Here is a 136833-nt window from a genome sequence, read left to right as displayed (position 1 = left end):
GTCCTAATGTGGATCCCTGGGGCCTCTCAGGATTGGAGACCCAAGAAGCAGGCGCAGATTGCCAGCAGTGGGTGACTCTCCTAGAAGCGTAATCTCCCTTTCAGGGGTACCCCAGGCAAGGTCTGGTGGCTCAGACGGTAAAGAATCTGCCTGCAGTGCAGGAGATCCAGGGTTCCATCCCTGGTTCGGGAAGATCCCCTGGAGAAGCGCATGGCTACCCACTCCAGTATTCTTGCCTGGAGAATCCCATGGACAGAGAAGCCTGGGGGGCTACAGTCCATGGGGTTGCAAAGAACGAGACACGACTGAAGCGACTGACACTTTCACACTTTCCGGCTCCACGGGTCCTTGCAGCCTCATCACTCAGGTCCTCTCAGCATTGTCACTGCACAGGGTATCCAGAGGCATAGACTGTCAGAGCCGTTCCCCCAATCATGCACCGACTCTCATGGGTATGACTACACGGAGGCGTGCAAAGCCACACACATGCCAGTACACAGGTGGCACCCATGCAAACACCCTGTGATACAGGGAATCACATGTGTGCATCCAGAGAGCAACCGTCACACCGTACTGTCACCCACGCAGCTTCAGTCGGGTGCTGGAGGACCCTGAGTCGTGCCCACCCAGTAACAAGCCTCAGACACAATCTCACACACACACACACCTCACTCAGATACCTGTGACACTGAGGAGGAGATGCCCCAGGAACCAGCCCCAGGAATTTCCTGCTGTGGTCATCCTTCAGCACCTGTATAAGGGTCAGTCTCTAGGGAACCAAGTCTTTCCATCAGTCTCTCTCTCCACTCCTGCCCCCCCCCACCCCCAGGATATTATTGGATATACCACCCCCTCTCCAACACACACACACATCGCAGTGTCTGAGCTCATGGCCCAGAGACCCACAGCCTGGAGAGACTGAGAGGCTGAGAGAGAAGTGGAAAGAGAGAGAGAGTGGTGGGTGGAGAGGAAGAGATGGAGAATGTGTCTCTCCATCTGTAGACTGGGAGATGTAGGAGGATGGAGACAGGGCCTTCAAGGATGCAGAGAAGAGGGAACATCAGAGGCTGGCTGAGAGTCAGAGTCCGGGAGAGAGAGATTCAGGGAAATAGACCAGGGGAGACACAAGGAGGACTGGAGAGACCCTCCTAACTAGAGACCTATTTGGAGGAAGCAGACCTGAAGACCCAAGGTCCGGAGGCTGAGAACCACAGGGACACGGAGCTGTAGGGAGAGTAGATCATGAAGACTGCTCTTAGGGGAGTAGTGGGTGGAACGCTCACCTGGTTGCCTCTGGGCTCTGGGATCCTACACTGGGCTGGGCTCCTGCCTGCTGCCTCCAGCAGGGGCCCCCTGGGGAGCTTATAAGCATCCCCAGCTGGGCTGGCCTGCCCCCTAGGGACACACTCCTGGGGCGAGGTGCTGCCAGCTTCCAGCTCAGAGCTCTCAGGCTGCCTGGTGCCAGGCTGAGCTCAGTGAGCCAGAGGGGCCGGGAGACCCCGGTCTCACTGCCCCCTTCTTGCTTGGTGGCCTGTCCGCTTTCTCCTCTCTCTCTCTCTGGTTCTCCCTCCCTCTCTCTCTCACACACGTACACACACTCTCTGTTTTTTTTTCTTTTATTCTCCCTCTCATTAAATCTCTCTCATCCTCCCTTCCTTCCTCTCCCGGCTGTGTTTCCCCAGCAGAACCTCCCCGATTCAAATTCCCAGCAGCACATTCTGCCTTTGGAACCTTGCACACGTGACTGCACCCCTGTGAGCCTCCGTTTTCCCATCCGTAAAGTCAGGGTGATCATTGTTCCTCTGTCTCAAAATTCTTCCAAAAGACTCTGCGGGGGGGAAAATGCCTGGACACCAAGCCAGGCGTGCCATGGGAACCCAGAGAGTGGGGGGTAGGTTGAAGCCTTTGCTAGTCAAAGAGCAATTGCGCCCCTCCGAGGCTCCAAGCTGCGGGAAGGGACAAGCACATTCTGATGCTTCAGGGGTATATGTCCCAGCGGGGGAGACCGACCAACAGAAAAAAATGCAGGGACAAGCGAATATCTGGTAGTCATGTGTGTGCAGAGAACACGGCTGATATTAGAGACGGACTGGGACCAGGTGGGCTAACTGCAAATGAGGAGGTGTTGGGGCGTCTCAGAGGAGGGGACTTTTAGGCTGAGAGGCAGTGAACTTGGCAGGAAAAAGAGAGAGAAGTTGGGGGAATTCCCTTGTTGTCCAGTGGTTAGGACTTGGCATTCAGGCTGCAATGGCCTGGGTTCAATCCCTGAGAGATTTGCATGCAAGGGGAAAGAGTTTGGGTTTATTTTCAATGCAATGGATTTAAAATTATTATTATTTTTTTGCTGTGGACCATTTTAAAAGTCTTAACTGAATGTATTACAATACTGCTTCAGTTTTATGTTTCAGTTTTTATTTTTATTTATTTTTTTGGCTGCAAAGCATGTGGAGTCTTAGCTCCCCGACCAGGGATCGAACTTGCACCCTCGGTATTAAAAAGGTGACATCTTAACCCCTGGACCACCAGGGAAGTCCCTCAATGTAATGGATTTTTAAGCATGAGATAGGAGTGGTGTGATCTGATTTCTTTTTAAAAAGCATTCCGGGTTGAGAACGATGGGAGTAGGGGTGAGATGGAAGTGGAGAAACCAGCGAGGAGGTGGGAGGTGGCAACAGCCCCCCAGAAGAGAGAGGCTGTGGCTCCTGGGCGAAGAGAAAGGGGAGGGGCGAGGAGTCAAGTACCCGATGGGTGGACGGTGTTGGGGGAGGAGAAAGGAGGCGTGGAGGGTGTCTCCGCCTTGGTCTGCTGGCGGTCACACCTGTGGCGCCATCTGTGTGGAGGTGCAAGGGGGTGTGGGGGAGAAGGGCTGAGCTGAGGGCGCCCATCGGGAGCCAAGCGGTTGGACGTGTGAGCCCAGGAGGCAGACAGAGGTCGGGGTGGGTGAGGAACCGTGAGGAGTCACCTGAGGAGACGTGTGTTTAGAGCCATGGGGTTGAATGAAATCACCCAAGAAGCAGGTGTGGACCGCCCTGATGAGGGGTTGCAGGGACAGTTGAGGTGATGCTGAGGGATGACTGGGCCTCCCTCCGTCTCTCTCGGGCCCCGGTTCCCTCTGCTTTTTCTGTCTCTGGCCCCTCCCTAGCGTCTGGTTCTCCGACCCTGTCTCCATCTACCTGCCTGCGGTGTTTGGTCACCTGGGGGCACAGAAACCCCGGACCCCTCTGATCCGGGGACCTGCAGCTTTGACCATGAACATGGAGGAGGTCAGCAGGAGGGGTGTGTGTGTGGGGCGGGTGGGTGGTGCAGGGTGGGCTCAGACCTCACAGCTGCCCAGACGTGACTTAGGTCTGGGCGGTGGGAGGAGTGGGGTTGGAGCCAGAGGGAGGGACAGGGCTGGGGCGGCTGGAATGAGGGAGAAGGGGGTGGATGCGGCATCCCTCTGCCCTGCTCTGCAGCCTCACTTCTGTCCTGTCCTGCTTGAGGTTAGGCAGAGGTGACCCAGTTTTTTGGGGATGAATCCAAGAGTGAGTGTGTCTGTGTTTGAGGGGGTTAGGTCATGTCATGGAGATGCCTCCAGCCTGGCAAGTGGGAAGGGTTTGGAACGGGGGCTCCATGGGTGAAAACCCAGGCTGGGGTGGGGGGTGGAGAGAGGCAGAGACCACGAGATGCAGAGATAGGCAAGGAGACTGGGACCAGAGGCAGAGAAATAAAGGTATAGGGAGAGACAGAGAGCGAGATGGGCTTCGCTGGTGGCTCAGCAGGTAAAGAATCCTCCTGTAATGCAGGAGACCTGGGTTCGATCCCTGGGTGGGGAAGATGCCCTGGGGAAGGGAACAGCCACCCAGTCTGGTATTCTTGCCTGGAGAATCCCATGGACAGAGGAGCCTGGTGGGCTACAGTCCATAAGGTCACAAACAGTCGGATATGACTGAAGTGACTTAGCTGCAGCAGCAAGGTCACAGAGTCTGGGAAAGGTGGAGATGGACAAATGGGCTGAGATGGACAGACACAGAGCAGAAGAGAGTTGGAAACACAGCGAAAGGTAGATGCTGGAAGACACACATCTCAGGATAATGATGATTAAAAACAAAAAGATCTAACAGTTATATATCACTTTTTACTATGTGCCTTCATAACAGTTTTACGCATACCAACTAGTTTTAATCATCATGATAATCCCACGAGGTACCCATTATTATGCTTAATTTTATGAAGGTGGAAAGGGAGGCACAGAGAGGTCAATCGGCTAACCCAAAGTCACACAGCAAAGTGGCAGTGAATCCAGGCGTCTGAATCCAGAGCCCGCATCTTGAGCTCTCTGCCATGCAGCCTTCTTCATGCACATTAAGAAACAGAAAAGAAGCTGAGGAATGCATGTGCTGTCTCGGGACACAGGTTATGGGGGTTTAGAATACACCTGGGTCCACAGCCCCTCACCTGAGCCATCTGCCCTCATCCCCACCTGCAGGTGAGGGGCAGCCTCGGCCAGAGAAGACGTAGAGCATCACTGGGGAGGGGATGAGATGCGGCCATGCCAGCCCCAAGTACCCTTCTTACTGCATAATTGGAAGAGCGAGCCCTTTCCCCTCCCATAGATGGAGCTAAGAAGAGAATCTTAAATCTCCTGGACACAGTGGAGGCTGGCCACCTGCTTACAGATGTCATCTGCTCTAAGGCCCAAAGCAGCCCTCACCACGTTTTCAGGGGCGTCTGTCCCAGCCCTTAGGGTAATACTCCCCCATTCTTTTGGGGACCAGGGACCAGTTTAACAGACGACAGTTTTTCCAGAGACCGGGCATGGGGTGCAGGGAGGGTGGTTTCAGGATGACTCAAGTGCGTTACATTTATTGTGCATTTTATTTCTATTATCACATCAGCTCCACCTGAGATCATCAAGCTTTAGATCCTGGAGGTTGGGGACCCTTGCCTTAGGGAACTCACCCCCAAGTTCTACCTGGTAAACTCAGGAAATGCCTTCAGGCTGGCTCTGAACCAACTTGAGGGTGGCGGGCAGAGGGGTTGCCCCTGTTTCAGTCAATAACTAAAACCAGGTTGGCATAGATTGTATTCCCTGAAGAAAAGTGGTTTTCTCCGCTTATCACAGGCAATGGGGGATTCTGTCGGAAAACTGCCTGCTGAAAGCATCTCCCCTTCCTGCTTCTCTCCCGGGGGAGAGAGAGGCCAACACCTCGGGTGGGGGTCCACCCCGAAGCAGGGACAACGGAGACAGGGATTTGGGGAGGGGTGAGAGAGTTGGAGCCTGGAGAACTACAGAGGCCACAGCCTGCCCACTTGTGAGCTGGGGAGATGGCTGTGGATTGTGGGGACCGCTACTGGGGTGTCTCCTGAACACTTCACAGAGACAGGGGCTGGGGCTGGGGGGCTCTCAGTGAATGTCAAAGGAGCAGAAGTTAAGACAGTAGCTCTCATGGGGCTTCCCTAGTGGTCCAGCAGCTAGGACTCCATGCTCCCAATGCTGGGGACCTGGGTCCAGCCTCTGGGCAGGGAACTAGATACCCCATGCTGGAACTAAGACCTCAAATGCCACAACCATAGATCCTGAGTGTGGCGACTAGGACCCAGCACAGCTGAAAAAAAGGCAGTAAGTAGCCCTCATGGACCAGCAGCTTGGACATTTCTCTTTTTCCCGCTATTTTCAAGCTAAGTTATGTCATCCCCCTGTAGAAGAAAATGGGACCCGGCAAATGACAGACATTTCCGGCCAGACTGGTGGGATATGGGGTTGGGGGAGGACCAGTGGGCTTGAAGCAGATTAAAATCCGTTTCGATCTTCACTGCCCAAACAGCAGCAACCATCGGCGTCTATTGGGCACTTAAAACGTGGCCAGTGTGTGGTTAAAGAACTGGCTTTCACTGTTTAGATAATTTCAGCGAGTTTCAGCGTAAATGCCAACACTTGGTTCAATTATTGGGAAAGTTTTAAGTTCCTTTGGAACCAGCCGGGTACCTGAATCCACCTTTTCAACTCTTTTTAAGTTTTACAGGCTCTAAAATAAAGACCTAGAATTTCAAATGAAAATTTAGCATTCTAGTGGAGATGCTGCTGTAGGTGTGAAATAGTCACCGGATTTTCAGTTTCCTAAAATGTACTTTATTTATTTTTGTCTGTGCTGGGTCTTCGTTGCTGCTTGAGAGATTGTTCTAGCAGCAGCGAGCGAGGACTACCCTCTAGTAGCTGTGCCCGGCCTCTCACTGGGGGTGGCTTCTTTTGTTGCATAGCAACAGTAGCTACTAGAAAATTTTAAAGGACTTAGGGAGTTGCTGCTATATTTTGATTGGACAGCGCCAGTGTGGAGGGAATAGGAATCAAAAATTAGCAACACAAAAAAGCTTAAGTGCTATGTAAACTGGTGTGATTGGAGACAAGAGATGGATGTGAGAGTTGGATCATGAAGAAGCTTGAGTGCTTTCAATTTGTGGTGCTGGGGAAGACTCTTGAGGGTCCCTTGGACTGCGAGGAGATCAAACCAGTCAATCTGAAAGGAAATCAACCCTTGAATGTTCACTGGAAGGACTGATGCTGAAGCTGAAGCTTCAATACTTTGGCCATCTGATTCAAAGAGCCGACACACTGGAAAAGACCCTGATGCTGGGAAAGATTGAAGGCAGGAGGAGAAGGGGGTGACAGAGGGTAAGATGGTTGGATGGCATCACCGACTCAATAGACATGAGTTTGAGCGAACTCTTGGAGATAGTGAAGGACAGGGAATCCTGGCAAGCTACAGTCCATGGGTTTGCGGAGGCGGACATGACTGAGTGACTGAAGGACAACGTGACGGGGGACCAGTGAGTTTCTTTTTTTTCTGGGCTGTTCTTGGCACCTATGAGTTTCACTGATCTATAAAAAAAAAGCTCTGGAAATGGCAGATCTTTTGTCTGGGCTGATCCACAAATAGCCTTTAACTGTAGGAGAGACCTCTCTAAGGCATACACCTGATCCAAAGACTTCTCCTCACGCTCAGAATAGAAATTAGAAAACTTACCAGGACCCAAAGGCCCAACCACACTCTATGCACCTTTGTTCTAGGTTTTCCACAAACGTTAATTCAATGTCCTCACTGTCCTATGAAATAGTGCTACCACCCCCACTTTACAGATGAAAAAAAATTATGCACAGAGAAGCAAAGAGTCATATGCAGTTGATCAAGCTGAGAAGATGCCCAACGACTGTGCAACACTGCCCCCTCGTGGATCCGGAGACACACACACGGAGAGAGTTCCGAGGTTGGGAGGGGGTCAGGGACAAAGGCGGGACCCCAGGGTCTCTTGCGTCGGTCGCCCTGGGCCCCGGCACCCAGCTCTGGACCCAGACGTCGGAGCAGAGGAGGCAGGTGCAACCCCGACTGGTGACGGGAGCAGGGACCGCCACCTGAGCTTTACCCCTGGTGAGCTCGGAGCCTTGGGCTCTGTGAGCTTGGGTCTTGATCCTGACCTTGGGTGTGTCAGGAACTAAAAAGAAGGGCTCAGAAATCTGACCTCTGGAGTCAGATTTGCTCCAGCAAGAGCTTGGGTGAGCAGCTGAGTGTTTCTGGTCTTAGAGGTCAGCCACCGTTTTCTCCAATTATTGCTACTAATACAATGAGTCAAAGAGGACTTTGTTTATTTACTTTATCTCTGTTCATTTATTTTTTTTTGGCCACAGCGTGTAGCTTGTGGGAGCTTAGTCCCCGGACCAGGGATCGAACCCAGGCCCTTAGCAGTCAAAGTGCTGAGTCCTAACCACTGGACCTCCAGGGAATTCCCATCTCTGTTTATTCTTGAATCATGGTGACCCTGGGTGTCTTCCAGAACCGTGTCCTCTGTGCACCCAGATACCCAGAAAGGATCATGCTAAAATAATGAGGATAATGAAATTAATGAGGATAATAAATCCCTCCCATGCATTGAGTGGGCTTCCCTCATAGCTCAGTCAGTAAAGAATCTGGTTGCAATGCAGGAGACCTGGGTTTGATTCTTGGGTTGGGAAGATCCCCTGGAGAAGGAGATGGCAACCCACTCCAGTATTCTTGCGTGCAAAATCCCATGGACAGAGGAGCCTGGCGGGCTACAGTCCATGGGGTCACAAGAGTCCGACTTGACTTAGCGATTAAACCAGCATGCATTGAGTGGTTCTAGTCATGGTTTCACTTGTGTTATTGTTCTTAATCTCAGGGGATAAAATTATGAGCGTGTCTTTTTACAAAAGGAGAAATAGGTTCAGAAATGTGACTTCCCCCATTACAAAAGGAAATCAGTTTTTCTCAGAAAACTCCTCGCTGGCTATATTTGTTAGGGTGGCGGGGGAGGTGGAAACAAAGTCCTTCTTTGTTTTTACATACTTGGGGGAACATGTTAACACTAATGGTTACCATATGCTGAGTGCATGCTCTGTGAAATTGTTTCAGCAGCTTCACTCAGATTAACTTGCTAATGTGCCCATTAACCTTAAGAAGTCGCTACTATTGTCTGTCTCCACTGTAAGCGGGGAAAAACCCAGGCAAAGAGAGACTAGAGTCACCTTCCGAGGCTATCACAGAAACAAATAGCTGGATTGGAACCCAGGGAGAGTTGCATGAGAATCTGTGTGCGCGTGTGTGTGTGTGTGTGTGTGTAATGTCATTCCCACTTCACTTTTCAAAAGTAGAAACAAGTAGATTTATTTAAATAAAAACAGATATATTTATCTATGTGGCTGGGTCAAGTCTTAGCTGCTGCACGTGGGATCTTCACTGTGTCCTGTGGGATCTTTCCTTGGGGAGCAGGGACTCTCTAGCTGCGGCTCCAGGGCTTTACAGCACCCAGGCTCCCAGGCTTAGCTGCCCCGCAGCACGTGGGATCTTAGTTCCCTGACCACGGATCAAACCAGAGTTCCCTGCATTGCAAGGCGGATTCTTCTTTTTTTTAATGTTGGGTTTTTTCATTTTTAAAAGCGTTTAATTTATTTATTTATATTTATTTTTGGCTGCTCTGGGTCTTCACTGCTTTCTACAGGCTTTCTCTAGTTGCGGCCAGCGGGGGTGACTCTGGAGTTGAGAAGCGCGGGTTTCTCTTTGCGGTGTCTTCTCTTGTTGCGGAGCACGGGGGTTTGGGTGTGCGGGCTTCAGTAGTCGTGGTGCACGGGCTTAGCTGCTCCGTGGCACGTGGGATCTTCGCGGGCCAGGGATCGAGCCCGTGTCCCCTGCGCTGGTAGGTGGATTCCTATCCACTTGTCACCAGGGAAATCTTCCAGGCAGGTTCTTAACCAGTGGATCACCAGGGACGTCTGTCCGACTTCATTTTTGAATAGGTATTGCTTCCACATGGCACAGAAACAAAGTATGTTTATTAAAAACGTACAGAGCGATGAACCTCCATCGTGACCTTGCCCGCCTTTGATCCTGTCCTCGCCCCTTCTTCCAAGCGTAACGACTAGAATGTCTTTCTTGAGTCATCTTCAAGGGTTTCACTGCACATGAACCATTAAACGCAGAGATGTCTTCTCATTTTTGCCTTGGTTTTAGCCACCAGGCTGGGCTTCTTGAAAAGTAAGTTGTCTCCTGGTGTTCAAAACACGTGGTGAAATGAACCATTTAGACGCTGAGAAAACAAATTGAATTTGAGAAAGTCTAACTCTTGGGCCTACATAAACGAACTGGGTCTTTGCTACATCTCCAGGGGAGATGATGAGTGTAAATAAAGAATAGCTCCTTATCTCATGTGACTGCTGTCAAAATGCATTATAAACAGAAAAGTTTTTGGAAATGGCAGTACACAGTTTATGAGAATTACAATAGATCTGCATTTGTTTCTACTGTATCTATCAGTTCAGTTGCTCAGTCATGTCCGACTCTTTGCGACCCCATGAATCGAAGCACGCCAGGCCTCCCTGTCCATCACCAACTCCCGGACTTCACTCAAACTCCCATCCATCGAGTCGGTGATGCCATCCAGCCATCTCATCCTCTGTTGTCCCCTTCTCCTTCTGCCCCCAATCCCTCCCAGCATCAGAATCTTTTCCAATGAATCAACTCTTCACATCAGGTGGCCAAAGTATTGGAGTTTCAGCTTTAGCATCATTCCTTCCAAAGAACACCCAGAGCTGACCTCCTTTAGAATGGACTGGTTGGATCTCCTTGCAGTCCAAGGGACTCTCAAGAGTCTTCTCCAACACCACAGTTCAAAAGCATCAATTCTTTGGCTCTCAGCTTTCTTCACAGTCCAACTCTCACATCCATACACGACCACTGGAAAAACCATAGTCTTGACTACAAGGACCTTTGTTGGCAAAGTAATGTCTCTGCTTTTCAATATGCTATCTAGGTTGGTCATAACTTTTCTTCCAAGGAGTAAGCGTCTTTTAATTTCATGGCTGCAATCACCATCTGCAGTGATTTTGGAGCCCCAAAAAATAAAGTCTGACACTGTTTCCACTGTTTCCCCATCTATTTCCCATGAAGTGATGGGACCAGATGCCATGATCTTAGTTTTCTGAATGTTCAGCTTTAAGCCAACTTTTTCACTCTCCTCTTTCACTTTCATCAAGAGGCTCTTTAGTTCCTCTTCACTTTCTGCCATAAGGGTGGTGTCATCTGCATATCTGAGGTTATTGATATTTCTTCCAGCAATCTTGATTCCAGCTTGTGCTTCTTCCAGCCCAGTGTTTCTCATAATGTACTCTGTATATAAGTTAAATAAGCAGGGTGACAATATACAGCCTTGATGTACTCCTTTTCCTATTTGGAACCAGTCTGTTGTTCCATGTCCAGTTCTAACTGTTGCTTCCTGACCTGCATACAGATTTCTCAAGAGGCAGGTCAGGTGGTCTGGTATTCCCATCTCTTTCAGAATTTTCCACAGTTTATTGTGATCCACACAGTCAAAGGCTTTGGCATAGTCAATAAAGCAGAAATAGATGTTTTTCTGGAACTCTCTTGCTTCTTCCATGATCCAGCGGATGTTGGCAATTTGGTCTCTGGTTCCTCTGCCTTTTCTAAAACCAGCTTGAACATCTGGAAGTTCATGGTTCACGTATTGCTGAAGCCTGGCTTGGAGAATTTTGAGTGTTACTTTACTAGCGTGTGAGATGAGGAGCCAAGAGTAGCTACCCCTGAGGTCAGGGGCAGTGGCTGAGAGTGCCAGGCTGCGACGGTGCAGGAACGGCCGAGAGGAGCTACCCTGCATCCAAGGTCAGGGGCAGCAGCCTAGAGTGCCAGGCTGTGATGGCACAGGAACCGCCGAGAGGAGCTACACCGCGTCCTAGGTCAGGGGCGGCTGGGAGGAGCTACCCCAAGTTGGAGGTCAGGGGCGGCTGAGAGGAGCTACCCAGCATCTGAGGTCAGGGGCGGCGGCCGGGAGGAGCTATCCCACGTCCAAGGAGCCGTGGCTGCGCGGGCGCAGGAGGGCCTAGAGGAGCTACTCCACATTGAGGGTCAGGAGGGGGTGAGGAGATACCCCTCGTCCAAGGTAAGGAGCAGCAGCTGCGCTTTGCTGGAGCAGCCGTGAAGAGATACCCCACGTCCAAGGTAAGAGAAATCCAAGTGAGACGGTAGGTGTTGCAAGAGGACATCAGAGGGCAGACACACTGAAACCATACTCACAGAAAACTAGTCAATCTAATTACACGGACCACAGCCTTGTCTAACTCAATGAAACTAAGCCATGCCCGTGGGGCAACCCAAGATGGGCAGGTCATGGTGGAGAGATCTGACAGAATGTGGCCTACTGGAGAAGGGAATGGCAAACCACTTCAGTATTCTTGCCTTGAGAACCCCATGAACAGTATGAAAAGGCAAAATGATAGGATACTGAAAGAGGAACTCCCCAGGTCAGTAGGTGCCCAATATGCTACTGGAGGTCAGTGGAGAAATAACTCCAGGAAAAATGAAGGGATGGAGCCAAAGCAAAAACAATACCCAGTTGTGGATGTGACTGGTGATAGAAGCAAGGTCCGATGCTGTAAAGAGCAATATTGCATAGGAACCTGGAATGTTAGGTCCATGAATCAAGGCAAATTGGAAGTGGTCAAACAAGAGATGGCAAGAGTGAACGTCGACATTCTAGGAATCAGCGAACTCAAATGGACTGGAATGGGTGAATTTAACTCAGATGACCATTATATCTACTACTGCGGGCAGGAATCCCTCAGAAGAAAAGGAGTAGCCATCATGGTCAACAAAAGAGTCTGAAATGCAGTACTTGGATGCAATCTCAAAAATGACAGAATGATCTCTGTTCGTCTCCAAGGCAAACCATTCAATATCACAGTAATCCAAGTCTATGCCCTGACCAGTAATGCTGAAGAAGCTGAAGTTGAATGGGTCTATGAAGACCTACAAGACCTTTTAGAACTAACACCCAAAAAAGATGTCCTTTTCATTATAGGGGACTGGAATGCAAAAGTAGGAAGTCAAGAAACACCTGGAGTAACAGGCAAATTTGACCCTGGAGTACGGAATGAAGCAGGGCAAAGGCTAATAGAGTTTTGCCAAGAGAATGCACTGGTCATAGCAAACACCCTCTTCCAACAACACAAGAGAAGACTCTACACATGGACATCACCAGATGGTCAACACCGACATCAGATTGATTATATTCTTTGCAGCCGAAGATGGAGAAGCTCTATACAGTCAGCAAAAACAAGACCAGGAGCTGACTGTGGCTCAGATCATGAGCTCCTTATTGCCAAATTCAGACTTAAATTGAAGAAAGTAGGGAAAACCACTAGACCATTCAGGTATGACCTAAATCAAATCCCTTATGATTATACAGTGGAAGTGAGAAATAGATTTAAGAGACTAGATCTGATCGATAAGAGTGCCTGATGAACTGTATCTTTAAGGCTGATCTAAGGAGATCAGCCCTGGGATTTCTTTGGAAGGAATGGTGCTAAAGCTGAAACTCCAGTACTTTGGCCACCTCATGCGAAGAGTTGACTCATTGGAAAAGACTCTGATGCTGGGAGGGATTGGGGGCAGGAGGAGAAGGGGACGACAGAGGATGAGATGGCTGGATGGCATCACTGACTTGATGGACGTGAGTCTGAGTGAACTCCGGGAGTTGGTGATGGACAGGGAGGCCTGGCATGTTGTGATTCATGGGGTCGCAAAGAGTCGGACATGACTGAGCGACTGAACTGAACTGAAATGTCTTATTAGATGAAAGGAAAAGTGAAAACCATATCTGATTTGTAGGAGCTTTGACATTATGTTTATATTTTGATTATTTAGTACTCATGATTTGGGGAGGACAGTCTGAACACTGTCAGTTCTTTCCTCAGCAATGCAGGCAACAAATCACCTTCACTTAATACATGTAAAAAGAGAGCTCTACCCCAGGACTGGGCGACCACTCTTCCAGGTGTTTTTTGCTCTCTGCAGCTTTTGCTCTACCTCATCCAACACAATACTTCTCTTAGGAGTGAGCCATGTCATTGCAGACTAGTCCAAGCCAGTTTTTTTATTTCTCCCCCTCAATGTACTTTCTGCTCATTCCAGGACTGTTTCACATGTATATGGTGTGTTATTATAGGTGTGGTTTATGCTGACAGACAACATATACTGGTAAAGATCATCAAAGGATCCATGTCCCCAGCCTTGCATTTGCTCAGAAGATTGGTTGATGAACGTCAATGCATATGTTTTAAGTTAAAATGCTTAATTTTTCAAAACTTGACCTCTTGCTTCAAATGACTTTTTGTTTATTGATTTCTTTGGCCATTCTGTACAACATGTTGAATCTTAGTTCCCCACCTAGGGATTGAATCTGAATCCAGTCTTAACCACTGGACCACTAGGGAAGTCCCCAGATGATTTTTTTGTTAACTACAGAGGATGAGATGGCTGGATGGCATCACCGACTCGATGGACGTGAGTTTGAGTCAACTCCGGGAGTTGGTGATGGACAGGGAGGCCTGGCGTGCTGCGATTCATGGGGTCGCAAAGAGTCGGACACGACTGAGCGACTGAACTGAACTGAAGAGTCACAGGCAGCTAACAATGAGGGTACATGAGAAAAAAAATAAACATTTGGTGAATTCTTTTTTGTGATATAAGCATCAAAAAAACTTATAATGCTGAGTTAGTTTCAAGGTTTGTGCAACACTGTTTAGATAATTACGTAAGTTATAAAACAATGGCTGGTGTGAACATTACAGATGATTCATAATTATATCTATGAACATAAAGCTCTCTACTGGGAAGGCTTCCAGTCTGGGAGAGCTCAGTGGGAGGCATTCCTCCACCCATGCCCAAGGGAGCTTGCTACTCATTCTGTGGTGACTGTTGTTGTTCAGTCGCTCAGTCCTGTCTGACTGTTTGTGACCCCATGAACTGCAGCATTCCAGGCTCCTCTGTCCTCCACTGTCTCCCAGAGCTTGCTCAATTTCATGTCCATCGAGTTGGTGAGGCTATCTAACCATCTCATCCTCTGTCGTCCCCTTCTCCTCCTGCCTTCAGTCTTTCCCAGCATCAGGGTCTTTTCCAATCAGTTGGCTCTTCAGATCAGGTGGCCAAAATATCAAAGCTTCAGCATCAGCATCAGTCCTTCCAACGAATATTCAGGACTGATTTCCTTTAGGATGGAGTGGTTGGATCTCCTGGCAGTCCAAGGGACTCTCAAGAGTCTTCTCTAGTACCACAGTTCAAAAGCATCAGTTCTTCAGTGCTCAGCCTTCTTTATGGTCCAACTCTCACATCTGTACATGACTCGTGGAGACACCATAGCTTTGACTATACAGACTTTTGCTGGCAAAATGATGTCTCTGCTTTTTAATATGCTTTCTAGTTTCATCATAGCTCTCCTTCCAAGGAGCAAGCATCTTTTCATTTCATGGCTGCAGTCACCGTCCTGTGGGTGGAAAGAGAACACTGAAAATAGAGCAAAGAAGACAGTGAAAGGTGCACATAGAGAGATCTAGAACAGTGATCACAATACACGTTCAATGCAGAAATATCTACATTGTTGGTTGCAGTATGTAGGAGCGTTAGTTGGGTCTAAAGCTCTAAAGTCATGTGAACTCATGAGTTGCAGCAAGTGGGATCTGGTTTCCTGATCAGGGATCAAACTTGCACCCCCTGCATTGGGAGTATGGAGTCTTAGCCACTGGAGCACCTGGGAAGTCCCCAAGTTTCAGTTTTGCAAGATGAAAACGTTCTGGAGATCGGTCATACGACAATGTGAATGTACTTAGCACTACCGAACTGCACGCTTACAAGTGCCCAAGATGGTACGTAATTTCACATTATGTGTTTTTACCACAAAATATTAAAAAAGACCTCCTGATGCTGGAGCTGGTTACAAAGTTTGTGACACGTCATTTAGTTAGTTAACATGAGGTATAAAACAATGATTAAGAGTGAAAATTAGAGATGACTCTCTTGTTATCACTGCAGGTAAATGATACAGCCCCAAAGCTTCCCTGGCATATTTCTTAAGGTACATTGTTTTTAAAATCTATAAAGCTCTGGACAAACTCCTCACTGTGAAGAATGAACAGTTTCACTCTTCTTTGTCTAATGCCCTGCAGGGGTGTTTTGGTAGAGTCAGTTCTTGACAGTTTTTCTTGAGTGTGTATGTGTGTGTTAGTCACTCAGTCGTGTCTGACTTTTCACGACCCCATGGACTGTAGCCATCCAGGCTCCTCTGTCCATGGGATTCTCCAGGCAAGAATACTGGAGTGGGTGGCCATTCTCTCCTCCAGGGGATCTTCCTGACCCAGGGATGGAACCTGCGTCTCTCAAGTCTCCTGCATTGGCAGGAGCGCCAATTACTATTGGCATTACCACTACTACCACTCAATGCCTCGACAGCACATATAGGAAAATGTCCACATCGGCTTTCTCTGGATGGTTGAATCACTATGTGGTTTTATTTTCTTCATTCACATACCTCCGTGTACTGTGTTCCTCCGTGTTCCACGTGTTCCTTACACGTGTTCCTCTGTGTAACTAAATAGTTGATGAGATAATTTGTAAATAGAAGAGTTCCAGATCATAAATATAGGAAAGTGATAAAGTTATAAAATCACCATTTTGCAACGCATAACGAAACAGTGCCTCTGGGCTATGGTCACGGTTGACTGCTAAAGCCAGTAGGTGGAAAGCAGATGGGAACTTATAATATATAGGTCAGGCTGACGACACTGGAATCTTAACATCACAAACAGAGACAACTTGACAGCAAGTATCTCTTGATTTATTGTGACAGTAAAGACACGGCCGCAGCTTTGAAATATTTTGCTCCCAGCTTGGACCTGAAGGAGATTGTGCTTTTTGCTCCAACTACCAGAGGATGGAGAAACATGTTAAATAGGCCTACAGGGAGCCAATCAAGAGAATCTGTGATGTGCAAACTTCCAGGATGAACAACCTGTTTTCATCAACAATAAAATTGTTCAAGATTGGGAAAGGAGTATGTCAAGGCTGTATATTGTCACCCTGTTTATTTAACTTCTATGCAGAGTACATCATGTGAAATGCCTGACTGGATGAATCACACGCTAGAATCAAGATTGCCGGGAGAAATATCAACAACTTCAGATATGCAGGTGATACTACTCTAATGGCAGAAAGTGAAGAACTAAAAAGCCTCTTGATGGAGATGAAAGAGGACAGTGAAAAAGCTGGCTTAAAACTCAACATTCCAAAAACTAAGAGAAAAGTGGAAACAGTGACAGATTTTATTTTCTTGAGCTCCAGAATCACTGCAGATGGAGAATACGGCCATGAAACCAAAAGAAGCTTACTCCTTGGAAGAAAAACTATGAAAAACCTAGACAGCATATTAAAAAGCAGACACATCACTTTGCTGACAAAGGTGCATATAGTCAAAGCTATGTTTTTTCCAGTAGTCATGTATGCATGTGAGAGCTGGACCCTAAAGAAGACTGAGAGACAAAGAATTGATGTTTTTAAATTGTGGTGCTGGAGAAGACTCTTGAGAGTCCCTTCAACTGCAAGGAAATCAAACCAGTTAATCTGAAAGAAAATCAACCTTGAATATTCATTGGAAGGACTGATGCTGAAGCTTCAATACTTTGGCCACCTGATGTGAAAAGCCGATTCATTGAGAAAAACCCTGATGCTGGGAAAGATTGAAGGCAGGAGGAGAAGGGGATGACAGAGGTTGAGATGGTTGGATGGCATCACTGACTTGATGGACATGAGTCTGAGCAAACTCCGGGAGACAGTGAAGGACGGGAAAGCCTGGCGTGCTGTAGTCCATGGGGTTGCAAAGAGTGGGACACTACTTAGTGACTGAACAACAACAATAAAACCTTTATCAGTACGTAGAACATTTATTGTCACTTCATGCCAGTGCCCCATCAATACCCACTCCCACCCAACAGGCAAGCAGTATTCTGATTTCTTTCCACTATAGGTTAGTTTTGCTTGCTGTTCATATAAATGGAGATATAAACACATCCCTTTAGTGTAAGGCGCTTTCATCTTGAGATTCACTCAGTGGTAATTTGTTCCTTTCAATGGCATATCCCATTGCTGGACTCCACCGCAGTTTCATTTATACGTTCTCCCAACTATGGATGCCTGATCTGCTTCCAGTCCTCTCCAAATAAAGCCGCTATGAACAACTCTCTGATGGTTTTCAGTTGCATTTCTCTCATGATTAAAGATGTTGCAATCTTTTCACTTGCTTTTTGCCCATTTGCCTATCTTCTGTTGTAAGTTCAATTCAGTCGCTCAGTTGTGACCCCGTGGACTGCAGCACACCAGGCTTTCCTGCTGCTGCTGCTGCTGCTAAGTCACTTCAGTCGTGTCTGACTCTGTGTGACGCCATGGACGGCAGCCCACCAGGCTCCCCCGTCCCTGGGATTCTCCAGGCAAGAACACTGGAGTGGGTTGCCATTTCCTTCTCCAATACCCTGTCCAGCACCAACTCCCCCAGCTTGCTCAAACTTTCTGTTGTAAAGTAGACCTATCTTTGATTTTTTTCTCTCAAAGAGAGGAATCTTGGACCTCCCTCATGGTCCAATGGTTAAGAATCCGCCTGCCAACACAGGGGGCACTGTTTAGATCGCTGGTCCTGGAAGAGCCCACCTGCTGCAGGGCACCTAAGCCTGCATGACTGAGCCCGAGTGATGCAAATACCGAAGCCTGTGTGCCTAGAGCCCGTGCCCTGCAAACAAGAGAAGTCACAGCAACGAGAAGCCCGCGCACCTGGCAAGAGAAAGCCTTGCACAGCCTAAATAAATAAATAAAATTTTAAAAGAAAGGGGTCTTGATACATTTTCTAATGCCCTTATTTAACTTCCCTGGTGGCTCAGACGGTAAAGAATCCTCCTGCAATGCAGGAGACCTGGGTTCGATCCTGGGGCCAGGAACATCCCCTGGAGAAGAAAATGGCAACCCACTCCAGTATTCTTGCCTGGAGAATCCCACGGACAGAGGAGCCTGGTGGGCTACAGCCCATGGGGTCATAAGGAATCAGACACGACTGAGCGACTAACACTTAATCTAACTTACACAGATGATCAACCTTCCCGTGAATATTCTTTTTCCGGGACTGCTGTAATAAGGTGTCACAAGCTGGGTGTCTGAAAACAACAGAAATTCATTCTCTTACAGTTCTGAAGGCCAGAAGTCAAGGTGTCTGCAGGGCTGAGCTCCCTCGAAAACTCGGGGTGGAATCTTTCCTTGCCTCTTCCAGCTTCTGCTGGTGGCCGGCAGTGTTTGGCTTGCAGCTGCACCCCTCCATCTCTGCCTCTGTCTTCACATGGCGTTCTCCCCCGTGAGTCTGTCTTCACATCGTCTTCCCTCTTCTCATAAAGACACCGGTTTTATTGGGTTCAGGTCCACCCTACTTCGGTATGAACTCAAGTAATTACATCTGCACTGACCCTATTTCCAAATACGGTCACATTCTGAAGTACTGGGGATTAGGACCTTGACATATCTTTCGGGGGAGCACCACTTAACCCATAATATTATCGATACGGTGATCTGCACACCCGCCCACCCCCAATTATGTGTAGGCACTAGCTGTCTTCAAAATTGGGCTGCATTCTCAAAGTGGTGGCATATTTTTCTCTGCACCAACTCTGGGGCAGACGCTGGGCAGGAGGTGGCATTGTCATCGCGGTGTTACCCGTAAGGAGTTTGATTCCATCCACAGCTCAGACGGGTCGAGGAACTTGCTCAAAGTTAGCGGAGGAATTGGTGCTCAGAATCCTGACTCCAAAAAATGTCCGGCCACGTTCAAGGCTTCCCCTAGGCGTTTCCTCAAGGGGCCTCGAGGTGGCGCCGTAGAGCAAACGGTGGATTCTAACACCGCGGCTTTTAAAACGGCTTCTTCCTGGGCGCACCTCAGACCTGAACATGAATCACCGGGGAATCTTGCAACTCTTGATTCAGTTGGTCCGAGGAGGGGACCAGGAACTGATTCTTTTAACATGCACCCAGAGGATGCCGATAGGCAAGGGCTGAAGGATCGATGCCTATCTGAGCAATTGTACAGGGCAGCTTAGGGAACTCAATAATGTTAATAATCGTTACGGAAACAACTCTTCTCACACGATCTTTCAGTGCCCAGCTCTCTGCGCTTACTTTTAAGGGTACGTTCTCTCCTTCAGTGCTCATGGTAGCTCTGTGAAATTGTCCCACGGGAACGAAACAGGAAGAGGATGCCAGTCTGCACATCAGTCCCCTCTTTACTACCAGACAGACCCGACCCACGGGGAGACTCAGCGCAGGAGCCGAGGGAAACGAGATGGGCGCTCTGGAGGCTGGTGGCAAGGCCACAGCGTTTGGGGGTGGCGGTGGGCGGAGAGACTTAGGCATCTAGAAGTGTAGGGAGAACCAGATCAAGGTCAGCCAAGGAAATCTGGGGTCAACGACTGCCCCTCTCCCAACTAAAGCTCACTGCAGGAATCCTTCCTACTTTACTGTCTCTTCCTGTGCCTCTCTTTCTTCTATCTAACCATCCTCTGCCTATCGATCTAGTATCTATCTTACCGAGTCTCTCTCTCCATCCCCTTCAGTCCTTCTCTGTAGTTCTGTTTTAGTCTTTCTCTGAGGTTTCCCAAAGGGCTGGATCCTTCTTCCCCACTCTTGAAATCTGTGTCTGATTTTAGATCACTTCTAACCTCTTTTATCCCCCCCCCCTTTTTAAAAAGATTTCTCTTTCTCTCTTTTTTGATATGGACCATTTTGTTATTCAGTCACTCAGTTGCGTCCGACTCTTTGCGAGCCCGTGGACGGCAGCAGGCCAGGCTTCCCTGTCCTTCACCATCTCCAAGGGCTTCCTCAGACTCATGTCCATGGAACTGGTGATGCCATCCAACAATCTCATCCTCAAAAGTCTTTATTGAATTCGTTACACTATTGCTTCTGTTTTATGTTTTAGATTTTTTGGCCCTCAGGCATGTGGGATCTTAAGCTCCCTGACCAGGGATGGAACCCACACCCCTGCATTGGAAGGCGAAGTCTTAGCCACTGGACCACCAGGGAAGTCCCAGCCTCTCTGTCTTTAAAGACCTCAGTCTCTCCCGCCTCCTCTCTTTCTCCCCTCATCCCTCTGCACCCCTCCCATCATCACTCATTCTCATCCCTTGTTTGGCTCTATGTCCCTCTGTTTGCTTTTGTTGGCCCAAGTGAGTTGTGGTTTCGGGCACAAGCTCAGGACTCCCACTCCTTGGGTCACATCCTAGCTCTGCCACGTACCAGCTGCAGAAATGGAGCCAGATTTACCCAATCTCATTGCCCCTCAGCCTCCTGATTTGTTGAGAGCCTCCCTCCAGAGAGGCTGCCGTCAGAACCGGAGAGACGAGGCTCACAACGCATGTGGCGAGGTGTCTGGCACTCAGTAAATGGAAGCTGTCATCATCAGCGTCATTATTATTATTACTAATACAAGGTAACCCACTGCCAGCCTCTCTGGGGCCAACAATTAGGTGCTTATCTGGTGTGTGGAATGCATGAGGAAGATCCTCCCACCACCAAAATTGGTGCCACGCCCTGACCTGGGTTTCTAGCCTGGATCTGGCACCCCCAAGAGCGAGGGCACCGGGCGGAGGACACACCAGCTTTCTGTGGACACACCCGATGACACTTTTCGCCCTTCGTCTCGGCTTCTCTGATGTCCCAAGCCAACCCCATGCCCTTGGTGTGTGTGCTGGGAGGGATGAAGCAGGGAGCCGCCATGTCAGGTTAGATTCAGAGACTCATGTAACGAGTGAGGGATATAGAGCGGTATCAGAAGGTGGCCACGGAGTAGAAACAGCACACACAGCTCCCACAGTCTTGCAGGAGAGGCTCAGCGCCTCCCTGGGCAAGATGCTGCTCGATCATTTGACGAGTTCATTTCTTTCTTTCTTTTACTGCCTTTAGACCTTAGGTCAGAGGTTGAATATCATACACACATGATTATTAACATTATCATCGCTGGTTTACACGGAATCCCTCTTTTATCTGTCTCCTCTCCCTCCCTCCTTCCATCCTTCTTTCTCTGTCTTCTCTCCTTCCCTCTTCCTTCCTTCCTCCTTCAGCCTCACAAACCATGTCATGTAGCTCTTATATGTATTTTTAACTGATGTCACTGGCGTTGGATTACACCTCTCCCTCGCTTCCTAGTCGCTTTTCAAACAAGCACTGTGTTTCTAAGACCCGATCACGCTTTTTGTGTTCCTGCGTCTGCCTCATCGCAGGAACTCCACGGAGGGTGTCCCCACGTTCACCCAAGAGTCTCCCTGGAAGCGGACACGCCATGGCTGCCAACTCCGAGACACCACAAAGAACACTTCGGGGCACATCCTCATACGTGTCCCCTTGTGGGTGTGTAAGAATTTCTTTGGGATGGATACCCATGATAGAAATGGCTGAATCATGGGGTGTGGGTATGCTTAATTTGATGAAATAGTGCCAGAATCCTTCCTCAGAGAATTGAAACCACCACACGTACCCAAGCGGCGCCTGAATATTCTAATGTCTATACATCCCTAGCAATACTTCCGCACTACGCATCCTCCTAATTTTCTCCACCCTCATGGGCGTAAAGTAGTATCTTGTTTCAGTTTACATTTCTATGATACCTAATGAGTTTGAACATCCCCTTATTTGCATAGCTTTTTTGCAAATTGCCTATTCAAGTCCTTTACCTATTTTCCCTTAAGGGTGTCCATCTTTTTGCTTATCAATTCACAGGTTGTTCTCCTTGTTGTTTAGTCGACAAGGCAAGTCGTGTCCAACTCTGCAACCTCATGGACTGCAGCATGCCAGGCTTCTCTGTCCCTCACTGTCCATTGATTCAATGACGCCATCCAACCATCTCGTCCTCTGTCACCCCCTTCTCCTCCCGTCTTCAATTTTTCCCAGCATCAGGGTCTTTTCCAATGAGTCGGCTCTTCGCATCAGGTGGCCAAAGTATTGGAGCTTCAGCTTCAGCGTCAGTCCTTCCAATGAATATTCAGGACTGATTTCCTTTAGGATGGACTGGTTGGATTTCCTGGCAATCCAAGGGATGCTCAAGAGTCTTCCCCAGCACCACAATTTGAAAGCATCGTTTCTTCAGTGCTCAGCCTATTATAGGCATTGGTCTCTTTTCCATCTTTTCCCCTGGTTCATGTTTGATTTTACAAATAAGTTCTCCCATTCTGACAAATGCCCATCAAAGGTCTGTTTTACCCTCCTTTAAACCCAAATTCTTAATTTTGTCATAATCAACCTAACCAATGTTTTGTTCTAATATCTTTGCTTTTAAAGTCTTAAGAAGTTATTCCTTGTCCCAGAGAGTCAAAGATATTCTCCTTGATTTTTTTCTACTGACTTTATAATGATATCTTTTCCATTTTGGTCCCTAATACTTCTAGACATCACTTTCTTGTGTGGCGTCAGATAGAAATCTGGGTTTATTTTCCTCCTCATAGTGAGCCAGTTTTCTTAATACCATTAATTAAGTGTACCGTATTTCCCCTATTAATAAACAGGGTTAAATAAAACTATTAAATTCCCTATTAAAATTTCCCCTATTAATTTGAGTTGCTACTTTACCGTATTTTATATATAGTATATAATATTACATTGAGTTCCCATGAGTTCTTTCTGAGCTCCTTCTCTGTGTCATTGACCCATTTATCTGTTCTTTCACTAATGCCTCACTTAAAAAATACATTCCTTTTGTTTTGCAGTATGTCTAGTAGGGCAAGAAGCTTATTTCTTGCACCACCATAACTCTATTCTCACCGCTTACATCACCGTGCAGGAAACACACTGATCCTCTCCACCCTTCATGGGAACTGTTTACTGACGCCTGCCCCATCCTGGCCTCCCCGTCGGAAAAGACACATCCTTACTCAGGAAGAGAAAGTCGAACCTGCCAAGAAAAATCTGCGCAACGTCTTTACTGGCTTTTAGTTCCTGGAAATTTTTCTCCCCACCATCTCCTCCGTATCAGCATACTAAAAACCAACTCCAGTAGCTCAGACACTTGAGGTTTATTAAAAGATACATTTATTTACTTGTTTCATTTTTGGCTGTGCTCGGTCTTCGTTGCTGCTCCTGGGGTTTCTCTAGGTGCGGCAAGTGCTGGCTACTGTGCAGCTGTGGCGCACAGGCTTCTCCCCACGGTGCCTTCTCGTTGCAGAGCACAGGGGTCTAGGCGGGCAGGCTCAGCAGTTGCAGTGCTCCGGCTCAGTTGCCCCGCGGCACGTGGGATCTTCCCAGACCAGTGATCGAACCGGTGGCCCTTGCATTCCAAGGCGGATTGTTAACCACTGGACCCTCAGGGAAGCCCCGACACTTAAGGTTTTATTCTCTCTGTTTCAAGCCCAGATGTTGGAAGTCCATGCCTGAAGCAGATACTTAAGCGAGTCACCAAGAATGCAGGATTCCTCTTGCTTCTTGCGACCCAATCTTTATCCTGTGATTTTTATCCTCATAGTGGAGGGTCTGCCTCCGGGCACCTACATGCCAAGTGGGAAGAGGGGGAAAGTCCAAACATGATGCTCTCCCTTTTATCAGCAAAACAAAAACTTCCCGGGAAAATCCAGCTGCTAGTTTTCAGCTGCTGTCTTACCCCTTAAAACTGGATCATGTGGCCACCCAGAGGTAGGGTGAACGTCTTTACTTAAGTCACGTGCCACGCCATGGAAACAGAGGGTCTCAGGTGGTGATGCGGTGCAGAGAATGACAGCCACCTCTTTGACTTCTGTCTTCTGGCCCACACACTTCCCCTCTGATCTCCTGCTGACCCTGGAGTCTAAATCCATCCAGGACATCTCTGGGTTCCACCATTAGCAGAAAGAAGAATGCGGATGGGGTGGGTGGAGAATCAAAGCACATGGCTTCTCCTAAACTCTTTTCACCATAGTTTTTTTTTTTTTTTTTTGCAATTTTAGGGGCGTAATATTTATTTATTTGGGTGCACCGGGTCTTAGTTGCTGCATGTGGATTTATTTCCCTGACCAGGGATGTGGGGAGGACTGAGTCTTAGCCACTGGACCAACAGGCAAGTCCAATAGATGTTACATCAGGAAAAAGGTAAGCTGTTTAAAACTGTTGAAGAACCTAGAAACTACTCCAATACTTATCCAAAGTAAAAATGAGTAAGTAAGTTGAAGCACGTTTACATAATAACATACAGGGCAACGGTGAGAAGGAAACGTTCACATCTATAGACAAAAATCTGGATGAACTGAGAGCAAATACAATATTGAAGTCTGGATTCTGAAGACCAAAACTCCTGTCCCCAGATGGGTCTGTTTCCTCCACCGCCACACCCTGCAGCCTTCTCAAGGGCACTGCCCCGTGGGTTGCTGCTGAAGGTGGGGTGATGGACTGCTTGGCCCGTATTAGGTGGCCCCACCTCCTTAACCATAGCTGATTGGATCCAGAGTCAGCACCTGACCCACGAGCAGCCAATCAGATTTTTTCCTCTCTGTTGACTGTGAACTAAGACAACCCAATCACTGGAGCCAGTTGTCCCAGAAGTGATGAGAAAACAGAGGCCCCTTGCAGAAAATGAGAAGAGACCATGAAAGCAAGATTGCATGGGGAAAGAGTGAGCCGTCCTAGAGGCAACTATCTGTCCCATCGTTTTCCAACTGCAAGTCACGGACAGTCTGTTGATAACGCACCTCCCTTTTTAACTTTGGCCCATAAGCAGCTCCGTTTTGTTTTCCATCAATATCTGGAATGATCTGCTTAGCGTTGTCACCAGCCGGCTTTAAAACCTCTAGTGGCTTCCCGACCTTTTAGGGAAACAAACAAACCATCTTCCAGGTATACTGGCCTTCATTGCGTTCTCAGAAATACCCATTCTATCACCATCTTGCAGCCCAAGCACTTAACCTTTTATCTGGAATTCCAGGTCCCAGAAATTCTCGGGGCTGGTCACTTTTCATCTCACACGCTGTTGTTAAGTCGCTAAGTTGTGTCTGACTCTTTGGGACCCCATGGACTGTAGCCCACCAGCCTCCTTGGTCCATGGGATTTTCCAGGTAAGAATACTGGAGTGGGCTGCCATTTCCTTCTCCAGGAGATCTTCCCAACACAGGGATAGAACCTGCGTCTCCTGCGTTAGCAGACAGATTCTTTACCATTGAGCCATCAGAGAAACCCTTCATCTTGCAGGTCTCAGCTCAAATACCTCCTCCTCTGAGAGGCTCTTTACATTAGTTTCCTATTGCTGATGTAACGAATGATCACAAACTTAGTAGTACACAACAGAAATTACTGTCTTACAGTTCTGGAAGTCAGATGTTCAGTGTTGTCTCACTGGGCTAAAATCAAGGCACTGGCAGACAGGACTGAATTCCTTTGGGGAGCTCTCAGGGAGAATCCGTTTTGGAGCCTTTTTCATTATCTGCATTCCTAGGCTCATGACCCCTTCCTTCATCTTCAAAGCCATCAGCAGCCATGAAATTAAAAAACGCTTACTCCTTGGAAGGAAAAAGTTATGACCAACCTAGATAGCATATTAAAAAGCAGAGAGATTACTTTGCCAACAAAGGTCCGTCTAGTCAAGGCTATGGTTTTTCCAGTGGTCATGTATGGATTTGAGAGTTGGACTATAAAGAAAGCTGAGCACAGAAGAATTGATGCTGTTGAACTGTGGTGTTGGAGAAGACTCTTGAGAGTCCCTTGGACTGCAAGGAGATCCAACCAGTCCATCCTAAAAGAGATCAGTCCTGGGTGTTCATTGGAAGGACTGATGTTGAAGCTGAAGCTCCAATACTTTGGCCACCTGATGCAAAGAGCTGACTCATTTGAAAAGACCCTGATGCTGGGAAAGATTGAGGGCAGGAGGAGAAGGGGACAACAGAGGATGAGATGGTTGGATGGCATCACCGACGCGATGGACATAGGTTTGGGTGAACTCTGGGAGTTGGTGATGGACATGGAGGCCTGGCGTGCTGAGGTTCATGGGGTTGCAAACAGTCGGACACGACTGAGTGACTGAACTGAACTGATTCCTAGGCTCATGGCCCCTTCCTTCATCTTCAAAGCCATCAGCATAGCATCGTCCAGTCTCTCTCTCATTTTGACTCCCTACCCTGCTTCCTTCTTATAAGGGCCCTTTGGATTGTATTGGCCTCTCCCTCTCAAAATCCTTAATTTAGTCACAGCTGCAACATCCTTTGCCATGTAAAGTCATGGGACTCCCCTGGTGGCTCAGACAGTAAAGAACCTGCCCCCAATGTGGGAGACCTGGGTTCGATTTCTGGGTCAGGAAGAACCCCTGAAGAAGGAAATGGCAACACACTCCAGTATCCTTGCCTGGAGAATCTCATGGACAGAGGAGCCTGGTATGCTGCAGTCCATGGGGTTGCAAAGAGTTGAACACGACTGAGCAACTAACACACGCACGAAGTCACATATTCACAGATTCCCAGGATTAGGATGTGGACACCTTGGGACGAGGGTGGGGGTGGCTACTGCTCCCCCACACCCTTCAGACCATCGGGTATAAACATGCCCCTCCCCCAACATTCCTTTTCTTCCCCCATGCTCTGTTCTCCTTTTATTCATATCACTTACACACTTATTAGAGTATAAAATGTGTCTATCTTTTCTGTTCTGCCTGCTGTAGTATCCCCAGCATGTGGACCCATTCCTGGCAGGAAATCATCAGTTGATCAGCATTTGTGAATAAACTGAAAAGCTGATCAAAGGAATCTCTGTTTCCTGCAGTCGCAAAGATGACCCAACAGAGCAAACAGCAGTGCAGAGGGGCCAGTGACCTGCTCCTGGCCACCCGGCCTTTCAAGGAAGACTGTACACACGGAGCCCGCTTCTCAGGTGCTTTATTTCTGGGATCAAATCTGGGTCACAGCTGCAGAGAAGGTGGACTCTGGACCTGAGGAAGGAAGCACTGGGGAGACTGATGTGCAGCCTTCGCCCTGGGTGTTATGGGGACTGTCTTCAGGATCCGACCAGAAGGACTGGTCTCTCCACTGCCCGGGGAGGGGGATCTTGACTCCAGGTGGAGGGCGGCGCTGGAGAGATGAGCAACCTCAACATTTTAGGGAAGGAACTGGGGTCTGGAAGGAGTGTCAGGGTCCCTGCACAGGCGGGGACTTGTGGGGGGATCAGGGGGACGAGGGGAGTCCAGAATGCTGGATCCAGGAGTGAATCACGAATTGCACTTGATAGTGTCCTGGATCCACTTGGTGAAGCGACAGAGGTTGGTGTAGACGCCAGGTCTGTTGGGCTGGGCGCAGGGGAAGTCTCCCCAGGACACGAGGCCCTGCAGGGAGCCATTGCAGACCACGGGGCCCCCAGAATCACCCTGTGGAGGAGAGAGGGAGGCGGGGAGGTAGAGGGTGGGGGCCACACAGATGAGGAAGACACCAGAGGGCGAGACACAGGTAAAGAGACATACGGAGAGCATATTACTCTTTCACGCCAAGTCCACCCTTCAGAAACCCCCTTTGTCCCTCTCTGGGCTTCCCAGGTGGCTCAGATGGTATAGAATCTGACTGCAATGCAGGAGACCTGGGTTTGATTACCTGGATCAGGAAGACCCCCTGGAGAAGGGAATGGCTACCCACTCCAGTATTCTTGCCTGGAGAACCCCATGGACAGAGGAGGCTGGTGGGCTACAGTCCATGGGGTTGCAAGGAGTCGGACACGACTGAGTGACTAACACGCGCTGACCCTTTGTCCCTCTCTACCCAAAGCCTCTCTTTTCTGTCTGTCTCCCTCGTGGCCTGTCTTTCCTTCTATTTCTTTCTCCCTCTTCCCTCCAACTGAGTTTCTCCTCCTGGACACGCCTTCCTTTCCCTTCCTCACTCTTTACCCATCCTTGACATCAATCCGCCTTGTACCTATACCTCACTTTTGCAGAGGAGCAGCCGTCAACCCCTGGGTGAAGCTTTTTCAGCCTGGCACTGCTAACATTCTGCAGGCTCGCTCAGTCATGTAGTCGTGTCTGACTCTTTGCAATCCCATGGACTGTGGCCCGCCAGGCTCCTCTGTCCATGAGATTCTCCCGGCAAGAATACTGGAGTGGGTTGTTATTTCCTCCTCCAAGGGAGCTTCCTGACTCAGGGATGGAACCTGTGCCCCCGGTGGCTTTTGCACTGGCAAGTGGATTCTTTACCACTGAGCCACCTGGGAAACTTACTGGGACCACAGTTCTTCACTGTGGGCGGCTGTCCTGTGCATTGTTAGGCCTTTAGCAGCAGCCCTCCAGCCACTACACACCAGGTGCTCCCTCCCTCCCCAGACACATTGAGACGACCAAAAACATCTTCAGTCATTGTCACATGTCCCCCGAGGGTTCAGAATTGAGGATCGCTCTCGAGGACTAATTTGGGTTGCCTGTGCTTAATTCCCTTAGCTCCCTGTAATTACCCTTCCTATAATAATACTCTGCATTTTTCCTGTCACTTCTTGTTTATGTTTATGCAAAATCCCTCCGACCTGGCTTCTTCTCATATTATAATGCAGATGCTGTTTTCCAGGCAAAAAAAGCTCTGCTGCCCCAATTGCTAAATTTCCACTTTATTGTGGTTTAATTTCTCTCCTTTTTTGTTCGCTGTTGTTTAATATCCCTGCAGAGTTCCTTTCGCTCGGCAGTGAGTTAACTGCTCTGAGCCTTGGCTCCTTGTCTGTAGAACAGAGTTAATAATAATGGTTAAATGGGTTAATTGAGCTGATGCTTCTGAACCACTTAAAAAGAGTGTCTGGCAATTAATTAGCTCCTATTATTATTATAGTATTAGTATGATTGTTATTACTTCTTGCTTTTAGTGTCCACGCCCAGACCGCATTCGGGTATGAAAAAGCCACTTGAGGTTTAGGAAAAAAAAAAAAACCAAGGTACTACCCTTGGCTACAGAAAGGCTACGCATTTTACGATGTTGACATCTGGATGCTGAGTGAAGTAAGACAGACAGAGAAGGAGAAACATCTCTTTTATGTGGAATCTAAAAAGAAATGATACACATGATCTTATTTACAAAGCAGAAAGAGACTCACAGGCTTAGAGAACAATTTACGCGTGCCAAGGGGAACGGATAGTTAGGGAGTTTGGGATGGACATGTACATGCTGCTCTAGTTCAAATGGATAACCAATAAGGACCTATTGTAGAGAATGCGGAACTCAATGTCATGTGGTAGCCTGGATGGGAGGGGAGTTTGGGGGGAGAATGGATACATGTATGTGTGTGACTGGGTCCCTTTGCTGTTCGCCTGAAACTGTCACAACATTGTTAATTGGCTCCACCCCAATACAAAATTTAAAGCTTTTTTTTTTTAAGATTTTGGTATCTGAATCAGATGTGCTTTCTTCTCATAAAAACCCCTCCATCCAGATGTGTGTGTTTCCAGTGTTAACTGGGAATAGAGATTAAGCTGGTGGACCTGGAAAGGTTTTGCATTTGTTACATTTGTAAGATTTTTGGGGTAGGGGAGCTTTCCCCAGACATCAGAATGGGTCTGGAGTACTGTCTGAGCCCACAGCTTACTAAACACCAGTATTACTAAACATACATCCTGCCAGCAGAGAGCTTGTTAATTTACATTCCTTTAGAGGGAGAAAGATTCCTTTGGAAGGAGGGGATGTTTCCCAGGTAGCGCTAGTGGTAAAAAACCCACCTGACAAATGCAGGAGACAAAAGAGATCCAGGTTTGATCCCTGGGTTGGGAAGATACCCTGGAGAAGGAAATGGCAAGCCACTCCATTATTCTCGGCCTGGAGAGTCCCATGGACAGAGAAGCCTGGCGGGCTACAATCCATGTGATCACAAAGAGTCAGACTAGACTGAAGCAACTTAGCACGCATCCAGACCTGACTACAGGGAAGGGCCCTGAGCTGTAACATTAATTTCTGTCATCCTCAACAAATAAAGCGGCCATGAGAACATAAAGAAGCTGTGTCCTGAGAATCAAGAAGTATTTGCTGAACACTGGGTTCCACTCATCCTTCCACTCTCAACCTCTGTCCCCTAAACATGCTGGCTCTTTTTTTTTATTCTTTCAATCAGCGGAACTCCTTCCTGCCTCAGGGCCTTTGCACATGCTTTTCTTGCTCTTAACTTCTGCAAGGCTGGCTCCTGTGTGTCAATCTCTGCTCAGATGTCACCTCTTCAAGGTCCTTCCAACCACCCTTCCGTATGTTGCTCCCCCATCACTTGCTACCATAAAACTACATTTTATTTTCTTCATGGTCCTTACCACTTTCTGAAATTACACTGTTTATGCAGTTTCTTGACCATAGGATTTTTTTAAAATTTATTTACTACACCAATAACTTTGTGATCAATCTTGTCTATTAAATACTGCCTTTAAAAAAATACCCCTAGTTCCTGTTTTCCTTTTTTGAGATGTTTTACGAGCATTTGTCAGAAAACATTCCTACTACAGATTTTGTGGGGATAAGATTCTTAAGACTACACTTGCCTGAAAAGTGCCAAAATAAATAAGACAAACCTGTGATGTTTATCAGGGCTTCCCTGGTGGCTCAGACGGTAAAGAATCTGCCTGCCATGCAGGTGACCTGGGTTCGATCCCTGAGTGGGGAAGATCCCCTGGAGGAAGGCGTGGCAACCCACTCTGGGATTCTTGTCTGGGAAATCCCATGGACAGAGAAGCCTGGTGGGCTACAGTCCATGGGGTCGCGAAGAGTCAGACACGACTGAGCAACTGAACACATGTGATGTACGTGGTATGAAGGGTGGCCCCTTAGATGTGGGATCTTTTTTCAGGGCACACCCTCCCTGTCCATATAACACAGGCTTGATCTCTCCCTTGAGATGAGTGCTGTCTGACGCAGTGGCCACTAGCTATACACAGTGTTCTTGAGCACTTGAGACACGGCTAGCCCCATCTGAGATATACTGTCAGTGGAAAAGGACACACTGGTGCAAACAACAAAACAGGAAAAAGAAAAACCACTGAAAAACATCCACACTAGCTTTCAAAGACTTACTATGAGACTCAAAGGATGTAAAACACTTAATTCTTACATATTAATTACATTTTGAAATGGTGGTACTAATGGTGGGATTAAATAGGGTATATTATTATTGCTCTAGGCCACCAGGCTCCTCTGTCCATGGGATTCTCCAGGCAGGAGTATTGGAGTGGGTTGCCATTTCCTTCTCCAGGGGATTTTCCCCACCCAGGGATCAAACTTTTGTCTCCTCACTGACAGGCGCATTCTTTACCACTGAGCCACCATTATTATTATTATCATCATTATCACTGTTATTATTTGCTGGGTCTTCATCGCAGCAAGTGGGCTTAGTGGTCCCATGGCATGTGAGAGTTTCTTTCCTGAATCAGGGATCAAACCCATGTCCCCTGGAATGAATGGAGAAATCTCCAGCCTTACCTGGCAAGAGTCTCTGCCCGCCTGGTCCCCAGCGCAGAACATGGTGTTATCTATTTGATTTGGATAGGCCTTCTTGCACTGGTCGTCACTCAGCACCGTGATGTTCAGGCACTGGAGGGCTTTGGGGAAGGTAACTGTCGAACAGAGAGACCGCAGAGCGGGGCAGGGGGTGAGTGATGGAGGAAGATGGGCGGGCGGGTGGCAGGGCGGGGCGGGGAGCGGGGGCGGGGCGGGGAGACGAGGGAAAGGCAGAGTGTTCAGAGACGGAGAAGGAGAGAAGGCAGACATAGGTGGGCATCGAGAGAGAGACCCGAACACTCACCCTGGGGACTGCTGGTTGTTCCCCAGCCAGACACCAGGCAGCTGGTCCCAGCAGAGGGACAACGGGAGGCGATGTTGATGGGCCTGACATACGGAGTCTCGCGGATCCTTTTGTTCAGTTTGATGAGCATGAGGTCGTTGGAGTGGCCGGGGTGGGAGTAGCCAGGGTGGGGGATGGATTTGATGCCCTTCAACAGCTGCTGCCCGGACTCATACATGGGTGACAGCGAGTGGTGGCCAAGACGGACTCTGAAAAATCTGAGGAAGGTGGGTGCTGATCATCGCACTGACTCTGATCCCGACCCCCATATGCAATGCCAACTCCCATGCCAAAACTACCCCTAACCCCAATTTCACCCCCATCCTCAAACCCATCCCCGACACCATCTTTGCCTCCAACCTTTGCCTAACCCCGCCCCGGTCACAATGGCAAACTCGTCTCCAGCCTGTCCCCAGCGCCAACTCTAATCCTTTCCCCACAGAAAGTGAAGTGAAAGTTGCTCAGTCATGTCCGACTCTTTGCGACCCCATGGACTGTAGCCCAACATGCTCCCCTGTCCGTGAGATTCTCCAGGCCAGAATACTGGAATGGGTGGCCTTTCCCTTCTTCAGGGGGTCTTCCGAACACAGGGATCAAACCCAGGTCTCCCACATTGCAGGCGGATTCTTTACCAGTTGAGCCACAATGGAAGCCCCCCACAAAAACCATGAACAAATTCATTCTCAACCCCAAATACAGCCATCCTCAATCTCACATCTAACCATGCATGCTAAGTCGATTCAGTTGTGTCCAACTATTTGCAACTTCATGGACTGTAGCCCACCAGGCTCCTCTGTCCATGGGATTCTTCAGACAAGAATACTGGAGTGGGTTGCCATGTCTTCCTCCAGGGGATCTTCCCCACCCAGGGATCAAACCCATGTCTCTTACGTCTCCTTCATTGGCAGGCAGGTTCTTTACCACTAGTACCACCTGGGAAGCCCAATCTAACCGTGTCCAACCTCAAATCTGAACATCTCCAACCTCACCCATAGCTCTAATCCCAACTCCATTTTCAGTCCTACATCTAGTCCCAAGCCCCACCATATCCAAATTCCATTTTTATCTCCACTGCATCCCAATCTTCACCAGAGCCAAATTCCAGAGCTCTAATTCACCAGAGCTCTAATTCCAGAGCCAAACCTAATACTATCTCCATTCCAAAGCATCAGCTCAAACCCAAATTCAACCCATTCTCGACCCCAAACCAGCCCTCACCCAGGCCTAATCCTTTAAAGAAGGCATGTTCAGTCGTATCCCGCTCTTTGCGGCCCTTTGGACATGACTGTAGCCCTCCAGGCTCCTCTGTCCGTGGGATTCTCCAGGCAAGAATACTGACAGTGGGTTGCCATTTCCTCCTCCAGGGGATTTTCCCTACCCGGGGATCGAACCCACGTCTCCTGTGTCTCCTGCCTTGCATTCGTAAGCATCCAGCGCTTGCATTTCTAGCCTCAAATCCAGCTCATCCCTAACTCCCATCCCCTACCACAACCCACTCCCAGTCTAACGTCATCCCCGACCCACTCTCCTCCCCAGCTCCATTCTAAATCCCACCCCCAACTCTGCCACCTCCTGCTCCCTCGACTCCATCCCATCCTCACCAGACCCCCCATGCCCTTCCCCCCGCCCTCCTCTTGGAGCCCCCACTCACTGCTTGCGGCAGTGGGCAGCCGTGAGCAGCCACTGCGGGTCCACCAGCACGGCCCCACAGTAGAGCTTGTTGAATCTCACCAACAGCGCAGCCTGCCACGGCTGGCTGTTCCTCTCGCAGTCGGTCCCATTCACAATGCGGCTGCTGCTCTCATCCGCCCGGGTGTCCTCCGTCGCTCCAGGCCTGAGGTCCGGGGTGCTCCCAGAGGGCCCGAAGGCAGACGGGTCGTCGCAGGAAGCCACATCGTTTCCAAGAACCGGGTCTGGGGGCAGAAAGTGGGCGGGATGGAGCTCGGGGGCGGGGCTTGAACGCCGGGGGCGGGGCCAGTCGGTGGGTGAGGGGCGGGGCTAGGGCCCTAAGGGGTGGGGCCTAGTTTCCAAAAGTGAGGAAGTCAAGCCCTCTAAAGAGCCGGGTCTGGGCTTGTGTGGGCAGGGCCTGAGATATGGGTGGGGCTTGAAATCGATCTGGGCGAGGCCAAGGCCAGGGTCAAGGGGAGGAGTGATTCTATAAAGAGCCCTGAGTTGGAGGAAGAGGCCGGAGCTGGGTTCTAGGAACTGTGGCCAGGACCGGAGGTAGAACCTGGCCCAAGGAGGTAAACCCAAAGAAGCTGGGGCCTTTCTTGGTGGAGGGGCACAGCCCAAGGACCCCGGAGTGTAGATAAAGTCTGGACCAGGGGTATGGTTGAGGAAAAGAGACAGAGCTAGGAAAAGTGCTCAGACTGGGGCAGGGGGAAGGGGTTCATCAGAGTGGGGCGGTGGAGAGCAGAGTTGTTTTGTGAATTCAAAAACACAAGTGTGCACCCTTCTTCCTCACACAAACCTGCACGAAGGGACCCAGATACCTTATTCCATCACCGGTTCTCCCATCGCGGGTTCATCGCCTGTCTGTGACGGCTGTCACAGACACGCACACACACAGCGACACGAATCATCCCCACACGCAGCTCTGCCTCGTGGTGCAGACGCTCCCCAAGTACATTCACTCGGGGGAGGCTGACACTTCTCCAGTGGGCATGTATGGGTGTGAGAGTCGGACTATAAAGAAAGCTGAGCGCCGAAGAATCGATGCTTTTGAACTGAGGTGTTGGAGAAGACTCTTGAGAGGCCCTTGGACTGCAAGGAGATCCAACCAGTCCATCCTAAAGGAGATCAGTCCTGAATATTCACTGGAGCTGAATATTCATGCTGAAGCTGAAGCTCCAATACATGGGCCACCTGTTGCGAAGAACTGACTTATTGGAATAGATCCTGATGCTGGGAAAGATTGAAGGTGGGAGGAGAAGGGGACGACAGAGGATGAGATGGTTGGATGGTGTCACCGACTTGATGGACATGCAGTCCACAGGATTGCAAAGAGTCGGACACAACTGAGTGACTGAACTGACATGATCTCACTCACCCACACACAGCATCTTAGTGACCTGTATATATATATACCTGTGCACAGACATGTAGAGACTGCCCCTCACTTCTGCACACAGCACGATAGCATAGTGACAAGGTTAGATAGACTCTGTGGACCACGCATGACACAGGGCAAGTCGCCTAGCCTCATTCACTGTCACACAGCCACTGTCTCATGATGACGGCCTCTTCCGCACACTCGGTCTGTTGCAGGAGGGATGGGAACTCCACGCACACCACTGCGTGCTCACTCATACAACCCCTACAAACACGCAGTCATGGGACTTCCCTGGTGGTCCAGTAGTGGCTAAGACTCCAAGCTCCCGATGCAGGGGGCCCAGGTTCGATCCATGGTCAGGGAGCTAGATCCTACAAACACACGGCCACATACAGTCACCCATACATAGAGCCTTAATCAGTCACACAAAGTTGTTGTTGTTCAGTCACTCAATCATGTCTGACTCTCTGCGACCCTATGGGCTGCAGCATGCCAGGCCTCCCTGTCTCTCACCCTCTCCTGAAGTTTGCCCAAGTTCATGTCCATTGCATCAGTGATGCCATCCAGCCATCTCGTCCTCTGTCATCCCCTTCTCCTCCTGCCCTCAATCTTTCCCAGCATCAGTGTCTTTTCCAATGAGTTGGCTCTTCGCATCAGGTGACCAAAATACTGGAGCTTCAGCTTCAGCATCAGTCCTTCCAATGAGTGTTTCAGGGTTGATTTCCCTTAAGATCGATTGGTTTGATCTCCTTGCTGTCAAACCAGTGAGCAATACATGTAGCTCTCACAAAGAGAGCCACCCATAACCACCCATAACCTCGCACCCAGCCACAATCACACAATCACAGATTGCTACGTGAAGGCACCTAGCCACACATTTTCACGGCGCCGAGCACTTTTGTCAGACACAATCCTGTGATGCAGGGACAGAAACCAGCTGGCATCCATACACACAGCCAAACAGCCACACACAGCCAGGCACACAGTAGCACTCACAGCACACACACAGCCACCCACACAATCATTGAGACACACACATCATCTTGGATGCACACACACTCAGTTACACAATCACATGTACAGTCTCAAAGGGTAGTCCCATCTGTCACAGATAGTCACTTGATATGGGAAAAGGCACCACACACACACTTACACTCACACAAACACACACACACGCTCACATACATAGCTGTCCCACCGCCACACAAAATCACAAATGCAGGTTCACAGTCACCCGACCCTGGTGGCCATAACTGGTCACACGGGGTCCCCCTGGATCACAGAGTCCCTGACAGCTCCCTGGCCCTCCTCCCCCCTCCCCAGCACGGTTGGCTTGTGTGCACACACTGAGGTCCTGGTTACCTTTCGCCCCCAGAATCAGGGCTGCGATTAGGGCATGGACCATCCAGGACCAGGGGGCTCCTGCTGCGGCCATGGTCTTTGCACCTGATGGAGGTGGGTGGGGGAGAAGAGGGTGGGCGGGTGATTCTGGGACCACTTATCCCACCCCCATCTCCTTCCACACCCTGTGGCTCAGAGCAGAGAGGGGCCATGAGCACGTGGTCCACCCAGAGTGCTGAGTTGAGGCTAGGGGGAAATTCTAGACTTCGGAGCATCCTCCAGTCTCCGGTCTCCGAGCGAGGATGGACATGGGATGGAGAGAGGACCCGGACGCATCCTTCCCAGACCAGACCCCACGCGGAGCCGTCTCTCCGTCCCTTCGCCCCTCCCCAGGGCTCACCTGCCGCGACCCCCAGGTGGCGGGTGGGGACCCGGCTCCCGGCTCAGCCGCAGACTCTCAGGCCGCCGCCGCCGCCGCCGCCGCCGCCGCCGCCGCCGCGGTCCTGCAGCAGCCACCTCCTCCTCCTCCTCCTCCTCGGCTCCCGGCACCGGCCTGGGTTATAACCACCCAATGATCCCCGGGGCGCATTCCCGGGTAGTGAGGCGCCCTACAGGGCTTTAGCAACCACTCCTCCGGCCTTCCCCCCACCTCCGCCCCCAAAGCATCCCCCCACCCAGTCCCGAAAGCCACTCCCTGCCTCCCTGGCCCCGGGATGGGGAGGGGTCTCCAGAGTTCTGGCCCCGGGGCCTCCCCGAGCCTCAATCCCAGCGCCTCGCCCGCTCGGAGGCGCGCTGGGCTCGGTTTTCCGTCTTCCCTGTGCCTTATCTCGTTCGGCTTCCCCTGCCCGCCTCCCTCTGCTCTAGGCTTCTCTCTGTGTTCCGCTGGCCTTGGAATCTTTCTGAGTCTCTTTCAGTATTAAGGCGCCCAACCGGTGTCTCTTTCTGCTTTATTTCGTACAGCTTTATTGAGGTATGACTGAGCTACAATAAAATGCTCATGTTCAATATGTACAACGTGATGCGTTCTGACTCGCATTCATCCAACCACCACCCCAACCAGGATAACAAATGTATCCATCACCTCCAAAATTTGTTCATGCCGTTTTGTGTGTTTCTGTGCTTCTCAATTAACCTCTCTTTCTCCACACCCTGGGTCTCTTTCTGTATCTTTTCTGTTACCTCTCTCTTTTCTGACCCTACCCTTCCCTGTCTCCTATCTCTATTTCTGTCTCTGCATCTTCTTCATCTTCTTCTTCCCCTTCTTCCTCCTTCCCCCTCTCTCTCTCTGTCATTGAGTGCATGCATCTCCACATGTCTCTGACCCTCTGTCTCCCTTGCTGTCCATTTGGGGCCAGGAAGACTCTGGCTACGTTGCCGAGGGACCCCCTCAACACCTCCTCCTGACCCACATCCAGGACCTGGTGCTTTGAGGGCAGAAAGGGGCAGGGATCTGGTCTAGGGGCCCCCGCAGGTGACTTCCACAGACTGCCGTGCACAGCCAGGTGTGGGCGAGAGTTGGGCAGGGCCACCTGCCAATGGGGAAGGAAGCCAAGAGGCTGGGAGAAGGGGTGGGTGGCTCCTGGCCCCTCAGAAAATGGGGCACTGGGTGGGGACCCAAAGGGTGCCTACTCCCTCCCTGGTTCCGGGCCATCCGGGGCTGCCTCTCCTGACCTCTTACCATCCAGGCTCTTCTTTCGGTCTGCCCCCCAGCTCTCTGCATCTGCCTTTAACTGTGTCTCCAAGTCTCTGTCTCTGCTAGGATGTAAGAGCCAAGGACTCATCCGACACCTACTTTCTGAGCACCTACTGTGTGCCAACTCAGGTCTCTCTGTGAACAAAAACAGACAAGGACATCTGGAGATGCTGCTTTTGCAGAGCTCACATTCCTTGAGGGCAAAACCTGAGCTGTCTTGTTCACCTCTATAATCCAGAACCCGTTGACTGGGAGGATTTAGAGCCCCGAGGTTGGTTTTAGTGTGTAGGGAAAAAAAAAAAAAAAGTCAAAACATAAGAGTCTGAGGCTTATTTTGCCTATTGCAATGAATATTTCATGCATTAATGTGACAAACCCTGCATGCTACTTCTTTCTTAGTCTCTTAAGCTTAGCTCACTCACCTTTTTTAATTCCAAATTCCAGAAAGGGTTTTTTTTGTTTGCTTTGGTTTGTGGGGACTTCTTTTTTGCATTTTAATTTATTATTGAAGTAGAGTTGATTTACCATGTTGTGCTAATTTCAAATTTTGCCTTGATAAAATTTCACCTTCCTTTGGTTCTTGAGACATCTAAGTGTGTTTTTTTCTCAGCTCTAAAGATCTTTAGGATCTAGAGACAGTCTGGAATGGACACTCTGTGATGATTTCTGACATCATTCTACTCTGCAGGGCAAAACTAAGGTTGCCATTCATGTTGGTGAAGCAAATGGACCGTGGTCTCTGACCCTCCCTCTGATTCTTACTTCTGCTCCAAACTTCAGCTCCCCATGTTGGACCCTCGTCTCCCTTTCTCTGGGGACCCGCTTACTGCTCCGTTCAGCTTCCCGGGAGGATTGCTGGCTTAGATGGCCTTTTGTCTCTCAGAGCTCGTGCAGTGGGACTAAGTGAGGAAGGTCTTTCTGAGGACAGGGCGTGAACATCAACGTGGGGTCGTGCGCAGTGCATGTGGGTGGAAGAAGCCCAGCAGGCACATGCAAGCCTGGGTCTTTACCCGGTTCTGTCTGCTCCCCTCATTTGGGGGCTGCGTCTCTGGTCTCTCCACTTCCCTGCCCATCCCCCTCCTCTCTCCTCAACTGGACTGCAGCGCGATCTTTCACATATCTGCCTCCGATCCTGTCTGTCCTTTTCTCAAGGCCCTCAGGATCAAGGTCAAGTTCTTCGGCCTGGCACTCAGGACCCAGCGCCATCTTCCACTGACCTACATTCCCAGCCCCATCACCCACTTCTCCAGCCTCAAACCCTAGCCCCCACCATCCTGGATAATTTACCATGTCGAGGATACATCGGAAGTTCTCACCGCCCCTCTCCACCTGCAGATTTTTCTACAGGTCATTAGCATCCTGAGAATGCTCCTGACCCAAGCACCTCCATATGGTGTACTCAAATTCAGCCTCTCTTCTCCAGCCCTCCTAGCCCCAGCCCCTGCTCACCCCGCATCATCTCTCCCTTCTGGCCCATCCTGCACCTGGTCCCAGAGCTGCTCGTACTCACACTCTTTCCGTGGCTCCCCGCTACCTCAGGAGAAGCCCCAGACTCCCAACCTGGGGTCTGGGGTCCTTTGGGATCTGGTCCCTGCGCTCTCCTCCCCTCTACTCTCCCATTAGTCTTACCCACTCACAGTGGCCTCCCAGCCCTCTCATCTCCCTGCTGATGCTGCTACAAGGGGAGTTTAGTGAAGAAATCCACCTTCGGGCAGGGCTGGTACAAGGTGGAGGAATCAAGGGCATCTTCCCTGAGGGGGAGGAAGATCAAGTTGGGTTGTGAAAGAGGACTAAGGATATCCGAGCCTCAGAGAGGCAGATGAGGAATAAAAGCAAAAAGCACCACAAATAATAAAATTCACTCTTTTATTGTTCACGTGGGTGTGCCAGGCACTGTTGCTTGTGTTTCACACTTTTACAACCTTCAATCTCCCCCACCACAGCCACTGCCTTATGAGGCATGTATGATTCTTATCTTCATTTTTACAGAGGAGAAAACCTACACAGTGAAGGAGGGCAGTTCCTGTGGGTACATGGCTAGCAAGTAGGGGAGCTGGGACCCCCCAACTCGACTCTGGCCAGACAAGAGACCACTTCTCTGTAGGAAGAAATTGAGCCCATGGGGTCATCAAGGGAGGAGGAGATCACTGGAAGGGAATTGTGTGTATTCTGTTAGCGGCAGGGGTAAGACCTTAGCCCGTGTCCACCATCACACCTAGCGATGAGAGGGTGGGGCTGGGGTAGAATCAGGAAGGGTCTGCACTGTGGTGTCACGGCTTTTTATTAAGCATTAGGGTCGGGTGTGGGCAGGAGGAGGGGAAGAGGTCAAGAGGTGGAGGTCACAGATCAGGATCAGTTGGCCTGAATGACTCTTTGGATCCAGTGACCGTATCTGCAGACGTCAGTGTAGACGCCCGGCTTCTCCTTGGAGCCGCAGGGGACGTTACCCCAGGACACGAGGCCTCGGAGGCGGTCGCCACATACCAGTGGACCCCCGGAGTCGCCCTGTGGGTGAAGAGGGGGAGAGAGTCAGACACAGACCCACAGGAGAAAGAAAAAGAGACGGCGACTTCCCTGGGGTGCAGTGGACCGGGAATCCGCCTGTGCAGGGGAGGTGGGTGCGATCCCTGTTCTGGCAGGAGTCCATGTGCCACGGAGCCGCTAAGGCTCTGCTGCCACTAGTGAGCCTGCGTGCCGCCACTCCTGAAGCCCGCGTGCCCAGAGTCCGTGCTCCACCATGAGAGAAGCCACCGCAATAAAAAGCCCATCCACAACGAGAGAGCAGCCCCCGCTCACCGCAACTAGAGAAAGCCCCAACGAAGACCCAGGGCAACCATAAACAAATAAATAACTTTAAAAACCTACTCTAAAAAAAAAAGAAAAACAGAAGGAGACACAGAGAGACATGTAGAGAGGGGGTGAAGATACTCAGATGGAGAGAATGACTCATATACAAAGAAAGAGAGACAGACACAAAGCCACAGTCAGGGGAATAGAGACTGAGGGAGACTCAGAAACACAGACATCTCTAAAGGGAGGACGGACAGTCTCAGAAATGCGGCTTCTCTTCCTGCCCTTTCCTTGCATCCAACTCACTGGGCATCACCTTTCTCTAGCTTTGTCTCCTTCTCCCTCTTGGCTGGTCTCTGCAGATCCTCCAATGCAGAGGGGTCAGTTTGGGCACCGGAAGGAGAGATCCAATGGACGACGTGGCAGGAACCCAAGTTAAAGGTATTTGGGAGAGAGGATGGGGCCCCTTTGCTCCCTGGCTAGGGTCTCCCTTCTGCACAGCTTGGCTATTTCCAAGCAGGACGGTGGGGGCTCTGTTAGAGGAGGGACAGTCTCCTGGCACCATCTGCCTCCTGACTGTATCTCTCTGGTTCTTGATCTCTTCATCTCCATCCTTGTCTCTGCACTTCCTGTCTCTGCTAATCGGCTCTTTGTCTCTGCCTGTCCCTGTCTGTGTTTCTGTGTATGGAATTGAATCTCTCTCTCTTTCCATGCCTCTGATTCTCACCCAACCTGACTCTATGTGTGTCTGTCCCTTCCATTTGGGCTATGTGTCTGTCTCTTCCTGCCTGTCTACCTCCTTGGCTGTGTAGCCGATGGGTCCCGGCGTCCTCACCTGGCAGGAGTCCTTCCCATGCTTCTCATCCCCGGCACACACCATATTTTGGGTGATCTGGCCAGGGTAGGCATGATCACACTTCTCACGGGACACCAGGTGGACGTACGCACACTGGATGGTGTCGGGGTATTCACCTGCAAAGAGAGATGGGCCATGATCACTTCACAGTCCACCCTTCTCACTGATCCTCCAACATCTATAAATCCTCCCTCCCCTAATGATTCCTATTTCCCACTGGTTCCATTATTCCTGTTTGTCACTCATTCTCAACACCCACTTCCACTAACTGACTCCTGATTGGTCCTTCTTCCCATCACTCTTCCCTCCCATTGGCCTGTCTTCCTCATTAATTACCCCTTCTCTTAGTCAGGTTAGTCGCTCAGTCATGTCTGACTATTTGCAACCCCATAGACTGCAGCACGCCAGGCTTCCCTGTCCATCACCAACTCCCGGAGCATGCTCAAACTCATGTGCATTGAGCTAGAGATGCCATCCAACCATCTCATCCTCTGTCGTCCCCTTCTTCTCCTGCCTTCAGCCTTTCCCAGCATCAGGGTCTTTTTCAGTGAGTCAGTTCTTCGCATCAGGTGGCGAAAGTATGGGAGCTTCAGCTTCAGCATCAGTCCTTCCAATGAATGTTCAGGATTGATTGCCTTTAGAATTGACTGGTTTGATCTCCTTGCAGCCCAAGGTATTTTTAAGAGTCTTCTCCAGCACTACAGTTCAGTCTTCATTTCCTATTGGTTTTTCCTTTCTCTTAGGTCCCGCCTCCACTTGTCACTTTTCCACTGGTCCCACCTTCTTCAGTATTCTCTTCCTCTATTAGTCGCTCCTCTGTTATATCCCGTCCTCCTTCACTGGACCTGTTTTCCCATTGGCCCATCCTGATTGGTCACCACTTGACTGTGTGCCTTTCCTAACTGGTCCCGTCTTTCCTCATTGGTTCTCCCTCCCTATTGGCCCTTCATCCAAAGCTGTGCTCCCTCATTGGTTGTTTCCTAAATGGCCTCGTGTTCCCCTATTGATTCCCCCTTCTTTTTTGGCTCTTCACTCACAGGCCCACCCTCCATGGTTCCTGCTGATCTATTGGGTTTCTTTTTGCCTCTAGTCCTTTATCTACTGACCCCTCTTGACCTTTGACTCTTCTCAATTGGTTCCTCCACCATCAGCTTTCTCTACACTGTTCGCTTTCTTGATCCACATCCTTCAGCTGGCTTCCCTGCTTTATTGATCTCTCTTCTTCCATTAGTCCCTCCTCCGTTTATCCTTTCTTGATCATCCTGATCAGTCCTTTTTGACAATTGGCCCCCTTCCTGATTGATATCTCCGCAGTGACCTTCCCTGTTCATTGACCCTTCATGTCATGTCCCACAACTCCGTTTCAACCAGCTGTTGGTCTGCGCTCTTCTCTGGCTGTTCACTTTTAGCCCAGCTCTCGTATTTGCCCTCCCTCCCCATTGAACTTTCACCCACTAATTCACTCTCCCACTGACTCTCACCGTGAACCACCTCCCCCCACCATGACCCATCACCCAGTGATGACGGGTCACCACATCATTCTCCCCTTACTGACCATCTGCCATCTTGCCCCAGCCTAGGATGTGGCAGCTGGTGTGGTTGGCTGAGCAGTCTCTTTCCAGGGCCAGAGGCTGGATGTGGTCGGAGAGCCTGGGCGGCCGTGACAGACGCAGCAGCATGATGTCCTGGTCGTGGGTGGCGGCATTGTAGCCCGGGTGGGCCACGGTCCGGATGACAGAGCTCTCCTCCTGGAAAAACTCCCTTTGCTGAAGGTTGTGCTTCCCCAGGAAGACCTGCAGATTCCTGGGAAAGGAAAGGGCGGGGTCTCGCCTGAAGCCCTTTGGACTGCAGCGGAGACTCCGGGGCGGGGCGCCTACGGTGGGAGATGGGGTAACCTGGTGCACCATGAAACATCTGGCCTGCCGCTTGCCTCGTGGGCTTCCCAGCTCAGCAAATGACAACTCCATCCTTTCAGAATAACCCCGGAGGCTATTCGCGACCCTTTATGTGTTGCTTCATATCCAAGCTGTCCAGAAATCCTTTTGTCTCTCCGAAGCATATCCAGAATCTGACCACTTCTCTCCTCCCCCATTGCTACCATCTTGGTCTGAGCCACAGTAATCTCTTACCTGGACTGCAGCCTCACTGGACTCCTGGTTTCTACCTTTAGTCCTCTCTGTCTTCTACAAAGCAGCCAGGGCTATTTTAACAATACAAGCCAGCCGTGTACTTCCTGTGCTCAGCACCCTCCCATGACTCCCATCTTGCTCAGAGTAAAAGCCAAAATTCCCACTGTGGTCCATAAAGCTCTGCACAATCTGTCCCCATTATCCGTCAGCCGTGTCCCACTCTCCTTCTCTTTCTGCTCCAGCCACACAGGCTTCCCGGCCTTTCCTTGAACACAATAGTCATCCTTTCACCCCAGGACCTTTGCACTGGTTGTTCCACCTGCCAGCAGCTCTTTCTCCCAGATACCTGCATGCCTCACTCCCTCACCTCCTTCACATGTCACCTTCTCAGTGCGGCCTTCCCTGGAAACTCAATCACAGTGCAAATATTCAGACTTCCCTGGTGGTCCAGTGGTTAACAATTCATCTGCCAGTGCAGGGGACACGGGTTCAATCCCTGGTCTGGGAAGATCCTACATGCTGTGGGGCAACCAAGCCCATGCACCACAACTACTGAGCCCATAGCCACAACTAACATCTGAAGCATCTGAAGCCCTCACACGCTACAGCCTGTGCTCTGCAACAACAGAAATGATATCAGTGAGAAGCCTTCCCACAGCAGCTAGAAAGTAGCTCTCACTTGCGCAGCAATGAGGACTCAGTATGGCCAAAAATAAAAAATATATATTACTTTAAAAAAAGATGAGATTTTTGTTTTAGTCAGATATATCCTCCTTAGCACCTAGACCAGTGTCTGGCCTATGACAGACATTGAATAAATATTTGTGAAATGGATCAAAGTGTTGCTCCCTTGCTCAGAAACTTTCTGTAGTTCCCTATTACCCTCGGAATAAAGCTCACGTGCCTAATCCCACTATTCTCTGACCCTCAGTGAACCATTTTCCTTAGAACTCTTCAGACTGTTGCCACCTCGGGTCTTTGGGCCTTCTATTTCCTCTGCCCTGGATGCTCAGCCTGCTTCTTCATTTGGTTCCCCTTTCTCATTCATTTTCTGGGCCTCAGCTTAAATTTCATCTCATCAGAAAGTCCTTCCTGATACCGTCTTCAGTCTAAAGCAGGTACTTCTGCTCTTTTCTCTCATGGAGCCACCCCTGTTTTTCCCTTTCATTGGACTTAGAGTAATTTGTGATTATATATTTCTCCCCCGCACCCCCCACCCCCACCCCCGCCTGCCCCCTCCAAGGATTCAACAGCTGTCTTCCGGTGCCTGTCTACTCCTGCGTTCCAAAGGGCAGAGACTCTGGGCAGCTCGCTGGGTCTTTGCTGAGTCCCCACGGCCCAGCTCAAATCTACCATTCATGGGCGCCCTTGGTCAATGTGCACTGAATGAATGAATGAGGATGGTGAGAGTGATGCCAGGTTTCCCTGTGTTTGGGGGAGACCACCCTGGAGGTCCTTGAGTCCCTGACCCTGCAAGGGGAGACCTCTACTGAGGTCTTCCCCTGACGCCACTGGGGCATGACACCTCTTGGTTTATCACTTGTTACTTCTCTGAGCTTCAGCTTCGACATCTACAAAATGGGTCTAAAAAGTCTGTTACTGGGCTTCCCTGATGGCTTAGATGGTAAAGCGTCTGGCGGCAATGTGGGAGACCCAGGTGTGATCCCTGGGTCGGGAAGATCCCCTGGAGAAGGAAATGGCAACCCACTCCAGTATTCTTGCCTGGAAAACTAAATTCCGTGGACAGAGGAGCCTGGTAGGCTACAGTCCATGGGCTTGCAAAGAGTCGGACACGACTGAACGACTTCACTTTCTTTCACTGTGAGGGATTCCAGGTGCCTAACTAGACACATGGCCCATAGTTAGCACTGAAAAAAAATGGAGGCTGTTGTTACTCCAGCTACTGGTTATTAGCGCCCTGAGGATTGGTCCTGGACCTGTGGTTGTTTAGTTGCTAAGTCGTGTCTGACTCTTGCGAGTCCACGGTCTGTAGCCCTCCAGGCTCCTCCGTCCATGGGATTCTCCAGGAATGAATGCTGGAATGGGTTTACATTTCCTTCTCCAGGGGATGTTTCTGAGCCAGGGGTCGAACCCATGTCTCTTACATCTCCTGCACTGGCAGGGGGGTTCTTTACCACTAGCGCCACCTGGGAAGCCCTTTCCAGAGTGCTCTTAAAAACGTAAACCGGAACTTGCTGCTTCGCTGATGAAAACCCTACGCGGCTTCCCCCTGCACTTGGAGTTAAATCCACTCTTCCCTACAGGGCCCGGTAAGATCCTCCTTCCCCATGTAGAAGGTCGGTTTATTAAAGCAGCAGTTTTGCTTGTTTTCCTCACTGCTCTGCACCCCCCAGGGCCCCAAACACTGCCTGGCACGGATACGGTACTCAATTAAATACTGGCCAGTTGAGCCTGGTTATCAGACGGCGTTACGACGTGGGAGCCATGCAGTTCTGCACGAAACCCGCAGGGCCTAGCGGCAGCGGGGACACTCACGGTTTTTTGCAGTGGGCAGCGGTGAGGACCCACAGCGGGTGAATGAGGACGCCTCCGCAGAGCAGGTGGCCCGCCGTGTAGAGGGCAGCTTGGTAGGGGTGAGACGTCTGCTCACAGGGGCCACCGTGGAGTACCTTGTCCTTCTCCTCCGCTTGGGCTGAGGGAGGGTCTGAGTGAGAGGGGAGGTCTGGAGGTGTCGGCTACACCCCCCCAAGCTGAACCCCATTGCTGCCTTGATCATCAACTTCATCCCCATCCCTAACGCCAGAGCCAAACCCATCCTTAAACTCTCCTGTCTTTAAACCTATGCGTGCCTGCTAAGCCACTTCAGTCCTGTCTGACTCTTTGCAACCCCATGGACTATATAGCACACCAGGCTCCTCTGTCCTTGGGATTCTCCAGGCGAGAATACTGGAGTGGGTTGCCCCGCCCTCTTCCAGGGGGTCTTCCTGACCCAGGGACCAAAGCTGTGTCTCTTATGTCTCCTGCATTGGCAGGCAGGTTCTCTACCACTAGCGGCCACCTGGGAAGCCCATCTTTAAACCCACCTCCTACCAGTTTCCCCATGTCCCAAACCAACCTCAACCTCTTCCCCATCTTGAAGCCCACCTCCCACCCCTTCCCCACCTGCATCCCTCATCCCTAACTTAAACTCCCCAATGGCTTCCTCATTCTAAACCCCCTCCCCAGCATACCCGTATGTGTCCCCATTCCCAATTCCAATCTCTTCCCCATCAGCCACCCCCCACCCCCCGCCCAAGCTGACTCCCTCACACCACCACCCTTTTGCCCACCTGCAGCGACCAGAACCAGTGCTATGACCAGCATCTTCACGGCCATTCCTGAGAAGGGAAGCCAAATCCTGCATTAGTCCCAGCCTCAGGGTTCGCCCAGGCTCCTCCCTCCCCATCCTCCCCGGCTGGCATGCTCTCCTGATCCTTGGCTTCCGTCCTTCCCATTTAGCCTCCTGGTTCCTTATCTTCCCAACCCATGCCTTCCATCTGAGGGTCCCACGAAGGCGGGGATGCCAGCGAGGCCCCAGGACCTGCTGCTCACCCTGCACTTCTCCTTATGTTTCTACACTCGTTCTGTTTCTCCTCTTGGCTCTGGTTCGCCTGCTCAGTAACAGGACGGAGGGCCCCTGAAGCTCTTCCCTTGCCCTGGGGTTTCTCCCCCTCCCCTTGGCTCTGAGCTTACCTGTCACTCGCCTCCACACCTGGGGCTTCTGCTGGGGCCGGCTGCGGGGGTGCGGGGGGTGGGATGGGCCGGTTCTTGGGTTGGGGCAGGGACAGGAGGTGTCCCGAGCGGATGGATGGACAGGGAGAGTCAGAAGAGCAGGGAGCTGGGCAGAGAGAAGGCACGCTGAAAGCAGAGGCAGGCAGAGATAGAGGGCCGAAAGCAGAGAATGTGGGCGCCCAGGGCCTGGCGGACAGACACCCCAGCACCCTGGCCTGCCTGGAAGAGGCCCGTCCTGTCCTCAGATGCTCCCATGCTTCCTTTTAACCCCTGCCGCCCCGGGCCCCTGGAGCAGGAGGCGGCCCCGCCCTTTCCTCCTCCGGGCCTCCCACACGCATTCCTCCCACCCCCACCACACTGCTCCTGCTGACCCCTGATCCCTGGTTCAAGGGAGGGGGTGCAGGTGCCTGAGTGCACAAGGGGGGCGACTCCCCGACTCCCAGGTCAAGGAAGGAGGGGCTGGGGGTCTGGACCCCCGGGTCTGAGGGAGGAGGGGCTGGGGGCTGAGAATTCTGGACCTCCAGGGAGAAAGGGGCCGGAAGTCTGTACACCTGGATCTAAAGGCAGGAAGGGCGGGAGCTTGTCCTCAGTTCCTAGACTTCTAGGTCCTAGAGCACGACAGGTTGGGAGGACCCCAGAAGGCCTGTGTCCCTGGCAAGCACGCAGTACCCCCGGCCTTCGGGCCTCCCACCACTCCTGTGAGCGCTCTGGGGCCTGCAGGCCATCAGTGCCCCGGGGCACGGGCCACCAGGCGGCAAGGGTTCAGTGGGGTTGGGGTGATTCACCCACCTGCCCTTAAGTTGCCTCTGTGGGTGTTCAAGAGCCTCCGTGTCCCCGCAAGACAGAGCAAGCCAACCAGCAAGAGAGCATGTGTCACCAAGCCGGTCCCCACCCCGGCCCCAGGCTGAGGTGCAGAGCCAGGCGCTATGGGGAAAAGGCCTTCGAACAATCGGGCTTTGTCCGCCCCCAGCACCCTGTGCCATGCTCCTGGCACCTCCATTTCTCAAGCTCTCTTCCGGGCAGGCGGACGGGCGGCTTCATCAATAACTTCCCTTTGTCCCTCTCTGACTGTGCTTTGATTGTCCATCCACCTCTGGCCGGATACCAGGGCTCTTGACCCTCCTGGTCCCCCTCTTCCATGTCTCTGTCTGTCCATCTCTCTCCTTGGCGGTGGTGGCGGTGCCTCCATCTCTTGTCTGTCTGCTTCTGTCTCAGCATCCTTTGCCTGTTTATCTTTTTCTCTGTATCTCTGTCTTTCCCCCTCAATTTTCTGTGTTTCCACTGACACGCTAAATCTCTCTTCTTACCTCTCCTAGCGTCCCCTGCGTTGCCAGGAGAAGCGTGTGTATGCACAGAGGGGTGTTAACTCCTGGAGAAGGGGCGACATGGAGGTGGGAGCCCCAGGGGAGCTAGTGGGACCAGGGGGACTTCAAGACTTGAAGATTCACATGTATATGGAAATAAACATGGGCCGTGGAAATAGGCAGGGATGCAGGAAGATTGGGGAGCCACGTGAGAACGTGATAAGTAATGGGGATTCAGGAAGCCATGGAGGTGTCCAGGGAAGATTTGAAGAGGTGTCTTTGAACTTGAGCTTGCGATCAGGAGGAGAATGGGGGGTAGTTCAAGGATCTGGCCCAGGTGGGGAAGCAACTGAATGGTGATGAGCTGGAGCCCTGAGGGTGTGTGTGGCCGCGTGTTGGGAAATGGGTGTGGTGATCAGATGGGAGAGGTGGGATGGAAATGGAAGCTTTTGGGAAAGTCATTGGGTAATAAGTCCAACTGATATGAATAATGTCTACCTCAGCAACTAGCGTGGGCCTGGCAGTACAGGTTAACATTTAATTCTTGCATTAAATCGAATTGTCACCACCTTTGCTCGGGCCCCGTCACCCCTGGGATGAAAACCGATTTGGCATTTGAAATGCTCTCTCTTGCCTGGAGAATCCCCATGGATAGAGGAGCCTGGAGAGCTACAGTCCATAGGGTCTCAAAGAGTCGGTCAGGGTGGAAAGCAACGGAGCACTCAAGCATGCTCTCCGGGAAGCTCCTCCCACCCCCACCTCTAGCCTCCCCCAGCCCTTCTCATTCACCTCCCCACTGAACTCAGCATCTTCTTCTCAGGACCCCCCACCCTCCCAGATATCAGGCTGGACTGCTCACAGCCACTGATCCCCAAGCACTGTCCCCCCACCTCCTCTCTCTGTGTGATCCCCTCTCTCTGTCCCCATGTCCCTCGTCCCAGGTCAAACCTGCTTCTCTCCCATCTGGACCATTATCACAAATTCTTCCCTTTCTCTGTATCCTTCACGTGACCTCAGAGGCATCTCCCTGTGTCCAGAGCTGATCCTGCCTCTGTCCTGCTCACACCCCTGGCCTGGGTCCCTCAGCATCTCCCGGAATGCCAGGGACAAGTGCACTTTTAAATTTTCTAGCAGCCACCACAATTTTTTTTAAGTAAAATATTCATTTTAATATCTCATTTAGCTCAATGCATCCAAAACAATATGATTTCAATGTGACATCAAAATACAATTTTAAGGAGGCGGTTCGCTTTCTTATTTTTCTCGTAATAAGTGTTTGAATCCCACGTGTCTTTTACACATACGCACGTGCTAAGTTGCTTCAGTCATGTCCGACTCTTTGCAACCCCATGGACTGTAGCCCACTAGGCTTCTCTGTCCGTGGGATTCTCCAGGCAAGAACCCTGGAGTGGGTTACTATGCCCTCCTCCAGGGGATCTTCCTGACTCAGGGATCAAACCTGGGTGTCCTGTATTGGCAGGTGGATTCTTTACCCTTTGAGCCACCAGGGACACCCCTTTTATGCTATGGCACCCCTCAATTGGAACTTGCCACATTTCATAAGTGCGGAGCCACCAAGGTGAGTGGCTGCCTTATTGCCCCGAGCAGCTCTGCTCCACTTGTCTTCTAGGACTCCAGCCATGGAGACTAGTTTTCATGAACCATTCATTACATGTCTTCTAACCTCTAAGCCTTCGCTTATGCTATTCCCCTCTCCCACAATGCTCTTCCCACCTCCTGCTGGCAACAACTTGTCATTGCTTCATCACTACCTCTTTCAGGAAGGCGTCCCTGAACACCACCCAACTTCCAGCCCCTTGCAGGTGGGTTAGTCACTCTCATCAAAGTTCCTACAGCAGGTGGCTCCTTCATGTCACCATCTGGGTCCATTTCCCACACTTGGACCATGAGCTCCTTGAGGGCAGACCCTAGGGCTGATTCATCCCTGTGTCCCAAGTAGCAGCACAGGACTTGGCCCAGAGGAAGCCTTAGGAAATGTTGACCAAGTGATTAAATGATTTCATTACACCCACTCCTGTTTTACAGAAAAGAAAACTGAGGCTCAGAGAAGGGAATTTAGTTGCTCAACCTCGAACACCCAGAAAATGATGGAGCCTGAACTGGAACTCAACTTCCAACATGGCGGTGGACATGACCCATCTCTTGGGCGCCACCTCTGGATCCACCTTACCACCTTATGGGATGGGTGGATTTTTGAGGAGCTGCAGAGAGCCCCATAGGAAAGGAGGGAGGTGGTCGGCAGTGGGGAGTACAAGAAGCTCTAACAGAGAGAGTGAAGTGCCCAGGACACTAGGCATTTGCCAGTGGCCTTCATGGTTTTGCCATCCCCACACGTCATGCATGCTTATCCTCTGCAAAAGTCTTCAATGAAGAAAATGTTTGGGACTTCCCTGGTGGCCCAGCAGTTAAGATGTCACCTTCCAGTGCAGGGGGTTCGGGCTCAGTTCCTGGTCAGGAAGCTGAGATCCCTCATGCCTTGGGGCCAAAAAACCCAAAACATAAAGCAGAAGCAATATTGTGACAAATTCAAGAAAAGACTTTAAAAATAGTCCGCGTTACAAAAAAACTTAAAAAAAAAAGTTTTATTAGAAAACTTTACGAAAGTAGAAGCACGAAGAAGAGCCAGAAGTCACAAACCATAAAAACCAACCCTCACTGCAGGCTTACTCTATGTCAGACACCGTTCATGCACTTTCTGAATATTAAATTTATTGTTTGTAACTGCCATGGGAAACAGATGCTCTTTGCCTCATTTCCGGGGTGAACGGGGGACTGGTGGTCCAGTGGTTAAGACTTTGCCCCACCAATGCGGGTTCAACTCCTGGTCAAAGAGCTAAGGTCCCACACACTGGGGGGTGTGGCCAAAAATTTAAAGAAAAATTAAAAAAAAAAAAGGATGAAGGAATTTGAGAAGGAGGGGACATATGTATACTTATGGCTGATTCATGTTTATGCATGGCAGAAACCAACACAATACTGTAAAGCAATCATCATTCAATTAAAAAGTTAATTAAAAAAAAAAACACAATACCAGAAAAAAACAAAAACAGAAACAACAACTACTTCTGTAAACCCTCCATGGAAACACCAAATAAATTCTTCTGAACGTCCCTTTACTGAGATACCATGATTCCCATTGTGTGCAGTTTCCTCCGTTCCAACAAGCAATAAACTTGGTTTATTCTACTTCAAAAAAAAAAAAAAGGACGAAAGAATAAAGGTGGGGAAGTGAAGCACTCAAAGGCAAATAGCTCACAGCTGCCAGAATGGGATTGACATTGAAAAGCCGTTTCTAGAGTCAGTGTCTTTAACGAATACAGTGTACTGTCTGCCCAGAGAAAAAAAAGAAGTTGTTTAAAAAAAAAAAAAAATTCAACAAGAGAGAACTCTCAAATCATTGCAAAAAACCCACCTTCAGATTTGCATAAAGATCCGCCTAGAGGCATAGTCATGGAGAAGGCAATGGCACCCCACTCCAGTACTCTTGCCTGGAAAATCCCATGGATGGAGGAGCCTGGTGGGCTGCTGTCTATGGGGTTGTACAGAGTCGGACATGACTGAAGCGACTTAGCAGAGGCATAGTCAACTATCCCGAGGCTGACCTAGTGAAACTGCGATGTTTTGTTCTTTTAAAAATGATGGATTTAGAGAGAGGGGATGTTGATGGAGCGTCACAAAGGTAGTGGCCAAATACTCTGTTTGATTTTGGCCACATTGTATGGCATAGGAGATCTTAGTTCCCTGATCAGGGATTGAACCTTTGCCTCCTGCAGTCGAAGTGCAGATTCTTAACCACTGGACTGCCAAGGAAAGTCCCCCAAAGCCTTTTGACATTCCTTAAACTTGACAAATACGCCAGTAAATTTGGAATGTGAGCAAATTTGGAAAACTCAGCAGTGGCCACAGGACTGGAAAAGGTCAGTTTTCATTTCAGTCCGAAAGAAAGGCAATGCCAATGAATGCTCAAACTACTGCACAATTGCACTCATCTCACACGCTAGTAAAGTAATGCTCAAAATTGTCCAAGCCAGGCTTCAGCAATACGTGAACTGTGAAATTCCAGATGTTCAAGCTGGTTTTAGAAAAGGCAGAGGAACCAGAGCTCAAATTGCAAACATCTGCTGGATCATCGAAAAAGCAAGAGAGTTCCAGAAGAGCATCTATTTCTGCTTTCTTGACTATGCCAAAGCCTGACTGTGTGGATCACAATAAACTGTGGAAAATTCTGAAAGAGATGGGAATGCCAGACCACCTGACCTGCCTCTTGAGAAATCTGTATGCGGGTCAAGAAGCAACAGTTAGAACTGGACATGGAACAATAGACTGGTTCCAAATAGGAAAAGGAGTACCTCAAGGCTGTATATTGTCACCCTGCTTGTTTAATTTATATGCAGAGTACATCATGAGAAACGCTGGGCTGGATGAAGCATAAGCTGGAATCAAGATTGCCGGAAGAAAGATCAATAACCTCAGATAATGCAGATGATACCACCCTTATGGCAGAAATTGAAGAACTAAAGAGCCTCTTGATGAAACAGGAGAGTGAAAAAGTTGGCTTAAAGCTCAACATTCGGAAAACTAAGATCATGGCATCTGGTCTCATCACTTCATGGCAAATAGATGGGAAACAATGGAAACAGCGGCTAACTTTATTTGGGGGGCTCCAAAATCACCACAGATGGTGACTGTAGCCATGAAATTAAAAGACGCTTACTCCTTGGAAGGAAAGCTATGACCAACCTAGACAGAGATATTACATTGCCAGCAAAGGTCTGTCTAGTTAAAGCTATGGCTTTTCCAATAGTCATGTATGGATGTGAGAGTTGGGCCATAAATAAAGCTGAGTGCTGCAGAATTGATGCTTTTGAACTGTGGTTCTACTGTTGAAGAGTCTTGAGAGTCCCTTAGACTACAAGGAGATCCAACCAGTCCATCCTAAAAGAAATCAGTGCTAAATATTCATTGGAAGGACTGATACTGAAGCTGAAGCTCCAATATGTTGGCCACCCGATTTGAAGAGCTGACTCATTTGAAAAGACCCTGATGCTGGGAAATTTGAAGGCAGGAGGAGAGGGAGATGACACAGGATGAGATGGTTGGATGGCATCACCGACTCAATGGACATGAGTTTGAGTAAACTCTGGGAGTTGGTGATGGACAGGGATGCCTGGTGTGCTGTAGTCCACAGGATTGCACAGAGTCGGACATGACTGAGCGACTGAACCAAACTGAACTGAAACCTGACACAGATTCAGAGGCCGGAAGAGATTGGGTGTCTGGACTCTGGTCTGAGGGAGGAGGGGGCTTTGCGCTGGAACGCGAGAGGAAGTTAAGACATTCTGCAGGGACAGTGGAATTCCTGCAATACGCGGAGGGGTGGGAGAGTGGGAGGCGAGGAGAGAAGGAAAGTTGGTGGAGCTGCCACAAGAGGAGAATGTTGACTGGGAGGGAGTTCTGGAGGAGCAACTGGAAAGACCGGCAGGAGAGGATCCCTTTGTCAGCAGCTTCTGATGTGTGACTCCCCGGGGAGCCTCTGATGGCAGCAGCAGGGGTGTGGCCAGGCTGAGTCACTGGGGCTTCTCCCTCCTTCCTTTGTGAGGCCCCTTCTTGAGGATAGGAGCCCACCTACCCGGGTTCCCAGCCCCCCATCTCCCCTGACACCCTGAAGGCTGGGTGTTCACTTTCAGTCACACAGCCCCTTGGGTGACCCAGGGGCCCTGTCTTCCTGCCAACCTTCTGCTTCCACCTCGTTCTCCTAATACATCACCTGTGGAATGCCTAGAAACACTTTCACATCCCTCTACACCCTGATGAAGTGGCATATTCTCTAACACCACCCATTTACTCTCTCTGCCTTATTGTTCTTTCTCTCTTCCATTTTACAGATGAGGAAAACTGAGACCTGGAAAATGGAGAAAAATATGCCACTGGGCAGGGAGGCAGGACAAGGGACCAAACATCAGATACATTTTTCTTTCCCATCTCCCTCTCTTCAGGGTGTCTTCTCCTCCACTTTGGAGCTCCAGAGCTTCTCCACCTTTGTTTTTCAGGCTATTAAAGTGCACACCCATAGAAAAGTAAATGGAAGGAAGCAGGCGCCCCGTGACTACCACCGTGTGCAGGTTGGTACACGTCCTTCAGGTTTAATTTTGTGAATATTTTCATTTTACATAGTGAGAACCACATACACATATATTTCTGTATATTCCTTCCTTCATTTAACATCACATAGCATAAACATCCTCACATGATACTAAGAATTCTGCATAATTATTCTTAACAGCTTCAGAATATCCTTGCCTCAAACCAGCCTACCGTTTTAACAATCCACTGTTTCTAGACACCTTCTGTGTTTCCACTATTTTGTTATGAAAAAATAACATTGTGATAAATTCCAACTTTGCTCCACATTTTGGACTTTTTTTTTTTTAGTAGACAACTAGAATCACTAGGTCAAAGGTGGAGGATAAAACAAATGTCCCCACTCACACTGCCAAATCACCTTCCATAAAAACTGTATGAATTTACAGTTTCAGTGGCAGAGAGGGCTGGTCTCACTACATCCTTACCAACATCAAGGTTTTTGTATTTGTTTGGTTTTTAGGTCCTTACTGATTTGATTGGCTTACACACATATTGTTGAGGTTTTGACATGCCTCCGAGGAAAGATAAAGTCAAGTAAGACTGTAGGTCACTGAGGTCCTTCTTTCTGTAAATTTCCTGCTCCAGGGCGTAGGGATGGAGAGATGGGAGTGGAGAGATTAGCGATATCTTCTCATGGTCTCTTTTATCCAGTTGACATACTTGCAGACTTGGGTATAGACACCTGGGTCGTTGGGTTGGCCGCAAGGGAAACTTCCCCAGGACACCACGCCTTGCAAGGTACCTTTGCACATCAGTGGTCCCCCTGAGTCACCCTGGAAGGGATAAAGCAAATTAGCTTCAGCTTCACAGGGAAGCTCCTGCCTCCGCCTCAGTTGTCAGTCTTTGTCAGGCGGACCCTGGATTTCCACCACGGCCAATGGGGAGAGAGTCATTGTTTCTGGGGACCAATGGAAGAGCAGAAATTAAGGCCATCGCGGAGAAGATAAACCACATTCTCTAAAGACATTGGCTTGAGCCCCAGCCCATGGGACCAATCACAGGGAAGGGGCGGGGCTTCTGGCGGTCAAAGCCTCGTTTCTTCCAGGTTTTTCGGGATTCTGGCACCAAGCCAAGGGAGGGAGGTGTACTGTCTCCAGGGGATGGATAGATGTGCGAAAGGAGGACGGGGTGGCCCTGGAACCCAGGGGCCAAACTGATAACATAATTCAGAAGGCCCAGTGCAAAACGGAAATACAAAGAATTCCCTGGCGGTCCATTGGTTAGGACTTGGCACTTTCACTGCCGTGGCCTGGGTTTGAGCTCTAGTGAGAGAACTAAGATCTCCCAAGTGACTTGGCATTGCCAAAAAAAAAAAAAAAGAAAGAAAGAAAGAAAATGTGGGCTCCATAGCTCAAAAAGTATTAAGAATTTCAAAACAGCAACAGGAATGTATTAAACCAAGCGTGGGACTCTCCCGAGTGTGGGACCCTGTGTCACGGTACGACTCGCACATTCAAGAAGCTGGCTGTCACTAGGGGAGGAAGAGGATGCCTTACTCTTTGGGACACACATTCCTGTCCCATGACCCCATCCCTCACACATATGGTCCCCCCATTCCTGACAGCTGAGGGTGCAGATGAGAGGCAAAGGAGTGGGGGTGGGGAGGTATGGGGAGAGACAAGGAAAGGCAAAGAGTCACAGAGAAAAGGAACGGAGGGGACTTCTGTGGTGGTCGAGTGGCTAAGAATCCACCTTCCAATGTAGGGGGACATGGGAGCTCAGGGAACTAAGATCCCACATGCTGTGGGACAATGAAGAGAAAAAAAAGGAAGAGAGGTATAGCAAAGGATGAAGAAGAGGCTGCCAGTGGGGGTGGTGGGGGCAACACAGATGGAAAGAATGAAATGAAATTCAGTGAAAAGAGAGATGTGGAAAGATGGTGTTCAGAGACAGAGTGAAAGTGAAAGTCGCTCAGTAGTGTCTGACTCTTTGCGACCCCATGGATATAGTCCATGGAATTCTCCAGGTCAGAATACTGGAGCGGGAAGCCTTTCCTTCTCCAGGAATCTTCCCAACCCAGGGATCGAACCTAGGTCTCCCGCTCTGCAGGCGGATTCTTTACCAGCTGGGACACCAGGGAAGCCCAAGAACACTGGAGTGGGTAGCCTATAGCTTCTCCAGCGGATCTTCCCAACCCAGGGATCGAACTGGGGTCTCCTGCATTGTAGGTGGATTCTTTACCAATTGAGCTATCACAGAGAGGGGGTTACAAAGAAGAGGGCAGAGAGAATTCTTGGCTTAAGACTGGGTCCCAAGGGAGGGGAGTAAGACCTTAACTTCAAGCACACAATCTCAGTAATGCAATAAATACCATTTAATGCAATACCTTAAAATTTGAATTTAATATGAAAAAGTTCATGATGAACACTGTATCCCAATTTTAGATAAAGGGTCAGGTCAGGTACCAGGCTGTGCTGAGACTCATTGAAGCCTGAAGTAGATGAGAAATTCAGTAAGACTGAGGCCTCTGTATTGAAAATTATGATATTTTGTTCATCGTGGACTTTTGCATGAATTGACAAAAAAATATTACATTAGAATGTGATTTATCTTGATTATTGAGTTTTTTGGGCACCTCTTCCCCTGTAAAGTTTGTGTTTGGGGGCTTCACTGGTGACTCAGTTGGTAAAGAATCCGCATGCAATGCAGGACACCTAGGTTTGATCCCTGGGTCAGGAAGATCCCTATGACAAGAAAATGGCAACCCACTCCAGTGTTCTTGCCTGGAGAATCCCATGGACAGAGGAGCCTGGTGGGTTATAGTCCATTGAGCTGCAAAGAGTCAGACACGACTGAATGACTAAACCACCAGCACTGTGTTCATGGGTTGCAATACTCAACAAAGATGTCAATTAAAAAATAAATACAGTTTGTGTTTGAAGCCAAGCCCACACATGCCTACCCTTTGGCCCCCAGGTTCCCCATCCTCAGACCCTCCTGTTCATTTTCTGCCTCATCCTCAGGGTCACATCAGCCCGCACTGGGCTCCCACTACTGACGTGAGCAGAGAATGGGGTAGCAAGAGCTAGGAAAGCCGAGCCTGGGGCGGGGGCTGCGGGGGTGATGGGGAAGGCTCCGCACCAAGGTCAGGTGCAGAGATTCTGGGTGAAGGGGGACAACGGGGGCTCTGTGCTCAGATGAAGCAGCCGGGGACCCGGGGCGGGAGAGGAGGGGGGTCTCACGTTGCAGGCGTTGGTTCTGGAGTTGGGGATGCCAGCACAGAGCATGGAGTCTCCCAGCAAGTCCTTGTAAACCTTCCTGCAGTCTTGTGGGGAGATGAGCTTGACGTCTGTGCACATGAGCTGTCCTGGAAAGGTCACTGCGGGATGGGGAGGGGTGTCAGTCAGAGGGCTGGGGTCCGGATGGGGAGAGGATGGGGGTTCAGGATTCTAGACCCTGAAGGACGAGGGGAGGAGGGGTGGGGGGAGGGACTCCACATTCGGATTATGAAAAAGGGGCTGACTCCTGATCTCCTGGGTCTGGGGGAGGAAGGGTCAGGGTCCAGGGCCCCTGGGTCTCCCAGGCAGCCTCACCATCAGGACTGGTGGTGGTGCCCCAGCCGGAAACGGTGCACATGGTCCCGGGGGGATCGCAGTGGGAAGGCAGGTTGACTTTCTTCACACTGGACGACAGCTTGGCCCGGCCATTCAGTTTCACCAGCATGAGGTCATTGGCGTGGGTCTGTGTGGAGTATCCTGGGTGGCGGAAGGACCGCGTGGCCTTGATCTTCTGGCCGCCCACCAGCCGAACACTGCCCATGTGCACGTTGTACTCACTGCAGGAGGCAGCAGTGTTCAGAGAGATGCTATGAGTGAAACGGGGCGGGGGGCAGGGACCCAGAGAGAGGGGGACAGGGACCAGAGAGAGGGGGACAGGGACCCAGAGAGAGAGGGGGACGGGGACCAGAGAGAGGGGGACAGGGACCCAGAGAGAGAGGGGGATGAGAACCCAGAGAGAGAGGGGGACAGGGACCCAGAGGAAGGGCTGGAAGTGCTTGCACGTACTTCATCTTGCAGTGGGCAGCAGTGAGAACCCAGAGAGAGAGGGGAACAGGGACCCAGAGGAAGGGCTGGAAGTGCTTGCACATACTTCATCTTGCAGTGGGCAGCAGTGAGCACCCACTGCTCGTTGAGCAGCACGCCTCCGCAGTGGAGCTGACTGCCCTTGAGCAGGGCCACCTGCCAGGGCTGGGAGCCTCTGGGACACGGGACTCCATCAATAATCTTCTCCCCACTCTTGTTGCCCTGGTCTGGACAGAGACATGGAGGAACAAGTGGGTAGCAAGCCTCAGAGGAAGACTGAGTCAGCTGCTGAGGGATTTGGAGACATGGAGACAGACAGACAGACAGACAAGGAGACAGGCAGAAAAGGAGAAAAGTGCAGAAAGAGCAGGAGATGGAGACAGAGAGAGACAGAGGCAGCCCGCTCAGAAAGCCAGGAGGAGCATCTTGTCTGGGGGGTCACCGCCAAAGCTGATGGGAGAGACGCTGCGTGCGGAGACAGGGTCTGGGGGGCATAGAGACCCCGGGAGGCAGAAGGAAGCAGGAAGGAAGGAGGCAGAAGGCAGAGGAGTCTTGTCTTCCAAAGGATGAAGCTGCTGGAGCCAGGGGAGGCCCTGAGCAGGCACACCCCGGAGAGAGGAGCCCCTGAGGAGGGTCAACAGGGCTGAAGATGGGAGGTCGGGGGTGAGGGCAGCCCCCACCCCCACTCCAGGGCTGGTCCCCACCTTCCTGTGCAACAGATCCCAGGGCGAAGGTCAGCAGCAGGATCACCAAGGGTGTCGTCATGGTGACCCCTCTGAGCCTCTCAGGGGCTGCCAGGCAGGGAGGTGTCTCTTTTCTGGTGCGGCTATGAAGGACAGAGTTGGGGAAGCAGGAGTCCTGGCCCCCAGCCCCTCCTCCCTCAGACCCAGGAGTCTGGACCCCCAGCCCCTCCTCCTTCTGCCCCAGACGCCCTTCCTCTGGGGCCCCAGGAATCTGGGCTCCCATCCCTCCCCATCCATCAATCTGTATTCCTAGTTTCTTTTCCCCTGAGACCTCAAATTCTAGACCTCCAGCCCCTCGACCGTCAGAACCAGGCGTCCAGGCTTCCCTCTGCCCCCTCCCCTCAGGAACAGGAGTCAGGGGTCCAGCCAGCCTCATCCGCCTCCTCTCCCCCGTCTCCCCCTACCGTAGATGAAGCCCCTTCTCAGCTTGGGGAGGTCAAGTCCGACCCGGGCGCCAGACTCGCTTGGGAGCCAGGAGTCTCCAGCCCGGCGCACGGCGGCTGTCTTATACCGAGTCCGCCCCCGCCCCCGCCCTCGCCCTCGGCGCCCTGGGGTGCAGGTGGGGCCCGCTCTGGGACGCCCCCTACCGCGTTCGCGGTTATCTCGAACCCCTGTGGCAGCCCAGGCGCTTGCTCTCCGCTCTCTCCACCCTCTCACCCCCGCGCCTTCGGGCCGGCATCCGGGGTGCAGCTGCCAAGGGAGGACCCAGACGCTCCAGCCAAGGGCCGGGGGCGGAGTTCAGGGGGCAGCGGGGCTCAGGAAATGGGCTCTGGCTGGGCCTTCCTCTGGGGCCATTTTCTGGCCCCCATCCCCTCTCAGGGATGCCCTAGACCCTATACCCTAATTCTCACCAGTTTGGGAGAATTCGTTCAGGCTGGAACCCAGTCGTCTTTGAACCTGAACCCATTCCCAGCCCTCATATAGTGTTAGTTGCTCAGTCGTGTCTGACTCTTTGCCAGTAGCCGCCCCCCCCCCCGCCCCCGCCCCCCCGACAGGCTCCTCTGTCCATGGGATTTTCCAGGCAAGGATACTGCGGTGGGTTGCCATTCCTTTCTCCAGGGATCTTCCCGACCCAGGCATCGAACCCAGGTCTCCTGAATTACAGGCAGATTCTTTTTAATTTAACCCTCATATAGGATATGAATTAAAAAGAAGCAGCTCTTTCCTAACTTGATAAATGCTTACTGTTATCAGTATCATCTGTGTTTTCATATTATACCCAGATTTCTATACATACTCTGTATTTATAACAAAAGCATCTGTACTAAACATTATCTACTTAATATCACCTCTTTCTTTATAAATTACCTTGAAGATTTTTTCCTCTTAGTATATTTAGATGGGTTCCCCCACCTTCTTAAGGGTTGCAAAATAATATTCCATGTTATAGTTGTATCATGATTTATGCAATCTGTTTCAAATAAGAGTATGTTTGGATAGTTTTAATTGTAATAATGCTGGGTTGCGCTTCCTTGTACATTCATCTTTGCTAATTATGTTCATTCAAGAAATATTTACTGAGCATCTGTTTTGTGCCAGAAATTATTCTGGCTCCTGGGGACATTGTGGTCAGCATTCTTTCATACAGGCTCTTGTTCTAGTGGGTGGAGACTGGGAATACAAAAATAAGCATATAAAATGCATGCTTTGTTTGTTAGATGTTGGTTAAGTACTGAAGAGAAAAATAAAAGCAGGGAAGAGGGACAGGGAGATACTGGTTTCCCCCACTCTCAGGGACCCCTGGGGTTGTATTATTAGGAAGATTCCACATGAAGATAACATTTGAACAAAATGTTAAAGGAGTTGTTGGATGGGTCCATGTAGCTCCTTGGAGGGAGTGAGTTCTAGGCGGAGCAAATGGGCTGGTAAGTTAGGCAAGAGGCGTGGATAGACTGTTCTAGCAGGGGAGCCCTTTTGGAAATTTCCATTTATTTCTTTTTGTCTGTGCTGGGTCTCCGTGGCTGTGCGAGGGCCTTCTCTAGCTGCGGTGGATGGGGGCTGCTCTCTGTTGCAGGGCTCCAGCTTCTCATTGCAGTGGGTTCTCTTGCTGCACAGCACAGGCTTTAGGCATGCGGGCTTCACTAGTGGTGGCTTCTGGGCTCTACAGAGCGAGCTCAGAAGTTGTGGGCTCCTAGGCACGTGGAACCTTCCCTGACCAGGGATCGAACCCATGTCCTCTGCATTGACAGGTGGACTCTTATCCACTGCGCCACAAGAGAAGTCCAAGGGAGCCCTTTGACTGGAGCTGAATGAGCAGGAGCACAAGGGCAGGTGACAAGGTGATGAGGTAACAGGACTCGGATGACATAGGATCTTGAAAATCAGTGTAGGACTTTGGCACTTACCTTGAGTAAGATGGGAACCATTATACCTGAAGGCCAGTTCCTAAAAAGTGGAATTGACCCCAGCTTCTAAATCAGACCCCCAAAATGTGATCTGGTCCTCAACCCTGGGCCTAAATCTTACCTCAATTCTGACCCTTAACCAGACTCTAGGTTTGTCCCACAATAGACATTACTGTTGCCGACTTAAGCATTCATTCCTTCTGCCTTTCTATCAGAACTCCAATTTTGTTTGGATAATCTTTTATCCTCATCATGACTATGAAGTTTACTGCACCAAGCAGGAAGACCATATCCTACCTGCCCGGATTGGTTTAGAAATGAACATGTGATGCAGGTCTGGCCAATGAGGAGTGAAGAGGAGACCCCTGGGGCTTTCTTATTTTCAAAAAGAGACACTGGCAGAATTCTCTTTTCTTTTTTCTAGATAGCACCCCCTCTGGATGTAAGTTTTGCAAGCATGGCAGCCTTCCTGGGACTGGGGAGAGAAGTGGCTGGTGGACCAAGCCAAAACACCGCAGATGGTCAACAGAGGGATGGAGTGATGTAACAGGATTTGTACTTTCCAAATCACTCTGGCTGCTATATGGAAGATGGATTTTAAGGGGGTGTGGAGACATGAGAAAACTATCGTTATTGTTCCGATGAGCGATGATGACGACTTGGATATAAGCCATTTGGGAGGTGGGGATGGTAATAAGTGGAGGGATTCAAGGTGCATGTAGAGGAATCAACAGGTCTTGGCAATGGATTAAATGGAAGCTGGGGAGAGGGAGACAGATGTTAAAACTTCAAAGTCTCTCGCTTGATGGATGGAGCTGCCGTTCACTGAGAAGACACGGTTGGATACGATCAGGTGCTCAAGAGAGAGTGGAAAAGACCTCACTCTTTTTCACAGCATGCTGAGGAGGCTGAAGAGAAATCCAGGGACTTCGTGCACAATCCTTACTTTGACCCAATTCTTAACACCAGTCTTTTTTGTTTCTTAATAATCCAATTACTTTATTATAAGCCTGAATCTCACCTAACTCATATTCTAAAATGTTGCATGGGAAACAGAACAAGGAAGCATATTAAAAGATGGTAGTCCACCTTCTCATTCACCTCTAGCACTAATGAAGGATATGGTCAAATTATAGACATTTTAAAAGGCAACACATAGATTTCACTTTGAATTCTGACCAAGCTTGGAGCGTGGTATCTGAGGGTAGAAGATACTGATACTAAAGGTTTGTTGTTGCAGAGCACAGGTTCTAGGCGCCTGGGCTTTAGTAGCTGTGGCTCATAGATGCTAGAGAGTGGGCTCAGAGGTTGTGGAAGCTGCCCACGGCTCGTGGAGACTTCCCGGGCCAGGGACTGACCCCTGAGTTCCTGTGTGCTGCCTTACCCCGTCCTCCCGGGAAAGAAGCAACGTCTATTTCTTGTGTACCTACTGTGTGATGTGTCAGGTGCCTTGGGACCCTCATCTCTGTTCCTCTCCTGGGTCCAAGCGAGGACTGTCTTCCCCACGTTATAGATGAGAAAAGGGAGGTTTAGAAGAAGTTAGAGGGCTTCCCTGGCGGCTCAGTGGTGAAGAATCTGCCTGCCAATGTGGGAGACACGGGTTCGATCCCTAAAGAGCTCACATACCGTGTGGCAACTAAGCCCATGTGCACGACTACCAAGCCTGTCCTCTACAGCCCAAGAGCCACGCCGACTGAAGCCCTCGAGCCTAGAGCCTGTGCTCCCAACAAGAGAAGCCACTGCAGTGAGAGGCCTGCGCACCGCACCTGGAGAGGAGCCCTGCTCGCCGCAACTGGAGAAAAGTCTATGCAGAACGAAGACCCAGCACAGCCAAACAAATAAATAATATATTAAAAAAAATGAAATTAGGACTGAGGCTTCCCTGGTGGTGCACTGGTTAAGACTCTGCCCTTCCACTGCAGGGGGTGTGGGTTCGATCCCCAGTTGGGGAAGTTCCACATGCCATGAGGTGCTACCAAAGGAAAAAAAAAAAAAGAAAGTTAGAATCCTTGTGGAAAAGCAATAGCTATGGAGTCAGAAGGGTCAGAATTGGAATGCTGAGGATTGATTGCCCAAGGTATCCCAGGTGGCACTAGTGGTAAAGAACCCGCCTGCTGACGCAGGAGACAGAAGAGACAGGCTTGATCCCTGGGTCAGGAAGGTCCTCTGGAGGAGGGCATGGCAACCCACTCCAGTATTCTTGCCTGGAGAATCCCGTGGACAGAGGAGCCTGGCGGGCTACAGTCCAGGGGGTCAAAAAGAGTCGGACACAACTGAGTGACTTAGCATACATGACCCATCACCATCACACAGACCCAGTCTGAGAAGGAAATTTCTCTGGGACACCGTCATCTATGCTCAGAACCTCTCTTGGCTCAAAATGAACTGGGAACCCCGTGGACTTCTTCACGATGCTCGTCCCCACGTTGGCCAGAGCCCCAAATCCCAGCCCTCTTGTGCGTGCCCTTTGTGCTTAATCCTGCTCTTCAGTCCCACCCAGACACCCAGTTCCATACTTCCTTTGCCCTGAGACTCATGTCCTGGTCTTCTGCCTGAAGACTCATCATCCGGCTCACCATCACACGTGAGCACTGGAACCTCGCTGTCCTGAAGCTGTGCCTTGCCCTCAGGCATCCCGGACATCGTCATCCTGGAACTTTCTGATTCAGCTTCTTAGATTCTGAAAGCCCATTGTTTCTGAATTCTGGGATTCCCTTCCCCGCTTTTTTCAACATCAGCCCCCACTTCTTTTGGAAAGCTGCCCCCACATACATATAGTTCTGGTGAAACTGTCAACCATAGTTTTCCAAAACCCTCCCACCCATTGATATAGACACATGGTCCAGTTAAGTCAAGATCATGGTTTCCTCCCTAGAAATAATGATCGATCCATTGGGTAGGCTCAGTTCAAGCTGGACCAGAGTTCTTCCCTGGGATTCATATTAAGAGGTTGGAAGAACAGAGATCTTTGTTTCTGCTGGTTTTGCTGAACTGGGGCTGTCTGAGGCTACTATGTTCCCTGAATGTGAAGACATTTGTCTATAGAGGCTGAAATGAGATCCACAGGAGAAGAAAAGAGATGAGCCGAGATGAGAAACAGTCCACACATATGAGAGAGAGAAACAGAGACAGAGACAGCAGGGAGAGAGACAGAGAAATGACAGAGAGATGATTGACTTAACTCACCAATTCAGGTGGGCTTCCCAGGTGGCACTGGTGGTAAAGAATCCACCTGCCAATGCAGGAGATGCAAAAGACGTGGGTTCAAACCCTAGGTTGGAAAGATATCCTGGAGTAGGAAATGATAGCCCACGACAGATAGTCCATGGACAGAGGAGGCTGGTGGTGTTACAGTCCATGGGGTCACAAAGAGGCAGATGTGACCGAGCACATAGACACACACGTCAACTCAGGTACTTGAGACTCTGATATCCATGTCACATCCTCTAATATTATGAATCATCTCCAAGGCCCTCCTAAGCACCTAAACCAGCCAATCCCCCTTTATGCACACAGCCAGTTTGAACTGTGGCTCAGCCACTTGTATGCAAAAGCTTGACACAAATAGGTCCTTCCAGCTTTTGTGCTGCCTCAGTCTCATGGATGCTCATGGGTGCATTTGTTAGCTATTCATGTATTTCCTGGACCCTACTCTGCATATCTCACAGTTTATAAGGAGAAATCTCCCCATAGTCAGAGCTGTGGTTTTTCCAGTAGTCATGTACAGATGTGAGAGTTGGACCCTAAAGAAGGCTGAGCACCAAAGAATTGATGCTTTCAAGCTGTGGTGTTGGAGAAGATTCTTGACAGTCCCTTGGACTGCAAGGAGATCAAACCAGTCAATCCTAAAGGAAATCAGTCCTGAATATTCATTGGAAGGACTGAAGCTCCAGTACTTTGGCCTCCTGATGGGAAGAGCTGACTCACTGGAAAAGACCCCGATGCTGGGAAAGATTGGGGACAGGAGAAGGGGATGACAGAGGATGAGATGGTTGGATGACATCACCAACTCAATGGACATGAATTTGAGCAAATTCCAGGAGATAGCAAAGGACAGGGGAACATGGCTTACTGCACTCCACGGGGTCGCAAAGAGTCAGGTAAGACTGAACGACTGAACAACAACAGCATCTCCCCCCAGAGCTTAGTAAGTTTAGCTGCTCAGAAAAACCGAACAGAAACTCTTTTAATGGTCTTTTGCAGGCCAGTCCATTGGACATCTGAAAATCCTCTGAAACTAACCTCCCATTTCTCCAAGTCCTCCCAGAAAAAAAAAAAACGCGGGCTGGGGGGAACAATTTTGAACAGTGGTGATGGGCAGAATGACCATGGGGATTCTGATCTCTCCATCTCCGGGGTGCAGACCCTCTGCCCCTCCACCCCTCCCAGGAGGGCCAAAGCACAGACAGGCAGGGAGCCAGGCTGATGCTGTGAGTTTATTGAGGGAGGTTTAGAGCTTGTCTTGGGATCAGCCCCTGCGGCCTATGGTCTTCTTAATCCAGTCCAGGGAGCGGCAGACTTTGCTGTAGACACCAGGTTTCTCAGGCCGCCCACAGGGGTCTGAGCCCCATGATGTGATGCCGTGGAGAACGCCATTGCACACCAGCGGGCCCCCAGAATCTCCCTAGAAGGGGGGAATAGAAGATTTTCACCTAAGTTGCTCAGCTGTTACCAGCATTTCGTGGGCTTCCCTGGTGACTCAGATGGTAAAGAATCTGCCCACAATGCAGGAGACCTGGGTTCAATTCCTGGGTCTGGAAGATCCCCTGGAGAAGGGGATGGCTACCCACTCCAGCATGCTTGCCGGGTGAATCCCCTGGACAGAAGAGCCTGGCGGACAGGCCATGGGATCACAAAGAGTCGGACTGACTGAGCAACCAACGGAAACACACACGCCAGCATTTGTACCATCTCTGTCACGTGATTGGTTCCCCAGGCATAAGATCATTGTATCCTGGGACCAATGTGAGAGAGAGGGGTGGGGCTTCCATGTGTGGGATTACAGACAGGATGTCTAAGGGCAATGGAGGAAATCCTGATCAACGCGGGAAGAGAATGCTCTCTGGGGGGTCCAATCCAGAGAGCAGAGAGTAGCAATTGCATCGGGGAGACTGAGCTCCTCCATATTTTGGCCACCTGATGCGAAGAGCTGACTCATTGGAAAAGACCCTGATGCTGGGAAAGACTGACGTCAAGAGAAGGGGACGATAGAGGATGAGATGGTTGGATGGCATCACCGACTCAATACACACGAGTTTGAGCAAACTGTGGGAGATAGTGAAGGACAGGGGAGCCTGGCATGCTGCAGTCCATGGGGTCGCAAAGAGTGGGACATGGCTGAGCGACTGAACAGTAACAACAACAATTCCTGGCCAATCTGGAAGAGATCATCTGGTTACAAAACACAGGAGAAAGGAGCCAGGTTCTTGTGGATATACACACACCCAAGGGGAAAAGGTGGGGAGTATGTGGGAAGACATTATTGTCTCTAAGGAATCATCCAGAAAAGACTAGCTTCCATAGCAGGATCTACTCATGGAAATGATTCTGTTCTTAGCCAATAAGAAAGGGAATGACTCTATTCCTGGCCAATAGGAAAGGGAGCATTGAAGCATTGTCTTCAGGGACCAATCCTTAGCAAAGGGGGTGGGGACAAATCCAAGTGGAGCCCTGAGGACTGAACTTGAAGCCAGTAGGCTAGAGAGTGCTGTATCAATGGCAAAGCCCAAGATGTGTCATCTTGAGGATGGGGAGCCCATTGAGGGAGCCCTGAAATCAACGGTGCCATCCTCTGGCCAGTTGGGAAAACAGCATTGCTCCCCAAGGAACCAGTCATAGGAGAAGGCAGCCATGCTAGGGAACCCAGTCAGGACCCGGAGAAAAGTAGGAAAGTCAGCACAAATTCCAGGTGCTAACAGTAGGAAAGAGGGCAGGGAGCTTATCCCTCAAGGACTTAGCTTCTCACTCCCTTTAATCCCCTGCACCTTCCCCCGCTGGCAAGCCTTCCCAAAGAAACAGCAAGGACGATTCAATTATTCTGATTCCTGCACTGTGTGGCCTGCAGGGAGAGTGTGCCTCCTCTGAACTCGCTTCCCACTCTGTAGAGACAGGGGTGCTGACTCTTTGGGATCACCCCACTGCCAAGCCTCACATCTCTGCAAGGCGAGCAAGGGAAGAAGGACGTTTCAGGACTTCCCCGGTGCCCCAGTGGATAAGAATCTGCCTGCAAATGCAGGGGACTCGGGTTTGATCCCTGGCCCGGGAAGATCCCACATGCTGCAGAGGAACTAAGCCCGGACACCACACTACTGAGCTCACGCGCCTAGAGCCTGCACTCGGCAACAAGAGAGCAATGAGAGGCTCGCGCACCTCAGTGAAGAGGAACCCCCCCCGCCCCCCCACACACACACCCCACCCAGTTCGCTGCAACTGGAGAAAGCCCAAGCAAAGCCACGGAGACCCAGCACAGCCAAAAATCAGTAAATAAAAGAGGGAGTTTCCGAAGGCACTCACCTGGCACGTGTCAGCCCCACTGCTGTCGCTGGCACAGACCATGCTGTCCGTGACTTGCCCTGGGTAGGCTTTCTCACACTGATCCTGAGGAATGATTTTTACTTCTGCGCAGTTGAGAGTGTCAGGAAACTTCTCTGAGGGAGCAGAGGTTGTAAGTCATCAGAGATAGCAATCCTTTCCCTCCATCCCTGTCGGGATCTAACCTCCCATCCGTGCACCCACAGCAGCACAGGGCTTTCTGAGACGTCTCACGGGAGGGCGTGTTCTCCTCTCATCACAGGAAACAAAGCCATGGCCCCTGCTGTTTCTTTTTCTCCACCCAGAAAAGGACCTTTGGACCCTACTGTTTGTTTCTTGCCCTGAGGTCATTTTCAAATGAAGGATCCGGTGACTGGGGGACCTGGAAGCGCCCCTCTGTGACACCTCTGAATCTTTCCAATCTTCCCATTCCCAGACCACCAGGTCCTCCATCTCAGCTCTGTCCTACTTCTTCCAAATATCACCTCTTCCTAGAAGCCTTCCCTGATTATTCTAACTACAACACCACATCTCCATCACTCCCTTTCCTCTCACCGCGCCCCCCCCCCGTAATATTCCATTATAGCACTTGGCTACACCTAATATTTCATTTTATATGTATTTGTTTATTGTCTATCCCCCCACCTAGCGTGCAGCTCCACAGGCTTTGTATGGTACAATACCTGAGGAATATCGGATGCTCACAAAGTAAGCGCTGAATAGATGATGGGTAGTGGAACTAGTTTTTCTTATTAACTTTTGAGAAACAGACTTCAGAGGTAAAAGTTTACCTGGTACCCCTAGGTACCAGAAGCTATATGCCCAGAATCTCATTTAATCCTCACATGAGCTCTTGGAAGGAGGGAGTCATTCATTCCTTCATCCATGCATTCCTTCAACAAATCCTGGTCACCACCCTGAACACTAGGAACATACAATGCAGAAAACAGATATAATCTGAGCCCTCGTGGAGCTTAGAAACCTACTGGATAATTATCCCCATTTTGTAGCTGAGCAAACTGAGGTCAAGAGATGGGGAGGGACTTGTCCAGAGAAAAGGGGCAGAATCATGGTTTGAACTGACCTGCCTGATTCATGAGCAGGTAGGTTTCCACAGCAGCCCATTGTTTTCTTAGGAGTCACACAGGCAGGGACCTGAATCCTGATTTTTGCTTTCCTAGCAAATCATATCACCTCTGAGCTGAGCCCCAATCTCTTCATTGTGAAGCAGGGCAAAGGGCTCCCTGAACTCTGAAGCCCCAGAGGGAGGACCTCAGTGGAGTCCAGACTTGAGTCAAGAAAGAGGAGGGAGCTGGGGATCTAGACTGAGTGTCCTGGGGGAGAAAAGGCCCGGACTCCTGGGTGTGGCAGGATCTGGGCCCAGAATCTTGGGTTCAAGATGGAGAAGAGGGAGCCTGTTTTCCTGGGCCACTGAGTCCCTGTATCCCAAGTCTGTTGTGAAGGTTACGTAAAACTCTAAACAACAAAATAGGGCTTCCCTGGTGGTTCAGACGGTAGAGAATCTCCCTGCCAATGCAGGAGTCCCAGGTTCAATCTCTGGGTCAGAAAGATCCCCTGGAGAAGGGAATGGCTACCCACTCCAGTATTCTTGCCTGGAGAATTCCACGGACACAGGAGCCTGGCGGGCTACAGTCCATGGGGTCACAAAGAGTCAGGCTCGACTATCAACGAACACTTTGACTTTCTGTACAACAGAAAATCTCACAACTCTCCACCTTAAAGGTGGAGGAATGCATTCACTCATCCACTCTTCATTCATCCATCCACATTTCTGAGCCCTATTAAACAATCTGTTTCCTTTTTCCCCATCATGCCTATCAATATTCTGGTCTTGAAGGTTTCTAACGTGGACCGCCCGTGACTGTCAACCTCACAATCACGTTCCCTTCCTTATCTGCTCTAGAGGCAAAGCGTCGCCAATGGCTTGGGGTCCACTGGGCCAACCAGCTCCTCCTCTCCCTCCCACTACCTCGGGGGCTGGTGACAGTGCCCCAGCCTGAAATGGTGCACTTCTGGCCGACTTGAGGGCAGTGATCCGCCAGCTTGATGGGCTTCACTTTGGGCCCCAGGGATACCCGACCGCGTAGTTGAATGAGCATCATGTCGTAGCTGTGGTCGTTCTTGCTGTTGTTGTAGCAGGGGTGCGGGATGGACCGAGCCACGGCCCTCTCTTGTTCTGACTCATCCTTTTTCTTCAGGCTGTGCTCTCCCATGCGGACCACGTATTTCCTGTGACGATGGGGTGGTTGGGCACCCAGGCAGGGATCCGGGCTCCCGGCCCCCTCCTCTCTGAGACCCAGGTCCCCTCTTCTCTCAGACTTCCATTCTCAGAGACCCGCTCCCCAGCTCACCCCTCCTGAAGCAAAGCCCCAGGCCGCTCTTTCTCCACCCCCTCTGCTGCAGGAATCCACTCACTTTTTTTGACAGTGTGCTGCTGTAAGAACCCAGTTGTCCTCTATGAGAACACCCCCGCAGATGAGCCGGACACCCTGGAACAAGGCAGTCTGCCACGGCTGAGAGTGGGGCTTGCACTCCTTCCCTTCCAGCACCTTGTTCTCTTGTGCCCTCACATGTCCTGGAGGCAGGAGGGAGACGTTTGGGGCAGGAAAACACAGTGGGTTCAAAAGGATACACACGCATACACCCTCCTCCGGCGTCTGCCGCCTGGCTTGCACATGCTGCTGCACAGATGCACACATACACTCATGGAAGGCCATGAGTCACCAAACACGGAGTCGCACACCTGAGCCTGCGTGCACCCGCCCCGCAGACTCGCGTGAATATCTGCGCCCTTCAGCAGGCAGCCCCGCTGGCTTTGGTGTGCTCCTGCAATACCCAACAGAAACTAACACATTCCTACCTGCTGCCACGTGTACCAGGCCTCCACCCTCTGGAAACCCCACAGGAACTCCCACATGTCATCTTGCACTTCCCATCTCCCCACAGGCCGCCACAGGCACCCACGTAGCCACCATCACAGTGTTCCCCCAGGCTCACGTGCTCCACCGATGCCTTCTGGGCCCCCTCACCTGCCTGGGATTCCAACAGCAAGAGCAGGAGCATCCAGATCCAAACTGCAGCAGGTGAGGGACGTCCCATGGTGGGACCTGGGAGACGAGAGGACAGGGCTGAGCGGAGGCGGAAGGAGGAGACCAAAACCCTAGTGATCTCGGGATTGGGGTGGGGAGAAGCAAGATCCTGAACCATTCTTCTGGGTCTTGCAGGAAGCAGGAGCTGAGGACCCAGTCTCGGGTCTGAAGGAAAATGAGACGGGGCTCCAGATTGCTGAATCTGAGTTGCTGGGAGCCCAAGGGGTTGGATTCCCACATTCCAAGGAAGGAGGGAGTCAGGGTCTCCGACTCCTGGGTCTGAAGGAAGAGCCAACTGGAAGCTGAGACTCCTAAGTCTTGGAAAGCATGGGACTGGGGTGCTGATTGCTGGATCTGCAAGGAGGAAGGGATCTGAGGTTCTAGGGGAGGGGGCAGGGGTCTGATACCCTGTGCCTGAGAACTTTGGCATCTCACCTTATAGAATTGAGGGGGCGGGGTCACCTACTGATTCGGACCCAGAGGAAGAGCTCCCAGTACTTCAGCTCTGCGTGCCTGGTACAAGATCCTGGAGCCTTTTAACTGGAATGGCCCGCCTCCAGATCCAACTCCTCCCACCCGGGAGCCGGCCGAGCACCGAGGAACTGGAACCCTGGGTATGGCTGAGGAGAGGCTGGGGGCGCTAAATGGGAAATCTTGAGGGAGGAGGGGCTGGAATCTCCAACTCTTGAGGTCTGGGAGGGAAGGAGCTTAGTACTGTGACTCCTGGGTCTGAAACAGAAAGGAATGCGTGCCCAGTCTCCTGGAGCTGAGGGAGGAGGGGCTGGGGGCCTGGGCTCCTGGGCTCCTGGGTCTGAGGGAGGAGGGGCTGAAGGCTGAATTCTTAAGGTTATTTTTTTGGAAGGAAAAATTCAGAGCCTGGGTTTTTGTGGGAGGAGGGTGCTGCCAATAATCCGAATGGGAGACAAGCCCGTCTTCTGGGTCCCAACTTCTGAGGGCGGGGCGCCCCGCCCGCTGGCTGCCCCCTATGAGGTCCAGATTCCGGGAAGGCAGGTTTGGGAGGCGCTGTGACCTGGTTTCCCCTTCCCCTGGGGGCGTCGGGACCGGCCCAAGCAGAGCCCAGGAGCCTTGCTGCAATAGGGCTGATGGAGCCAGACTTAGGCAGGACCTACTCTGGGCAGCCATGAAATTAACAGACGCTTACTCCTTGGAAGGAAAGTTATGACCAACCTAGATAGCATATTAAAAAGCAGAGACATTATTTTGCCAACAAAGGTCCGTCTAGTCAAGGCTATGGTTTTTCCAGTAGTCATGTATGGATGTGAGAGTTAGACTGTGAAGAAAGCCGAGCACCGAAGAATTGATGCTTTTGAACTGTGGTGTTGGAGAAGACTCTTGAGAGTCCCTTGGACTGCAAGGAGATCCAACCAGTCCATCCTAAAGGAGATCAGTCTTGGGTGTTCACTGGAAGGACTGATGTTGAAGCTGAAACTCCAATACTTTGGCCACCTCATGCGAAGAGTTGACTCATTGGAAAAGACCCTGATGCTGGGAAGGATTGGGGGCAGGAGGAGAAGGGGACGACAGAGGATGAGATGGCTGGATGGCGTCACCGACTCAACGGACATGAGTTTGAGTGAACTCCAGGAGTTGATGATGGACAGGGAGGCCTGGCGTGCTGCGATTCATGGGGTCGCAAAGAGTTCGACATGACTGAGCAACTGAACTGAACTGAACTCCGGGCTTATGGGGAATCGCAACGCAGCGGCCGTGTTCCCTCTCTGCCGTCCATCGCCCACGCGATGCCCATATTTTATTCTACAAAACTGGCAGAAGGAAGGCCGGACTCCGCACGTTTAATGCAAAATTGTCCCTTAGATCGGCGGGGACTGAGCGCCTCTCCCAACTTCTCTCCTCTCGGTCAGTCCCCACCAGTATGAACACCCTGGACACGCCCAGGAAGGGGCAAAGGTGCAGGATGGTGGGAGTGGGAAGAGACTAACCCACTGCCTGAGTTCCATGTAGCGGAAGGGACCCTCCAGTAAGGCGGGGTCGCTGACGAAGGAGGTGGGGCTGTAAGGGGAAATCTCATTGGACAAAGCTCTGGAGGGAGACATTATTTATTAATTAACTTATTTATTTGGGGCTGTGCTGGATTCCCCTTGCTGCCTGGGCTTTTCTCCTGTTGTGGAGCCCGGGCTCTCGGTGTCCCAGCTTCTGTAGCTGCGGCGGGCGCAGTGGGCTCAGCAGTTGCCGTCCCTGGACTCCAGAGCGCAGGCGCAGTAGTTGTGGCTCCGGGACTCTGGTTAATCCCGGGCACGTGGGATTCTTCTTCCCAGAGCAGGGATCGAACCTGCGTCTCCTGCATTGGCAGGCAGATTCTCTACCACTGAGCCACTAGGGAAGCACCTGAAGCTATTTAGTAGATGTCTTTCCCAAGGTAGACCGCAGGGGAGCTATTCTATGGGGGCGGTGCCAGTTCCTGGTGACTCAGAGATGCGGCCAAGAAGGGCGGAGGTGTCTCCCCGCTCCTTTCAACTGGGGGGACAGCTATACAGTTCACGCGGAACCCCAGGTCTGAATATCCAGAAACCGGGAACTTGAATATCCAGAAGGCCTCTCCAGGCCAGGAGAGGCCAGGGGCTTAGACCATTGAGACTGGAGTCTTGCAAATCCACCTGCCCTGCCCCACTCTCCAATCCTGGTCGTCCAAGGCGCGAGGGTTCAGTTGTCCTCCATGGTTTCTTGAATCCAGTCCAGGTAGTGGCACACACTTGTATAGACGGCAGGGCGCCGGGGCCTGGAGCAGGGTTCCGAGCCCCCGGACACCACACCGGCCAGGGTCCCATTGCAAACCAGGGGGCCCCCAGAGTCACCCTGCACGCAGAACAAGAGCAGAGAAACTGTTAGGCCGATCCACTCAGGACCTGACACAAGGCATTTGCTCCCTCCGAGGAAGCTTCCAGTTCCCTTCTCCTCCAGTACCCAGGCGTCCCGGTCTCCAGTTCCTCCTCCCTCAGTCGTATCCAACTGCTTTGTGACCCCATGGACTGTAGCCCACCAGGCTCCTCTGTCCATTGAATTTTCCCAGCAAGAATACTGGAGCGGGTTGCCATTTCCTCCTGCAGGGTATCTTCCCAACTCAGGGATGGAACCCACGTGTCCTGTGTCTCCTGCATTGGCAGGCAGATTCTTTACACTGAACCACCTGGGAAGGCCATAGACGCAGGAGTAAAATCTCATGGCCCCCACCTCCCCCAAGGACCTAGCATCGTGGATCCTAACCCCTCTTCTCCCAGGACATAGAGTCCAACCCCCAGTCCCCTCCTCTTTTAGGTCCAGGAATCCTGGCAGGACTGGTCACCACCCGCCGCCCTTCCCAAGACCCAGGTATCCCAGATCCTTCCATGCTCTGTTCTAGGAAGTCTGGGGCTCCAACTGCCTTCTCCCCCAGGACCCCAGAGCTGCTGCAGGATGCCCACCCCCGTCCTTCCCAGAGCACGTCTCACCTGGCAGGAGCCCCGGCCCCCCTCCCACAGGCCTGCACAGAGCATGCTGTCGGAGATGTGGCCTGGATACGCCCGGCGGCAGAGTCTGGGCTCCAGGATGCTGATGTTGGCACACTGCAGCGTCAGTGGGTACTCCACTGTGGGGAAAGAAGGTCCGTGAAAGGTCAGCAGCTGTCTCCATCGCAACTCAGCACCGCCCTCTGCCCCACTTTCCGAAGGCGGACCCACCAAGCCACAGCCCGAGACTCTCCAAGACAGGAACAAGTGAGAAAGCAACAGAATCACAGCGTGGAGGAGAAACAGATGGAGACGAAGGGGAGAGGGCCGAAGAGAGAGAAAGAAAGACTCAGAGAGCCAAGAGATGAGAAGAGATATGTATAAAACTCACACAGAGAAAAAGAGGGACCTTGATGGGAAGATAGAGACCACTGTAGGGGAAAGAGAATTCTGAGAGGAGGCAATGAAGAAATATGGAGAAACAGACTTAGAGATGGAATCCCCTGGTGGTCCAGTTGGCTAAGACTTCACATTCCCAATGCAGGGGGCCCAGGTTCGATCCCTGCAAGGAACTAGATCCCGCATGCTGCAACTACTGAAGGGCACATGCTCTAGAGCCTGTGCTTCGCCTGGATCAGCCACCACAATTAGAAGCCTGAACACCACAGCTGCAGGGGAACTAACTCCCCACTCTCTGAAACCAGAGAACGCCCACATGCAGTGACAGAAACAAATATAACAACAACAAAAAATGTTTTTTAATAAAGAAAGAGACCAAGAGACATCCAGGGAGAAAGCAGTGAGATCAAGGGGAGGAGACATTTGCAGTGAGATGGCCCTCGATGGAGCCTGAGACAAAGACGTGGACAGACTAGAGATGGGGAAGTGGGGGAGGGGTTGTCTAGGGAAACAGCGGTCCTTGGGGGAGAAACGCAGTGAACCAAAGAACCCACATGTTGTCTGAAGGGCACAGCCTCCACTGAATTCTGCCGAATTCTGCCTAACAGTGGTCGTTATTTTAGAAATACGGACCCAGCATTGTCAGTTTTGAATTTTTCAAGCAAATCAAGAAACTTGGCTTTTATATCACATCACTCAGGTTTTAACTGTTGGCAGCCACAAACTGACGTTTTTGTTTTTGTTTATTTTCATGGCCTTTTGAAAGCCACTACTGCTGTGGCAAGCCAAATTTGACTAATGGATGTGCTGATTTCTGACTCTGAGTGAGATAGACCTTATTTCAGTTCTGAGATGCACGTATTTTCACATGTAAACATCTCTGAAGTCAAGATGTGCCTTCCAGTAAATGATGTCATATAGGGATGGATGGGGACTTCCCTGGTGGTCCAGTGGTTATGAATCCATCTGCCAGAGCAGGGAACGTGGGTTTGATCCCTGCTCTGGGAAGATTCCACTTGTCGAGGGGCAACTAAGCCCATGCACTACAACTTCTGAGCTGGCTCTCTAGAGCCTTCGAGCTGCAGTCACTGAACCCATGTACCCCAGAGCCTGCGCTCTTTGCAACAAGAGAAGCCTGCACAGCACAACTAGAGAGGAGCCCCTACTGCTGCTGCTGCTGCTGCTGAGTCACTTCAGTCGTATCCGACTCTGTGCGACCCCATAGACAGCAGCCCACCAGGCTCCTCTGTCCCTGGGATTCTCCAGGCAAGAATACTGGAGTGGGTTGCCATTTCCTTCTCCAATGCATGAAAGTGAAGTCGCTCAGTCGTGTCCGACTCCTAGCGAACCCATGGACTGCAGCCTACCAGGCTCCTCCGTCCATGGGATTTTCCAGGCAAGAGTACTGGAGTGGATTGCCAGAGAGGAGCCCCAGCTTGCCACAACTAGAGAAAGCCCTAGCACAGCAACAAAAACCAAAAATAAATAAGAAGGAATAAAATTTTTTAAAAAAGAAGATAAGTGAGAAACATTGCAAACATGTCCTTTCAGCTATCGGTACTTTCGTGTATTTTGTAAGAAAAGGATGGCTGAAACCTGTTTTTCTTTTTCTCATTCTTAGTGGGTTGTAAGATAATGGTGCATCTTATCATTCATAGCATTTAGATCTGATGAAATATATGGATGCATAGACAGATGATAGACCGAACATACAGATGGAAAAGCAGAGACAGAGGCAGAGAGGGGCTTCAGCCCCCTGGCATGAGACATCAGGGTGTCTTCAGTGGGCAAGGCTGTACCCTTAGGACTAGACACGGCCCCCCAGCCTGAGATGAGGCACTGGGTGCCTGGGGAGACGCAGGTCTGGCTGAGGTTGAGGGGTTGTACAGCAGGGCCTAGATGTGCCTTCCGGGGCAGACGAACCAACATGATGTCATTGTTGTGGTCCTGGGCAGTGAGGTCCTGGTTGAACCCAGGGTGAGGGAAGAAGTCTGTGGCCCGGAACAGCTGCTCCGGACCTTCCCATTTCCAGAGGTGGTGCTCCCCAAGGCGGACCCACAGATACCTGTTGGACAGGTGTCAGAGGTCAAGGTGGGAGAAGGTGAGGTGTCTTCTCGGGCCTGATCCTCTTTATTCTGACCACCGGGATGCTGTGTGACTCGCAAGCCACACACCCTCTCTGGTCATCTGTCTGTGACCCACAGGGCTGCGTGACTTTAAGCAAGGCACACACCCTCTCTGGGCCCTGCTTCCCACTCCGTCCCTTTGCCTCGACCTTTGTAGCTCTCCGCCAAAGCTCACACCTCTTCCTCACCCCATGTCAAGTAAACCACCTTCCTCTCTGCCCCACCTGGAGCCGCAGTGGTGACCTGGGTCCCCTGGAACCATGGAGGCAGGCGAGGCCTCCGCCCACCACCCAACAACAGCCGCACAACCTGCACGCACAGGTCTGGTGGCTTCTGTGGGGAGTGGCGCTCTGTGTTTTCGTGTGTGTGTATGTGGAAAGGGTGGGATATGGAAAATCCCCAAGCTAGGCTCATTTGTGGCCTCAGACTTTTCCTGTCTGCTAGATCCCTCATCTCTCAATGCACTTCTTCCTGAAATCTGGTCTCAAACCCTCTCCCTGCAGTGGCAGAACCCACTTGCTCTGCTCTGGGTTCATGCCCTGGACAGCCAGGGACCCTCAGGGTGTCTACATGTCCATCCCCCAACCCCTGACCTCTGACATTAGGGACCAGGCTAATGACTGAGAACTCAGGGTTTGAGGAACATAAGGTGTTAGTTCTGTCTTTTCCCTCTCTGTCACACTGTTGCCTTGGTTTCTGTGTCTGGGAAGTCAGTCCCAACCCCACCCCGCAGCCCCGACTTGTCCCTGCTCCTGAATCTCCTGCACCTCCATGTTTCTGCTTCTCCCCTCTGTCTTTGGTACTGAAATGTGGCCCTTGTTCTCCTAGCCTGATGTACAGGCCTGAGCTAAAGAGGCTCCAGCATGGAGTGGTGTATGATGGGAAATTCTCACAGAGCAGCCTGGGTAGCCCCTATGCTTCCTTTCTAGAGGGAAAATATCCAACAGGAGTCATGGCCCCTTTCCCCAGATAATATAAAAAGGATTTCTGCATCAGGTAGATTCCAGAATTCTATTAGAATGCCCAGAATCTAAGATTCTAAAATTCTAAGGTTCTAATACCTTGGAAACCCACAATTTTAGTATTCTATGAGGCTCAAGCTCTAGTATCTTAAGAATTTGAGATTCTAATGTTTTTGATTTCCCTGAATCAAAAAGTCCAAGATTTTTAAATTATCTGAATTAAATCTAGGTCATAAAAACCTAGGGTTCTGATATTCTGGGATAGTAAAACTAGAATTTCATCATTATAGAAATCTAGAAATCTGTGATTTTTAGAAGTATAAGAATTTAGGTTTCAAATAATTTGAAACTCTAGAATTCTCTTGGTTAACACTTTGGGGATTTTAGAAATCTTGAATGATAGCATGCAGGAATAGTAAATCCACCAGATTCTAGACATGTATAAACATAAGTTTCTAGAATTCTCTTGGTTCAAGATTCTAGAATTCTACAAGCCACAGTATTCTAGGACACTGTAATTCAGACTATAAGCTTCCCTACTCAATGAACCTAGCTAGAATACTTTGAATCTTTGAATCTAAGATCGTAGGGTTGTGCTATTTGACACAGTGATTGAGCACTTAAATGCAACTAGTCCAAATGGAGATGCAACATACTTGTGAAATGCAAGCCTGGTTTCAAAGGCTTAGTATTAAAAAAAAAAAAAGACTAAACTATGTCATTCATAAGAATTTAAAATTGATTACATGTTGAAATAACATTTTGAGTATGGCAAGTTAAATCTATTATTAAAATTAATTTTACTCTTTTTTTTTTTTTTTTTCTTTTTGCCTTTTTGGTGTGTCTGCTGGAAAACTTAAACTTTCCTACATGGTTAGGGTTCTATTTCCATTGGATAGTGCTGCTCTAGACTACTCAGATTCTACCTGTCCCTGAATCTACGTTTCTCCAATTCGGCAACATCACTAATGTTATTACTTACTTACATTAGTGTAAAATCTCCTGGATGCAAGATTTTAGGAATGTACAGCTCTGGATTTTTCCAGGTCAGAGTCTAGGCATCTAGGAGTCTGAGTGAGTGAAGATGATCAGTAATCTCCCACTCTGCAACCCCATGAACTATAGACCACCAGGTTCTCTGTCTATGGAATTCTCCAGGCAAGAATACTGGAGTGGGTTGCTTTCCCTTCTCCAGGGGATCTTCCCGACCCAGGGATCGAACCAGGTCTCCTGCTTTGCAGGCAGATTCTTTACCGTGTGAGCCACCAGGGAAGCTCATCTAAGATTCAAAGTTTCAAAATCTACACCCTGAGGACCAGGTTCTTTAGCATGCTAGAATTTAGAGAGTCAGCTCTCTGTCATTCTAGGAGTTGAACTTTGGGGAACAGAAGTGGAGGCTTGGCCCTTCCTGCCCATGGCTCCCTCCCTCCTCTACAGAGGTCCGCAGCCCTCTCTCTCCTGACCTCCAGCCCCGTCCGGGTCACTCACCGTTTGCGGCAGTGGGCAGCTGTGAGCAGCCAGCGGTCACTGATAAGGGTCGCCCCACAGAAGAGGTGGGTGAGGTAGAACAGCCCAGCCTGCCAGGGCTGTGAGTTGGGGCGACATTCCTTGGCCCCGATGGCTCGGGTGTCTGCCCAGCCCTGCCCTGGGGTGGGGATGGGAGGCAGAAGGGTTATCGGAGAGCCAGGTGGGAGGGCTCGGGGACAGACTCTGGACAAAGGGCCTGATGGAAGGGTCCCGGGGGGGCCATGGAGGGGAGCATGATGGCGGGAACCTCACCTTCCAGGAGCGAAAGCAGAGCACAGAGGAATCCCAGCCTCATGGCCTCTGGAGTGCCTGGATCTTCAAGCCTGTGCTCAGTGGCCCTGCTTCTTTATGGTAAGCCATGCTGTCTTCCTCCCTGGGGCCGCCCCATGATTAATCTGGGTTGGGACATGTCCCAGGGAGGAGGGGGAAGCCCAGGGGCCCTCACTGGGGGCCGTGAGGAGGCAGACTGCACCGGTAGACCCTTCGTCAGGATGAGCCAGGGGCCGGCAGCATCAGGGGTCTGGCGCAATGGGGGAGGAGCCCTGGGTGAGGCTGTCCTTCTCAGGTGGGCTTTCCAGAAAGGGCAGCCCTGATTCACCCTGACTTCGGGGTGGCAGCATCCGGTTACAGGATATTCTGTGGCCTGGAGGAGGAAGAGAGAAAGGAGGAAGGTCCCTAAGGCAGAGTCCTAGCATGGAAGCAAGTTCATTTTGAATGAAGTTGCAGTGGGCTAGGACCAACGCACTGGGCAGGCTGGAGCGTTACCTAGCATGACCTCCCGGTAATCAGACTAGGAGTGGGAGAAAGAATCAGGACTCAGAGGGAAGAAGGCAAACCAGCCAGCAGGATGGGGGTGAGGTAGGGGAAGAGGGAGAAAGAAGAAAAAACAAAACAGGGAGACAAAGACACTGAAGGATGCAGGCGAGAAAAAGAAAAAGAGACAGAAATGCTGTCTGGCGTGGCAGAGACTACAAAGGGAGCTGCACACCCACAGAACCCTCCCTGCCATGGGGACTTGGACCCCTTCCCACGAGGATAAAGGCCTCTCCCAGGAGGTTGAGAAATATGATCCCATCTGGGTTAACCTACTCTTGTCATAACCTACTTCCGTTTTCACATCTCTACCACCCCAAGGATCCAGGTGCCCAGCCTGGTTGGTACAGCACTTTTCCCATTAATATCACCAGATCTTGGCTAAGTCCTGAGAACATGGTTTTGTTTCTTTTCCACCCATCTCCATCTTTCCAGTGTCCTTCGTATCACCCCATCTTCCCTGCCTCTCTCCCCATCCCTCCTTCTCACCAGATGAGCTGTCCCTTGAGGGCCAAGCCCAGATCTGACTCATCTCTGTGTTCCTCGCATCACCCTGTTCAGGGGTGGGCTCATGGAGGCCTCAGGAGATGTTAATTGAGTGAGTGAATGTCTTTCTCCATATCCTTGTTAGTAGTGAACTTCTACTCATCCTTCACAACCCAACCTAAATGCCCCCTCCTCCAGGAAGTCTTCTCTGATTCCTCTAGGCAGAGTACATCTTTTCCACACTGGGCACTTCCACCCTGGCCCTTTTACTTTCTGTTGCTGTAAGACTGATTATCAAGCTTGGTCTGGGCTCCCTTGAATGTGTATACTTCACCATGATGTAGTGGTTTGGAGCATGGACTCTGGAACTGGACCATTTGGGTCCAAACCTCAGTGCTGGTCATTATTAAGTGTGTGATCTTGGGCAAGTCACTGAACCTCTCTCAGTTGCTCCATCTACTAAGCAGCAATAATAACTGGGGCTGTGGGAGGATTAACATGTATGGAGCACAGCAGTGGTAGGGATTCAATAAACATGCCTGTCTCCCTTCTACAGAGCCCTGCACTTCCATCATAATACAGATCATCCATGACTGCAGTTGCCTTATATCCTCTGCAGGCTGGGACGTCCTTGAGACCAGAGACTGAATACCTACTATGTGCTAAGTGCCATAGTAACTGCTTTATAGAATATTTTGATAGCTAGCTTTTTTTGGACAATTTCTCTTTGCTGGCAGTTGGGTCAACATTTCACGTATGTTTTCTCACTACATTCTCACAAGAGTCTAACCAATCTCTCTTTCACAGTGGAAATAGCTGAGCTAGAGATAGCACTCAAGAATTTTGCTCAAGTCACACAGTGAGTTACAGAAATATATTTCCTTCTCTACCTGGTGAACTCCTACTTATCCTTTAAAACCCCATGCATATGTCCCCTTATCTGAAAAGCCTTCCCTGATTCCTTCAGAAGGAGTCTTCAGGCCCTCGGGAAACCCTGGGCCTTCTTCTGTTACAGCATTGATCGTTTTGTGTTATTTGTTAATTTGGCAATGCGTTGAATGCCTTCTGTGTGTCAGGCATCAGACTAGGTGCTTAGAAAACCACAGTGAATAAATCAGAGTCCCTGCCCGAATTGACTGGGTGAGGGGAAGGAGACAGACCATTATGGAGTAAACAGATACTGAGATCATTTTTGCTGTAACAAGTGTGCAAAAGAAATAAACAGAGCAATGGATTAGTGACCAGTGCGGAGGAGTACAGTGGGGAGAAGCTTTCAGCCAGGGAGATCCTGGAAGGCTTCCTTGAGGAAGTGACTTTGAATAGGGACCTGAATGACAAGAATGTAAGGCTTGCCTGTCTCCTGGACCAGACTAGCAGCTCCTTGAGGGTAGAGACTAGTCTGATTCATCTCCAGGACCTGGCATGGCACACAGCTCAATAAACACTTATGATGTGACTAAAGGAATGGGTGAATTGCCTTTAAAAATGAATCGAGTTTTTGAGTTCCCACCTACTTCGCTCTGATTCTTGCATAATAAGCTCAGCTGATATGCTTCATTGGCGTTTCCTGGGTGTGCTAATAGGGGTGAGGAAACAGTGGAAGAGAGCTGTGTAGACTCTGCTCAAACGCTGTGCCCCAGTCTTCCATGGGTTCTGTTGGGGGACAGGGAGCTTTTGGTCACCACCGTGTTCCCAGCACGTAGTAGTGAGCCTGCCATACAACTGGTGCTCAATAAATTGATGTTGGAAAGAGAAAACAAAGAAACCTGTGCAGGTTAGAAAATTTCTATTGTGCATGTGTTCCACTTGTGTTACCACTCTAAAGTCCAGGCTCAGTGGAGGAGACACCCAGGCTTCTGTTAGCTTTGCTTGGATTCCGTGTATAACAGCCTCTGTTCTGTGTGCTCAGTTATGTCCGACTCTCTGTGGCCCCATGGACTGTAGTGCACCAGGCTCCTCTGTCTGTGGGATTTCCCAGGCAAGAATATTGGAGTGGGTTGTCATCTTCTCCTCCAGGGGATCTTCCTGCTTTGGCAGGTTGATCCTTTACCACTAGCGCCACCTGGGAAGTCCCATTTAGCCCCTAGCATGGGAATATTTACACCAGAACAGTTTCAGGGAGAGGACAAGAACCCCTTTGTCCCAAATTTTCAGGGCAAAAGGCTCAAAGCCAATTTAGGTGAGGGGAGAGGATGGAGTTGGAGTGTCTGGTTGTCAGATCGGCCAATGAGAATGGAGATGTGGTAGAGATGGAATTGGATGGGGATGGATCTAACCAAGAAACCGAAACATTTCCCTTAAATTTCAGAGAGTTTCTTGGCGTAAACTTAGCAACTGAGGTAGGGAGAGGTCCTCTCGTCTTAGAGGCTAAGATGCCTGTAAGGTGAGGTCCCTTGAGTTTCGGTGGCCCTAGCAAGGTATGGAAGGTACCAGATGACTCAGAGACAGCCCAGTTCCTGGGACAGGAGGAACAGGTGTTGGGTGGACCCCAACATGGGAAACAGTGGGAGGGAAGAAGGAAGTGATTAAGAGGTGCTCTACAGAACTTGACAGGAAGAAAGAAATGCGATTCTCCCGTCAGTCCTGATGGATGGGGCTGGGAATGCAAAGGGTGGTTAGGATTAGAGGCTTCCCCTGCGCTTTTCTCCCCAGGTCACAAAAATCACACACATGCCCACCAGGACCTGGTGCCATTTAGTCAGAGTTCACCACCCATCATGTTAATACTTGACGTGGCAATTTCCATGACAATCTACATGCACATGTTATAGTCTCCTCATGACATGTTTTATGAGGTAAGCACTTCATTGTTCCGGCTTTCCAAGTCAGGCTAAACTGAGGCTCAGAAAAGGTACTTGGCTTGCCCAAGGTCACACAGCAGGCAGTGGTGAAGAAGGCCAGGTCGAGTGATGTATAACTTCTCTCAGAGACTAGTGACTACCAGCTTCATTTCTCATGAACAAAAGTTGGCCACCGCTTTCTGCATTTCAGCTTCAGCATGGGCAAAGAGCAGCAGTGGGCAAGGGGTGTGAGGAAAGAGGAGAGATGTTAGCAGGTGTGCATGGGCGGCAGAAATTTGAGTGGGGCAGGGGGAGAGCCCAGCCCAGCTGGAGGAAGGAGGGGAAGTCGGAGGAAGAGGGCAGGTGGAGAAGGAGTCACAGGGCATCTCCTGCGTCAGTTGGAGCGGATGGTCTTCTCTATCCAAGAGCGGTACTTGCAGATCTGAGTGTAGACGGCTGGATGCTGGGCGGAGCCGCAGGGGTAAACGCCCCACGAAAGGATGCCCTGCAGGGTCTCATCACAGACCAGAGGGCCACCAGAGTCACTCTGGGAGTGGGAGGAAGGAGAGATCAAATAAATACACCAACGGAAAGGCTGCCACTTGGGGGTTTCGGGTACTAATGAGGAAGGGAGGGGTCGGGTAGGCCTGGAGCTGGATTGGGATAAAGCTGAGGTTGGGGTTGGGTTGAGGTGGGATGGGGTGGGGATGAAGTTGGAGATAGGATGGCGCTGAGACTGTCATTCACGGTAGGTGAGGGATGGAGCAGGCTCTAAAGATAAGGATGCGGTCGGGCTTTAGGAGGGCTTCCCAGGTGGCACTAGTGGTAAAGAACCCCCCTGCCAATGCAGGAGATGTAAGAGATGTGGGTTCGATCCTTGGGTTGGGAAGATCCCCTGGAGGAGGGCATGGCAACCCACTCTGGTATGAGAATCCCATGGACAGAGGAGCCAGGCGAGCTACAGTCCATAGGGTTGCAAAGAGACGGACATGACTGAAGTAACTTGGCACGCGGGCGTTTAGGAATGGCTTCAGGATGGGGATGTGGTTTAGGATGGGGTAGGAAGGGGTTGGGAGAAGAAAATGGCAACTGGCTCCAATATTCTTGCCTGGGAAATTGCATGGACAGAGGAGCCTGGAGGGCTACAGCCCATGGGGTCGCAGAGTCAGACACGACTGAGCAACACATACAGGATGGGGAGACGGGCTTGGGAGTGGAGGTGGAGACAGGGTTGGGCGTGAGAAGGTGGACACAAGGAAGTAGAGTTGAACATGGAGTTGATGTTGGGGGTAGTGCTGGGATAGCAGTGCTGGGGATAGTGCTGGACGTGGGGAGGAAATTGGGCTGGGAGTAGGGGGTGTCTGTTTTCCCATAGCCTCCCTGTCCTGCTCTCACCAGTCAGAGACCCTCCCTGGCCAGTCTGTACCTGGCAGGGGTCCTGGCCCTGATCCAGTCCTGCACACATCATGTTGCTGGTGATCACGCCGGGATAGAAGACTTCACACTCCTTAGGGCTCAGGATAGTGACCCTGGAGCAACTCAGGCCCTTGTTGTACTTCACTGGTAGGAGAAAGCATCGGGTAACCCTGGGCCCTGGCCCCTCAACCCCCCAGGCCCCAGGAGTCCCGATACCCAGACCGTGCCCCTCCCAGGCCCCAGGCTCCCAACCTCTCCTCCGTCCAGGAGTCCCAGCCCCTCATACTCCTTCCCCGAGATCCAGGCCCCACCCTGGGACCCCAGGCTCTTGCCTCTCCGGGAGGATGTGGTGGCCCAGCCGGCGATCTGACACTGGTCCCCGGGCTGCGTGCAGCGGAAGGGCAGGCGCAGGGGCCGCACTCGAGGTCCCGGCACCACGGGCCTGCCGAGCTTCAGCAGCATGAGGTCATGCTCGTCCGTGCGCCTCGGCAGGATGGGGCCCGAGCCCTGCTGGTACTTGGGGTGGACGATAGGACGAGACGTCCGGCGCAGCTGTTCGCCCTGCAGCAGCAGCAGGTGGTCATCCCCGACTCGAGCCCACAGGGGCCTGGGGAGGGAAGAGCCATAGAGGAGGCAAAACCTTCATCGGGACTGGGACTGAACCCTGAGTCCCTGGGAAGGAGGGTACAGGCACTGGGGTCGGGGTGGACTCGGGTCCTGGCAGGGGAGGGGGCTGGCAGACTCCAAGGTCTGAGGGAGAAGGGGCTTGGAGGCCTAGATTCTTGGGTCTGATGGTGGAGGGGGCTAGGACTCCTAGGTCTGAGGAAGCAGTGTGTAGGGGAGAAGGGAGCTGGAGACCTGAGGTGGGGGGGATGGGGAGGTATGAGCACAGGTTTGGGTCCCTAAGTTCTGCAGGATTTGAGCACAGAGGGCCTCCAGGGGTAAACCTCCTCTTTTCTTCCTCCTTCAGTGAGGACTCACAAGGTGAATAATTTCTTTTAGTTTTGAAGTCCTAATCACACTAGACCCCAACTTCTGCCTGCTGCACACAACAGTCTACACCTAAATGGAAAACCCTGATGTTGGGAAAGATTGAGGACAGGAGGAGAAAGGGACAACAGAGGATGAGATGGTTGGATGGCACCATCAACTCAATGGACATGAGTTTGAGCAAACTCCAGGAGATAGTGAAAAACAGGGAAGCCTGGTGTGCTGCAGTCCATGGGGTCACAAAGAGTCTGACATGACTTAGCGATTGAACAACAAAAACAAGACAAATGGAACCCTAAGAGATTTGGCTAGGCAGTGACTTTGGATGGGCCTAGAAACGCTGAGAAAGACCACACTGCCCCCTCGTGGCCACAGCACAACCCCACCTCTCCTCGTACAGGAAGCCCTCGAGGACTGCCCCCAGGTGGAGCTGGCAGGTCCATACCCTCACGTGCTCCCGTCCTCCTGCCCGGTCCCCGAGGCCCGTCTCCCCAGGCCCCCCGTAGCGCCCCAGAGGAGCTCCCCCTACTTATTGTTCCCGCAGTGTGCAGCGGTGAGCACCCAACTCCTGTCCACCAGGACGCCGGCGCAGTGGAACGAAAGGCCATTGAAGAGGGACACCTGCCAGGGCTGCGAGCCGTGAGCACACGGGGCGCCGGAGGCCACGAAGTTGGAGCTTGTGTCGTTTGCGGGGAGCAGAAGAGCCTCCGAGACTGGAGAAAGAAAGCAGGTGGGGGTCAGAGCAAGCAGGACAGTATGGCAAGCACTGGGTTTGGGATCCGAGTGAGGCCATAGGACGGGGCTTTTTGGTGGGTGGTGGGCACAGCCTGAACCCGACGGTGTATGTGGGAATTGGGGGTCCCGAAGCAACCGAATGGAAGTGGGCGGAGAACGGCTTGAGAGGGGAAAGGAGACCTAAGGGGCTTCCCCTGGTGGCTCAGACAGAAAAGAATCTGCCTGCAAGGCAGGAGACTCGCGTTCGATCTCTGGGTCGGGAAAATACCCTGGAGGAAGCAATGGCAACCCAGTCCAGGATTCATGCCTGAGAAATCCCGTGGACAGAGGAGCCTGGCAGGCTATAGTGCATGACTGAGCGACTGACACTTTCACTTTCACTTGCAAGGAGACCTGAGGCTGATCCTGGAGGAGTGAGGACTGAACCGAGTACTGGAAGGTCAGGAATACGGGGGAGGAGGCGGGGGTGTGGGGGCGTGGCTAATAGGGGCGTGGCAAGGGGCGGGGATAGAACGCTGCGCAGGGTGGGTGAAAGTTAGGGTTGGGAGTAACGCTACCCGCTAGCAGAAGGGGTGAGGGCAAAATACTTCAAGGCAAGACCTGGGATAGGGACCGCCCCCTGTTGGTCTGGTGGCTGAGACTCCACACTCCCAATGCAGAGGGCGTAGGAGTTCAGTCTCTGGAGGGAACTAGATTCCACAGGCTTCAACTAAGAGTTCGCCGGCAGCGACTAAAGATCCCGCGCGTCGAAACTAAAAAGATACCCCAACCGAAAGTTGCAGCTGTGTGCTGCAACTAAGACCCGGCGCAGCCAAATAAATAAATACATATTTAAAACAAAGAAAAGACTTGGGGTTAAAATAGGGCGGAGTAAGAAGGGGCGGGGAAGGGAAAGGCGAGGACAAAGTGTGTGTGTGGCGGGGGGTGGGGTGAGAGTGGGGTGGGGTGGGGGGGGTGGTACTGATCCTAGCGGAGTGAAGAGGGTTGGGATAGCTAGGGCGGAGTTAGAAGAGAGGCGGGCCTGACTTGGGGCCGGGCCTTTCCGAACCGGTGGGTGAGTGCTAGGGGTCCCAAGGGGAGGAGAAGTGCGCGGCAGGCTTGGTGGTAACAGCCCACTCTCCCATTGCCACCCCTTCCCCCGCCCGCCGCCCGCCCCATTCCCCGGCGGCCCCCTCCAAGCCCCGTTCCCCGCCTCACCCCAGAATTGCGCCACTAGTAACGGCAGCAGCAGCAGCTTCCCCAGGCCGCCCTGAGCGCCGGAGGCGGCGGAGAGGTGGAGATGTCGGGGTGTCATGGCAAGGACCTGTGCTGGGGAGAAGCAGCGACGGGGGCAGTTCAAAACACTTGCCGGGTCCGAGACCCCCACCTTGCCTGCCCGTCCGCGCATCCTGGGCCACCCCAACCGCTGGGGACCCGTTTAACCTGAGGCCGGCCAGCGCAGGGGTGGGTAGCCTGGCGATTCTGGCCTGAACCGCCAGTGATGGGCGCAATTACTCTAATGACGCCCCTCTGGCATCCTCCCGCACTCCCCTTCCCACGCCTGAGGGCAGCGCCCTCCCGGCCCGGGCTGGCCCGGGTGCCAGCCTCTCGGCGCTTCGGGTTCCTGCCCTCCTTCATATAAATGGGCTGGAGCTTCGAGGCTCAGAGGATAAAGAGGATAAAGAAGATGAGTCTCCAACAAGTCTCCTACCCGCCATCCGAAGGTGCCCACCTGGGCTCTGGCGACCCACCCCCACCAAGGTGAGGAGCGTGCCGCTCACCTGGGAGCCGTCGAGGGGAGAGGGGAAGACGTGCCTCAGCCCTGCCGTGTGGGCCGCTGGACTTCTCTGCCAAGGGACCCCTGGGCAGGCCTCCCCTTTTAACCCCGAAGAGCCTGTTTCCCCACCCTCCCCCCAGGGAGGTACCCACTCCCTTTCCCTCTCTCTAATTATGCCGTGGGTGAGGCTGGGCCCCAGATTCCTGCTCTGGGAGGGGCCCGGGAATACAGGCTTCTCCCAGTGCCTGAAACACCCTTTCTAAACTTGGATTTCGTGGGGTTTCCCCAGGTCTGGTGTTCCCAGAAGCCTTCTTAGGTGAGGAGAGACGGGGGCCACATCCCCAGGAGTTTCCCGGGGGTCACCGGCATAGTGTTGGAGACAGATGACTGTAAGCAGAGAGAGGGGGAAATAAATAAACAGGGAAATGCATACTTATAGTGACGTAATGGGAAAAGCCAGACCGCTGACCTGGAAAGAGAGATAAGACAGATTGAAGGAAAAAGAGTGGGAGCAAGAGACACACACACAAGGAAAAGAAAACACAGAGAGGCAGGTGCAGACACAGAGGGATGCTCTGTGCTTGGGTGTGCATCCGTCCACAGCCAGAGCAGTGTCCTCGTGTGTCCCAGCCCCTGTGTGTAGGGGGAGGTTCCGCATCCTGTGCGGTCACTTCCTGTCCTTCCTGCCACCTGTGTCTCCAGGCGACACACCGGCCAGTGAGTCACAGGAGGCCGAAAGCTGCAAGGGGCATCTCACGGCACTTCAGCCAACTCCCTCATTTTGGGTGAGGAATGGGAGGCTCAGAGAGGGCAGTGACTCACAGGAGGTCACACAGCAAGGTCTAGGTTGCTGCACGCAGAGGCCCCAGTTCCAGCTCTGGGCTCTTACTCCTCCTGCCAGCTACCTCCCCTGCCAGCTGAGCAGAATGTGAGGAGAGATCTAGTTCTGCACTATTTGTGATGCATCTTCTCCAGCAAGAAGTGGGTTAATTCCAGAGGTTTTGTCCAGCTCTTGTGCCATCCAATTGAACTTTCGGCCGTGATGGAGAAGCTCCGTATTTGCTATCCAAGGTGGTAGCCACCAGCCACATGTGGCTACAGAGGTTTTGACATGCGACGAGTATGACTCAAGGATTACATTTCTGATTTTAGGCCATTTAAATTTAATTTTAAATAGCCATATGTGGCTAGTGGCTATTGTATTCACCTGCACAGGTCTTGATGAACTGCCTATTATGAAGGTTAGAAAGAAAACAATGATCCCTTCCTTTTATTGGGTCTCAGCTGTGTGCAGGCTGACAGATGTAGTGTGCATACTTCTGCACGCACGATTTTACAGATAAGGAAAGGAGTCTTAATCAAGGCAGTATTGTTAAGAAATGATCCCTTGCTCCTCTTCCTTGCTGGCTGTGTGACCGTGAATAGGCAACTTCCTATCTCTGTGCCTTAGTTTTCCTCATCTGCAAAATGGGTGTAATAGTAACAGCACCAACCTCGTATGGTTTTGTGAAGATTATGTCGGTCAACATATTTAAAAGCCCTGAGACCAGGGTCACACAGTGAGCATTCAAAAGATTCATTCATTTAGTAAATATTTATTGAAACCTTAGTGTGTGCCAGGAATTGGGTTTGCAGCTGGAGGTACAATAGTGAACCAGACAGCTAGCTATTTTCACTCCCAGAGTCACAAGTTAGAATGAAGCAGAACCCAGGTCTCCTAATCCAAACCTCACATTGATTACTAAGTTAACAGCATCTTTTGTGGTCAAGAAGGCCCCCCCCCCACCAAAGTACATGAAGGGGGTCTGGCTCAGGCTTCCTTATTAACAGAATGAACAGAAAACCACAGCCCCAAGTAGGGATTAGGGGATTGGGCTGTGATCAGCAGGTCCTGGCTAATTGTTCTCCATGGTCTTCTGGATCCAGTCCACATATTTGCAGACCTTTGTGTAAACACCAGGCTTTTTGGAGACAGCACATGGATCCTGGCCCCAGGAGATGATGCCTTGAAGAGACCCGTTACAGACCAGAGGGCCCCCAGAGTCACCCTGGAGATGGAGAAAAGAGAAACAGTTAGAGAGGAGGCGAGAGGGGAAAAGGTTCATGGTCTTCGAGAGGAGGTGGGGATGGTGTTGGAAGAGAGGTGGAGATTGCAGATGAGATTGGCTGTGGGATTGAGGATGAGGTTAGAGTTATGGGTGAGAACAAAGATAGGATAGAAAACTGACTGGAGTGGGGGGGCTTCCCTGGTGGTCCAGTGGATAAGAATCGGCCTTCCAGTGTAGGGGACGTGGGTTCAATCTCTGGTCAGGAAACTAAAATCCCACACGCAATTAAGCCTGCAGTCCACAACTAGAGAAAGAATGATCTGTGGATGGTTGGGGTTGGAAATAGGGGTGGGGATGGGAGTAGAGCTGGAGATTGTGTTTAGGTGAGAAATGGGAACCAGGAGTGGAGCGGGATTGGGGGGTTGCCGGGGAAAGTTGGGGAATGAGGTTCTGGTTGCTGATGAAGATGCAACTGAGGTGGGAGTTGGAAATGGAAATGTGGTCAGAGACCCAGGCCCTGCCCTCTGACCTGGCAGGAGTCCTTGCCCTCTTTGCGGACACTGGCACACACCATGGTGTCCGTGATGTTGCCAGGGTAGGCGTCCTCACACTCCCTGTGCTTGATGATGGTGACGTTGGCGCATCGCAAGGTATGGGGCAGGTGCACTGTAGAGACGACATGAAGGGGCAGAGAGAATGAGAACCCCTGGTCCCCTTCTCCTCTCTGCAGGGCTGCCTCTAACCCCAGGAGAGAACCAAGGCCCTTTCTCTGCACCCAGCTCCCATCCTTCTTGCTTGCAGCCAACTCACCTCTCTGCTTGTAGCGACAGTAACAGTAATGCCATTAAGTAAAATTCTTTATGCCAGTTGCTCTATAAACATTATCTCTTATCTAGACCTAGAAGGTGGGTGTGATTATTCTCATCTTATAGAGAAGCCACTTGCCTAAGGACCTACAGCTCTGCAGGTCATAAATCTGAAACTGTACATCCGATCTGCTGAATCCAGGCCCCAAACATTTGTCTCTGCCCTCCCCAGCCCTACTTTTCCACTCTTCCTTTCGGCTTATACCACTATTGACACCCCCAGGTCACTGCCTCCTGTATTACTGCAAGTTCTCGCCTTTGAAGGTTCCTCTGGCTCCCACTGTCCTTCCGCAATCGTAACCACCGTGCCCCCCCCCCCACTCCCCATCACATTCCCCTCTGGAGCCCCTACACTGGGGGCTGGACATGGTGCCCCAGCCGGAAATGAGGCAGTTGGCACCAGCAGGCACACAGCGCGGTGACACGGTGAGGGGTCGCACAGCCCAGGTGAGGTGGGCCGGGGTCACCATCTTCACCAGCATGATGTCGTTGCGGTGGTCTTTGTTGGGGAGGCTGTTGTTGAAGTCTGGGTGGGGGAAGGACTTGGTGGCAGTTCGCGTCTGCTCACAGCCATCCTGCCGCCCGAGGCTGTGCGCTCCCAGGTGAACCACATATCGGCTGAAGTGGGAGACACGCCTCGGTCAGAGATGGAAGGGGAGGGAGACACAGGAGATGGAGAGAGGCGTGGTGGGGAGGGGGAGAGACGAAAAGAATGAGGAAGCGCGGCTCCACCTCCAACCTCGTCCCCATCGCCCACCACGACCTTATCCTCAACACAACATCCGACCCCGAGCCCAGCGCCATCCCGGCTTCCGAAATCCTTCATCCTCCTACCTTCAGTCTCAGCCCATCCCACCGTCCATCCCTAAACGCACCGTCCCCACCGATCCCTAAATGCACCGTCCCCACCCGAGGCCCTCTCCACCCGTCTCTCCATCTCCAGCCGTCTCCCCTCCCGGCCCCGCCCCGGCCCCCGCACCCACGGCTTGCGGCAGTGGGCTGCTGTCAGAAGCCATCTGGGGGCGATGAGCGTGGCCCCGCAGAGCAGCCTCGTCTTCTGGAACAGAGCCGCCTGCCAGGGCTGAGAATGAGGGGGGCACTCGTAGCCTTTGATGATTCTGGTCTCTCCCCCAACGTGCCCTAGAAGAGGGTGGAGAAGCCAAAGAGGGGGCCCAGGCGTGAGAGGACTCCCAGAAATGGGGGGAAGAGGATCATAATCCTGGAGGACGCACTGTATGGACAGGCTGGGTATTAGATGAAATCCTTCCATACCAGTAGCCCCTCCTCTGGGACGCTCTTTGCCCTCTCCTTATTCTAGCTCTAAAGGGAATACACCTTTAGGTGGCAGGGGGCATCCAGGACTTGTTATGGCTCATCTACTCTTTCAGATGCCCTGTTATTCTGTATTTTTAATATCAGCTCCGTCAGTGTCTACACACAGAGGGCTGGGAATCCTAGAGACTTGGGAGGCCCCTGCCCGTCCCCACCCCCCCCCCACCATACCTGTCACCAGAGCAAACATGATTAATTGCAGAGTCATCATGGCCTGGAGCGGGGAGGGGCAGGCCCCAGGTTCTTCTGGGGATTAGAGGGACAAGGAGTCAAATCACTTCCTGGGGAGATGGAGGGCTGGTCCGCGACCCTCTCACCCCCTCGCCTGCTCCCCCAGCGAGAAACAGCCAGGTTTGCGGAATTCCCTGGTTCTCACAGCACCCCAACCTCCACATTTTTAAAATAAATCTCTACTGTGGAGGGTGGCTTTGCAGGGGCCCAATCCCAGTTGGGGGCTTCCCCAGTGGCTCAGCAGTAAAGAATCTGCCTGCCAATGCAGGAGACCGGGTTCCATCCCTGGGTGGGGAAGATCCCCTAGAGAAGAAAATGGCAACGCACTCTAGTATTCTTGCCTGAAAAATCCCATGGACAGAGGAGCCTGACGGGCTACAGTCCATGGGGTCCAAAGAGTCAGACACGACTGGAGAGACTGAGGACATATGCATGCAATCCCAGTTGGAACCTCCAGAAGCTAGGGGAGGGCTTTGCCCAGGGCAAGGGATGGGCTGACCCTGTGTAGTCAGCCATGGGACCTCAGAGGCCCTTCTTGCCCACCTGAGACTTAGGGCCCAGCCAGCTGGATATGGGGGCATAAAGGGAACCAGGCTCCATTCAGAACCCACCCCAGAGCTATCTGGGGTGTAAGAGGGAGCGCAGCCTGGGACAGCATTCTGACCCCCACCCCTGCTGAACCCCTGCCCCTTGGGAGAACAGCTAGACAGGGCAGAGTCGGGCTGGTCAACTGGCCAGTGGGGGTGGGGGTGGAGGCTCGGAGTAGGTGATGGAAGCTGGGGTCAGAGGACACTGAGATTGGGGTTGGGGCAGCCTACTGGAGACACAGATCAAGGCAGACAGACACAATCCCTCCACCCTGAGAAGGACGGAGCAGGAGGAATGATGCCAGGCAGAGGCCTGGCACCCTCAGCAGGGCGCCTTCCCTCCGCCCTCCCACCCCACCGCCAGACTCACGGGCGCTGGGGCTGGGGCTCAGGGGGCAGCAGTGTGGCTGATGCAGCAGGTCTTGGAGCGGGAGGCACCAGGAAGGTGAGCAGGCAGGGGGTGGCCCAGGGCGGGCCCAGGATGACTGGCCTCCCAGCCCTGCCTTAGCACCCGGCGGGCAGGGTGCGGGGGGCACTCCCCATCCTGGCCCGGGCCCTTGGATGTGTTGCCCACCTGCCACCATCGCGTCCCCAGGTCTGTCTGCTCTGTGCATCTGTGTCCCCTCACACGCATGCGCCCATCTGTCTATCTGCTTCCTTTCCAGTCACTGTGAATCTGCCTTCATCTCTCCCACTTTTCTATAATTCTCTGTGTGTATGTGTGTGTGCCATTTTTCTTTCTGATCCTTTCTCTCTCTTTATCCAACGCTGTTTTTCCCTCCCAGTCTCTGCACGTCTCCTGTAATTCTTTCCATCTTTCTTTGTGCCTCTGTCTCGTCTCTGCCTCCCTCCATCCCTGTCCTTCCGTCTCTCCCCACATCCATGTCTAAATCCCTCTCAGTCCTCCTCCTCTCCCAGTCTGTCTGTCTCCTGTCCTTGCTCCTCCCCCCGGCCCCTTCCTTCACTGTTCCAAGGAGTGGAATGGGGGGACTCAGGCATCACACAGGTGGGGCTGCTGCCAGGTGGAGGGGCAGGCAGGAGGGTGGGGGAGGCAGGTTGGGGCCTGTGGGATTCCAGGCCCAGGAGAGGGAAGTCCGCCCTGGGCCGGCACCCCCGCCACTCCGAGGGCTCCTCCGGGGCTTCACTTCCCTGCCCACCCTTCTCCCAGGGTCCTCGGGAGCCAGCTGTGGCCCTTACTCACTCTGTGACCTAGGTCCGATGACTTCCGGAATCTGAGCCAGCTCAGCTTCCTCCTCTGCAAAACTCAAGTGCCGATCCCTACTTCTGCAGGCTTGTTTATTATCACTTAGATCTCTCTCTGTCTTGCCCTCCTCTCTCCCCTAATGAGATGTGAAGCAAGACTAGGGGATAGGCTTGGGTTCTGACAGCAGCCAGCCTTGGCCCCAAATCTGGGCACTGCCCCTTCCTACCACAGTGACGTGGGATGAAGGACTCCACCCGGCTGAGGCTCAGTTTCTTCATCTGTGAGGTGGGGGTGACAGCTCTGCCTCAGGGGGTTGGGATGAAGACTCAAGGAGAGCCGGGTACAGCAGGCATCCAGCAAAATGTTGCCATGGCTGTCCTGATCGCCCCTCTCCCTCTCCCATTTCAAGTGTCCCCTCCATTCATTGGGGAGAAGAAATTCTCTTTCTAACTTCTGGAGAGGTTATGAAGACTGACCCTAAGAGGTGGGCAGAACTATTTTAAGACCAAGGCTGGGTCCTCTTGCTTTCTAGGGCTAAACCCCCTGTCTATCATCATAGACATCAAAATAGACCTGCACCCCACATTAAATATAACACATGCTCAACTCCGGCTGAGCCAAGTTGCAGTTGGCTTGTGGGAAGAATGTTATGTTTTATAGACATTTAATTAAATGCTAGTGAATTTTGATCTTGCAGCTTTCATTTGGTATTTTGGAGCTGACAACCTTGTCCCCTCACCGCCCCACCAACACACACACACACAAACACACCGCCCCATGTCAGGTCCTTGATGGCCCTTTGAAAAGTTTATAAGCTCTAAACTTATAAGTTCCTGTTGTGGCAGATTGAGAAAAATGGCCTTAATTTCTAATGTAATTTTCTCTAGTGCATTCACCTGAGGCTCCTGAGGGAAAACCCTTAACCTCTCTCATCTTTATTTCAGCACCTATGGGGAGGGTAACTGATGAGCCCTCCCTCTAATCTCAACCAGCAGAGGGATTCAAATAGACACAGCCCCTCCTCCAGGTTTATTTATTCCAGACAGTCACACACTTCCTTCCACTTCAACCGTGGGTCTTAGGAGGGCTGGCTGGAGTTGGGAATTCTGCCAAGAAGATCCCCTGCTCAAGAAGAGTGGGAGCTAGAGGTGACGATGGAGATGGTGTTGGCGCTCAGAGTGGCCCCCAAGCTGAGGTATGACGATGCAGACAGCAGGTCAGTTGCTCCTCATGACCGTCTGGATCCAGTCCACGTATTTGCAAACATTGGTGTAGACCCCTGGGATGCCTTCTTGTCCGCAAGGCCCCACGGATCCCCAGGACACCAGACCCTGAAGGACCCCGCCACACACCAGGGGACCCCCGGAATCACCCTGGAAGACAAGAGGTGTAGTAGCATGGTATGAACATGGGGAAACCCTGTTCCAGTTTGCCTCCTGCCCCCTCACCCATGTATTGGGCCTTGAGAACGGTGGCTCCATGCCTTGTCATCAGAGAAAACAAGCACAGCCACGTTTCCAGAGGACAACAGTGACTAGTGAAGAACACATTGTCCCTAGGAGCCAATCCCAGGGAAGGAGGGCAGGCCTCTATGCCAGGGTAGAGGGTTTTCTCAAAGACAATGGCTGAGCCCTGACCAATGAGGGAAGAGAGTGCAGGCACCAATGACCAATCCCAGTGGAGGAGGGCGGGACTCCATGCCGGCTCAAGGAACATGGCTAGGGCCCTGACCAATGAGGGAAGAGGACAGCGGTACCAGTGACCAATGGTAGAGAAAGAAGACCGGACATCTCAAGAGTCCTCTCCAGGACTCTGGCTGAGGCCCTGGCCAATAGGGAGGGGCAGTCTTCTAGCTGGAGGACCAACAAGACAAGCTAGCCGGATTGAGATGAGAGAGCCCTCCGGCCCCTCTCTCCTGCTCCATCCAGGAATGGTTCTCACCTGGGCCAGCACCAACAGGAGGATGGATGGTATGGGGAAGACTCAGGACTGGAGAGACACGCGGTCACCTGCCTGAGCTCCGAATGTCCGCTACCTTTTGCTCTCCCTCCCTTTGTGCCCCACCCCAAATCTCTCCTGCTCTGTACCTGCGCTCCCTCTCTGCCCTCCACTCCCTGGGCTCTCTCCCTGGCGCCTTCTGTGCCTCTCCTTCTTTCTGACCTCATCTGTCTCCCCGGCTCCCCTGACTTGCCCTCTCCCCGCCCCCCCACCCCACCCCGTTCTCCCTCCCCTCCCTCCTGTCCTGGGTGTTGCCTGCAAGTCACTCACCTGGCAGGCATCCTCTCCAGCTTTGCCGCCCGCACACACCATGTTGTCAGTGATTCTCCCTGGGAACACTGCCCGGCAGGTGGCATTGGAGACGATGGAGAGGCTGAGGCACTGGAGTCGGTCTGGGAATGGGCCTGGAGATGGAAGATGGATGCTGGAGGATCCCCCAGTGCTTCCCTCATCCCGCCACCCCCCCACCCCCAAAGAGGCCTCATGGAAGCCCGATACAAGTTTATCCTCCACCCCCTCCCTGTGACCTCCAAGACAATCCTTGGGCCTTTAAATTTCAGATGATTTGATTACATAGTGGCTCTTGTTTTCAATTCATTGGCCCAGTCCCCCCGACCTTTAGCCTGTGACTCAGATACAGTGACTCTGGACCTGACCTTCTTCAATCCCAGCTACTGTGACTTTTGACCTTCAATCTTTTAAAATAACCCTTTGAGCCCACCTTGGCCTCACGTCTTCTCTCTGTCTCTGTCTTCCTTGTCTTCACCTTAACCTCTGACCTCAGCTCTGCATCCTCTAAACCACTGGTTCCTACTCCAAAGTGGCCTCTGATCCTAGTTTACTTGACCCCAGACTCCATGACCTCTAACCTTTGGCTCCACAGACCAAACCCTATGGCTTCCAGTCCCAGACCGGTGACGCTTGATGGAACCCCAGTTTCCATCCTCAGATTGCGGTCGATATCTGGGTCCTATGACCTCAACTCCACAGTGACCAACACCGGAGTCCATGACCCATGACCTCAAGATTCTATTATCTATGCCTTTTTCTCTAGTCTGATGACCCTTGACATCTCTCTGCCTCTAACCTCATCCCTGACCCATGACTTCCGACTCCATATTCAACCACTGAAACACTTTGACTCCCAAGGCCCTTGATGTACCATATTCTCAGATCCCAGGGCATGATCCTGATGGGGGACCATTTACCCATCCTTCCTCTGAGAAGGCAAGACCCTTGACCTCTCACCCTATACCCCCAGCTCTGTCCCTCTGACCCCTGACCCCGGGACCCCCTTACTCCATGGGTGGTTGGTGGTGCCCCAGCCTGAGATGTGGCACTCGGTGCCAGCTGTTGCACAAGTCGTGGGCAGGGGCAGGGGCTGGACGCTGGTGGTCAGCCGGACAGGGGTGCCCAGTCGAAGAAGCCGGAGGTCATTGTCATGGTTCCCCAGGTTGCCTCGGTAGCTGGGGTGGGTCACCGAGAGGCCACTGCGTCGGATCTGTTCCGTCCAGTCCAGTTTGCTCAGGCTGTGTTCTCCCAGGCGCACCCAGTACCTGCTAGGGGGGCATGGCGGGTGGTGGGTGGGCTATCCCGGGGCTCCCAGACCCCCTGCTCCTCTCTACTACTCGGCACCTTGATGGCTTTCTCTTGCTCCTTCATTCCCTTGCTCTCACTCTCTCTGTCTCTTCCCATCTCTTGGTCTCTATTTCCATTGCCATCTCTCCTTTTCTAGCGTTCGTCCTATTTGTCCTCTCCAAGCCACTGTGTCACTTTCTGATTCTGATTCTCTTAGCTGGTGATGCCCACGGAGGCAGGGACATCCGTTAGTCCTGTTCACTGCCCCATTCCTACCACCCAGCAGAAAGCCTGGGTCATCACTATTGTCAACTAAATGAAGGGGGAAATGATGAATAGATTCTGTTTGTCCTGCTGGTGTCCCTCCCTGTCCCCACATCTCTCTGCCTCTCCATCCATATCTTAGAGCATCAGACTTATGAAGCCCAATGCCCTCATTTTACAGATGGGACCACTGAGGCCCAGAGAGGTACCAGATATAGCCTTTGACAGTGCACAGAGAGTTTGGGTCAGACATGGGCCCACGGCTCAGACTGGGCCAGGGGATGCTGGACTGGTGACACACACCATGTGGGAAGGAAATGAGCCATGAGAGAACGTAGGGCCTGGGTGGGCAGGTTGCAAGGCCCCTGCCCTCCACCCCACAGCTCCCCACCCAGGTCCACCCCAGGCCCATTGTGAGGAAGTCCTACTTCCAGTCTAACCTCAGGCTCTCTTGTTGCAGGACCATCTCCTTACTCCTGTGAGCCCCACCCCTCCCCATCATGCTCCCTTGACCACCCTGAGTAGGGAGGCTCCCAGGTGGGGGCTTACCTGCCGCTGCAGTGAGCAGCCGTGAGAACCCACCTGCGGTCAATGAGGACCCCCCCACAGCGCAGACGGGTGCCCTCAAACAGCCCCACCTGCCAAGGCTGAGAGTGAGGGATGCACTCTGTGCCATTAGTGATCTTCTCTTTGGCCTCGTGGCTGAACCCTGAGGCAGGGACACAGGGCAGAGAGACGGGAGTCAGAGGCTTAGAGACTGTGGATCAGATAGAAAGAGGGGCACGCAGCTCTGGTGCACACAAGCAACAACTAGGAAGTCTGCGCGCCTCAATGAACGATCCCGGAAGATCCCACGTGCTGCAACCAAGATCTGATGTGGCCAAATAAATACATAAATTTGAAAAAAAAAAGAGGGATACAGAATGGGCAAGAGAAAGGCAAGAGAAAGAAACAAGAAACAGAGATGGCGGGGGCTGGGGGGTAGGTCAAAGACAGGGAGACACAGACCCATGATACACCGAGAGAGACACACTGAAACACTCAGAGACACAGAGAGGAAGAGAGAGGAGAGAGATGCTTCAAGACAGAAATAGAGATTCAGAGACAGAAAGGACAGAGACGTGGTGACAGGGAGAGACAGAGGGGAGATGGGCTGGTGGATGCAGGAAGAGAGGCACATGACCCCGGGAGATGGAAATGAATGGAGGCGTCGATCTGCCAGCCGCCCTCCCCTCCTCAGCGCTCGGCATTCGCATGAGGGAGGCACCCACCTTCCCTCTGGGTAACTCACCAACGAAACACAGGAGCAAAAAGATGCTGGCCCTCATGGTGGACCACTTCCAGGTTCTGAGGGGGACAAGAGGCAGCATCTCAGAGATGGCAAGTGGACCCTCCAGTTCCCATCCCTTTCACCAGCAACTCCACAAGGAGGGGACAGTCCACACACCCATCCTTCTCTGTGCCCATCCCCCCAAGGGTCACCCCCGCCTCCAGCACCGGTGTCTGCCTGCCTCCTCCTCACCCGGTCTCTCTGCTTGCCGATTCCTCCAGGTGTCTGTCGCAATCAGCCTGTCGGTCTCTCTTTCTCTGCTATCTCTGCCCACCCACCAGCTTGTCCTTTCATCTGCCAGCTACCCTGCCAGTCCACGCTCCCGCGGTCCACCTGTCATGCTGTCCACCTGTCCCCCTCCTTCTGTCTGTCTGTCCCAGACCAGCAGCTGACACAGCTTTTAACTCTCTTTGTCCCAGCCCATGCTGTTTTTCCGGGTTGAGGGAAGGGGACAAGGAAGTCATGGGGTGGGGTGCCCTCTAATCCCGGGGAAACTCTTCTAGGCTAATGACACTTGACTGAGATTTACAGTTAAATGGAGGGGGGAGGGGGCCCGGATGACTCTGGAGGGAAGACCCAGCCCCTCTCCTTCTCCCCTCCTCTCCAGACCGGTCAGCAGCCAGTGACTCACGGCCATCTGGGAGCCGAGTTCTAATCCTGACTCCAATGACAAGCCTCAGGGAGGGCTGGGGCGGTGGATCCCTGGGACTCTTCCTCTGAGAGGTGCAGGGAAGGGTGGAAATTAGAGTCAGGGAAACCGAAGGCAGAGAGAGCCCGAGAAAGAAGAGGTGGAAAGGGAAGAGGTTTCAAAATAGGTGAGACAGAGGAATTTCCAAACCAGGATCCAAGGAAGCCTGGTTCTAATGGAAGTCTTAAAATGCGCAAACAATTCTTTTCCTGCCTTTCAGAGCACAGGTCTTATGATATCAGGTCAATTTATCTAATTCCATGAAAATTGTTTTGCATGGGGACTTCCACTGAGAAAGAAATGGAATAGGAAACAGGGAGGGTGAAAGAGATTTAGGGCAGAGTCCTTCTCTCTCATTCTCTTTCTGCCATCATCTTTTTTTTTTTTTTTATTAAAATTCACACGACATAAAATCTAGCTTTTGGGGACTTCTCTGGTGGTCCAGTCCCCAATGCAGGAGACATGGGTTCGATCCCTGGTCAGAGAACTAAGATTCCACAATCTTCATAGAAACTAAGCCCACTATGAAAGATCCTGTGTGCTGGAACTAAGACCCAACATAGCCAAATAAATAAATATTTTTAAAAAATCCAGCCTTTGAACCAGTTTAAAGTCTACCATGCAGTGAATTTTCCTGTACTCAGAATGTTTTGCAACCATCACCACCATCTAATTCCAGAATGTTTTCATCACCCTCACAGAACACCCTCTACCTGTTAAGCTGATGCCTATCCACTGATGAATGGACAAATAAAATGTCTGTCCCTACTATGGGGTTCATGGGTGTTAAGTCACTTCAATTATGTCTGACTCTTAGCGACCCCATGGACTGTAGCCCACCAGGCTCCTCTGTCCACGGAATTCTCTAGGCAAGAATACTGGAAGCAATCCCACTGCTGGGCATACACACTGAGGAAACCAGAATTGAAAGAGACATGTGTACCCCAATGTTCATCGCAGCACTGTTTATAATAGCCAGGACATGGAAGCAACCTAGATGTCCATCAACAGATGAATGGATAAGAAAGCTGTGGTACATATACACAATGGAGTATTACTCAGCCATTAAAAAGAATACATTTGAATCAGTTCTAATGAGGTGGATGAAACTGGAGCCTATTATACAGAGTGAAGTAAGCCAGAAAGAAAAACACCAATACAGTATACTAACGCATATATATGGAATTTAGAAAGATGGTAACAATAACCCTGTATACGAGACAGCAAAAGAGACACTGATGTATAGAATAGTCTTTTGGACTCTGTGGGAGAGGGAGAGGGTGGGATGATTTGGGATAATGGCATTGAAATACGTATAATATCATATATGGAACGAGTCGCCAGTCCAGGTTCGATGCACGATACTGGATGCTTGGGGCTGGTGCACTGGGACGACCCAGAGGGATGGTATGGGGAGGGAGGAGGGAGGAGAGTTCAGGATGGGGAACACATGTATACCTGTGGCGGATTCATTTCGATATTTGGCAAAACCAATACAATATTGTAAGGTTTAAAAAAAAAAAAAAAAAAGAATACTGGAGTGGGTTTCCCTGTCTCCCTCCAGGGGATCTTCCCCACCAAGGGATCGAACCTGTGTCTCTTACGTCTCCTGCATTGGCAAGCTGGTTAGCACCACTTGGGAAGCCCACTATATATTCAACTATTAATATGAAAGGAACAAGTACCGATGTGTGCCATACATGGAGAAGGGCTTCCGTGGTGGCTCAGTTGGTAAAGAATCCGCCTGCAATGCAGGAGACCCAGGTTAGATCCCTCAGTGGGGAAGATACCCTGGAGAAGGAAATGGCAACCCACTCCAGTATTCTTGCCTGGAAAATCCCATGGACAGAGGAGGCTGGCAGGGTACAGTCCATGGGGTTGCAAAGAGTCAGACACAACATAGCGACTAAACCAGCATTATACGTAGGCGAACCTTGATAACACTGTGGAGAGTGAAAGAAGTCGGTCACAAAGGACCACAAACCATACGATCTCGTTTATATGAAATGCCCAGAAAAGGCAAACTGATGGAGACGGAAAGTGGTTCAGTGGTCGCCTGGGGCTGCGGGGAGTGGGGATGGGGAGTGCTTTGTGGTGGTTCTCTTTGACACACAGACTTGCAGCTTGTGGCTTCCACATAAAGCCAGTTCCTTTCTGTAGCTGGAGGCTCAAAGAGGACAGACCTCCTGCTTTCAAGAAAAGTGCCGAGAGCCTTTGTCCCCTATCCCAGGGAGCCCCCCAGAGCTCTCAAGTCCCCGTGCCTCACACTTTCCTCTTGGGCATCATCATAAGCTCACTATGAAGCCCATTTTTAGGGAGAACTCAGGGGTGACGTCCCCGAGCACGGAGACCACCATAGGTGAGGAACTGGGAGACGACTGAATGAAGCCGCTTGCTCACAGTCACGCAGCTGAGAAGAGGCAAAGCTGGAGTCAGAGCCCAGGCAGACTGGCTCCAGAACTTGTATTGTTAATCATTCCCAAGTATGCGAATGAACGAAAGAATGACTAACTGAAGGAATATACGTGTGGATGTTGCTGTGGGTTTCAAAGAAAGAGGGTGAGCTTTTGGAAATGTACAGACTGGGTTGAAACCTCAGCTCCTCTCGTGACTCACTGGGGACCATGGGACATTCTTGTCTTGTCTTCTATTTGTCCATCAGAAAAATGGGTCTGGGAGGAAGCTAAATGTTTACCCACCACTTCCCCTTGGGGTCATCAAACAAGGCAACAAAAGATGAATGGGAGGGGAGAAAATAAATTAGGAGTTTGGGATTAACATAAACACACCACTATATATAAAATAGGAAAAAAAAAAACCCAAACAAACAAGGACTACTATATAGCACAGGGAACTATATTCAATATCTTGTAATAACCTACAATGGATAAGAATCTGAAAAAGTATATATGAATATATATATACACACATATACATATATGAATCACTTTGCTGTATACTTCAAACTAACATAACAGTGTAAACTACACTTTGCCGGGAGCCACCATGGGAGATCCCACCCATGACAAAGGTCATGCGGAGAGAACCTGACAGGCAAAGGCAGATCAGGCCTCAAGGGACCCCCTGGATCTGCTCGAGCATCCACCCCAAAACCAGAATCTGTCTTACTATTTTGTGCCTTTCACCAACTCTTCTGACATTAACAGGGGGCTATCCCTGACCACCTTTCTCTGGAAAAAGTCAACTTAGGGCTTTAGTTAATAAGTCTCCTGGGCATGAAAGGAATATTTCTATTTTAACCCCTCTGTTGGCATTCTAGCTTGCCTGACAGGTTTATCCATACTCTGGCAATTAACACACATGATTGTTCACAACTCCCCAACCTTGAAAGGCATGGGAAGCCAAAACATTCCAAAAGTCCTAATGAGCATAGAGTCCTTTAAGGGATGAAAAATTATTAGAATAGATAGTACTGGTAAAGGGCTTCATTGCTGTGCCAATGCTTGCTGCCAAGTGCCCATATCCCGTATCCATTGTGCACCTGGGAGTGCAGTAGTTGACACAGTTGGAATGTTTAAAAAAACAAGTAGCAGCCTTGGAATTAACCACATCAGACCTTTGAGCTAATTGGTTCTTTCTTTGCTGTGACCCACTGCACCTTTGCTCTGTGAGAATGTAACTCTGTTTAGTACTTTCTGAGGCTGGGAGAAATAAAGAAGAAACACTTTAAGGGAAAACAAGTTTTCTGGCTGATCAGGCTTTATCAAAAAAGGGTCATAAAATGTCCACAGGCCTCCAAGGCCAGAAGATATTGTACACAATATTGTTTATGGGAAAGGTATGCAGAAAAAGTCCTGGTTTCGATAAAGACAAAACAGATGTAATGTTTGGGCTGACGCTGTATGACTTTGCATCTTTCATTTCCCTCTATGTACAAGTCAAGGTATAAAAGTCCCTTTTGAAAATAAAGTTATGGGCCTTGCTCACTGAAGCTTGGTCTCCCCGTGTCATTCTTTTTTTCTTTTCTCTCCTTTTCTCTCTCTGTTCTTCTTTCAGGATGACTCCTTGGAACACAGGAGCTTTATTGGCTTTCTGTGTAAACCAAGGAAGATCAAGCCTCTTTCTCTTCCCTTTTTACTTTCCTTATCGCCTATGCCGTCATCCTGAGGGTATCCCGGATCCTGCTGGGGCTGGATCCCGGCAACACTTCAAGAAAAAAATGTAAACAAACATAAAAGATGTTTGGGGGCACTTTCCTAGTGGTCCGGTAGTTAAGAATCCGTCTGCCAATCCCGGGGACATGGGTTCGATCCCTTGCCCGGGAAGATTCCACATATCTCGGGGCAACTAAGTCCGTGTGCCTGACTACTGAAGCCTGCGAGCCCAATAGCCCAAGCTCTGCAGCAGCAAGAGAAGCCTCCGCAATGAGAAGCCTGAGCTCTGCAACTAGAGAGTATAACCCGGCTCGCTGCAACTAGAGAAAGCCCACACACAGCAATAACAAAGACCGAGCACAGCCACAAATCAAGAAAAAAATTTTCAGTAATGATGGATGGGATATCATGTATGCTAAATGCAGACACAAGTAAGATTGCCCCTATCCATTTATTCCTTTTTATAAAGAAGGGACTTTCAAAGCTGACAGATGACAGAATCTTTCTGCAGTCTTCAGTTTATCCTTACACCTCTCTCTCATTCTATTTCTGTCTCGTTGGTTCACTCAACAGACATTCTGCGGTTGCCCTGTGTACCTACCTGATCCTCTGCTGGGTGATGCTGGGGTCACAGAGTTTAATCAGAACCCATAGCGCCACACCCCCTCCCAGGTATTGCCCTGTTTTTCTACCATCCTTCCTTGCAAAACTTTTCCATGGAGATCTACTCACTGTTTGCACCCCACAGCCACAGTCTTTCTTGGGTCTCCAGAGATTTCCATGTTGAGCAATCCAACGGTCACCTGTCTGTCCCCGTCTTACTCAAGCTTCGGGCAGGATTCAAAACACGGCCAGCGCCTCCTCTCCCGGCTTCCTTCCGGGACACCATGCATTTCTGGTTTCCCTCCTACTCCTGACTCTCCTTCCCAGCCTCCCTCATGAATAGGACCTTTTTCCTCCATCAGTGTCGGTACAAACAAGGGTGTTCCCAGGGCTCTGTCCTAAGCCGTGCCCTCTGCACCTGAGTGTGTACAGCTGACAGTTTCACCCATCACCTGGGGCAGCTGGTTCTCAGGTCTCTCCCCAGCTTTATTCCTGAGCATCCGACAGCCCACTGGACAAGCTAAACCTACCTCGCCATCTCTCCTCACCGACCTGTTCTCAGACCCTACACTTTCCATCTTTGTGGGTGGCTCCACCATCCACCCAGTGCCCTGCCCAGATTCTTCTCTCTGGAACCCAGCTTCTTTTCTCTCACTCTCTTCGCAGACCAGCCCTTGTAGTTTTTCTGTTTTTGCATTACAGAAAACAATGCACAGAAGACAGTGGGCTACAGGACTGTCAGACCCAATCACCACCCGATTACTGGGCTGCCTGATGCCAGCCCATGACTGTTTTTGAAACAAGGCAAGAGGAAGACAAGATCTTTCCACCTTTGTTCCCCATCACTACCCCTGACTGCGAGCCCTCCTCTTACAGAATCCCCCAGATTCCTCATGGAAGGTAGGGGTGGGAGGGCACAGTTTTTGAGGCACAAGCCTACTTGTTCTCCCATCCAACAGCTGAGGATTAAAGCCAAATTTCTATTCCCTCCGAACTCTGTCCGTGTTTTTCTTTTCTGTCTTTTCGGCAGGGAGAGAAAGGGAAGATTGTGGCGCCATTATCCTCCCCAAAGATGGCTTCGAACACTTCCTTCTCTACATCTTTGAAACCTGGCTCCCGAGCTCCGGCCCTCTGCAGCCGTTGCCCTCGGGCATGCCCACAGCCCATCTCCCTCTGTGTCCCTCAGGAGCTCTGCGTCTTACCCCTGGGTTATCACAAGGAGGCCCCGCCACCTACCGGTTAACTAGGCTGAATCCAGACACTGTCCTCCTTCTTACCCCTTCTCACACTGTTCCTCTTGTCTCCGATTCTCTCAAGCCCTAACTTGGCCCCAACTGGCCTTGTTCCCTCCTCCTAGACCCTCACCCAAGTCATTTACCTGGATTCTCAGCCTCTGACTGCCCCTCCCCACCTAGTCCACCACTCAGAAAGCCCTGGAGGGATCCTTCTACATCTAGAGGCTTCTCTGGTCCAGCTCACACCCCTCCTGTGGGTCCCTGGTATGCATTTGATTTTCCTTCTGGATTCTGGTCATGGAGGTTTTAAAATTTTTTGGAATTTTCCAAGTGGTAGGGGAAGGAGGCTGAGTGGTGAAGAATTGATGCTTTTGAACTGTGGTGTTGGAGAAGACTCTTGAGAGTCCCTTGGACAGCAAGGCGATCAAACCAGTCAATCTGAAAGGAAATCAACCCTGAATAATCATTGCAAAGACTGATGCTGAAGCTGAAGCTCCAATACTTTGGCCATCTGATGCGAAGAACTGACTCATTAGAAAAGACCCTGATGCTGGGAAAGATTGAGGGCAGGAGGAGAAGGGGATGACAGAGGATGAGATGGTTGGATGGCATCACCGACTCTATAGACATGAGTATGAGCAAACTCCAGAGGACAGTGAAGGGAGAAGCCTGGCATGCTGCAGTCTATGGGGTTACAAAGAGTCGGACACAACTTAGCGACTAAACAGCAACATTCATAGAAAAGCACGAAATTTACTAACTGGAGCTGTTTGTTTTTTCTTTATTTAACAGTAATTTCTTGATGCTCCAACTACCTGGTTTTTGTTGCAAAAACTGCTGTGTATCCTGGCTCCTCCCTTATCTCTTGGAAAGTCCCCTGGAGCTCTCTGAGAGGCTGTCTTCCGGGGTTAAGTCCTCAGTATGTTTGTAAAATAAAACATATTTCTCAGCTTTGAGGTTGTGCGTTTTTTTTCCGTTGACAAGGTGGTGGCCCTAGCTAGGCTCCCACTCACAGTGCCAACTGTGGTCACCCCTCAGAGGTGGAAATGACCCTTTGGTGCATGTGCGGCATCATGAGTCATGACATCTGAACCAACGCTTGGATGAGGAAGTCCATCCTACTTCTGTGGGAGCGACTACATTATTCTTCATTATTCCTTCCTCCTGGGCTTCCCAGGTGGGGCTAGTGGTAAAGAACCCCGCCTGCCAATACAGGTGATATAAGAGACTCAGGTTCAATTCCTGGGTCAGGAAGATCCCCTGGAGTAGGGAATGGCAACCCACTCCAGTATTCTTGCCTGGAGAATCCTCAGGGACAGAGGAGCCTGGTGGGCTACGGTCCACAGGGTCGCAACGAGTCGGACACAACTGAAGTGACTTGGCACGCATGCGTGCCTCCCTTCCTCCAAAAAGCCTGACTTGAGTGTCCAACCTCCTCAACCCGCTCACAACCCATCTGCTTCTTTCATCTTAACATTGAATTTGTTAGGATGAAATTGTGGGCTCATATGCCCATTGCTCCCATTCACCTGGTGAGTCCAGCCTAGTCCCTTAAACAAGGGCTCACAAAGACTTCCCCGGTGGTCCAGTGGTTAAGAATCCACCTGCCAATGCAGGGCACAGGAGTTCGATCCCTGGTCTGGGAAGATCCCACATGCGGCGGGGCAACTAAGCCCGAGCACATACCTACTGAAGCCTGCACATCCTTGCGTCCGTGGCCCGCAACAAGAGAAGCCACTGCAGGGAGAAGCCAGTTCACCACAGCCAGAGAGTAGCCCCCTCCACTCAGCACAGCTAGAGACAAGCCTGTGCAGCAACGAGGACCAAGTACAGCCAAACAATTAATTAATTTAGCAAAAAGTGAAACCAAACAGGGCCTCACAAGTGGGGCAGTGGCTCAGGACCTGCATCCTTCTGGACTTGCAGGGTGGGGGTGGGGCATGGAGGGGGGTGGTGGATGGGAAGGAATGTCCCTGGGGATGTTCTCAGAGCAGAAATACAGGAAGGTGTCTCCATCAGTCTGGAGGGATTTGACTCACTGCTGGATTGTCTTTAGGTCCACACGCTGTAAAATGGGGGGAGCTGATATTTCCCCAACTGGGGCCTGGAGAGAAAGATCTGAGAGGGCGTTATCTGCTGGACTGATGACAGGAAGTGTTCTTTTTTTGCTTTGGTCTCCCCCTTCCCCACCACCCATCTTTTCCCCTCCTCTCTTCCTCCACAGGCCTCCAAATTCCTTCTTACACAGGATCTCATTGTTATTAAAAATCCCCCTGGGGCAAAACAGGAAGGAGTGGGCAAGTGGTTACAAAGTCCCAGGAGATGCAAGGGAGGCAGGCGGTCTGAACAGCCTGCCACCTGGCTGGCCTTCTTGAATTAAAGTCCTGTTGGCAATCAGAGCCTCCTGCTCAAGTACGTCATTATTTTCTGTTCCGCTGGAAGGATTGGACCTCCGCCTCCGGTTCTCAGATCTTCAACTGCCACCCAAGGCGACCTGCTTGGGGCTGGAGCCTTGGAGACAGGGTACCATAACAATGACATCAATAATAAGAACAATAATGCTCGTGACAGCTGCCACTTAGGGAGCATTCACTCAGTACCAGGTGTTCTGAGTGCTTTCACGTATGAAATCAGTCCTCTTAAGAGTCCTCTGAAGTAGGTGATGTTCTCTTTAACTTTATTAATACACTGAGATGGTTCTTCATCCTCAGATGGGGAGAAGTGAATTCGTTGGTGGCACATTATTGTTAATGATCTGTACAAGCCTCCACTTTTTGTTTTCCTTCTTTATTTCCTTTTGCCCTCATTTCCTTCGGCTGTTACCTTTATTATTGTATATCTTTTGCTAGTATTTCTGTCACTCCGTATCCTTTGTGATCGCTTTTTATTACTGTATATCCTTTGCTAGTGCGGGCTTCCCCCCACCCCCACCCGGCTATGGTTCAGTGGTAAAGAATCTGCCTGCCAATGTGAGGATGCAGGAGCCATGGGTCCCATCCCTGGGTCAGAAGATGTCCTGCAAAAGGAAATGGCAACCCACTCCAGTATTCTTGCCTGGGAAATTCCAGGGACAGAGGAGCCTCTGGCTACAGTCCACAGGGTCGCAAAGAGTCAGACAGGACTGAGCAACTGAATTACAACAACAATCACGATTTGCAGTTATTTACTTTGTGTTGTTTATTTCCTGTGAAACCGCTGAGGGCAGAGTTTATGGCTGCTTAGTTATCTGATACACAGTTTGAACCCCAAACTCCTGGCCTTTCCCTGCAAAAATGTTGCTTCAGCTTCCTCCTATTTTAGTAAATGGCAGCTCCATCCTGACTCCTCGATCCTCTTTTTTTTTTTTAATGTTGAACATTAAAGAAAATTTATTTTATTTTATTTTATATTGGAGTATAGTTGATTTACAATGTTGAGATAGTTTCTGGTGTACAGCAAAGTGATTCAGTTAAACATATACATATAGCCATTCTTTTTCAGATTCTTTTCCCATATAGGTTATTACAGAGTACTGAGTAGACTTCCCTGTGCTATACAGTAGGTCCTTGTTGATTATCTACTTTATATATAGTAGTGTGTTTACATCAATCCCAAGCTCCTAATTTATCCCTCCTGCCCCCTCGATCCTCCTCTTTTTCTCACATTCTCTGGCTGAAATCAACAGACGCTGTGTAACAATCCCCTCAAACAGATCTAAAATCTGATCCCTGAACTCCTCCAAGGATGGCACCCTGATCCAAGCACCATCTGCTGTCACCTGGGCCATTGCAGTCGTTCCACACCAACCTCTGCATCTTCTTCTCTAATCTAATACATCAGGCGGGCTCCTGTCTCACGGTCTTTGCCTTTGTTACACTTTCCACTTGGGCATCTAACCACTGCACTTGAGGGTCATAGACAAAGATGTAACATCACGGGGTACTGAACAAGGATTGTGGGTAAAAGAACAGAAGATTTGGTGGACAATAGCTGCCAGGAGACCAAACCAGTTGATCCTCAAGGAAATCAACCCTGAATATCCACTGGAAGGACTGATGCTGAAGCTGAAGTTCCAGTACTCTGGCCACCTGATGTGAAGAGCCCGACTCATTGGAAAAGATCCTGATGTTGGGAAAGATTGAAGGCAAGAGGAGAAGGGGGCAGGCAGGGGATGAGATGGTTGGATGGTATCACTGACTCAACGGACATGAATCTGAGAAAATTCAGGAAGATAGTAAAGGACAGAGGAGTCTAGTGTGCTGCGGTCCATGGGGTCACAAAGAGTCGGACAGACTTAGCAACTGAACAACAGCAGCAGCAAAGGAGCACGGAGGCCTCTTGGAGCAGTCGACCCCAGCACCCTAGAGTTTAGAGCACTGTTGATATTGAATGCGCACGGGGGTTCAGAGACAGGGAATACTGGCAGAACATGGAATGTCGGTAGGAATGGGACAACTGGGGAGACCCAGAAATGTCTCCAGGAATTTCCCGAGGCTCGTTTGAATGAACGAACCGTCATGCGGCTCCAACGTTAGCTGTGACGAATCAGAGGTGCACATAATGTTGTCAGGGCAGAATATACTGCAGACAATATTTTCAGGAAGAAATGTCTTGGGAGTCTAGAACTCTCTTGAGTACAAAACATAGACGGATCTAGAATATTGGCAGTGAATAAATACTTGAAGGGGTATAGGATGTTGTCAAGGAAGTTCCATTCACAGAACATAGAATATCGTTGAGATGGACAGACGGAGGCATTCAAGTGTTCCACAGATTGCACATTCAGATGGTGATCTAGGTTTATGTTGAAACAGTTGGGACATCCGGAGTATTGTCTTCTTTGGGACGTTCAGGGGACTGGGATGTTTCAGTGATGCAACGTCTGGGAGAGCATGATGCTGAAAATGACTGAATGCTTTTGAAACGTGCAGTGTCAGCTGGCATTGGAAGTTTGGAGAACATGGGTTGCTGGTGCAAGTGGAACGCTTTGGGAGGGACAGGGAAGGGCTGGGCAAACCGAGTAAGAGAGCAGGAACGCCAACCCGACTTTTATTGTGGGCCCTTCGTCCATTCCTGTTTACAAGTTTTCCGCTTTTGGATTGTTTCTTGGATCCATGGAACATACTGAGAAACTCGGGTGTAGACACCAGGCCGGTTGGGCTGCCCACATGGGAAGTCTCCCCAGGAGATGATGCCATGAAGTGTTCCGTTACAGACCAGGGGACCCCCGGAGTCACCCTAAGTGGGAGAAAGAGAGAGGCGGGGTGTCCTAAACAAAGGCAGAGACACACATAGAGGCAGAGATAGAGACAGGAATACAGAGAGAGGGTGAGAGAGAAACAAAGATAAGCTGACAAACACAGAGAGAGATAAACTCTGAGACAGAGAAACAGACAGACATTTCTGTGTCTCTCCCTGTTTTTCTGTTCTTCAGTCCCATTAAAATGGTGGTGGCTTACCTCACACCACTGTTCTTGGTTCTCTGGCCCCAGATCTCACCTGCTACCCCTCCCCACCTCTCAACCCTGCTTCGACTTTATGGCTCCTTGGTGTCGTCTTACTATTGAGTTAATCCAGCCATGTTCCTGGTAGGGTATGCAATACACCTGAAGGGCCACTTCTCCCTCTGGGCCCAGGGCAGACATTACTAACTGATAAGACTCATATTACTACTTCATTATCATACCGTTTCCCACGAAACCAAAACTCAATCTTAAGAAGCCCCCCTCTCTTGGGCATAGGTTTTGTTTTTTTTTTTTTAATATATTTTGTTTGCCTGTGTAGTACCCATTTCCCCTTATTTTGATGACAGCCTCCTGATTTTTTCATTTGGAGACTGCCCTCTCTCCCACTTTCAATCCATACAACTTGTCCATGCCTCTGTCTGCCCCCACAGCTAGTCACACGACTCAGACTTGGTCCATCAGAGAACCCCACAGCTCTGGCTAGAGTGGTGGCTCAGGACACAATACAGCTGACCCTTGAATGGCACAAGGGTTAAGGGCACGGACTCTGTGCACAATAAAACTCCCCCTATAACTTGTAATTAGCCCTCTATATATATGCTGTTCCTCAGTGTCTGAGGTTCTGCATCTGCAGATTCAATCAGCCTTGAATCGTGTATTTACTGTAGTACTTACTATTGAAATAAACTTCATGTATAAGTGAACCCATGCAGTCCTAACCAGTGATGTTCAAGGGTCAGATATCCTAAGTCAGCCTAGTAAGAGAATCATGCTCAGAGATTATGTACACAGTTGGAAAGGAGATCCTCTCTCTTTCAAAGATGGTTCCTTAGAGGGTAAGATTTAAGACCAAAGCTGCTGGGGCCAACATGCTATATGGCATGGGGAAAGTTTAACTGAGAATGAAACCAAAACAGAAGAGCTGAGAGTTAAAGAGAGATTCTTACACATTATGTGTAAGATAATGGATCCACCCATTCCTGAAACAAGACATCCTGGACTTTTCAGTCACAAAAGCCAAGGTTTTGCTTAAGCTAGTTTGTGTTGGGTTTCTGTCACTCAAACCAAAGGAGATCCAACATTTATATATCTCAACACAAGGATCTGGGTAGCCACTGCCAGTCAAAGCCCAGGCTTAAGATAAATTCTGTTTGCCAGCTGTGGGCACCCTCTTTTTATCCTGACCCTCTATGCTAAGAGACATCTCACATTGCAAAGACTGGTTTGCCCAAGGCTGGAAGCAAATCCTTCCCCCCAAGCATCAGTCCCCACCTCCTGGCTTGTGGCAACACACCACCCCCTTGGCCTCACCTCACAGGAGTCCTTGCCACCCTCTTTTGTGCCGGCACAGAGCATGTTGGGTGTGATCTTCCCCGGGTAGACTTGACGACACTCTTCATCTGAGCGAAGCTCGATGTTGGCACATTGGAGGGTTTGGGGGAAAGTCACTGAGGAGGAGAGAGAGAGGAAGGTCTAAGGATGTCTATTCTGGACAGGTTAATGGGGTGGAAGTTGGATGGGCAGCAAGTCTGTAGAAAATAACGATGGGAAGACAAAAATGGGAGAAGAGATGGGATATGTATTTGGGTAAAGTGATGGAAGACAGAAATGTGGAGAGAAGGTGGGGGAGAGCTCGAAGAAAGGATGAGAAGTAGAGAGAAAGATGGAGAGGAATGGTAAGGGGTAAATAAATACATCTCAGCAAGAGATATAAGTGGGGAGGTAGGTGAGGACAGAGGTGGAGAAAGTGATGCAGAAAGATGGAGAGAAGGTGGTGGGAAGAGACAGGAAGGCAGCGGTGATGAGAGAGAACCGGAGATGGGGAAAACACAGGGAAGAGGAGAGACGGAAGGAGATGCAAGAGAGCAGGAAAGAGTGGTGGGAAGAAGGGTGGGGCACGCTGGGAAGAGAGATGTGGAGATGAGACGAGGGGAGAGCGAGGGACGGCTAAGGAGGTGCAAAAGGCTCTTGCTGCTATAGAGCTCAACTTACAGTCATATATATATCATATTTATATCCAAAAGATGTATTTATTTATATTTTATTATACTTAATAACCAATATATTAAATTTAGTTTCTAAATTATAAATGATACATATATATTTAAATACATACTTATGTATAATATGTTATTTGAATACAATGTATTTAAATAAATATATCATTTATAGCTTAGGAAATAAATCTAATTTCTATAATTTACATATTTATATACAGATATTTTACTATGTCAATCCATATAAATATGATCCAAATAAATATGTACATATACTATATATTATATATTTTTACATATAAGTTTATATATATTTATATAAAGGAAACATAATTTTATATATGGTATATAACATATGTAATTATAGCTCTGTATTGGTAAATTTATGCATGTTTATATAAAGGAAATATAACTAATCATTTACATGATATGACATATTATATATAGCTATATATATTTATACATTTAGATTTGCATATTCTTTATAAATATGGACTATAAATATAACTATATATACTTATACATTTATATTTATACATTCTTTATAAATAAAACTTTACATACATTTAAGTATTCTTTACATAGAATATAAATATAACCTTATATATACAATTATATTTATATAGTCTTTATAAATATAGAATATAAATATAACTTGATATATATTCACACATTTGCATATTCTTTATAAATATACATTTATGTTTATATATTTATATATGCTACATTTATATATTCTATAAAGGATATACAAAACTATACATTATATGTAACATTATATAACTTCATATTTATATTTTTACGTATTTACACTTCTATATTTACATGAAGGATATATATACCTTTATATATCACTATGCGATTCATGACTTAACCCATGTCTAATAAATCTAGTTTTATCTACACTTCTATATTTACATGAAGGATATATATACCTTTATATATCACTATGCGATTCATGACTTAACCCATGTCTAATAAATCTAGTTTTATCTATAAAGACTCCTGCTCCGACCTGCCCTCCCGTCTCTGCCCCAGTCTCCCCGGCCGCTCTGTGCGGCCACCGGCCACCCGTGCGGGTGCGTACCCTGGGGGCTGGTGGTGGTGCCCCAGCCAGACACCCGGCAGCAGGTGCCGGGGGGCAGGCAGTGATGGTGGGAGAGGGGCAGGGTCTGGATGTGCCTGGTGAGCTGCACAGAGGACTTCAGTTCCAGAAGCATGATGTCGTGGTCATGGTTCAGGTGGGTGGGGCTGCTCTGGTACCGAGGGTGGGGGATAGCTCGAGCCACCTCCCTCACCTGCTCCCCAGCCTCCACACGCGCCAGGACGTGCTTGCCCAGGTACACTCTGTACCCTCTGCGGGTGCAAGAAGCCGGTGGTCAGAGGGGTCCAGGAGCTCGTCTCCGTTCCCATCCCCAGTCTCACCCTTCCCCACCCCCTTCCTTATTTCCAAAGGTGTCTGCTTCCACATCCTTGACTCCAGTTTCCTCCAAGTCCTCTGCTGGGACTCCCTGTCCATACCCATACCCCCACGTCTCCACCAAACCTCATGCTCACCCCATGCCCATCACAACCCAAGTCCAACCTCATCCTCAAATTCTGCTCCGCCCACGCACCACGCCAGTTACAGTCTCATCCCCACCCCTCACTCCCCGAGGCCCCACATACTCCTTTAGACAGTGCGCCGCGGTGAGGACCCATTTGGGGTGCACCAGGACTCCCCCGCAGAGCAGCCGCCCTTGCACTTTTAGGGCTGCCTGCCAGGGCTGAGAGTGGGGGATACAGGTGTAGCCACCAGGGAGGAACCCGTTGGTCCCATTGGTGCCATTGAGAATCTTGGGGTACTCCCGAGAGATGCCTGGTGGAGGAGAGAACGTGTTAGAGAATTGGGGTTCACAGGGAAAGGAGGCTGGGCGTTACGGTTCTTGGGCTTGGGGACTGAGTCAAAATTTTGCTCTGGGTGGCCAGGAACTGATGATTCATTTATCGGTCTCTTGGCATTGCCATTTTCTACGTAGTGGAGATGAGCTGGGGCGAAGAGATTGATGTCCCTTCTTTCTAGAAGCGCCAAACCCTCCACTGGAGATTAAAAGAAGGGTTTGGGGAATGAGGAAGCTTCTGATACGTAAGCAGAAGCCTGATTTCTTCCCACCTGAATTTTCTGTCTTGGTCCACCATAGGGATTGATTTCCAGGAGTAGAGGTGGTCCTACCCTACCTACCTAGGCAGTATCCATCCATCCATTCCTCCATCCTTTCTAAACGCATTTGCTGAGTGCCTTCATGACCTTAAATACCATTCATAACCTCTGTGAAGGGAACTTTCCTGGTGGCTCAGATGGTAAAGAATCTGCCTGCAATACAGGAGACCCAGGTTGGAGGCACAGCAGTCCACACAGAGACAAAGAAGATCTAATCCTGGAGCTTCCCTGGTGGTCCAGTGGTTAAGAAACCACCTGTCAACGTAGGGGACACAGGTTTGATTCCTGGTCCCAGGAGATCCCACATGCTGAGGGGTAACCAAGCCTGTGCACTGCAACCATTGAAGCCTGCATGCTCTAGAGTCCCTGCAATGAGATGCCACCGCATGGAGAAAGCTGAGCACCGCAAGGAAATGTAGCCCCTGCGCGCCACAACTGGGGAAAGCCCGGTGCACCAACCAAGACCCAGCGCAGTCGAGACAAATACAATAAGCAAAGAAATTGAAAAAAATAAAAGGACGTCTAATCCTGAATGTGCCACTTCCTGGCTGGGTACAACTCTCAGTTTTCTCTGCTGTAAAGGAGGGAAAGTTATAGTTCGTCTCTCATCAGACAGTCGTAGGTTCCGTGAGATCCTACATTCAAGACACACACAGGACCTGGTGTGGAGCAAGCACTCAGGAAGCAGGGAGTGATATTAATTGCACCCTCAGAAACTGAGTCATCATCACTTCTCTTTCAAACCTGATTTTGACAGGAGAAAGTTTGCATGATGGTGCTCATATCCTTTTAACATCTCTCTTGTCTTGCTGAGGTCACCTTTTCAAACCAGGAGGAAGCAGAAGGTTGCCTTTGGCTGGCAACCCCCCAAAGTAAGTAGAACCAGCTGCCTTTCCTATTATGGGGGACGTTAGAAAGGGAAACTGCCTATTATTGAAGGAGGTCAGAAAGGGAAATTGCCTGTCATCAACAGGCAATTCAATAAATATTATAATTGAAAACAATATTGGTCCAATTCAATAAATACTGTTTTTTTGTTCATTGTGCAGAACTGATTTTTTTTTTTCCATTGTTGTCCTTCAGTCGCTAGGTCCCGTCTGACTCTGCGACCCCATGGACTGCAGCATGCCAAGCTTCCCTGTCTTTCACTATCTCCCGGAGTTTGCTCAGATTCGTGTTCACTTAGTCGGCGATGCCATCCAAACATCTCATCTTCTGTCGCCCTTTTCCTTTACCTTTATTTATAGCAAAAGATGCTGTTTTCCACTTAGAATAGTGATATTAACTTCAAATATGCTCTAAGTAAAAAAAAAAAAAAAATAAAGTTGCCTCTATGAAGCCCATTAGGTTGAAAATAAAGATGGTTTGTGTGAAGTCCCTTCAGTCGTGTCCAACTCTTTCGTGACCGTGCGGATTGTAGCTTGACAGGCTTCTCTGTACATAGGATTCTCCAGGCAAGAGTCCTGGCAGGGGTTGCCATTCTCTACTCCAGAGATGGTTTGCCAGAGCATAAAGTCCAGGATGTGGAGGACAGGGCGGGCAACATGGATTAAGGTCCTGACTCAGGCACTGCTGCTGACTTTGGGGCAGGACCTTGCTGTCTGAGAATCTTGGGTTTTTCAGCTATGAAACTGGAGTAATTACCATGCACCTACCTCACCAGGCTGTTAAGGGCTCCATAAGACCTGCATGTGGAGCTCTTAGCTCCGGGGCATGGCACCAGGAGGGGATACGGGAGTCCTAGGGGTGTCACCACAAGACAGAAGCTACCCTGCCTTCAGCCCAAGAGTGGTGATGGGTGCCTGAGGACCCCCTCCTTCGGGTCCCAGCTCAGGCGTCAAGTCCTTTGGGGGCCCCGGTTCTGGGCCAGGAACTGCCACTACATCTCTGGGCTTCCAGGTTGGCTCCTTGAAACCATCACCTTGCATCACAGTTTTAACTAACTATTAGGGGAATTGTCTGAATGATGCCAGCATCCATCCCTGCTAGGTTCTGGATGCTGAACACAGCAACTGTGTCTACTTGTACAGCACCTAGCATGGTGCCTGCTGCTCAGCTGTCAGCTGAATGAATGGATGAATGGGGTTTCCAGACAACTCGCCTGCCAAGGCAGGGAAAGGGGACTTAAATGGGAGGAGAGGAATATCTGGGGACCAGCTCTGCGTGGAATCAGGTTTGGGGTCTCCTTCCTGGTGGCTCAGATAGGAAAGAATCTTCGTGTCAGTTAGAAGATGCAGGAGACATGGGTTGGATCCCTGGGTCAGGAAGCTGGAGAAGGGAATGTTAACCCACTGCAGTATTCTTGCCTGGAGAAATCCCATGGACAGAGGAGCCTGGCAGGCTACAGTCCATGAGGTTGCAAAGAGTCAGACACGACTGAGCAACTAACACGGTAATGATTATCAAGGACTAAAGAACAATCTAGGTTCTGGAAGGGCCTGAGACTAGAGACAGAATACTACCAATAAAGCAGTGTGTGTGTGTGTGTGTGTGTGTGTGTGTGCGCGCGCGCGCGCGCGCATGCGTGTGCATGTACACTCATACACATGCTCACTCAGTCATCCCACTGTGACCCCAGGCGTCGGGATTTGAACCCCTGTCTATGTCTTCTAACTCTTGAACTTGGGAAGGTCTTGGGGATGGACTTTCCGGTACAGAGTAGGACAGTCAGTGAGAGGGCTGGTGTGCAAGATCTAGAAGGCTTAACAATAGGGCAAGCCCATCTGAACCGGGATACCCCAGGGAGAGGTCTGGGGTAGGTGCGGAGCATGGACTGACCCCAGCTGGGTCACCAGGTCACGCAGGGACACGCAGGAATCACGCCTGCGCCCCGGGACCCGCCCCGCCCCGCCCACCAGCGGGCTGGAGGCGGAGCTTGCGGCTCCCTGCGGCTCCCGCCTCCTACCATTGTTTGCAGTGGCCACCCCGCCTCCGCCCCCGCGGCTTGCATTCTTACCTCCTGACCAGGCCACCATCAGGAAAGAGATCGCAGCGGCCAGGGGCCACATAGTGACTTTGTGGTGGGGGGCAGGGCGGGCGGAGCCTGAGAAGTTGAAAGGGAGTAAGAGCGGGCCAGAATCCCCCATCTCTGGATACTCCCTACCCTCTGGATACTCCCTGCCTGCTCTGCTCTGCGGGTTTCCAGTCTTGAGTGTCCTCTCCTTTACTCTGAAAACCTTGACCCTGGAAGCTGCACCGACCCCCCATCTCCCAGTTCCGTTCTTGGTGTGTGTGTGGGGGTGGGGTGGGGGTCCCGGTAACGCGATGGGAGGGGCAGCTTGCACATCCCTCCCAGGGGCTGCAGCTCTCTCGATGCCCTTCACCCTGGGTGGCCAGTCCCTCCACCCCAGCCCTCCAGCCAGCTGGATCCTTGTGCACTCTCCTGCCCCTCTCTACTGTTTGCAGGCGCCTTTCCCCTCTCGGATCCCTGGTCTAAAACTGAGCATCTTATCTTTCTGCTGCTTCACCTCTCAGTTCAGTTCAGTTCAGTTCAGTCGCTCAGTCGTGTCCGACTCTTTACGATCCCATGAATCGCAGCACGCCAGGCCTCCCTGTCCGCTTCACCTCTCAAACCTCTGCAAATTTCTGTCTGGAACCCTGCCTCTGGCCTCTGCCTACATCTCCCTGACTCAGCTGTCTCCCGCTCTCTCCGACCCTCCTCCCTCCCAGTGCTCCTGCCTCTGCCATAGGCGGACCCTACCTGGGTTGGGGCCCCGCGTGACTTCTGCTGCCAGCTGCCTCCAACTTCAGCCTCGACCCATGGCTTTTAACCCCTGAACTCCCTCCCCCAGCGCCTTCATCGTTTCCCTGTTGCTGGCCTTCCCTTCTCCACCCCCAATAGCTCAGCAGGCTGTCTTTGGGCACCCCCAGCCTGGGCTTGGCCCTTCTCAGTGGGGCGGAGCTCCCAGGACAAGCTAGGACCCAGATCTGGTTCCGCCCAAGTTGAACCCACTGTGAACTTTCAGGCAGCAGGACCCATCTGGGAGGGAAGGGAAGAGCCCAGTTCCTTCTCCAGGTCCACCTTAAATCCCCTGGGGTGGGGGTGGGGGGTCTTCTCCAACATCAACCCAAGTTTCCATCCCACTTTCTTATCTCCCCTCCAACCTTGTTGCTGTTCAGTCGTGTCCAACTCTTTGTGATCCCATGGACTGTGTGTAACCTTCCAGGTTCCTCTGCCACTGGGCCACCAGGGAAGTCCCTCCTACCCAGCCCTACCCATACTCTTAATGTACATCAGTTCCCAGCCATTTTCAATCCTCTTCCCACCTCCCTATCTAATTTTAACCATTCTCCACACTTACCATCAGCCCATCCCTCAGACCCATCCCGGTCCACAGTCATTCTCAAGTTTAATTCTCCATGTCAAGCTAAACACATCTAAGTTCCAGTTCTCAGCCTCATCTCCAGCCACTTCCAACTCCATCGCCAGCCCTTTTTCTTCTGGAAAACACAAGAATGCCGAAATTTACCCTCCCCTTCTCTCCTAATCAGACATAAGAAGGGAATCCTCAGGTCGGTGGATAGAAAGTCAACTTAGATTGGATGTGGGCAGGGGTTGGATCTGGGAAAGCAACATTTTGGATAAACGTGGCCTTTTAGGAGCAGGGATGAGGCAGTCCACCGGGCGTAGGTGGGGAGGGAGAAGCAGGAATCAGAGAGCTCTGGGGCGTCTGGCGGCCAGATGAGGGGGAAGAGGAAGGAGGAAGAGACACTGTTTTAGGTGTTTGAGGAATGAGAAGGCGTCTCCTGGAACTGGGCCTGGGTGGATCCCGTGAGCTAATCCCCGGGGGTGGAGGAGGCAGGATTAGGGATTAGAGAGGACCAAGGTGGAGTCAGAATTTGAAAGAAAGCCAGGGATGGGGATCAGATGAGGTCTGGAAAGAGAGACAGCGGTGGTGTCATGGGGATGAGGAACTGAGATGGATGGAGTAAGCCTTCATCTCAAAACTGGTGTGACCCATATTGAGAGATTAAAGGTTTGTATATAAGGGTCAAATCTAGTGTTAAAAGGTTTTTTAAAAAAAAAACAAAAAACAGAAGATCTAATCATGACACTCCTGCATCTATAAAATGAACATATGTCAAAGATGTTATTTGGATTCATTAGTAAGTGATGGAGCTAGCAAGGTATTAAAAGAACCACACACATCTGGGCAATAAGAAGTGCTGAAACGAACTAACCAATAGATACAAAAGTAGCTTATCCTGTGTTGCTGTTGTCTAATCGCTAAGTCCTGTCCAACTTTCTGCCACCCTATGGACCGCCCACCAGGTTCCTCTGTCCACGGGCTTTCCCAGGCAAGAACACTGAAGTGGGTTGCCATTCCCTTCTCCAGGGGATCTTCCTGGCCCAGGGATGGAACCGTGTCTCCTGCATTGGCAGGTGGATTCTTTACCACTGAACCACCTGGGAAGCCCTATTCTATATGGAGGGGAGGGAATTGTACTTCCACCCGACAAAAGTCATTTACTCGGTTATTGATGAGAATTATTTGCACTGCTATCAACTGTTTATCATTCACAGGGTGGTAAAGTAGCTCAGACAGTAAAAGAAGCTGAGACCCCACCCAATCATAACTCGTCTAGTGTTCCATTGATGGTATCATTGGGTCCATCTTAAAGCATTTCACAAATTTTCCCTACACTAGGAAGAAAAGTTTGTGGTCAGGTTTAGGATGGTAAGGGGTGTAGTTGGGGGTGGGGGGGGATCTGATGCTAGCAGGCAAGTTTGGGGAAGAGAATGGACCTGGGGTGAGGGTAGGGTTGGAGTCGGTTTAGGGGATAGGATTGAGTTGTAGAATGGAGGGGTCTGGGAATAACGCTGTTGATGGAGTCCAGCTGGGTTGGGGCTAGAGAAGAGGCCAAGACAGTGTTTGGATGTGGAGGTGGTGAAATACGGTTGCGCTGGTGTTGTGCGTTGACACTGATAATGAGCACTAGACATGTCTGTGTTGGGATCAGGTTTTGGTGGGAGTGGGCTGGGTCGTAGCTGTGAACGCCGCTCAAGGTGACAGAGGTCACTGTCCTTCCCCACCTTGGAATTAGCCCACCTCCCAGGACTGGGCCCAGAGTAGAGACTGAGTTCAGCAACACCCACCCCCCCACCTTTTTTTTGTTGTTGCACTGGGATCTTAGTTCCCTGACCAGGGATCAAACCTGCGTCCCCTGCGTTGGAAGCACAGAGTCTTAACCACTGGACCACCAGGGAAGTCCCCGAGTTCACTCTTTTCCAATCAGTTTGGGTTCAGGGTGAGTGCCAGGAGGGAAGATGTGGGGTTAAGTGAGGTGACAGGCTTGCATGGGAAGTCGGGGTACTTGTGCCCTCTGGTGGCCTGGGTTCACATTTCCAGAAAAAGCCTCTCTCACTTGGGAAGGGCTGGAACTTAGAGTAGGGGTGGCTGGTTTTGGTATTTGCTGAGGGGTGAGTACCAGGTCAACACTGACATTAGGGCTTATGACCGGCTGACTCTTGCTGAAGTGAGGTCATGGACCCCATAAGGACTAGGAGTATTCCACCCCCTCACGGGATGAACGGAGCCCACGGAGGGCAGTGAGCTGCTGACAGGCACGTACCAATTAGACTGAATCCAGGGGGGTCTCATGGATCAGAGAAAGAAAGGGAAAGGACAAAAACAGAGTGTTCCTGGTGGTTCAGAGCTGAGTTAAGTGACTCGGCCACTCTGTGACTCAGGGTCCCGTTTGTAAAATGGTGCTCTCAGTAGCACCTGGCTCATAGAGAAGGAGTAAATGAGTTAATGATGTTTGAAGATGCTTAGACCAGAGTTTGATATGAACCAAAGGCCACAAACGTGACTTGTTATGTAAGTAAATCTGGCGATGGAGGCAGCCCAAGGTTCCTGGGGTGGGGGTGGGGGGTGCCCCACCCTAGCTTGGCTTCAAAATGGGATTCTTTGTCAAGCAGGAACTGGAAGTTCTGGTTGGAAGTGCTGGCTGGGGCGAGAAAGTTGGCCCCACACCCAGGCCTGGAGCAGAGGCCCTGGTGCAAACGCTAAGGGAAGGGGAGACAGAGAAGGACACGGAGAATACACAGAGATACAAAAACAAGGTGGATGGGAGAGGGCAGGCAGAGGAAATGCACGGAGAGACAAAAAAAAAAAAGGCAAGGCATCTAAGAGGGAGAAAGACAGAGAGGCGCCTGCAGAGAAACCAGACTTGGGCTTTCGGAGAGAAAATGCCCAAGAAATTCAGTGAATTCACGTGAATTCTTTCTGGATCCGTGTTATTAAGGATGTTGGCCCTGGTCACCATCTTTCTCCCCAGCAACAAAATACCACTTTTCATCCATCGAAACAGCAAAAACTAGAAGTGTCAGTCTTGCCATCTACCTGCTTCTGTGCCCACATCCTCCGCTTCCTCTCCCATTTCTATAGATGAGCAATCTTCACCCCCTTCTAAGACAGACCCCTCCACCGGCGCCAGGTACCCCATCCCCTCTCACCTCCTTGAGGACACTGTTCCAGCCAGCAGTTCTCTGCTCCCTCACTGGCATCATCAATTTTTTACCTTCCCCATTATACGAACATACTACAATTTCTCCCATGTTCCATGGAAAAGAATTTTTTTTTTTTTTAAACAGCCTGCTCTCAGCCTTCTTGCTCTCCTCCCAGTTTTGGCTCCCCTTGACTGCAAGTCTCTAAAATGTTGGCTACATGTCCTGCCTGGCATTTCTCTTCTCCTGGTCTCTTAAGCCCACTCCCTGCAGGCTTCCTCCCCTGCTAAACTTTACCAACTGTGCCCCTTTGACGGACACCAGTGATATCTGTGTTACTGAAGCCAGTGGCTGGCTCTTTGGGGTTCACCTTTGATGCATCGGCCGCATTTAACGAGTGGATCACTTCCTGCTCCTTTGAAGTCTTTCCTCGACTTCTGAGACACTACCCTCTCCTGGCCCTTCTCTTAACTCATTGACTGCTTCTCCTCCGTGCCTGGTGCTGTTTATTTCTTGTGAACCTCTACATGATCAAGCATCTGGCCCTCTTCTTTTCCTCTGTCTACGCTCACTCCCTTGGTGATCTCATCGTGGCTTTAAATACCATCGACATGCTGACGACTCCCACATTTCATGTCTCCAGCCAGATCTGACTCTTAAATTCCCCACTTCACATCCAACTGCCTACTCAACAAATACACCTTCAAAACCAAGCTCCTGACCTCCACCCCTCTCTCGTTCCAGATGAGCTCCTTTTAGAGTCCTGGTCTTCTCAGTAAAGAGTCTCTTCATCCGTTCCACCCCTCCGCCCCGACCTCAGTCTCGCCCTTGAATTTCTTTTCTCACGTGCCACACATCTGTTTTGCTACCAAACCCTGCCCACTCCGAAACAGATGCGGAATCGAGACCATTTCTCAACACTTTTCATCCTCACCACCCCAGTCCCTCCCAGCCATCCTCATCTCTCACTGGGATTGTCACAACTTTCTTATCTGGTCTCCATGCTCTCGTCCCTGTCTGCCTACTCTCTGTTTACTGCACACAGCCGCCAGTGTGACCCTTTAAAGATGTAAGTCAGGGCAGGTCGCTCCTCTTCTGAACAGCATGCATTGCCTCCCACCTCATTCAGAGTGAAGGTGTCCTTATGGTGGCCGAGAAGGCTCTGGAACCTCTGCTCCCAATAGTCCTCCGATATCACTTACCCCTTCCTCTTCTCCCACCCTTCCCATGCCATGCACAATCCCATCTCAGAACCTTAGTAGTTACTGCCTTCCCTGGTGATTCAGTGGTTGAGAATCTGCCAGCCAACGCTGGGGACGTGGGTTCGATCCCTGGTCCGGGATGATTCCACATGCCGTGGGGCGACTAAGCCTGTGGGCCACGACAACTGAAGCCTGTACGCTCTATAGTCCATTCTGCCGCAACAAGAGAAGCCACTGCGATGAGAAGCCCGCTGGTCACAGCTAGAGAAAGCCCGTGCGCAGCAGTGAAGACCCAGTGCAGCCAAAAATAATAAATAACAGAAAAGAACTTCAGTAGTTCAGTTCTCATTCCCGGAGCCCTCTTCCCCACCAGATGTCTGCCTGACTTCTTCCCTTCTTGCCATCTTCTGTGAAGACTTCCTTCATTGTTGTAGCTGGAGATCCCTGAGATGAGGTCCGGGAATTACTAAGGAGGGCTCACAGAGCTCAGAAAAGCTCCTCTACTCAGGATGTTGGTTTATTCCAGCGAGACAAAATGGCGCACCGGGCCAGGTCCAGGGCTGACCAGGCCTGTGCTTCCAACCGCCTTCTCCCCTGGGGTCGTATAGACAGACAGTGCTTACGTTGCCCAACACCAATGTGTGATAACACGTACAGAGTATGGCCCCCCAGGAGAGCCCCCCGGGCCTTGGTGTCTCGGTTGCTTTTACTGGGTGTTGGTCACGTGGGCACGTGGCTATCTGCCTGCACTGCTAGCTTTAGTCTTCAGCTCCCCTGCAGGTCCAGCACGCCCCCAGACCTCCACCACGAATCGCCTTATTGAAATAGACTATCTGACGTGGCCCAAGGCCCCTGGGTAAAGAAAGACACTGTTATTAGGCAGAATACTCCAAGGGCTTACAGGTTATCTTCCAGAGAATGGGCAAGGGCCAAACTTTTCTTTGTAAGGTAAACAACAGTCCTGCTGAATTAACCACTCAGTGCATGACCCACTTACAATTATAACACTCTTCTGACATTCTTTGCATCTCTATCCCCTCACTCTGCCTTGAAAGTGAAAGTGTTAGTGGCTCAGTTGTGTCCCAGTCCTTGGGATCCCATGGACTGTAGCCCACCAGGCTCCTCTGTCCGTGGAATTCTCCAGGCAAGAACGCTGGAGTGGGTTGCCATTTCCTTCTCCAGAGGATCTTCTTGACTCAGGGATTGAACGCATGTCTCCCGCACTGCGAGCAGATTCTTAACTCTCTGAGCCACCAGGGAAGCTAACTCTACCTTACTCTGCCTACTCTGCCTTACTTTTCTCCAAAGCATTTACTCGCATCCGTAATATATATATATACTTCCCTGGAGGTACTTCCCTGGTGGCTCAGATGGTAAAGCGTCTGCCTACAATGCAGGAGACCCAGGTTCAATCCCTGGGTTGGGAAGATCTCCTGGAGAAGAAAATGGCAACCCACTCCAGTATTCTTGCCTGGAAAATCCCATGGACGGAGGAGCCTGGTAGGCTACAGTCCATGGGGTCGCAAAGAGTTGGACAGGACTGAGTGACTTCACTTTCACTTTTCACTTTATATATATATATATATATGTATGTATGTATGTATTTTGGCCACTCTATGAGGTTTGTGGAATCTTACTTCCAGAACTAGGGATGGAACCTGGGCCCCAGCATTGAAAGTGCCGGGTCCTAGCCATTGGACCACCAGGGAATTCCCAATGTTTCATGTTTTACTTATTTATCTGTCCCTTGTTTGCCCCTCCTCCAGAAGTGAGTTCTCTGAGGGCAACAGTGTTGCGTGCTTTGTTCCTAGAGCAGTAACTGGCATGTAATAAGATTCAATGAATATTTGCTGGATGAGTGAATGAGCTGCAGGCATTTTTGAGGGTGTGGTGAGATATGAATGCTTATCTGAGCAAAAGCTTGCCAGTACTTGGTGAAATCGATGAAGAGTAAGACTTTTGGTCCAGTGATCCTGCTTTTGTGAGTATTCCAGAGAAGCCTTCTGTAGATATATAAGGGGCCTGCCCCACAGTGGTCATTACACTATAGCCTGGGTGTCCATCACTGGGGAACTGGGTCATGAAATGTGGCGGGTGTATACCAAGAGTGGTGCTTCTCAAAGTAATAAGCATTGAATCCCCTGGATTGCGGGACAGGGTGGGGGTAGGGGTTGGTGGCTCGGGCGGGGGATCTTGTTATAATGCCTATTCTGGTTCAGTTGGTCTGGGATGGAGTCCAAGACTCTGACTTATTTCTTTTTCAATATTTATTTTTAGCTGTGCTGGGTCTCTGTTGCTGAGAGGGCTTTTCCCTAGTTGCAGCCGAGTGGGGCCTCTTCTTCGTTTTGGTGCCCGTGCTTCTCATTTCGGTGGCTTCTCTTGTTGCCTAGCATAGGCTCTAGGCACTCGGACTTCAGTGGTTGTGGTACATGGGTTTAGTCGCCTTCCAGCATGGGGAATCTTCCCGGACCAGGGATCAAACCTGTGTCCCTTGAATCAGCAGGCGGATTCTTATCCGCTGCACCTCCAGGGAAGTCCTGATTCACAATTTTAAAGGTTATGCTGCCTTTACAGTTTTTGTAAAGTATTGACTTTATTCTCCCCCCAGCAGTCTTCTGAGCTGTTGTAGCCAGGCAGGTCCCAGGCTGCCCCCTCAGAACTCTCTGATCCTGGGTTGTCCCCCACAGCTGAGCAGCTGGACACATGTGGCCACGTAGGCTTCTACTGTATCTGAGTTCTGCAGTATCCAAGCACAGAACCTCGACAAGATGGAGATGGAATCGGGAAGGGCTGCCCAGGTGCTTGGGGCTTCCCAGGTGGCACTAGAGGTAAAGAACCTGCCTGCTAAATCAGGAGACAGAAGAAATGTGGGTTTGATCCCTGGATCAGGAAGATCCCCTGGAGAAAGGCATGGCAACCCACTCCAGTATTCTTGCCTGGGAAATCCCATGGACAGAGAAGCCTGGCAGGCTACAGTCCACGGGGTCGCAAAGAGTCAGACACACCTGAAGTGACTTGGTACGCACAGATGTCCAGATGCTCACCGTTACAGACATAACATGACAGGCATAAACAGCCTCGAAGCATAGATACTGGCAATGATAATTAGGAATTGAGTTTTGAGTACTGACTTTTCAAAAGCGTACATTATTTAATTGCAAGTTTCTGTAATTTAATTTTATATTATGGCTATGTTGAGCAACCGGCGCTCCAAATCCCTGAAAATTTGCCAAGAGGCTCTTATGGGCTGGTATGAGCTGGCTCTGGCGTCCATACAGGGCCTGCCACCCAGCCCAGGTTTAATGACCTTTTTGTTCCTAGAGACTCTCTGCCTTTAAATGATGTTTACTGTTTCTTGTCTGGCACCTCCTGCTAGGATGCAAGCTCTGTGATGAGAAGCGTTTACATTTATCTGGCTTGTTCGTGGGCCTACTTCCAGTACCTAGAACCATGCTCAGCGCATAGTAGGTGCCCAGTAAATAGCGGTTCTTGAATGAAAATAAGAAAGAGAATGAGATTCGTAACACAATGATGTTGTACAAATTAGAAGCAACGCGTTGTAACAACCGACGTGTGCCAAGGAGGCACGTTATCACAGGCCAACTGGGCTGGTGCCTGTGGTAAAGGAGGGTGTTTGGAGTCAGGGGTGACAAGTAGAAATACGTAAATAAAATGAGTTCAGGACCTGAACTCAAGGGTGTGATGAACTTAACTCTCCTCACCTAACATCTGATTAGGAAAAAGAGGACCTCTTCATTTGCACCGTGTTTTCCCAGGAAAACAAGGTCGGGCTTTGCTCTGCCTGTCCTGGGCCTCAGCAGTCCCTACTCATAGGACCCCAAGAAGAGGCTGGGAGAGGGGTGGTCCTGCTCAGGGGGTCACACTGCAAGGCTGGGGCGTTTTCTTCCACCACACCAGGTACGGTGGATGGCGAGGGGGTGGACCCTCCAGGGGACACCATGCACCTCGGGGCACGGCTCCTGGCTGGCCGTGATCGGACCTCTATGCATGTCTCTGTTGAGTGCCTTAAATGAATGGGTGAATGGAATTTAAGATTGTTAAAAAATGTTCTTTAAGCTGTTTATTTTGTATTGGGGTATAGCCAGTTAGGGCTTCCCTGGTGGCTCCGTGAGTAAAGAATCCACCTGCCAATGCAGGAGACTCAGGTTCGATCCCTGGGTTGGGAAGATTCCCTGGAGGAGAAATGGCAACCCATTCCAGTATTCTTGCCTGGAGAATCCCCTGGACAGAGGAGCCTGGAGGGCTACAGCCCAAAGGATCGCAAAGAATTGGATGTGACTGAGCGGCTAAACACGCAGGCGTAGCCGATTAACAACAATGTTGTGATAATTTCAGGTGGACAGCAAAGGGACAGAGCCACACTATATACGTGTATTCTCTCTCTCAAACTCCCCTCCCATCCAGGCTGCCACATAACATTGAGCAGAGTCCCCTGTGATACACAGTAGGTCCTTGTGGGACTGTTAAAATTTTATTAGTAGCATTTATCTGGTTTTTAGAGACAGAGAGCTTTGAAAATTGTCTTCTTCGGAATGTGGTGCCAGTTCAATGCCTTTGTGTTCATGCTCCTGCTCTGGTGTCTTGGGGTACCCTGGATAACGATGGGGAGGATATAGGGGTGCAGAGAGAACTCCTGAAGGAACTGCTCTGGGAGAGGGGAGTTCTGAGCCAGGGGTCAGGATCAGGATGCTGAGGGTCTGAGGGAGGAGGAGCTGGGGGCTGGGGTCCCTGGGTCTTGAGTGGGAAGGGCAGGGTCTGGGGAGCATGTGGGCAGGTGATGTTCTGTCCCGCCGGCTATGATCTTCTCCGTATGGTTCCCTGGATCCAGGTGTGATATTTGCACAGGTTGGTGTAGACGCCGGGGTAACCAGGCTGGGCACAGCGCTCCATCCCCCAAGACACGAGGCCCTGGAGCTGCCCTCCACACACCAGGGGTCCCCCGGAGTCACCCTGATGGGGAGAGATGGAGATGGAGACATCCGTGGACCGACAGCCAGAGCCCTGGCCACGGGGAACCCGAGAGGCAAAGATGTGGGGGGTGGGCTGAGACCCCTGGAGATCTCAGCCCCTGAGGCTTGGGGTCCCTTGTCCCATGTGACTCTTGGGCTCCTCTTCATCTTAGCTCTGCATCTAGAAAACCGCATGTGTGTTTCCACACTGCGTGTCTCTGGAGCCATTGCTCAGGGATGGATTAAGACCTCCAGACCCTGAGCACAGCTTTCTAGGGCCCCATATGTAAAGACGGCAGTGACAGCAGCAATTAGAGCTCTGCACTCTTGCCATGGACGAGCTCATCCCATGCCACCCAGTCCTGCTGCCCCCATGGGACAGGTGAGGAAACTGAAGCCCGGAAGGTTAGGTCCATACCCAAGGGTGAGCAGCTAGGAGACAGCCTGGCTGTGACAACCTCTCTCGGTCTCTGGGGGTGGGAGGGGGGCCTCCCCTGATCTTCCTGCTCCTGAGGTCCTCTTGTACCTAAGTCCCAGCCTGGAACAAGCCCCCTCACCAGGCTTTCTCCCTGGGGCTCACCTGACAGGAGTCCTTCCCACCTTGGGGAACCCCTGCACAGACCATGCCTGGGGTTATGGCGCCAGAGTAGGCCCGCCGACACTCCTGATCCGAGGAGATGTTGATGTTCACGCATTGCAGAGAGTTGGGGTACCTGGCTGGGGGAGCATTGAGGTGTTAAAATGAGGTCTACTCTCCAATAGGACCCAGAACTCAGGGCCTGAGACCCTCCTCCTGCAGACCCAGGAGTCCTGACCCCCAGCCCCTCCTCCCTCAGACCCAGGGGTCCAGCCCCCAGCCCCTCCTCCCGCAGACCCAGGGGTCCAGGCCTCCATCCCCTCCTCCCGCAGACCCAGGGGTCCAGGCCCCCATCCCCTCCTCCTACAGACCCAGGGGTCCAGACTCCGGGCCCCTTCTCCCGCAGACCCAGGGATCCAGACCCCGGGCCCCTCCTCCCTCAGACCCCAGGGTCCAGGCCCCCAGCCCCTCCTCCCACAGACCCAGGGGTCCAGGCCCCAGCCCCTCCTCCCTCAGACCCAGGGGTCCAGGCTCCCAGCCCCTCCTCCCACAGACCCAGGGGTCCAGGCCCCAGCCCCTTCTCCCCCACACCCAGGATCCAGGCCTCCAACCCCTCCTCCCCCAGACCCAGGGGTCCAGACCCCCAGCTCCTCCTCCCCCACACCCAGGATCCAGGCCCCCAGACCCTCCTCCCCCAGACCTGGGAGTCCTGACCCCCAGACCCTCCCGACTCAGACCCAGGGGTCCAGACTCCCAGCCCCTCCTCCCACAGACCCAGGGGTCCAGCCACCAGCCCCTCGTTCCCAATGCAGGGCCCCTCACCAACAGGACTAGAGATGGTGCCCCAGCCCGACACAAGGCAGGAAGAGCCCACGCGGGCGCAGGAGCTGGCCACGGAGATGGGCCGCACCCTCGGCCCCAGCCGGGCGGGCCGCTCCAGCTGCAGCAGCATCAGGTCGTTGTCGTTGGTCCGCGAGTTGTACCGGGGGTGTGGCACCTTACGGACCACGCGCAGCACCTGCTGTGTGGCCTCCGGGATCTTCAGGTTGTGCTTGCCCAGAGCAACTCGAAGGATCCTGGCCCGCGACCCCCAAGGGTGGTGCTGCTCAGGATGTGAGCTGGAGACCCCGCTCCCTCCCCTGGGGATGAGTTTTCCTCCAGGTTAACTCTCCCCCTGGGCTTCCCAGGTGGCTCAGTGGTAACGAATCACCCTGCCAAGGCAGGGGACACCAGAGATGCGGGTTCCATCCCTGGGTTGGGAAGATCCCCTGGAGGAAGGCATGGCAACCCACTCCAGTATTCTTGCCTGGAGAATCCCCATGGACACAGGGGCCTGGCGGGCTACAGTCCAGGCTCACAAAGAGCTGGACCCTGCTGAGTGTGCGCGCACGCGCGTGCGCGCGCACACACACACACACACACACAACCCTCCCTCTAACCACAGGCAGAGGGTTTCCTGGATTCTTGGGCCCTTTCCCCCAGCCTGGACACTCTCTCTGGGTCCAGTCTTATATCCTCCCCTTCCCCTGGTGGGCTGTGCCCTGCCTTCTGAGGTTTGTGCTTGCTGGCTCTGCCCTAGGGTATGCGCCTGGGTCAATACTCTGTATTCTAAAGTGAGGCTCTGAGCTATGGCTCTAGGCTCTAAATCAAATTGATCTTCTGGAGTAGGCGCCAGGGAAGCTCCACTGAAGTTCCAGCCTGGCCTTTGGGCTCTAGACATCCTAAACTTTTGACTCGAAGCTAGGAGTTGCGTTCTAGATTAAATCCAGAGGCTAGCATACTTTCTAGATACTGGTGTGCGCTCCAGTTTCTAGGTTGAGTTCTGGGTTCTTGATGAAGCTCTGGTTTATGACGTGGGTTGCAGACAGTGGCTTGAGCTCTGTGGTCCAGCTGGACTCAGGGTTCTAAACATCAGCCTGTATTCTTGATATTAGGTTGGGTTCTGCTTTCGATCAAATTACAGGTGATAGTCCAGATTCTTGGTTCAAGATTCTGGTCTGAGCCTTCAACCTCAGGTTGGGCTCTAGGTTCTAGAAGGAGCTCCAGACTATGGTCAGGATCCCAGGTTGTAGGTGTTGGTTCCATCCTGGGCTTTATGTTCTAGACTCTGGGGCCTTGGTTCTACACTGAACTTCAGTTTATGGCATTAGATCTGGTTCATGGGCACTGGGTGAGCTTTTGTCTGGACTTTGACTTCTAGTGTGGGGTCCAGGTTTAGGTCTAGAATCTGGGAAGGGCTCTGGGCTCTCTATGAAGCTTTAGATTATGGTCTTCATTCTGGGATGGAGAGAGAAGGTTGAGGTCTGGGTTCTAGGCTGCTCAAAGAAGAGCTATAGACTAGACTCTGGATTAAATGTTGGATCTAGAACAAGCTCCAGGTTCTGTCTTTATCCCACGCTCTGAGCTACAAGCAGGTTTCCAGATTTCATGGCTGGATGGTGGGCTCTGAACCTGACTCTGGATTCCAGGCAGTGTTCTGAGAGGGGGTCCTGAGTGAAGGTAGCTCTGTCCTGAATTCAACCACCACTCCCAATCTTAGTCTCTATGTGGAGCTTGGCCTCTGGATGGATGTCAGGTTTTGTGTTAGGTTCTAGATTCTGTGCAGGACTCTAAGCTGGTATATGGGTTCCAACCAGCTTCCCAGGTGGCTCAGTGGTAAAGAATCTACCTGCCAGTGTATGAGATGCAGGTTCGATCCCTGGATCGGGAAGATCTCCTGGAGGAGGAAATGGCAACCCGCCCCAGTATTCCTGCCTAGAAAAATCCCATGGATAGAGCAGCCTGTCAGATTACAGTCCACGGAGACCTGAAGAGTCAGACACCACTGAACGACTGAGCACATGATCATGGTTTCTAAACAGCTGATCGATTTATGGCTGGCTTCCATGTTCTGGGTCTGTGGTTCTAGGCTCTTATCTAGACCCCAAACTAGGATCCAGCTAGTACCCTGGGTAGTACACAGGCTAGACTCTGGAATTCACTTGGCAGAAGAATTAGGAAGGGACCACTCACGGACGGGCGCAGTGAGCAGCGGTGATGACCCACTGGTCGGACAGCAGGGACCCTCCACAGAGGAAACGACGCTGGGGGCCTTGCAGGAGGGCTGCCTGCCACGGTTGGGAGCCCTGGGTGCATGTGTAGCCACCGATTATCTTCTCATTCCCTTGGTTCTGGGCCATGGCTAGGAGAAGGCAACGGTGAGCTAGAGTGGGGGAAGCAGGTAAACAAAAGCTCTCCCACCCTCCCCCTAGCTCTCTAGGATGTCTGGAACCCACAAGTCCCCGCTATGCTGCCTAATCCTTAACCCACCCATCTTTACATACCCCACCCTGTATGAGATACGCCCAACAGTGCCCCCAATATTGTCCAGACACAACCAGGGAGTTTTCTGACGCCCCCTCACCCCCAGGCACCCCATAGCATCTATTATGAGGCCCCAGAACCACCTCATCCACGGTCCTGACACTACCGCCCCTAACTCTGCTTTCCCACGCATGCTTTCTACGATCACTTTATGCAACATGCCACAGCTCCGCTCAGCAATCCTCCAACACCTTCAGGGAGCTCCCTGTCCCTTCCCCAGACTTCTCACTCTGTGTGTGGTCCCCCAGGATCACACAGGGCCCCCTTGCTCCCTACACCCGCTCTGCATGCCACACCACTCCCCAGCCAGGAGCCCACCACCCCATCATCATTTCTGCCGTCACTTAGTTCTTCCCTAATACAATCAACAGGGCTTCCCAGGTGACTCAGTGGTAAAGAATCTGCCTACCATTTAGGAGACAAAGGTTCGATCCCTGGGTTGGGAAGATCCCCTGGAGGATGAAATGGCAACCCAGTCTAGTATTCTTGCCTGGGAAATCCCATGGACAGAGGAGCCTGGTGGGCTACAGTCCATGGGGTTGCAAAGAGGCGGACACGACTGAGCGACTAGACAACAACGCAGTCAGCAAGTGTCCTGCTGGTACTTTCTCACACGACTCAGTCAAGACCTGATTGTTTTGCTCGATTCCTTCCCTGATTTCTCACTATCTCTTGATGTTGTTGTTCAGTTGCTCAGTCATGTCTGACTTCACTATCTCCTACAAGTCTCTGGACCCTGCGATACTCCAACACCTCCACCACTTAGAACCTGGGCCTTCCTCTAGCACGCTCCTCAACCATGGTCCCCAGACTACCCCCACCCCTTCTTGCCAGGTGAGCATCTCAGGTCCCCAGGCCCTTCCCCATCTCCCCGACTCTTCTCAGAGTCCAGCTCCACCCCCACCCACTGTCTTACCTACAGCCAAGATCTGAAGAGCCATCAGCATGAGGAACATTCTGAGAGCTGGTGGCTGGATCTTGGTAAATGCAGAGAGAACGTGAGGGCCAAGGAAGCTTCAAGAGACCTAGAGGTTATAGGTGAGAGAGCCTCTTAGAGACTGAGACCCTTAGGGACATGGATTGGGGGACAGAATAGAGGTCAGAGACCAGAGGGGCAGGGTCTGGGCTGGGGTGGGGTCGGGGGGCTCCTTGGTGGCTGGAGAGGATGCTGAGAAAGGCTCAGGGCTTGCCTTGATGTCTCCTGTCTGGTGGAGTGGGGGTGGCATCTGGCTTCCTTGTCACTCACCGAGGCCTTTTATCCCTGGTCTGAGTAGCTGGCCCTGCTCCTTCCTCCACCCTTCTGAGGTTTTTTTTTTTCTTTTTTTTTAATTGCCTATTTCCCACTCCAGGATCCCCGTCCCATCTCCTCCCATCTCCTCTCTGGCCAGAGAAGCAGCCATAATTGTTCACGAGAACCTGCCTACCTGGCGGGGGAAGGTGTTATAATCTGGGAGGAACTCAGGGAGGGGGGACTCTGGGGCAGGGTGGACAGGGTGGGGTGGGGGAGGGACTCGGGGGAAGGTGCTGGGAGGGGCTGGGAGAGGGAGGGACAGAGGTAGAGAGAGAGAGAGAGGCTGCCCCGGCAGCAGAGAGAGGCGAGGAAATGTGAGAGAAGTAGCAATAGGAAGGCAGAGGGAGAGGGAGAGGAATACGGGCCAGAGAGACGTGTGAGAGGTGGAGAGAATTTAGGGAGATGGAGACTAGAGACGGGGAAGGGGGAGGCAGACAGAACAAGACAAGATGGGTGGGGGCAGGGCGCAGGGATAGGGATTCACGGAGAGATGAGAGTGGGAAGAGTGAGAGACAGAAGCAGAGAAACAGAAGGAAGGAGGGGAAGACAGAACAGAAACAGGCAGAGAGAAGGAGGAAAAAGCACACAGAGAGAAAGGAAGCAGAGGCGCCCCACCCTCCAAAGACACACATGAGGGATGGCAGCAGAGATGACGGGAGGAGACCCAGAGAGGACGAGGAAGCATGCAGAGATCCCGAGAAGAGACCAGGCGGAGGACGGGGGAGAGGGAGAGGGAGCGGAGGCCACAGGGGGCACTTGAGAAAAAGGGGAGACGGGGAGGCAGAGATGAGAGATGACAGCTGCAGAGGGACAGAGGGGGCAAGGGGTGGGGCTGGGAGTTGGCAGGAGGCGGGAGGTGCCAGG

At 51.1% G+C, this 136833-nt stretch overlaps 10 protein-coding genes, 1 long non-coding RNA gene and 1 other non-coding gene across 21 annotated transcripts; 2 read left to right on the top strand and 10 right to left on the bottom strand.

The window, feature by feature from the left end:
• Positions 1-27215: 27215 nt before the first annotated feature.
• On the bottom strand, positions 27216-37150 carry LOC113876136 (kallikrein-5-like). Its single transcript, XM_027515005.1, has 6 exons — positions 36923-37150; positions 36544-36627; positions 33781-34042; positions 32091-32347; positions 31769-31902; positions 27216-27717 (listed from the first exon to the last, which is right to left on the bottom strand). Exons 2-6 carry the CDS (start codon positions 36614-36616, stop codon positions 27562-27564), a joined length of 882 nt encoding a protein of 293 aa, XP_027370806.1. The 5' UTR covers positions 36617-36627; positions 36923-37150; the 3' UTR covers positions 27216-27561.
• A 2917-nt stretch (positions 37151-40067) lies between these two features.
• Positions 40068-48644, bottom strand: KLK6 (kallikrein related peptidase 6). 5 transcript variants are annotated; one of them, XM_027514999.1, is made up of 7 exons: positions 48512-48643; positions 47684-47848; positions 47281-47328; positions 46487-46655; positions 43417-43664; positions 41841-41977; positions 40068-40720 (listed from the first exon to the last, which is right to left on the bottom strand). In XM_027514999.1, exons 3-7 carry the CDS (start codon positions 47324-47326, stop codon positions 40568-40570), a joined length of 753 nt encoding a protein of 250 aa, XP_027370800.1. In that variant the 5' UTR covers positions 47327-47328; positions 47684-47848; positions 48512-48643; the 3' UTR covers positions 40068-40567. The 5 variants fall into 5 exon arrangements, with proteins under 5 accessions (XP_027370800.1, XP_027370802.1, XP_027370801.1 ...); XM_027515001.1 differs by having other exon boundaries at positions 46487-46643; XM_027515000.1 differs by having other exon boundaries at positions 47684-47828.
• A 6520-nt stretch (positions 48645-55164) lies between these two features.
• KLK7 (kallikrein related peptidase 7) lies at positions 55165-60892 on the bottom strand. 2 transcript variants are annotated; one of them, XM_027514996.1, is made up of 6 exons: positions 60808-60892; positions 59918-60039; positions 59281-59440; positions 58725-58966; positions 58374-58510; positions 55165-55964 (listed from the first exon to the last, which is right to left on the bottom strand). In XM_027514996.1, exons 1-6 carry the CDS (start codon positions 60861-60863, stop codon positions 55809-55811), a joined length of 873 nt encoding a protein of 290 aa, XP_027370797.1. In that variant the 5' UTR covers positions 60864-60892; the 3' UTR covers positions 55165-55808. The 2 variants fall into 2 exon arrangements, with proteins under 2 accessions (XP_027370797.1, XP_027370798.1); XM_027514997.1 differs by lacking the exon at positions 60808-60892 and adding an exon at positions 60361-60647.
• A 5845-nt stretch (positions 60893-66737) lies between these two features.
• On the bottom strand, positions 66738-72519 carry KLK8 (kallikrein related peptidase 8). The gene is made up of 6 exons (XM_027514998.1): positions 72378-72519; positions 71883-71960; positions 71269-71428; positions 70823-71082; positions 68815-68948; positions 66738-66925 (listed from the first exon to the last, which is right to left on the bottom strand). The coding sequence occupies exons 2-6, from the start codon at positions 71950-71952 to the stop codon at positions 66770-66772; spliced, it is 780 nt and encodes a 259-aa protein (XP_027370799.1). The 5' UTR covers positions 71953-71960; positions 72378-72519; the 3' UTR covers positions 66738-66769.
• A 1629-nt stretch (positions 72520-74148) lies between these two features.
• Positions 74149-80790, bottom strand: KLK9 (kallikrein related peptidase 9). Its single transcript, XM_027514995.1, has 5 exons — positions 80673-80790; positions 80382-80538; positions 77605-77870; positions 75410-75546; positions 74149-74777 (listed from the first exon to the last, which is right to left on the bottom strand). Exons 1-5 carry the CDS (start codon positions 80713-80715, stop codon positions 74625-74627), a joined length of 756 nt encoding a protein of 251 aa, XP_027370796.1. The 5' UTR covers positions 80716-80790; the 3' UTR covers positions 74149-74624.
• A 2698-nt stretch (positions 80791-83488) lies between these two features.
• On the bottom strand, positions 83489-89539 carry KLK10 (kallikrein related peptidase 10). 4 transcript variants are annotated; one of them, XM_027514988.1, is made up of 6 exons: positions 89401-89539; positions 88838-88948; positions 87435-87618; positions 86248-86522; positions 85926-86059; positions 83489-85046 (listed from the first exon to the last, which is right to left on the bottom strand). In XM_027514988.1, the coding sequence occupies exons 2-6, from the start codon at positions 88932-88934 to the stop codon at positions 84894-84896; spliced, it is 843 nt and encodes a 280-aa protein (XP_027370789.1). In that variant the 5' UTR covers positions 88935-88948; positions 89401-89539; the 3' UTR covers positions 83489-84893. The 4 variants fall into 4 exon arrangements, with proteins under 4 accessions (XP_027370789.1, XP_027370792.1, XP_027370790.1 ...); XM_027514991.1 differs by having other exon boundaries at positions 84393-85046; positions 89331-89539; XM_027514989.1 differs by having other exon boundaries at positions 84393-85046; positions 89352-89539.
• On the top strand, positions 87534-88441 carry LOC113876131. Its single transcript, XR_003506425.1, has 3 exons — positions 87534-87635; positions 88029-88079; positions 88300-88441. It is a non-coding gene; the product is annotated as an uncharacterized LOC113876131 (long non-coding RNA).
• Positions 89540-89871: 332 nt separating the features above from the next.
• Positions 89872-95044, bottom strand: LOC113875852 (kallikrein-11-like). Its single transcript, XM_027514516.1, has 7 exons — positions 95035-95044; positions 94831-94881; positions 93814-93888; positions 93294-93450; positions 92663-92928; positions 91974-92110; positions 89872-91444 (listed from the first exon to the last, which is right to left on the bottom strand). The coding sequence occupies exons 1-7, from the start codon at positions 95042-95044 to the stop codon at positions 91292-91294; spliced, it is 849 nt and encodes a 282-aa protein (XP_027370317.1). The 3' UTR covers positions 89872-91291.
• On the bottom strand, positions 94219-107176 carry KLK12 (kallikrein related peptidase 12). Of its 2 annotated transcripts, none has more exons than XM_027514992.1 (6): positions 106370-107176; positions 100796-100851; positions 100054-100213; positions 98962-99221; positions 97933-98066; positions 94219-97037 (listed from the first exon to the last, which is right to left on the bottom strand). In XM_027514992.1, the coding sequence occupies exons 1-6, from the start codon at positions 106417-106419 to the stop codon at positions 96882-96884; spliced, it is 816 nt and encodes a 271-aa protein (XP_027370793.1). In that variant the 5' UTR covers positions 106420-107176; the 3' UTR covers positions 94219-96881. The 2 variants fall into 2 exon arrangements, with proteins under 2 accessions (XP_027370793.1, XP_027370794.1); XM_027514993.1 differs by lacking the exon at positions 106370-107176 and adding an exon at positions 101027-102373.
• A 4539-nt stretch (positions 107177-111715) lies between these two features.
• Positions 111716-120124, bottom strand: KLK13 (kallikrein related peptidase 13). Its single transcript, XM_027514446.1, has 3 exons — positions 120073-120124; positions 114231-114367; positions 111716-112692 (listed from the first exon to the last, which is right to left on the bottom strand). Exons 1-3 carry the CDS (start codon positions 120122-120124, stop codon positions 112504-112506), a joined length of 378 nt encoding a protein of 125 aa, XP_027370247.1. The 3' UTR covers positions 111716-112503.
• Positions 120125-127123: 6999 nt separating this feature from the next.
• Positions 127124-127195, top strand: TRNAC-ACA. The gene has a single exon. It is a non-coding gene; the product is annotated as a tRNA-Cys (tRNA).
• Positions 127196-130247: 3052 nt separating this feature from the next.
• Positions 130248-135761, bottom strand: KLK14 (kallikrein related peptidase 14). Its single transcript, XM_027514451.1, has 5 exons — positions 135595-135761; positions 134328-134496; positions 132138-132391; positions 131319-131455; positions 130248-130739 (listed from the first exon to the last, which is right to left on the bottom strand). Exons 1-5 carry the CDS (start codon positions 135632-135634, stop codon positions 130584-130586), a joined length of 756 nt encoding a protein of 251 aa, XP_027370252.1. The 5' UTR covers positions 135635-135761; the 3' UTR covers positions 130248-130583.
• Between the last annotated feature and the right edge of the window lie 1072 nt (positions 135762-136833).

The sequence above is a fragment of the Bos indicus x Bos taurus genome, chromosome 18, assembly GCF_003369695.1.
Source record: "Bos indicus x Bos taurus breed Angus x Brahman F1 hybrid chromosome 18, Bos_hybrid_MaternalHap_v2.0, whole genome shotgun sequence".
NCBI lineage: Eukaryota > Metazoa > Chordata > Mammalia > Artiodactyla > Bovidae > Bos > Bos indicus x Bos taurus.
The sequence above is the reverse complement of the archived record's forward strand: the minus strand, read 5'-3'. Positions and strand labels throughout refer to the sequence as shown.

Excerpts from the sequence above, each read along its gene's own strand:
- KLK13 (XM_027514446.1), bottom strand. The coding sequence starts at position 120,124 with ATGTGGCCCCTGGCCGCTGCGATCTCTTTCCTGATGGTGGCCTGGTCA. Across the intron at positions 114,368-120,072 it reads GATGGTGGCCTGGTCAGGAG|TGACTTTCCCCCAAACCCTC; the intron begins GTAAGAATGCAA and ends TCTCCTCCTCAG. Across the intron at positions 112,693-114,230 it reads GTGGCAAGGACTCCTGTGAG|GGTGACTCCGGGGGTCCCCT; the intron begins GTGAGGCCAAGG and ends TCTCCCACTTAG.
- KLK12 (XM_027514992.1), bottom strand. The coding sequence starts at position 106,419 with ATGGAAATCTCTGGAGACCCAAGAAAGACTGTGGCTGTGGGGTGCAAA. Across the intron at positions 100,214-100,795 it reads TTTGCTCCTGTGTTTCGTTG|GGTTCAGCCACGAGGCCAAA; the intron begins GTGAGTTACCCA and ends TCCCTGCCTCAG. Across the intron at positions 98,067-98,961 it reads CACCACCAACCACCCATGGA|GCCCATTCCCAGACCGACTC; the intron begins GTAAGGGGGTCC and ends TTCCATCTCCAG.
- KLK6 (XM_027514999.1), bottom strand. The coding sequence starts at position 47,326 with ATGGCCGTGAAGATGCTGGTCATAGCACTGGTTCTGGTCGCTGCAG. Across the intron at positions 46,656-47,280 it reads ACTGGTTCTGGTCGCTGCAG|ACCCTCCCTCAGCCCAAGCG; the intron begins GTGGGCAAAAGG and ends CCTCTCACTCAG. Across the intron at positions 43,665-46,486 it reads GCTGCCCACTGCAAAAAACC|GAATCTGCAGGTCTTCCTGG; the intron begins GTGAGTGTCCCC and ends TTCCTTTCCCAG.
- LOC113875852 (XM_027514516.1), bottom strand. Across the intron at positions 93,451-93,813 it reads CATGTTTGCTCTGGTGACAG|GGCACGTTGGGGGAGAGACC; the intron begins GTATGGTGGGGG and ends ACCCTCTTCTAG. Across the intron at positions 92,929-93,293 it reads GCAGCCCACTGCCGCAAGCC|CCGATATGTGGTTCACCTGG; the intron begins GTGGGTGCGGGG and ends CTCCCACTTCAG.
- LOC113876136 (XM_027515005.1), bottom strand. The coding sequence starts at position 36,616 with ATGGCCGCAGCAGGAGCCCCCTGGTCCTGGATGGTCCATGCCCTAATC. Across the intron at positions 32,348-33,780 it reads GCTGCCCACTGCCGCAAGCA|ATTTTTCAGAGTCCGTCTTG; the intron begins GTGAGTGGGGGC and ends CACCTTCCTCAG. Across the intron at positions 27,718-31,768 it reads CGGGCAGAGACTCTTGCCAG|GGTGATTCTGGGGGCCCCGT; the intron begins GTAAGGCTGGAG and ends TCTCCTCCACAG.
- KLK9 (XM_027514995.1), bottom strand. The coding sequence starts at position 80,715 with ATGAGGCTGGGATTCCTCTGTGCTCTGCTTTCGCTCCTGGAAG. Across the intron at positions 75,547-77,604 it reads GGCCGTGTCTAGTCCTAAGG|TGGAGTACCCACTGACGCTG; the intron begins GTACAGCCTTGC and ends CTTTCCCCACAG. Across the intron at positions 74,778-75,409 it reads GGGGCCGGGGCTCCTGCCAG|GGTGACTCTGGGGGCCCCCT; the intron begins GTGAGACGTGCT and ends TTCTGCGTGCAG.
- KLK7 (XM_027514996.1), bottom strand. The coding sequence starts at position 60,863 with ATGGGTTCAGGTTCAAAGACGACTGGGTTCCAGCCTGAACGAATTCTC. Across the intron at positions 60,040-60,807 it reads GAACGAATTCTCCCAAACTG|CCGCACCAGAAAAGAGACAC; the intron begins GTGAGAATTAGG and ends TGTCCTTCATAG. Across the intron at positions 55,965-58,373 it reads CCAGAACCAACGCCTGCAAC|GGTGACTCAGGGGGACCACT; the intron begins GTGAGACCCCCC and ends TATCCCTTCCAG.
- KLK14 (XM_027514451.1), bottom strand. The coding sequence starts at position 135,634 with ATGTTCCTCATGCTGATGGCTCTTCAGATCTTGGCTGTAG. Across the intron at positions 134,497-135,594 it reads TCTTCAGATCTTGGCTGTAG|CCATGGCCCAGAACCAAGGG; the intron begins GTAAGACAGTGG and ends GCCTTCTCCTAG. Across the intron at positions 131,456-132,137 it reads CACCATCTCTAGTCCTGTTG|CCAGGTACCCCAACTCTCTG; the intron begins GTGAGGGGCCCT and ends ATGCTCCCCCAG.
- KLK8 (XM_027514998.1), bottom strand. The coding sequence starts at position 71,952 with ATGGGACGTCCCTCACCTGCTGCAGTTTGGATCTGGATGCTCCTGCTC. Across the intron at positions 71,083-71,268 it reads GCAGCACACTGTCAAAAAAA|GAAATACGTGGTCCGCATGG; the intron begins GTGAGTGGATTC and ends CCATCGTCACAG. Across the intron at positions 68,949-70,822 it reads CACTGTCACCAGCCCCCGAG|AGAAGTTTCCTGACACTCTC; the intron begins GTAGTGGGAGGG and ends CTGCTCCCTCAG.
- KLK10 (XM_027514991.1), bottom strand. Across the intron at positions 86,060-86,247 it reads CACCACATCCTCCCGGAGAG|TGAAGTACAACAAGGGCCTG; the intron begins GCAAGAGCCTGG and ends TTCTCCTACCAG. Across the intron at positions 85,047-85,925 it reads AGGGCCAGGACCCCTGCCAG|AGTGACTCTGGTGGCCCTCT; the intron begins GTACAGACTGGC and ends TCCCACTCCCAG.